The sequence below is a fragment of the Megascapheus bottae genome, chromosome 3, assembly GCF_031878675.1.
Source record: "Megascapheus bottae isolate mThoBot1 chromosome 3, mThoBot2.hap1, whole genome shotgun sequence".
NCBI classification, from domain to species: domain Eukaryota; kingdom Metazoa; phylum Chordata; class Mammalia; order Rodentia; family Geomyidae; genus Megascapheus; species Megascapheus bottae.
In genome coordinates, this window is record NC_143511.1 from 24,545,059 (window position 1) to 24,671,969 (window position 126,911).

Sequence of the window (126,911 nt, forward strand, 5' to 3'; positions counted from 1 at the left end):
AGTGAGCCCTATCACAATGAAATAAGTTGCACTGAATATAAATTTTATGTAACACAGGACTCACCAGGAAAAGAAGCCTCAAAGAAACAGAGGCACTGTGAATTTTTCTAGAGTCTGGTAAAGAAGTGAACAAATATGGTGATGAGTTGGAGGAGAGAGTGCTTTTTGTTTTGGGTTTTTTTTTTTTTTGCAAGGCTTGTGTCTCAGAGATAAGGACATTCTTTTTGCTGTGCCTGGTGAGAGGCCTTGTAGGATGAAGTTTCCATGGCCTGCTATAGGAGAAGGCAAGGGGAGGAGAGAATAACCTTTTTATCCTAGTGGTTATCTCATATGCAAGATGCAATTCTGGGGGAGCTACGTCCTAAAACCCCTCAAAGCACATATTCAAAGCCACACACACAGTCATATAAACTTCTGCTTGCTGCTACTGTGTGTGTGTGTGTGTGTGTGTGTGTGTGTGTGTGTGTGTGTACCAGTACTGGAACTTGAACTCAGGCCCTGGTGCTCTCCTTTCACGCAAGTCTGGTACTCTACAACTTGAGCCATAGCCTCATGTCCGGCTCTGTGGTGATTCACTGGTGGTTAAGAATCACAGACTTGGGCTGGGAGTTTGGCCTAGTGGTAGAGTGCTTGCTTAGCATGCATGAAGACCCGGGTTCAATTCCTCGGTACCACATACATAGAAAAAAGCCGGAAGTGGTGCTGAGGCTCAAGTGGTAGAGCTCTAGCCTTGAGAAAGTCCAAGGACAGTGCTCAGGCCCTGAGCTCAAGGCCAGGACTGGCAAAAAAAAAAAAGAATCACAGACTTTCCTACCAGGCTGGCTTCAATCCTCAGTCCTCCTGAGTAGCCAGGATTATAGCTATGAGCCACCCATTCCTGGTTTAACTACTTTTTGAAGTATTGTTTTCATCAGTATATATTAATTGGTGCTCTATGGTGATAATTCTATGTATCAGATAATGTCTGTTGATCCAATTCACTGCAGAACTTTTTAAAATCTCCCTCTGCTCATTCCATTAATGGCTCTTCTTATTCAGTTTTCATACATGCCTAAGAAGTACTTTTTACCATACTTACTCCCATTGCTCACTCCTTCCGACCCCCTCCCAAACAGTACTTGTTTTATATTCATATCAGTTTTTTAAGGTCTAGATTGTAGATATGAGTGAGACCAGGTGATATTTATCTTTCTCAGCCTGGCTTATTCCACTTAACATCATAATTTCCACTTCATTTTCATTCTTCTTCATGGTCAAATAATGCTCCATTGTGTAGATACACATTTTCTTCTGTTGTTTATTTTTATTTATTTATTTATTTATTGTGATTTACAGAGGGGTTATAATTACATAAGTCAGGTAATGAGCATATTTGTTTTTGAACAGTGTCACCTCTTCCCTCATATTTCCCATATTTTCTTTATTCACTTCCTAGTAAATAATACTGCAATAAACATAGGTATGCAGGTATCTTTACTGTATGTGGACTTACATTCCTTCAGATCTATGACAAAGAGTGACATTGACTCTTTTAAGTCTCCTAAAAGATAGGTTCTAGGTTTCATCAAAACCTAGGAAGTTAGCCAGGCATGGTGGCTCACGCCTGTAATCCTAGCTACTCAGGAGGCTGAGATCTGAGGATCAAGGTTCACAGCCAGCCCAGACACAAAAGGACCTGAGACTCATATCTCCAATTAACCTCTAGAAAATGGGAAGTGGAGCTTGGCACAAGGGTAGGGCAGTAGCCTTGAGCTGAAGAACTCAGGGACAACGCTCAGGCCCAGGGATAGGGTGATAGCCTTGAGCTGAAGAGCTCTGGGACAACGCCCAGGCCAAGTTCAAGCCCCATGACCCACAAAAATTAACAACAACATAAAAAACAAAAACAAAACAAAATCTAGGAAGTTAACACACATACCTGGCTAGAGTTAAGCTGTGTTTCCATCCTGGGCCTGGTAAACTTTTCTACGGACTACAAAATTCCCATTTGGTATTGTGGACCTATGAGGGGAAAGACTTGCAGAAAACGTGGAAGCCACTGAAGAAAAAGCCCGCTTTTTGATAAAGCACACTTCACTGCAAGGAAAAACATTAACTGCTTACCTTCTATTGCTAAAAGTGACCCCTCACATTGAAGACATTTGTCTGGTCTCATTTTAACACTAGCTTGAAGACTCTTCGGACTTTTTACTTTGGAAAGGAATATTTGAGTCAGACACCAATCTCAACATCTATGCATGAAGAGATCCTGTTCTACTCCTTCATGAGGCCTAGACTGGGCCTGTGTGAGACAAAACCATGAGTCACTTAAGTGGATATGAATTTAGTTTCATGATCAAAACTTCTGGGTTTCTGGAAACATCTTTAGGTTCTGACACAGGGAAAGAATCTGAGGCTTAATTACTATTTTTCTTGGTCCAAATCCCAATGTGAATCATAACAGAGCTAAAAACAGGAGAAATAGAAGGCAAGGGGACCGGAGTCTGGAGAAGCCATAGCTTTCCACCATCAATTATGACAGGGGTGGCCCTCCACAAACCTTGGTCAGGACCTGAAGTGAGAGCCCGAGACCAAAGAGACTATAGACCCCACAAGTGCTGCTAAAATAAAACAAGCACTCATGATGAGAATGGAAGAGTCTAGAGGTAGACAGGCAGAGGGTAGGGGAGAAGACAGCTGAGAGCCACGAGCAAAAGGAGCAAAACAGATTGGGATGAAAGTGGGGCTAGGAGAAAACAGCTGCCAAGAACTCTGGACTGACCCTGATATATAATTGTCACATAATGTCACAGAACATTCTCCTTAAAATTTAGGTCACTAAGTAACATTCCTTCCAATAATAGAATGAATGGAAGATGGCATATGTAAGATGAGAAGGGGCCAGTAAGAAACCCGTGTTTTATTTAATTTATAATCAGTTCCTTAGCAACTCCATGTATACCCGCTGAAGGCTTCAAAGACAATGGCTTTCATTGTCATAATAACCTGGAAGGGAAGACGTATGGTCAGTTCCATGGCACAGATGAGGAACTGAGTCTCCCAAAGGAAATGGGATCCTAAAGGGTTCTGCGTGGCAAAGAATTTGCCTAGCAAGTGTGATGTCCTGGATTCCATCCACCCCCAGTGCCAAAAAAGAAGAGATAAGTAAGTAAATAAATAAAAGCACTCTCATTTGTCATTGCTAGATTGCAGTTTCAAAGCTAACAATTTTCAAAGCTTTTCTACATGCAAAGAGACATGTAGCAACTCAATACAGACTTCGTTTAAAACCAACCTGTGTCCCATTCTTGCTGTGCTACCTTATACCGGTTCTCAAAGACTGGAAGCTGGAGTTATGTCATCACTGACAAGCCTAATCACTCTCAGAATCATAGCTGGAAAACACCTACTAACTAAAGCATGGGTATGTCTGGCATAGTAATGAGGTTAAAAAAAATAACATCTCTAACCAAGAGGCAGACCAGAGAGTGTAATCTCTGTTTATAGACCAGGACAATGCAGGCAGGGAAGGGAGGGGCTTCCTTAAGACCACAAGGTAAAACCAAGAACTAATGTTATCTGGTGTAAAGTCTAGCATTCTTTTCTCTGTAACTGTTTGGCCCAAGTCATCCATGACATCACTCCATGGTTCCTAGTGGCTTGCTTATTCAAGACGCCTGGCTACAATAACCATCAGTGCCAGATGCAGGTACTCTTCCACCCAGTGAAGGTGGCTGGAAGCTCTGTCGGGCAGCTCAGGAAGGAAATTTTCCCCATTGTGTTGGCAAAAGTACATTGGCATAGGGACATTTCTGTTCCTGGATCTCCTTCAGCAAGGCCATACATTGGGCATGGTGCCTGAATCCCTGCTGGGTTTGAAATGATGTACTGTCATGGCAATGGTGGCGATGTAATGGACAATACCAAGTCCCAGAGGCAAACAGGGAAATACATTTCTACATGGTTTAATGGATCCAAGATGGAGAGAAGTGTTGAGGAGAGACTGTAGGAGGAAAAAGACTGTCAGATAAAGGAGCAAGTATAAGGCTGTTTTCAAAAATTTATAACTGGCTTGCTTCTGAGTCATCTGTATCTAACAGCGAGCCTATTTCCTTCCTATTGGAATTGGCAGTACCCGACACAAGCGTGAACTGAGACTGCTTGCTACTCCCTTTCATCCTTGGCTTCTTGTTCAGCCTTCAGAACCCTTTTACCAGTTCTCCATTTGTCCTGTGAGGCTGGCCTCCAAAACTCACCCCTGGCATGTGATTTTTGTACTTTATCCTCCCTGGAAAGCTGCCTGAGCTCCACTTAGAATGAGAAAAGGAACAAAGGCATGGGGTTCAGCCATACTGAGCTGTGATGACTGATGTTTTCCTATTTATATTCAGATTATTCACTAGAACATCCTACGTGGCAAATATTTAAAAAGATTTTCATCGAAACACTAGTTGAAAGACACTACTGACTCACACCTGTAATCCTAGCCACTCATGAGACCCAGGATCAAAGTTAGAGTTTAGTCCAGGCAGACAATCTGAGACTCTAATTAACCAACAACAACAACAACAACAAAAATAAGCTAGAACTATAAGTGTGCTTCAAATGGTAGAACACCATCTCTGAGCAGAAAAAGTGAAGCAAGAGTGTGAGGTCCTAAGTTGAAATCCCAGTACTCTTGGGCACACACACACACACACACACACACACACACACACTACAGACTAGTTAATTTTCTCAAAAGCAGATTGCTACACTGAATTCATTACATTTTGAATCATTCATAGATCAACTATAAAACCGAACCAAACCAACCAAACAAACAAACCCCACCTTATTAATGGCCTAGATACTATGCTAGGAAATTAATAAGTTCCAAAAAGAAATCCTGCTTCTAGTATACGATCACAACTAAAGAACCTACACTGTCCACTAGGGGGAGAAAGCTGGACCTGGGCTGCATTGTTGGCTTGGTCCAGTGCTTTAAAGGAACTCAAGGTTGAAGGAGGAAAGAGAAGAGGTTGGAGGAAGAGGAAGTGGGAAGACCGAAGGGCTATAGGCTAGGCTTACATTATAGCTCTACGTTACCAGAAGTTATCTATTCCTATGGGCTTTATCCCCCATTACCTGCTTGTCCCCTAAAGCATTTCATTTTGCTATCCTGGTCCAGGAGACATTCTTGCAATATACATTTGCACCATGATTATTTTACAATGTAGATATTTCTTTAAACCATCCAACTTCAAAACAAAACTTGCAAACATACAATTAGAGAATGAGTTCCCTTAGAACATGAAATCATCCAAAGATCCTTAGAATTTGTTTCATTTATCTACATTTGCTTCTTCTAAAACATAGGAGATTTACATCCTCCTTCTCTGCATTCTTTGCAAACTGTGTGACCTTGGTTAAATGACCTTGACTTTCTAAACCTGTTTTCTTACCACCATCTTCAAAGTCTTTTAGGTGAAATAGAGTTCTGATGCTACAGCTCTTGACTCTTGTCCCAGGCTTCCAGTGAGATTTTAATAAAAAAGAACTTGTTTTTTTTTTATTCATGGATGATATGACTCAGCAATCTATCCCAAAGAAATACAAAATAAAGATTGCCCAAGAAAACAACAGACTTTAATTTCCTGGGTTAGATGCTTCCTATGAGATCAAGCATATCCATGTATTAATTCCTGTTATGAAGGAAGCGTTCAGAGCTGTTGAAGAGGAAAAGATCAACAGAGAGCCCAGGTGAACATATGCAGGATGTTCACATACATATAATCAGATTGACACCTTCTGGAGTAACAAATGAAATATGAAGTATCTACAGTATTCTTTAGGTTTCAGACCCTCAAATTATGCAATACAAACTTGACCATCAGACAGGGCCACAAGACTACAGAATGGGTCTCCTGTGGACTATTTCCTTTATGTACCCTAAAAGTATGCTCTAGCCACAAGTCCTGGGCCCAGAAGGAGGAATCAATGGCTTAGAACTGTCTTGCTACCAAGTGGAGAGGCTATGGTTATGGAGAATGACTTCAATATCTCTTAGAAATGAGTGACTTTACTGGGGTGGGGGGAGAAATGATGGTTATGTTCAGTGAAGATAAAGGACATAGAAGGATGTGATGAATGCCTCAGCTGTAGGCAAGTTGTTTACAAAGGAACCAAAGCTTAATCATTCAAGTAGGCAGCTCACAAATTCTCCTTTTCCTATAGTGCTGTCCATGACCCAAAGAGAGGTGAAAGGAAATAGAAGAGATTATCGGCACCAGAAGATAGAAATTAAAATGTTTGAACCAGACAAAAATCTAAAGGTTTGCTAGTCACTCAGCCTCATACATAGAAAAAGTGATATCCAGAGAGGGCAAAATGACCTAGCCAAAGACATAATACTTCATTCTTAGCCTACCTAGCTCCTGAACCCAGCACTTCAGATCTTTAAATCTACTTTTCCATTCCTTTCAAAGACCCTTCTTTGAACAGCAAACCTCTAAGTTCAGCTTGAAGATACTTATGAATGATTTAATCTATTTGAGCTTTGCGTGTCAATGGACACTACAACAGAGCCCAACTCAATGTAAACAATGTACCATTCAGATGGAACCATCCACTCCATTCAGTACACTCTGAAAGACAAGATAACTTATTCATTCATGCATGCATGCATGCATGCATGCATTCCTGTAATGCTTAGTGTTTGGCATATCAGACCTTATGATAGCTGCAAAATTAAATTGATTCAGGTGGTCACTTCCACTAAGCTAAATCCCCAGCCCCAGTAAAATCTTGAAGATTGAGATTTCTCCAGTGGCAGGAAGCTTGTAAAGAATCTTGTTAAAGATTGTTTCATAAGTCAATTCAATTCTTGCAATGTACACTTCATCCTATTTGATTCTCACCATCCATCACAGACATGGGCACAATAAATACCTGAAAAATCAGACATGAAATGGAATTAATGTTGAATTCACTATCCAGAGGTAGGTAACAGTTTCTTCTACAAAGACAAAAACTGAAGGAAACAGAACCAAGCTGGAATACTTTGTATCACAGAACAAATCATAAGCTATCCAGGCGCAGGTGTTGGGACTACCATGAGGGGGTTATTTTCATCCATTTATTAGTCTAGGTTCCACTCATGTTCATTTCTATTTTCTTTATTGCCAGCACTGGGGCTTGAACTCAGAGTCTGTAGTTCCTTAGCTTTTTTGCTAAAAGCTGATGCTCTATCACTGGAACAACACCTCCTCTTTCAGCTTTTTGCTGATTAGTTGGAGATAATCATTTCATGGACTTTCTTGTCCAGGCTGGCATCCTATTGCAGTCCTTAGATCTGAGCTTCCTGAGTAGCTAGGATTACAGTCACCAGCCACCTGTGCCAGGCTAATTTATTAACTGGTTATTGTGCAATTACTATACAATATGTAGCTCAGCACATGCCAGCTTAGACTTTATGTTGCAATCATCTGGGAAACTTTAAGACTAGAATGTGCTGGTGTGGATATCTAAAAGAGTTTGATTTATGGGTCTGGAGTAGGATACCCTTGAAGGAGTGGCTAGAGCTTTGATCATTGGAAGCCAAGGTTGGAACGATTGACTTAAGATCTGGAAGTCCAGGCATGAACATATGGAGTACTTCCTCATCTGTAGACCCTGGTCATTGCTCATTTGTAGCTGGCTCTAACTCTTCACTGTAGGAAAGGCAGTCAATTTCAGCCTTGCTAGAGGTTATTTGCTCTGCAACTGGTGATGCCTCTAGTAAGAGAACTCACTGTCTACTAACAAAATGAATGACCGTACATGGTCCTTTTTCAATCTCTCTGATTTGTTTCAGTGCTGTTTCTCACAGGTGCAATTTCCTTACACAGCTGAAGCAGTCCACCCAAAGCAGAAAGCTAGCCTCTCCTCTCCCAAAGTTCCTCCATTGTCTAACTCAGCCATTGGCATAAAGACATCACACCATCAATCTTGATTCAGCCGGCAGAGCTGGTCACAAGCAGTCCATAAATTTTGCCCTGGGAGACAGTCTACTGAGGTGCTTATGACTACAGTGGTTTATAAAACATTACTGCAAAGACTTCCTAATCACACGGGATAGAGCAAAATATCTTCTACCCTGTTAAGCAGGATTCATAATGTTTTCCACCAGCTGAGAGCCCGGGTCATCCCTGACCTGTGTGAGAAGTGTTCTGAGAGTGGATACAGGACACTCTGGGAAATCTGTGTGCAGTGCTATTATTGGCACATCTGGAACTTCCTGTGTCACATCTGGAACTTCCTGTGCCAGGCACTCCTTATCTATTCTCCAACCTACCTCGAACACCCATCGACCATCTCCATCAATCATCAGCTCTTACTTGTCTGTAGCAATGGATGTCTGCCTTAATGACCCAGCTTCATAATGTAAATTATTTGCTTGTTGCAACAAAGCCAGGACCCCTGGCAGCTGAGAAAAGCCTCATCCAGCAGAGCCATAACCAGAAATTGTAGAAACACTCTCAAATCATGTTTTCATATTTTCCACCTCCCCTCCCCAGTGTGAGTACAGTACACAGATGGAGACCCACTTGTGGCTTGGAGGGGCTTTGGTCTCCCGCTCTCCCATCACACTGATAATGGATTTCACATTGTACATATGACTATTTAAAAGTTATCAATCAAAGTATCTCTTAAATAAAAGCAATTCTCCTTGGCAGATTCTCCTGCCTTGTCAAGTATTCACCTTCATAACAGCATTTATTATTTCCCATAATTATACTAAATTTGTGTAGTATCTGCATTTATCATAATTCCAACTGATAACTGTGTCTCAATGGCAAAAAATTAAAATTTAGTGTACTCAAAGCACATAAATCTTCAGTAGTCTCAAAATCTGTTATTAAAATTGTCTTCATGTGTTTGAAATGTAGTTTTTTCTGAAATATTCAAAAGTGTGCATTAAAAGGAGGTTCCAAGCACATGTTGAAACTCATGAATTTCAAAATGTTAAAAGAAGCCTAATAGTAGTAGCTCACACCTGTAACCCTCACTGCTTCCACGGTTGAGATCTGAGGATCCTGCTTTAAAGCCAGCCCAGGCAGAAAAGTCCAAGAGACTCTTATATCCAATTAACCATCATTAAGCTCAAGGGACAGAGTCCCAGCCTTAAATAAAGAAGAGTCAAGTAAGAACACAAGTCTTCAAATCCCAGTACTAGCACTCACAAAAATGTTTATAGTGCTAGAGACATAAAATTTGCTTTTTCACACATTTGTTTCTCTTAAGTGAATATTTTAGTAAAATCTACATACATTTAAAAAATTTAAACTTTTCATAAGTCTAGGAAGTAAGGCATCTTTATCCTATTACATGTAGCTATATCTAAACCTAACAACATATGAAGTTAATAATAACTGCAAGCACTCCTAGCTGCCATGTGTAATTCAAATGCTACAAGGATTTTGTGAATACCCCTGGTACCACAATTTGTAACATCAGGAGATGCAAGAAAGTGATCAATGAGTTTATTACTATGTTCAGGCTGTTGGACAGGAAAAGTCTAGCAAGCTAATCTGTCATTTTTCTCATGAATTACTTCTGACATGTAAATACTCCCCAGTATTTAAAACAGCCATCTGTCAATCTCTGAAGTCATCAGTAGTACAGTCAGATGCCCTTAAAGCAGTCAAATGAAGTCACATTTTGTAACATGGCAGAGAGCAACAGCTCTAAAGAAGTCTTCCCCACCAGATTCAGGTGGCTCACACTTGCTACGTACTCAGGAGGCCGAAAGATATGAAGAACTCAGTTTGAGACCAGCTTGGGCAGAAAACTCTGTGAGACTCTTAACACTAACTACCAAAAAGCTGGAGTGGAAGTATGCCTCAAATGGTAGAGTACCAGCTTTGAATGTAAAAGCCAAGTAAGATCTCAAGATTCTGAGTTCAAGCCCCAGCATGAAAGGAGGAGGAGGAAGAGAAGAAGGAAGAGAAGGAGGAGAAACAGCTGCCTGTGGTCTGAACAGAAAGGCACTAGTTTTTTGGGGTCAATGCTATCAGTCAGGTGTGTGTGTGTGTGTGTGTGTGTGTGTGTGTGTGTGTGTGTGTGTGTGTGTGTGTATTTGCTTGCCACAGGAACATCTCTTGCCTTGGCCACCAGTTATCTAAGATTCTGGCTCCAAGCTAGAATACTTTCTTAAACACAGCTGGGAAAAGGTTTCATAATTCTAAAATACTGAATGTTGGAAATCCTGCTCCCTACCAAGATTATAGTTATTGGAACTAAACTTAAAACTCCCTACACTTAAAGTCTTAGAGGTTGCTCTGGCTTTTGTCTGGAGTTGACTTATGGATTTATGGAGAGCAGTATAGAAAGGAGGATCCACAAAGATTTGTAAGGAATAACTGGGTTGAAGAGACGAAAGCAAAGGCAGCTGGAGTCTCTAAGGAGGACACAAGGCTCCAGACATATGCTCAGGGCTCCTCTTGAATCTGCAGCTAATCTTGAATCATGAGTGAGTTCATAGTGAAGCTGAGCGTTAAGGACAGAGCCCTGCCTGACTTCCATTTCACTCCATTGGACCCTTGTCTTTCACATTAATCACTGAGCTATGTTTTTCTTCAGCACCATGAATTTGGTAGTCAGCCACAGGGCTGGGCAGCTTCCCACTGTGGCTCATCTATTGTGTAATACGTCCGGAACTGCTAGTGGCAAACTAAACAGTGACAAGAATAGCCTGAGGAAATACGGGGCTTTGTTCTTAGGATTTGCAGAACTGAACAAGAAAGTCTTGTGACTATTAGATGTGCATCACTGGGCCATACAATCTGTGCCTACCAGTCAGTAATCACCTATCTCCTGTATAAACCACTCCTGAATCAGCTTCCCAGAACAAATGCCCCTTCAATCCAGCTTTTTCAATCAGCTAACAACTCATCACAATCAAGTTCTATCTCTACTACGTTTATGTCTCTCAGCCAATTGGCTTCCCTCATGAAGTGAGCAAAGCCAGTTAGCCAGTGCTAACAGTGGGATGGAATTCCTCCATGTCAGGGTGAAGAAGGGCTGGACAATTTTCAGAGCTTACTGGCCCATTCTGATTAGCTAGAGCGGAAACTATATACGCCTCTAAAGTTTCACAGTTTGATGTCAGGACAAAGTAGACTATGGAAATGGAGGAAGCTGATCAGTTAGCACTGCTACCCACAGAACAGATTCTTTAAAGAAAGAAAACCAAATCCACTACTCCTATCCTCAAATTAAAACCTGCCATTGCTGAATAATAATAGAAAAACAATAGACATGGAACACAGGATAAACATAACTTGTAACTGAGAAAGAAATTAGTCAATGGATTAGTCAAGAAATCAGAAATGGATTCGGAAATGTAGAAACAATGGCATTCGTGCAAAGGAAAGTATGATAGCTACTGAAAAAATGTTCAGCAACCGAAAGGAAAGCAGAAAAAAGAAACAACAATAAATAATAAATACATAAATAAATATAATAATACACAATAAAAGTACCAACATTCAGAAATTCTAATGATGAAAATGTTCAGTCTCAAAGGTAAAATTAATAATAACTTAAGTAGTTCAAAGGAAAAATTCCTCAAAGGTGAGTTGAAACGATTGGAATGTAACTAAAACATAGAAAGAGAAGAAAAACTGACAAAAGAGCTAACAGGTTTTTAGTGACTTGTGGGAAATATCAAGTAAAAATCTAATATATATCAAACTGGATTCCCTGAAAGATGGTAGGATAAAAATATATTGCAAAACCTGGAGAATAAAAAGATAAGCCGCAGATTGGCTTTGAAAAATATTTATCTGTGATATTGCAAACATCTATTTGCAAATATGTCTGATAAGGACCTCATATCCAAAACGGTTTTTAAGACTCATAAAATTCAATAATAACGAAACAAACCATTTAAAATGGAAAAACAGTTGACAGATACATCACTAAAGAAGAGACAGCAAATGATAACTAAGCATACAAAATATGCTTGGTATTATATGATGTTGGGAAGCTTCAGCTTCACCTACGATACCACTAAACACTTACTATATTGACTACTAATTTAAAAGTAATAATTCAAACAATGGCAAGTACTGACAAGAATAAAGAGCAAGAGAAACTCTTACTCATTGCTCATAGGAATGTAGAATGGTAAGTCAGTCTGTAGGGCAGTTGCTGTTTCTTAAAACAATAAATATACTCAGCATATGATTCAGCACCTTAGGATGAGCCAGAATGCACTGAAAACTTATGTGTACACAAAAATCTGCATGTGAGTGTGACATACATCTTTAGTCATAATGGACAAATATATGAAACAATCAAAATGTCCTTTCAAAGGTGAATGGATAAACTGTGGTTACATCTTTATAAGGGATGTATTATTTTTAGCTTTAAAAATAAAGCAGCTTGATAGTATGGTGGTTCCTCAAAAGACTAAACATAGAGCTCCCCTATGACCCTGCAATTCTACTCCTTGGCATTTACCCAATCGTCCAGAAACAAGGACATACTAAACCCACTAGCACAACGATGTTCATTGCAGCACTATTTACCATAGCTAAGATATGGAACCAACCCAGATGCCCCTTGGTAAATGGTTAGGTCAAGAAGACATGGTATTTATACACAATGGAATTCTATGCTGCTGTCAGAAAGAATGACATTGCCCCATTTGTAAGGAAATGGAAAGACTTGGAAAAAATCATATTAAGTGAAGTAAGCCAGACTCAAAGGAACATAGGCTCAATGGTTTCCCTCATTTGTCATAATTAGTAAAAACCTTGGACTCTCCTAGCAGAGGTTTATAACAGGGCAACAGGCCATATAGGATGATGCTAAATGAAAGGACCTCCAGGATATAGAAACATGAGCCATATAATGTGTGATTGTTGTTCTTAATGTACTATCTTATTTCTCATCTCTTTTGTTGTCCCTTGGTTATTCTCATATGGTTACAGTATCTTACCTTATTATCTAGTATGTTGTATATATGTTTATGTGTTTATTTGAAATTGGATAGGGAAGGGGGAAAACAAGCTGAGGAAAGGGGGTTGGGGAGTGAAATGTGGACAAAAAATGAGACGGGGTATCAATGTTTGTGAAGTAATGCACCTTCTAGCTGGTGAATATAATGTAACCCTTTTATTAATTATAATAAAATAAAATTAAAATAAATAAATAAATAAATCAGCTTGAGGGCCGGGAGCATGGTCTAGTAGTAGCATGCTTGCCTAGCATGAACAAAGCCCTGGGTTCAATTCCCTGGAACCACGTACACATGGTGCTGTGGCTCAGGCGGCAGAGTGCTAGCCTTGAGCAAGTACCCAGGCCCTGAGTTCAAGCACCAGGACTGGCAAAGAAAAAAAAAACCCAAAAAGCAGCTATCAGTCACAAGACAATATGGAGGAACCTTAAAGAAAGAAGCCATTCAGACAAGGCTGTGGAGTGAATGATTCAACTCTGTGATATTCTGGACCAGATGAAGCTGCAGGGACAGGAAAAAGAGCATGAGTTCCCAGGGGAGGAGAGACATAAATGTGTGGGTTACAGGCAGTGAAGCTACCCTACATAGTGCTGTTACACTGGGTACATGACTCGTGTATTCCTCACAGACCATAAAATCTGCAACATAAAACATGAACCCCAACTTAAGGAATTTAATTTATAATATTTGATGGATATTGGTTCATTGATTTTGTTAATGCACTATACTAATTCAAAATGTTAATGACAAGGGAAGCTATGAGAGAAGGATTATGGGAGGATTTTTAAAAAAATAGGTTTAGTGCTGTTATTTTTTCTTGTAATCTAAGAAAATATCGCCCATTCTTCTTGTCCTTTATGTAATTGAATTTAAAAATTAGTGTTCTTGAAAAAATTTAGTGTGATTGGAGTCACATAGAATAAAAAAAACACATTGCTTACTCTTGATTAATATCCCTGATGCACTGCACACTTATGGGTGTTCTAACAGACTGTCAGCTTTTAGTTTATCGTGTACAAAGTCTACAAAGCTGTGTAGAGTCCTGAGTTCTCTGGCTCTGGTTTCCTGTCAATCCTAAGGATGTTTAAATACTCATTAGAGCTTGGCAATGAAGGAAGGACCTGGCCAGCTCTCCTCAACTATCATAATGCTTCTGTTTCCTCATTCTTCAAAGACCAGTTTCCCAGAAAGTAAAACAGGCTTTTTAGGAGGAAAGAGGTACCAGCATTGGTAGTTGGAGAGGGGTGATAAACAACAAGGTGAATGAGGATGAATGCAGCTTCATAGCTTGTTTGCACATACAAAAATAGAAACACAAGGTTCCGGGAGTTTGGCCTAGTGGTAGAGTGCTTGCCTTGCATGCCCAAAGACCCTGGTTCGATTCCTCGGTACCACATACATAGAAAAAAAAGCTGGAAGTGGTGCTGAGGCTCAAGTGGTAGAGCTCTAGCCTTGAGAAAGTCCAAGGACAGTGCTCAGGCCCTGAGCTCAAGCCCATGACTGGCAAAAAAAAAAAAAAAAAATAGAAACACAAAACCCACTGAAATTGTTTTAAGAAAGGGGAAGAACAGTAAGGGGGAAAAAGGGCAGGGTTGATAAAGACACATTGTGTACATGTGTGAAAATATCACAATGAAATCCTCCTTGAACAACCAATGCATGCTAATAAAATATTGAAAAACTAAAAGAAGCAAAGGGGCAGGGGGACGAAACAGACACATAATTGTTTACTGTATTATGCTTCCATATTTTGGCATAATAAAACAATGGAACTTAATTAGTTCTCTAGAGGGAAAAAGAACAGAATTTTTTTGCAGAAAGGCTAAGATTTCTTTAGCTTTAACATTGTATGATCCTATGGCTGTGTCTATATAGGGTCCATTTAAATCATGCTTATAGATGGCTATATAGATATGATATGCAATGTTTAATAGCCAATCTAACTGATATAGAATGCTGTATGATTTCTATTTAAAGGTAATTCTCTTTTAGGCGTTTTTGTTCTGCTTTGGGAAACCCAACTAAGTTATTTTCTACATGAAAATCTTCATATAAATGCATATGATGTCGCAAGAAAGAATTCTGTATGCTATTTAAAGAGGGAAAGGGGTAATTACTACTGGGACAAAATCACATGGATTTCAACATTTATGGCATCTTCAAACTCATCACACTGTGCTTTTCTGGTATCCATGAAATGTGGACCAACTGAAGGTGCCGTATTTGATACATTCTGGAAGAATTGAAGTGAAAATTAGGTTATTGGATTTTTTCCCCCGTCACTTGATTTTAAAGCTTTTTTGCTTTCTGGAAGAAAATGTCTTCTTTTAATATTATTGGTCTCCTTCCATAAGATGTATTTCTATAGTCTCTGGCCATTTGGCAGCCACTAATCATGATTTCCTTTTTTACTACCTCTTAATCTTAAAACAAATCATTTTAGTCAAGAGTCTTAAAAACCTGGAGTCAGCCAAGCACGGGTTGTTCACACCTAAAATCCTAAGCTATTCAGAAGGCTGAGATCTGAGGATCTTAATTTAAAGCCAGCTAGGGCAGAAAAGTCCATGATATTCCTGTCTCTAATTAACCAGCAAAAAGCCAGAAGTGGCAGTGTGGCTCAAGTGATAGAACATCAACCTTGGGAGAAAAGCTGTGGTTGAGCTTTAAGGCCCTGAGTTCAAGTCTCAGTACTGGCTTGACATACACCAGCCAGTCTAAGGGAGGAGCAGTGGGTGAGACTTGAGTGGAACTTCGGGCTATTGGACCCTTCCTCTCACATTTCAGTCTGGCAGCCCCTGACAGATCCTGAAATCTTTTGTTAACTCTCAGTAACCTGCTGCTTTACCCTGAGACCAGTACTTGGTCTTCATTGTTCTCAGCTGGAGGATGAGGAATTAAATAGTTAATACCAAGAGCCTCTTTCAGTTGGAAACTCTGTTGTTTTATAATGCCACACCTAAAAATAAGAATGTGTATTTCACTCTATACTGCCTGATTCTATTTTCCATTGATCCAAGGAAAAATTCAACATGGTAACTTTTATCCTTTCTGCAATATGGCAAAATACATGTGGTCATATTGTCTAGTTATTTCTAATCCTTCATCAACAGTTCTAGGTGGGTAAGATGGGTGAAGGTCACCTGAAACACAGGTAAGCTTCAGGCTTTCCATTTGCCAGACATGCCTTCCGTTCTTTCTGTGTCTAACCATCTCAAAGGAGAAACAGTTTTAGATTTCCCTCCTATGTCTCATATTCTTGTAACTTTATATATAATAGGCTGGTATGGTAGGAGAAGAACTTAACTGCTGTGCCCCCCCCCCTTACTTCCCGGTTTTATTTTCTAAGTCTGGTCTCTTAGGTACTCGCTAAAAATAGTGTCATATCCAACCAGGTTCTAGTGGCTCATATCTGTAATTCTAGCTACTCAAAAAGTTGAGATTTGAGGATCACAGTTTGAAGCCAGCCTGAGAAGGAAAGTCTGTAAGATTCTTATCTTCAATTAAGCACCCAAAAAGATAGAAGTGGCTCTGTGACTCAAGTAGTAGAGTGCTAGGCTTGAGCAAAAATGCTCAGGGGATGTGTCTAGGTCCTAAATTCCAGCCCCAAAGCTTCCCTCCAACCCAGCCCCCACACAATATAATTACCCCTTCTCATCTATCTGTCTTGCCTGTGGCTGTGGAGTTGGGCCTCAGACCATTTTCATAGCAGAAATATCCTCTTAAAGCAAGAAGTTGACCCAATAGGGAAATAAAGATGTCAGGTTTTCCATGAGAAGTGAACATTTCTTTCCAGAATCTGTTTAACCTACCACGAAGCTGCAATCTATGATGTCATTTCATTGGGAGATTTTTTTTTATCATTTTCTTAAGATTACTAAGATTTAGTGCTTTTTATTAAATAACAATTGCATGCATCACAATTTTCTAACCAGAAATCTTAAATGAGTTGCCTAAGTTGACAAAAGCTCTTGAACAGAAAAGGAAAGTGGGGGGATGCACTTCTGAGTTTTGTTGTAGTTTCATATTCACCCAGATGAAAACAAAAGCACAAGAAAATAAACAAACAAATAAATGCCCTCATTTTCTATTTCACTTTCTCATTTTAGCCATAGCTACTGTTATGATTGATCCTCAATTTCAAACCTCCTGTAAGTTTTGATATTTTTTCTCTTTTAGTTTCTATAACTCCAAATTTTAAAGGGAATTAAAAAATATGTTGTATGACATGAGAATGTTTACGTTTTCCAAGTTACCTATATAGCTTTAATTTACTGAATATTATCCCTTGAGAAAGCCAATATTAGCTATCTTTTGTAAAATTCACAACAGTATTTCTCCTGTTCTTTTACTAACTAGGTTGTAATAAAGATAATGTAATTATTTGGTTGACTTTAGCACCCCTAAAACTCATTTCAAATAAGATAAGTTTTAATTGTTCCTTTAAAGCGATTTATGTGCAAACAATACAAAATCTATTTTCATTTGGGACCATTTGCATTATAACATTTCGGGTTTGCTCATGCAGAAATATGATGTGAAATCTGATTGCTAATTGCTTAACTACATGAAGTAATTTCAAGAGCTGCATAACTGTAAGCCATTTTTGAGAAATAAGTGTACCCGGAACAGTCTAATCTACAATGACAGGAAAGTGTGCAAAAGGGAAGCACATTTCTCGGGGCTTATTCAAAGAGCAATTGTGACAGCAGAAAGAAGAAGGTGCAGATGCCTTGTGAGTTATTCTGAAGTCATTCCATTCTCCCTGAGGTCATAGTTATTATTTTGTTACCTGCGGTATGTCCAGTAAGGTAAATAAGTGAGAGATGTGAAAATGTATTTTCTCTATTATTATCTTCAAGAAGCAATTTCAGGACAGCCCATGAGAGGAGAAATGACTCAGGTAAACTTAGTATCAGCCTGAGCCTGTGCAGGCATCATCCTGCAATTCGGATACCTCATACTAACTTGCTAGTTTAGAATTGGAAGCCAAGGGGTACCCCAAAATCTACTGTTTTTCTCATGGCTGTAAGAATGAGAAAGGTAAGCTCCTGAGAAACAGTGATTTGCCCATTGTTAAAAATGTCTAGATAATAACAATAGTAAGATGAAAACCCAAGGGTTTATTTTTTCCCCTGTCTCTCCTCCGGAATTGCACTTCAAATTTCTGCCTCTGTTTTACCCTTTCCAAAGTCAAGTTAAAGGTGCATCTTTTCCAAGAAGATAGCCAAGCAGACTTTGTGGCAATGTGGCATGAAAATGATCAAACTGATACAAGGCCAATGTCCATAAGCTTAGGTCCCCGAAGCTCAGAATTCTTTGTATTCACTGGTTCTCAGATGTTAGCTAGGTGGGAAAAATGCTGAAAGAAACCCCTAGAAGACACCCCAAATTCCTTCTCCTCCTTCATACCTCCCTTAGCCACTCTTTCTTGGGTCAGTTTGAGTTAGTACATGTCCCCAGGGGAAGAAAAGCTTTAGGTCAGTTCTGATCAAACTGAGGCTTCAGTGCTGTGGAACTCTATCAGTCTTTAGCCGGACCTTTGCTTGACACACTCCTACTTGCAACTTTATGCATATGCACTGGATCTCACACACATAAAAGCCATACACCTAAAATTTTGTGCACATGCCGATCCATTCCAAGTCATAATCCCTTATTTTCCTAAGATCAGCTCGCTATCATTACCATAAACACTCCAAATCCTTTAGAAAACTAAAATTTCCTTCACCATGTGTTTGTGCTTGAGCCATCTAGCTTGAGCCCAGCTGTTTCCCTGAAGGTTGTACACTCTTTGTCCGTGTCTCTCTTAAACTCTGTGGCTCTGCCACTTTACATCTGTGTGTCTTCCTGGGCTTCAGTCTAGTATCTTCACCTTTGCAATCACCACCCTCCCTCCCCCAGTAACAACTCCCATGATCATCTTGTTCGTTTTCACTGAGCCCAGGTGTCCTCAGCCATAGAACATGAAAGGAAAGATCAAGTGAGATAGCATGGACCAGTATTTGTTCCATCTGAATTGACTGGCTAATCTGGTATCTAAATAAATGGCAGCATGGGACTCTCATAAAGTAACTTAGATTTTGATCCTTTCCAAAGTTCTTCCAATGCACCTATTCAGTTAAGAAGTATTAATTCAGCACCTGTGGCAACTAGGCACTGTACTAGGTCCATAGGATAAAGTGGTGGCAGGAAGAGGGCAAGAACCCTACTCTTGAGCTGTGTGAGAGACTAATGGAGACAGCGACATAAAGAGACCCTGACCTGGCATCACGACAAACTAAGGACATGCCATGATGACATGATGACACAGCATGGATACAAAGCCTGTACTGTGGTTAAGGAAGGTTCCTCAGAGAAAATCACTTAGCAGCGGAGGATTGGTTAAAAAAAAAAAAAGTCGGAGTTACACAAATGGAGGGAATAGGTGAAATGTTCCAGGAAGAAAAAGTCCAGTGTGACAACCCAGAGGCCACAGAGTTTGGTATCCTAGAAGAAATTATGCAACTTGGATATGTTGCAATATCAGTATGAAGGTTGGTGCTGCAGAAGACAGCAGGAGTTAGAGGTCTTATAGACTGGCCTCATGAACTTGAACTTTATCTTAAGAGCAACAGAAGAGTTCAAAGAATTTTAAGGAACAAAATGAAACAATTACATAAATAGCTTTCTGGTTGAGCAAATAGATTTTTATTTTCCTATTTTACAATTTTAACAGGCCCCTCCCCCAGACTCTTTGGCCTAATTCTATATATGTACATTCATTTCAATATTTAAATAACTTATTCTCTTTTGTCCAGAATCAACACAAATCACCACTCAAATTATATCTGCCTACATTGGAACTTCGTCTGCAATTTTTTTTTAATGTTCACTTCAAATAACAGCAGGGTCCAATAATCACAAGTGACCTGACAGGGCAAAAATATATTTATCAACTACATGCATGCACTACAAAAGTGACATTCAATTTCCAGCATTCCGATTATGAAGAAAAGACAGAAATGATCGCAACAGGAAACAAAAGAGTAACTACATGAAAAGAAATGGGGAAATATTGTATTTTGAACTGTAGCTTGCTAAACTCACCACACCCAGCCTATTTGCAACTGGCCAGCAGCTCTGGAAAGCTGGATGGAGCACCATTGACCAGCTGTGCCAGATAAACCAGGTCATGCCAAGCAAGCTGGGGCCTCAGTGGAAAAAAGATGTGTTTGTGTTTGCCAGAATTGATGCCATGACAAACAAACGTTTCCTGTAGCCTAGAATGTCTCCCTGCAATGCACCTAATGACTAAGACTCTGGGCCAGCAGCTGGTGAGTGAGGTCTATAACCTGGGTTAGGAAGGACGCCACACTCTTATACCAAAGCCTTTTTGAAACAGGAGATCTGCCTTATATTACCTGGCTCCTCACTTCTGTGTATGTGGGGGTTCTATTATAAAATGTATGAGCTATTTCCTGGCCAGAATTATTTGAACATCTACATTCTTAACAACAAAGTGAAGAGAAACTGTAACTATTTGCATTTAGAATATTGTTTCTTAAGATGCCAGAGCTTCAGATTTCGGTGGTGGGGAGAATGGGGAGAAGGCAGTCCTGGGGCTTGAACCCAGGGCCTGAGTGCCGTCCCTGAGCTCCTTTGCTCAGTACTGGCGCTCTACCACTTTGAGCCACAACACCACTTCTAGTTTTTGGTGGTTATTTGGAGATAAGAATCTCATGGACTTTCTTGCCAAGGCTGGCTTCAAACCATGATCTTCAGATCTCATTCTCCTGAGTAGCTAGGATTGCAGGCATGAGCCAGAGCTTCAGAGTTTGATCATATTATTCGTTGGGGGAAAGTACTCTATTAAAGCTGCAGAATTATTTTCTTATTTGTTTTTATCAAATCAAAGGATTTATGCACCACAGACAATGAGGGTTGTGGGTAGTAGCAGATAGGGGAGAATGAGGCCTTCAGGGTTAGAAATGTAATAGCCCAGATAGATGAATTGGCTCACCTGGTAATCCTAGCTACTTGGAAGGCAGAAAGGGGAAGATTGTGTTTCGAATCTAGCAGGAAAAAAACTACAAGACTCATTTCAACTAATAAGAGCTGAGTGTGTTAGTATATTCATATCATTCCAACAAACAAAGTACAAAGTGTACCTATGAAGATTTTAGTCCATATCAGCTAGGGCATGAATGTGAGATCCTGCTTAAAAACCAAGTGAAGCAAAATTAACCAAAAAAAAAAGCTCCTACCTGGCAAGTCTGAGGCCTTCAGTTAAATCTCCAATATAAGATAAACACCTAAATAATCAAAAAAAAAGAAGAAAAGACTTCAAACCCAATAACAGAGCATATAGAATTTAAACCTTTCACTTTCTAGTCCAGGTTATTTCTAGTATCTCTGCTTACATTCCAGAATTCAAAGATGTAACTTAGAACAACTTGGACTTTTTAAAACGTAGTACATACACAGAATGTAGTAAAATACACAGAATATAAATTTAGCACCCTAACTCTTGTTTAGTGTGCCACTCAGCAGTGTTAACTGTGACTGAACAACATTCACATTAAGCATGACAAGATAATATTCACATCATTGTTCAACCAAGCTCTAGGACTGTTTTCCCTAAAGTGAAACCTCTAAATTCATTCAGCAACTTGCTATTCTCCCAACGCCTCGTCCCTGGTGAGAACCTTCTACTCAGTCTCTGGGAATCTGACTGCTCTGTCTACTATACAGAGATGGAATCATATAGCATTTGTGACATGCCCTCAATGTTTATCCATGCTTTAGCATGAATTGGAATTTCTCTCCTTTTTCAAACAAAGTGCATTGCATGTGTCTTCCATGTTCTGTTTACCCATTCTCCTGCTGATAGCTGTTTGACTTGCTTCTACCTTCAGTTGTGGGTAATTCAGTCAAGATTTACTGGCTGGGAGAGGAAAAAAAATAGCATCCAGTTCCCCTCACTTTCATGTCTGTGGCTCCAGTCCCCATAAAGACTCTGCCTTATATGTCTTTCTCAACCCCAGAATCTGAGGGAGAAGACTCATTTCCCTGTACCACATTCTGTGTGATATATTCTCATCCCACCAAGGAAGTTCAACTCAAACTGTACGGAAGGATCACTCTGGGCCCCCTAATATGGAGATGTGTGCTGAGAAAGATCAGTCAGTAATCGAAACACCCCAAATCATCACGAGTTTGCCTAACACCTAAGTAGAAAGGCCAAAGAATGAGAGTCTCCAAACACTTCCACTCATGATGAAAAGGTTGAGTGTGATGGCTCATCCCTATCATCCCAACGAAGCTGGTGTGTGATGGCTGATCTTGATTGTCAACTCCATGAACTCAATCCAACAAGGCTGAGAAGCAGTGCCTGGGGAATTAGTGCAGTGCACTTCTGTGATTGTCAGAGGAAGCATCTGCAAAGAGAATTAACTGACTCACCCCAAATGTAGGTAGCACACCCCAAAGGCTGCTGGACCAGATGGAATAAAATGGGTAAGGAGGAAGCGCTCAGTGTAGGCATCTTCTTTCTCACCCCTCCTTCCTGCCCTACTTGAGGCTACTAGGATGTGAGTTATTCTGTGGCACCATACTCTCTCCACCATGATAGATGAAATCCTCTGAAACCATGAGCCTAAATAAACCCTTCCTCCTTTGTTTCTCTCTAGTTATTTGGTTACAGTGACTAAAAAGAAAAACTAGCACATTAAGGCAAAGTAATGATAGTTAGCCCTGAAATCTCTTAGCCAAGTTTTCTGGTGTCTTGTGGCCAGTCCCCCAGGTAATGTGAAAAGGAAAAGAAAAGGGTTCCCAGCATGCCAAGAAAGTCCAGAGGCCAAGATTTTTTTTTTAAATTATAATGACACCCAGAGAGATCCTAACGATCACATTTCCTGGAGAGAACGTGTGAGTTTCACCAACCTCCAAGGCATTCTTTTAGATAATTAGGTAGAGAAAATGCAGCAGCCTCAGGAAGAGCAAAGAAGCTGTGAAATCATTGCTAAGAACCAAAGCTAAATCCTGCATCCCTGGAAGCCTGCCTCTGGTCAAATGTTCCTCCTGTTTGTTCATCGATTCTGAATGTTAAGTAAGTCTTTCCAGCCGTGACTCCAGGGCTCTGTGGGATTGCATCTCAGATAGCAAGTGAAAAAAGGAGGGCTGCAAAGTTCAGGAAATAATAGAAAATTAAATCTTCATTGCTGTAAATATCACAACAGAAAACAGAACAGTAGCAAATTTGATTTTTGCTCCCCATACATGTTTATCAGCAGCCACAAGGAGGGTATTTGTGAGCCTAAGGGTGAGGAAGGGATTAATAGGAGAGAGGAAAATAAGCGTTGTTCTTAATTTAAAATCATTTCTTGGTAAAGGCCAGATCAAGTAATTCACTTAATGAAGACCCCCACCTCATTCACTATAGCTCTTACCATCATGGCATTTACCATTGTATTATTGTGGTGCTTACCACATTGCTTATCTATAGTTATCTGGGAGCAAGTCTTAACTTCTCAATGAGATTAGAAACTCCTGGCAGGCCAGAGGAGGGGACCCCTTCCATTGTCCATCCTTACAGGCCCACTGCATCCACAGGAGCTAATGTCTATAAATTATCTTCAGCATTATAGTGTTGGGTCCTGCTGGCTATCTGCAAATACTCTGCAAGAAAAGAACTGTTGGGCCAGGAGTTTGGCCTAGTGGTAGAGTGCTTGCCTAACATGCACGAAGACTCGTATTTGATTCCTCAGTACCACGTACATAGAAAAGCCAGAAGTGGTGCTATGGCTCAAGTGGTAGGGCACTAGCCTTGAGGAAAGCACAAGGACAGGGCTCAGGCCCTGAGTTCAAGCTCCCCCGGACTGGCACAAAAAGAAAAGAATTGTCGCATATTACTGAGAAACTAAAACTCTGAGCGGTAAGCAACTTACCCAAATTCACACCAAAGATAGTGGTACAGAGTGGCAAAACCTATGTTCTTTCCTCATCTCTCCATTATTCAGCTGGAAAATGGCACTTCTGTTCTCTAGTTAGCATGCTGACAACAATACCAGTTAACTACAACAAGGCTTTCTCCAAGTCATGTGGTACAGTAGATAATTTACGAATTTTATTTTTTATTCATTCTCATCACAGTCCAAGGGTGAGACAGTGTCACTCTTGTCGTCTAACAGATAAGAAAAGTGAGGCACAGCTAAGAAAATTGCACTAAATTTTATTCTTATAGTTTCGCTAGTGGTGAGATGCTAACCTGGCCTGTCAGATTCCATGGAGTATCACATTAATCACCCGATCCAGTTTTCATGTCAAAATATAAAAGTAGTTGTGCATGTAAGTATTTTATAGGTTTTGAGCATCTACTCCATATCAGAGTCTGTAATTTTTTGAAATTGAATCTTTAGTAGAATTCTCTATGGGGACAAAGGAAGTATTCCGTTAGATGTCCAAGAATGAACAACTGGACAAAAAAGCTACAGTTACAAATATGATGAATCAGTAATGAAAGAAAAACCAAGACACACCTCCATTGTTGCATTACTAACACCATAAGCCATAGACTATGGAGAATCTGGAAAAATAAATGAAAACTTGCAAGAAAGACACACAAGAGCAATCCAGATAATAGAGAGGAAAGGTTAGAATCTGAAAAAAGGAGCCCTGCATACAATTAATAATGACCCACCTCATGAAAGAGACCTTTGTTTTGATAGCATCTTAAATGAACAGTTTCAGACAATCAGCTTTTAAAACTAAGATGAAGAGACATCTCTAACTTCAGGCTCCATTTTACATGAGAAACTCAACCCTCCTAAGGAAATGTCAGCCTGTTTGAGGGAGACGGCCAGGTGAATTACAGCATTTGGTATAGCAGAGGGCATCGGGCAAGCATTTGAATTGCCTTGGTTCTACTCTTGGCTTTGTCATCCTTCATAATTATTTGTGCTACCCAACAATGGCTTCTCAGACATCTGAAGAAGACGACTCTCTGGCCAATGAAATGTGGCCAGAGGTGAGGTGTCACTTTAAGATCAGAATGCCATTTATAATATTCTCTCCTGTCATGATGACAGATTGGCATTCCAGAATGTATTTATAAGTCATTCTGTGTCACTAAGTGAACATAATAGGGAGCAGAGCTCTCAGTTAGCCTACAGTAAAAAACCACAGGAGTCATGGGGGGAACCTTATTGTTTTAAACTAGGGAAATTATTGTTGCTTGTTACTACAGGATAATTTAGCCCCCATGTAATTAATGTAATCCACTAATGGGCCATGTGGCCCCTAGTAAGCCATTTAGGTTGTTTATCAACCAATCAGAGAGATTATCTTAGGCAGGAGGCAGAAAGTTAATATGGGGCCTATGATTGGCATCAACAAAAAACAAATAGTACGATAGTGTGTGCATAAACACATGTACATTCGTGCACCCTTGTGTGTGTAAGAGAATAAAAGGATCCTCTTAGAAGGCCAAGGCTTTGTAGAACTTCCACAGCATTTATGTTATCCAAAATGAGGTTAAGAATCTGGATAATCACCAAAGTCTTTAATAGTCCTAATGTGCTTTGTGGCATCAGGAGTATCAGAAAGTAGCTAAGTCTTGTTTTCTTTCTAATATGGTATTTCAGGACTTGCTTTGAGTCAGACTTCATTAATTTGTTTTCTTACAATTACATTTAAGATTTCTTACTTAAGATGGCTGGGTGTAAGTGGTTCATGCCTGTAATCCTAGTTACCCAAGAGGCTGAGATCTGAGAATATCATTTCAAATTTCGCCAGGGCACGAAAGTCTGTGAGACTCTTATCTCCAATTAACCTCTAGAAGTGGGGCTTGGCTCCAGGATAGGGGCTGTAGCCTTGAGCTGAAGATCTCAGGGACAGCACCCAGGCTGAGTGCAAGCCCCATGACCCCCCCACACACACACAAAAAAAGATGACAAATACAAAAACCTCAGGCGATATCTCTAAGAAAGGGAATTCAGAGCACAGCACTTCTTTTTTTACCAAATAAGGAAAGCTTTTACAAAAACTGAACATGAACACCCAACGCCCAGATCACACTTGGTAGGTAGGAAAAGACTAAACCAATTGCTATGGAAGGAGTCACTCCTCAAAACCACAGCCTCACACATAACACTGAGTGTGGTGATGACTGTGTAGCCAAAGGTAATGTGCTCTCAACAAAAAGGCAGTGGGCATGCTAGGTAGTTAGAAAGAACCTGAGTTCAGTGTCACTTTCCCTAGCATAAATTCATTGCTTAGGTTACATCAGTTCTTAGAAAGTTTATCTTTTTGGGAAAAGTTAGCCAGTGTACTCTCTCTAAATATCATTTTAAACCAGCTAGAGAAGATGTATTTATACACAATAGAATTCTATGCTGCTATCAGAAGGAATGGCATTGCCCCATTCTTAAGGAAATGGAAAGACTTTAAAAAAATCATATTATGTGAAATAAGCCAGACCCAAAGGAACATAGGCCCAATGATTTCCCTCTTTTGTAATAATTAATAAACACCCAAGGTTCTCCTAGCAGAGGATCACAATAGCTCAAAAGCTACTTACATATGTTCATATAGGATGAGGCTAAGTGAAATGAACTTTGTTGTTCTTAATATACTATGTGAACTTACTTCTTTTCTTTTTTTCCCCTTATGGTTTATCTCATATTGTTACTGTATAGGACTTTAGTATAATGTATACACATTTATTTATTTGAAAAAGGGAAAGGGAAAGTCAGGATGATTGGGAGGAGGTAGGGAGAGGAAAAGTGGAACAAAAACATGAGAAGGGTTATAAATATTCAACAAGTAATGTACCACTACCTGACAAATGTAGCTATACCCCTCTATACATTACCATGACAATAAAATACAATAAAAAATAAAAACAAACAAATAAAAAGAACTTGAGTTCAAAAGATGAACCGTTTGTCTGGATTCAAGTCCTTCCCAGTGAGTTTCAACATGCTGTTGGGCCTTACCTTGCTCAAGGGAAAAGACAATAATACTCAGCTATTATAGGGAAAGTCTGCCCAACAAATAAAAAGTTAAATAGCTAAGGAGAGTTTACCAACTCATATACAGTGTTTAGAGAAAACAAGCAAAGAATGCTAGGGCCAGATAAAACAAAGAGCTGTACATCAGCACCACATCTAAAAGAATAGAAGCCAGGCACGGTGTCTCACGTCTGTAATCCTAGCTACTCAGGAGGCTGAGATCTGAGGATTATGGTTCAAAAGCCAGCCAAGGCACTGAAGAACAACATGAGACTCTTATCTCCAATTAATCACTAGAAAATGAGAAGTGTGGCTGTGGCTCCAGGGGTAGGGAGGTAGCCTTGAGCTAAAATGCTCAGGGACAACAGCCAGGCCAGGCCCAGGGGCTGGGCTGTAGCCTGGATCTGAAGAGCTCAGGGACAGTGCCCAGGCCCAGAGTTCAAGCCCCATGACCCACAAAAAAAGAGGAAAGACAGGGAGGGAGGGAGGGAGGGAGGGAGGGAGGGAGAGAGAGAGAGAGAGAGAGAGAGAGAGAGAGAGAGAGAGAGAGAGAGAGAGAGAGAGAGAGAGAGAGAGAGAGAGAGAGAGAGAGATATTGGGAGAGAGCGCACTGATGATTCTTTATACTTTAATTTGCTTTTTAGATAAGGCATCATGCTTTATCCAAGGCCCTCTAACTTCTGCCTTTCAAGTATTTTGAATTACTATCATGTCTGGCTTTTTTTTTTCAGATATGCTCTTACTGTTTCCCCAAGCTGATTTTGAGATATGATCCTTCCATGTCTTCCAAACAGCTGGCATTATAGGCGAACATCACCAAATCGGATCTCATTTTGTATTTTTCTTACCTACTTAGTTTTCTTTTCTTTAAAAAAATATAAATCCAACATATTCTTTTTGGCTTAGTATTGACCAAAGAAAAGCCACAATGGAAAGAGTTTCCAGTTAGACATTTTACCTCTCTGTACATTTACATACTTCTTTCTGTAAGTTCTCTCCAAAATCTCAGCAGCAGCCTTTTCAAATTTCTACCAAAATGATGTTGGAATCACTTAACCCAAGATTTACCATAGATTCTCTGCTTTAACATGAGTAGCCAATAACTTAGGTAAAGGAATAATTTTGTCCTATTTCCTGGTTTTCAATTTGTTCCAAGGTGACAGCCATTAAGTAGGAAGAAAGGCAAACTTGTGTGAGCCAGGAGCCAAGCTTCAGGAGAGTACCTGCACCCAAAATATCCTTTCCCCCCCCCCCCCCAGCCCCACTCTTCCTCCATTCCCAAAGTACAGAATTTCATTTCAGACAAAGGAAATAACTGGGTTGTTGAGCAGAGCACTGTCGTCTATAGCTACCGGCAGCGTGACCATAAAACCATGAATTCCTTGCAGAGCATTTTTATCTCTGCACAGGGAAGAGGAACCGATCACTCAGAGCCACATGGAAGGGGAATATTTTTTTTTTAAATAGCACAATGTAAATCCCAGTAAAGACAGCATCCATCTCAAGTGGCCTGAAATTATGGCTAGCATTTAAGGATAAAAGCCAAAGAATTTGGAACAGAGCAGGCTTCTTCCTTTAAGAGCAATCCATACATCATCCAGAAGTTACAAGGAAAGACTGGAATTCCACCATGAGATGCATCTGTCCCTTTTCTCTTGACTTCTCTCTTGGCTTCTACCTCCTGTTCCCGGTGGTCATGAACCCTCCAGGTGAGAGATAAAGCCCATCATTCCACTTCCTCTGACTGCTCAGAATACTCTTCTGAATTCATGTGAACTGAATGCCTACAGCAGGCAGAATGAGGGTAGGAAAACTGTCAACGTAGTTGTCACAGAGCCTCTAAGACAACACTGTGGATTAACTCATGAAAAGAATGAGAAGACAATGGAAAGCACTGATTTATAAAATAAAGGGAAATTATAATATATATATATATGTATGCTATTTTCTGAAGAGAGATCTCTCTATATATAGAACTATAGAATTAAGGAAGGGAAGGGGAAACACAAGAAGAATAGACAAAGGACCATGGTGAACCAATGTAACAGCGATAACCACAAGACAATATGTTGGAAATGAATTTTACAACTTGGGACGGGGTAAGGGGAGGAAAGTGAGAGAAAAACATGTGAAAGGGTAACAATATTTGAGTTGTAATGTGCTCACTGCCTTACGAATGTAACTGTAACCTCTCTACACATCACCCTGACAACAAAAATTTTTTAAAAACTGTATATATCTCTAGATATGTGCATATATAGAGAGATACTATCAATTTTATGTATCTCTATAGATATATATGTATATGTTCATCTATATATTTATAGGCAAACTATCAATATATCCATGATATATACATATATGTGCATATACATGTATCTATAAATATACATTTCCATACATATATGTAATTTATATATTTATATCCCAGTCCTTGGAAATCATGCAACAAGCACTCTTACCAAACCTCTTTCTGCATTTCTCTGCAATTCTCTTACATGTGGAAACAAAGCTCAACAAAGGGAGCACTTCCTTCAATGACTAGAGTTTTTGTCAGATTCCAAACAGAAGAGAAAACTGGGAATCGGGTTAATTGTAGTTTCCACTACAAGCTCTTTAAAAACATCCCAGCACCTATGCAATATGCACTGAATTCATGGACTCACATGGGAACAACCCTGCAGAGACAGCAGGTGAAGATGAAGCTGTGCTGTTTCACCCACTCCCCCTGCCTCATCTCTGAGGGACAGCACCTCCTCACGTCACTTCCTTTAAGCATTATTTTTCAACCACTTTCCGTGAAGACAATGGAGGTTAGCACATCTGTTTGCACAGCTGCTGTGCATTAGAGGAGGAATGATGCTTCCTGCGCTGAGGGCAGAGCAAGGATGCCGAGAAAACAGGCTTTCACCCCTTTTCCCTCCACCCCAGTGAGCTGACCTTAGCTTTGCATCCTTTTGTTCAACTCTTCCTTCTGACCTTCTGAAAAAAATATTTTCTTCAAAACAGATTTCCTTTTATTTGACATGGGTTTGCTTGGTGACCCTTTTCGAATTTTAGGAGAAGGACACTTATGCTTGAAGAACTCGGAAGCAGGTCTCCAAAGAGCTGTTCATTTACACTAGAGAACACCATTAGGGATTTTTCATAATCACTATGAAAGAAAGAGCCATCACAGGCCAATGTCAGCCAGGAAATAAGTAGGTTACACTTGAGCAGATGGTTAATATTAAGTGAGCGACGTCCAGATCCATGAGTCTCTTTTTCCCTAACAGCAGTATCAACAAAACAAGACAACCCTACCTCAGGCAGTTGAGGTGAAGAACTGTACTCTGTTCCTATTCAGCCTTAACTTGTGGCTAGCTCCTATTGGTCAATTACTATGTAATGACCAGTACTACTACATGACTAGATTGGTTTTTTTTGTCTTGTGTTGAGATTTATATTTCTTGCCTAATGGGTTGTTTCTCTCAATTGATGGTTTCTATATTCGTCAGAGTTGTGAAAAGTTTCTTGAGTTGAGAAAAGTGACATATTGCACTTTGGTCGCACTTTGCCCTTCCAAGCTAATGGATGTTTTTAAAGGATTCCTTCTGATTTATGAGTATGAATAGCTGCACAGTGTTAAGCTTATAGCAGTTTTTTTTTTAAACCGAGGTCTGCAGATCAGGTCATTGATATAATAGGCTTATATTTGTTTAAGGAATACAAAGCATTTCTGAAATAATTTTTGCTTCCTCTCTCCATGTGGGTGTCTTGGGATAGGGTGGGTAATATAGACATTATTATGAAGAAAAAAGGGGAAGATTAAAAACAGTGGGAAAACCCATCCTGATCCCACCCTCTGCCAATTGCTAATCTTAATTCTGTAACGAAAGGCATTTGTTCATTTAGATTGCCAAATGATGGCCAGATGCATCAAAGATTATCATTATGAAAAGAAAGAACCATCTCGGAGAGTCAGGAAGCTTTAAACCTCTCACTAGACAACTCTGCCTTGACGACAGAAAACATACTGAAACCTGATCCATATGTGTTGTGTATATTCATAATTTTGCACTATTTTAGTCAAACAGTTTTAGATAGCACCATCGCCACCCTCTCACTCTGAAAAGTGTGAATTTCAGTAATTCATAGAAACCCATAGTTTCATCTGTGTTTCACTGAGGCGAAAGCAGACCCAAGGGAATGAGATCCTTTGGTGGTATCTGCTTTAGCTCCTTTCGGAACTTAACCCACTTAGCCCATGACCTCACTGTACTTGAAAATCAAAGCCATGAATCTGTGAACCTGACAGTTCCTTTGTGCCTCTCCCTCTGCCATTATATGGGCCACCATTTTTCCCAGCACCACTTTAGGACTTGAATTCATCATTGACTTAGGTCATTCCATTGTGGACAATACAGTTGGCTCCATTTGTCTGTGGCTTCTACATGAAAGGATTCAGCCAACTGTGAGGAGAAAAAAAAAATCCTGCATCTATACTGAATATATGCACTAATTCATTTTGATATTCTACCCTAAACAATAGCAACTATTTACATTGTGCAATCTAGAAATGATCTGAAGTGTATGAGAGGATGTGTGTAGGTTCTAGGTAAACATTGTACATTTCCTATAGCAAGTTGAGCATCTGATGAGTTTGGTATCGGGGAGGGGGCAGTCCTAGAATTAAACCCCTGCAAGACTAGACTATTGCCTTCAGTTTGCGAATAACACTATATTCAAGAGACTGTGCTAGATGTTGTGTGGGATAAAAAAGAAACACATAAGCCAGTGTGTTTACTGCAGCAAGCCTGGATTGGATAGCCTAAGATGCATATACACAAAAAGGTAGGTAAAAAAAATATAACGCAAGAACTAAATTGCTGCAGAAACCTCGCTGTGCAGATATACGGGAAAACCTCAGACAGTATCTCTAGCCATGACAGGAACAAAGATTGAGAGAGACTAGAGAGCACCCGCTAGGGTCCAGGTAAGGAACAAAATCTCTGAATTCTGCTTTCCACATGCTCTGTGAAGCTATTCCTTTCTGAGCTTTTATTTCCTACACATTCCATAACTGTAGCTACTTGCTAGTATTTGTGGAGTCTACTATGCTTCAGTAACTATTGTAAACACTTCACATACTTTAACTTATTGAGTCCTTATGAAACCTTTAGAATTCAACACTAGTATTATCCATATTTTACAGAGGAGGAAATATAGGCACAGAGAAGTAGATAATGCTTGCCTAATTGAAGACCAGTCTTGGCTAGAGATCTTGAGCCATTTGGCTCCCCAACAGCTATTACTTTTCCACTGCATAACTTCCAAGGTATGTAAACTATTACATCTAACTTCAAAAAAATTTCTCACCTGAATCCTTTCCTAATTACCAAAGGCTGTCTAAAGCACAAGGCTTACATGTAAAGCTCAGAATTCAGAAGTCCAGTCACTGCTTTCTGCTTTACCCCTCCAATCAATGTGAATTGTCTGATGTCTCTAATGAGAGCTCCCCATTCTATCCAAGCTGTTCTGCTCATTAGCCCCAGAACACACACTGTATATTTCTGTCCTCAGGACTCAAGATTACAGATGGTCAGAAAAACTGGGTATCTACTCCATCAATAGATCAGGTCAGAGCTGCCAATTTGACTTCCAAAAATGCAACCCAGGATGAAACAATAGTTGGAGTGTGTTCCTCTTGATTTAAATTTCATTCAACATCAACTAAAACTACCAAACATTTTTTTTGCTTGAAAATAAGAATTTCTACAGGTGTTGGCAATCTGGCTACATCTGCCACACCCCAAATCATTAGGATTGGTGCTTCTGATTTGGGTGGCAAAGTGTGTAAGTATTCTCATCTTGGCGAAGTTTATACATTGACCACTTCTTTCCACGACACTTGATGAGCAAGCACTCCTCCAAAAGCTGCAAATTTGCTCACAGAGAATGACCTTTCCAAACAGAAGAGAAGTATTCTTCAGTCAAGGGCAGTTGAGTAGTTGATCTCCCATGCCAGAACTTTCATACAGGCTCTCACCATTTTTGCTTTTCCACATCTCTATGCCACACTTTTATAACTTGCTTTAATCTAATGCCAGTATTTCTGTATATCCCTTTTTTTCAATCTTACCTTACTGGCTTCTGTCCAAATGTTTCACCCTGGGGGAAAAAAACCTGTTGAAAGACTAAATCTTGAAACTAGACACTGGTGCCTCACGACCAAAAGTCTAGCTACTCAGAAGGCTGAGATCTAAAGTTAGAGGTCCAAAGCCCACCAAACAGGTCAGCATAAGAGACTCTTCTCTCTAATTAGCCATTAAGTTGCTGCAAGGGAAACTGTGATTCAAGTGGTAGAGTGACATTCTTGAGCAAAACAGTGAGGTACAGCAACATGGCCCTAAGTTCAAGCCCGTACGCCAGCACACATACAAACATTATTTCACTCATCCATCATCATTGTTTTATCTACAAATCTAGTAAATATAAAAAAATTCATAGCTTCCATGTGGTTGATGTGTGTGTGTGTGTGTGTGTGTGTGTGTAACAGAACTCAGGCAAAGATAGCAGAAAAGGTCGTTTCTTGCTTCTGACTTTGCCTTTCCGATATTTATCCATTAATTCAATGTACTTTGGATGCATTGCTCAGTCAACTATAAATGCATCTAAATTGACCATTATTAAATCTGCATTTAATTATCTTCCCTGCATAATCATCTTTAGGCATTTAATCAAAAGCTTTGTTGAATCTTTTAAGTGCTTGATACAGATATATTCCTGATCATAAGTCTAATAGCTTTAAAATCCAAGTCACCTGATAAGGAGATAATTGGTTCTTATTTACATTGTTTCATTGCGAAGTGTTTACAAGCCAGTTGTTTACAAATTTAATCCAAATTTTGACCAGCAGTTAGTACTAGGTTTGTGCATATTTTAGGGCCACTTATCAAATTGGAATGAGATGTGCTCATCTTCAACTTGGGATAACTTTCCTTTGTGATAATTTTATAGTTCTAAGGAATAGGAAACTATTCCTGCTGCAAGAAATGACCACAGACTTTCTGTCTTAAATGATACAGATTGGCTATATTTCTACTCTTTAGGTTGGAAGTCTCAAAGGCTTCACTGAGTTAAAATGACGGTCTTGGCAGGGATGGCTACCCTCCTGGAGGCTTTCAGGGGAGGACCCATTCCTTTGCCTTTTTTAGCTTTTAGAATCTGCCTGCATTCCCAGGTTGTGGCCCCAGCCAGCAGTGGCACCACTCCAACCTTTCTTTTCATCCTTCTATCTTTTCTTTTTCTGACTCTTTATCTCCATCTCATAGAAACCTTTGTGATATCCTGGAGCCTATCTAGATAATCGCATCGCAAGAGCCTTGAGTTGGTCACATACAAAACCTCCATTGCCATGTAAGGTAGCATAGTCACAGGTTCTGGAGATTTTGGTTATCTCTGAAAGAGACCATTGTACTGTTCTTATATATCAAAGATCCACGGCATGAGTAAACTGCTTCAATATCTTTGAATATAACTCATTTGGCTTCATCACAGAAATCAGTTTTAATGGGCTAAACTCTTCCTGTATCTTCATTCTTTTAGAATACAATTCTCTCTGATATGTGAGCTTTCTCATGTTGAAAAAAACACTCTTTTCCTAAAGGAGGAACACAGACAAAGTGACAATTAAGTGATTATTTTCTTTAACTTCCTCAAGCAATAACCTTTCTCTTCTTTGTTTGTTTTTTTTTCCCTTAGAAAATAAGCCAAAGAAGATGGATGCTGGTGGTGGTTCAAGTCTATGATCCTAGCTACCCAGGAGAGTACAATCTAAAAATCTGTTTGAGGTCAGCTCAGGCAGATAAATCTGAGGTACTCCTATGTCCAAATAACCAAGGAAAAGCCAGAAGTGAAGGTGTAGCTCAAATGGTAGAACCCTAGGCTTGAATATAGAAACTGAGCAAGAGTGCAAGGACAAATACTAGTACTGGCACAAGAAAAGGTCTTAAGATTTTCTTGAGTTCTGACTTACTTAGCCAGATTTTCAGCTATTTTATTTACACAAATTTGTGCCACATCCACAACCTCATACCCAACATTGACTACATGCCTTTCTTCAAGGAGTCTTTCCTTGTTATTTCTAAATGTGGGCTTGGACAGTTCCATAGGCATGCTCATTTCTTTAAAGTTTCCTCTGTGCCCTTCTCATTAGGATAACCCAAGATTATAGGGTAAGCCTTCCTTGTCTAAAATGCTATTTATTCTTCCCAAGTGACAGCCCCTTTTAGAAATACACTACGAATTCATTTTACCTTTCTCTGATTTAAAAAAAAAAACAAACAAACAAAAACCCCAATGGACAAGTCTGGACATGCCCATTTTTTTTTCTCTGCCATTCAGAATTCCAGGGTGATTCAGTCACGTCCCCTCAAATTGCCTATACCTTCTGTTACACCAACTGGCTTTTCCTTTCTGGTCAGAATTAAGTAGAAACTGGATTTATGCTGTCCTCTAATCAGCTGTTCTTCTTTTAGCAGTAGGAGCCTCCCAACAGATGTTCGGAGGGATGAAGCCATGACATCACCTCATCACTATTACAGGGCCAAGCAGGCCTTGCCCTCACCGTCGACTTAGATCCTTGCATTTCTGACCACATACTTCTGTACAATTTTGAAATTTTCCATAGGATACTTGTTTACACCTACTCTAACTTGAGTAGGAAGGCTGGTTTGAAAAAGATTTGTGTAAAAACTAGAAGTATACGGAGATGGGGTCCAAACCAATCTCTAGAGGTCTTGGAAGTACATTATTAGAAGATGGATGTCGATTTAATTTAGGGGAATCTCAATTTTAGGAGCAACACATCCTTTCCACCTATAGCAGTAGAGCATCTGTCCAAGACCACAGCAATTATTGCATTCTCGCTAGAAAACCACTGTGTGATTGGTTGAGAGGCAAGTACAAGATTTCAAGCAGTACAAACCTCAGCACTTTTACTTCAGCATGTGGCCTGGAGTTTCTCTTGACGAAAGAGGTGAATAAAAAGCTGTGTGTATAAACAAGAGACCACAAAAAGAATTCCTTTAAAATAAAATTGACATTAAAAGGGGAAATAGAAACAAATGGGAGAAATTGCTTTTTAAGGACATCACGGACAGCCATAAAGCCACACCTTCAAGTGGCCAACTTGCTTTGGGTTTTCAGTTCCTTTTTGTGTGCTTGATTGGGTTTTAATTCATAATGGGTTTTTTCCACTCCACAACCAATGTGAAGTTCTGTCCTTCCAAGTTTCAATAATCACCATGAGATTGGATTAAAAAACTATATTTATGTTTGTTAATTACTACTATTTTACTCTGGGCAAAAAGAAAAACAAGCAGTATTTTGTTTTGTATTTTTTTAAAAAAAGAGACTGGAGAAATTAGGATATATCAAAGGAGAAAAAAATGAAGTGGTAAAATATATGGGATTAGGTAAAAAATGACTTGTCTCGGATAGAAAAGTGGAGGAACTGGGCTGAGACAAAAAGGATGTTTGAGAAGATAAAGTATTTCTGAAGGAAGTGGGACTCTGGTGGCTCACTACTGTACTCCTGGCTACTTGGGAGACTGAGATATATGGATTATGGTTCAAAGCCAGCCAACATAAGAAAGTCAGTGAGACTCTTATCTCTTCTGTTGAGAAAACCAAGAATAGTATAGTTATGCTACATTGGTAATTCTTTATCACTTGATGGATATTTGGATTGTTTCCACTGTCTTTTGGCCATTGTTGGCAATGCTATGAAGGCCATTCATATACATGCTTGTCTGGGAAAATACCTTTTTTATTCTCTTGAGTACCTATCAAGAAATGGAAAGGCTGAGGCCTAATTGGTAACTCTATGTCTACTTTTTTTTTTTTTTTTAGAAACTGCCAAACTATTATTTACAGTGACTGGAACTATTTGACATTCTAGTAACATATGAGAAGTCCATTTCTCCATGCCTTCCCAACAAAAATTTTCCTTTTTTGTTCCAATTATAATCATCCTACTGGGAGTAAAGTAGTAGTATTTCATTCAGTTTTGATTTCCCTAACAGCCAATGCTTTTGATCCTTTTAATCTTTTCCTTATTAATTATTTGCATATCTTTTTCTAGATAAAGGGTTATTCAGAATGTTACTTAAATTAGATTAAAATGTGCTATTAAATTGTGTAAATTCTATATATATTCATGAGAGTATAGAGAATATATGATTTGGATTTTTTTTGCCAGTCTTGGGGCTTGAACTTAGGGCCTGGGCACTGCCCCTGAGCTTCTTTTGCTCAAGAACCACAGAGCCAATTCCAGCTTTTTCTGTTTATGAGGTACTGAGGAATTAAACCCAGGGCTTCATGCATGCTAGGCAAGCACTCTACCACTAGGCCATATTCCCAGCCCTGGAAATATTGATTCCGTGGGTTTAATTTTTAGTTTTACAAGACAGTCCTTTGATACTCCAACTGTTTGATTTTGGCAAAACCCAGTCTACGTTCTGTTTCTCTTTTACCTGCTTGCGCTTTGGCCATTTGAATTCCAACCCTCATGACCAGCGAAAGTTTCTCTTACTTTGCTTTCTGGAGAGTAAGTCTACTAACTCATTCATTCCTCAAGGAGAAGGACAAGAGAGTAGAGTCTGGAGAAAAGAAAGCCCAGTAAAACATGCACACATATGTATGCTTTCTGCAGGGACTATAAACAAAGGATCATTCTGAAATCTGGTTCATGAGATAGCCCACAGATCTCAAGGAAATTGTCCAGGGTAGATATCTGACACCTGGCAACTGACTGCCATCCAGTGGCAGAAAGAAAAATGGCCTGGAGGGTATTAGTTTTACTAGTTCAAACAATTGCAGAAACTTCTTAAAAATTTATTATTATTCCTTTTTTTTTTTGCTTGCTTGCTTGTAATTGCAGGTAAGACATTTGTTTGGAAAGCATCTTGGCTTTTGGATTGCTGTGGCTTTTCTTGAGTTTGGGTAAAAGGTAAGTTTCTAGCTTTATTTATTTGAAATATTGGAGATAGAGAGGGAGGGAAGAGAGAGAGAGAGAGAGAGCGAGCGCACAGGACACACCAGTGCCCCTAGGTAGTCACTTCTATTTAGGAGAAAGTTTGCTTTATGACTCATTAATATGCTGCCTCTGCATTTTATGGATTTCTGACCTGCCAACTGGAAGGTGGCTAACAGTTACAACCCAGTAATAAGACATCTGGAATTGTTCCAATGCAATTCAATTCAATTCAGCTTTCCATCTGCTACAGACAGAAATCCATCTTAGAAGATCTTAAGAAAAAAAGGGGGATTCAGAGTAAAGAGTTGGGGACATCCAAATTGAAAGAGTGATATGTATTACCTTGTCTTATGCATATAGGCAATCTAAACTCTGATTTAAATTCTCTCCTGCAGTCCCTATGCATGCTACAGCCTATGTTGACTCCAGCCTGATAGAAATGGGGTGTGTGCATGGGGGGGGGGGCGTGTATTCAGTGTTCACTTGCAGAATAGAATCTGGTTTTGTTCTAAGAGTTCCAGTTAAGAATAATGAGGCAAGCCAGGAGAGGTGGCTCACACCTATAACCTTAGCTACTCAGGAGGCTGAGATCTGAGGATGAAGGTTCAAAGCCAGCCAGGGCACAAAAGGACCTGAGACTCTTATGTCCAGTTAATCACTAGACAACGGGAAATGGGGCTTGGCTCAAGGGTGAGGCAGTAGCCTTGAGCTGAAGAGCTCAGGGACAGTGCTCAGGCTGAGTTCAAGTCCCATGACCCACAAAAATAAATAAATAAATAAAAGAAGAAGAAGAAGAAGAAGAAGAGGAGGAGGAGGAGGAGGAGGGGGAGGAAGAGGAGGAGGGGGAGGAGGAGGAAGAGGAGGAGGAGGAGGAAGGAAGCAAAGCCATGTTACAAAAGCTGACTTTATGAGGAGGCCACAGTGGGAGGCTGGCTCTGTCAGGTAGCTTCCTAGGTCCAGAACTGAGTGAGTCCCCAGATTGACCCCAGCTAGAAAAGTAGAAAATGCTTGGGGAGGGAAAATCTTGAAGGGATCCTAGACAGTAGTGGTTCCCACCTGTAATCTTAACTACTTAGAAGGCTGAGATCTGAAGATTTGAAACCAGACTTGCATAGAAAAATCCATGAGACTTCTATGTCCAATTCATCACCAAAATGCCAAAAGTGGAGCTGTGGCTCAAGTGGTAGAGCACCAACTCAGACTCTGTTTTTTAGCCCCAATACCAGCACCAAAAAGAAAATATCTTCGAGGGGCAAGGGGAAAGGGCAAGACATTATTAGGCCCAGCACAGTTTTGAGAGGAAAAGGATGATCCTCAGATTAGAGAACAGTGCGCTTTGGAGTGTATTCATCACAAAGGATCTGCTGCACAGCTGGACATGGATCCTGCACTCCCAAGCACTCTACAGGGAACAGATGTCCACAGATGCATGCACATCTTCTGTAAGCTAAATTATTATATTAAGGGGAGGAGTAAGGTGGAGAAAGAAGTTGTAAGGCCTCCAAAATAGCACCAAGGAGAAGGAGAGCTATTCAAAGAAGAACTTTCTATAAAGCTCAGCACTGAAATTTCACATTTCAGACAAGTGCTGATCACATAGCTCAATATATGTTGAATTACATTTTTTGTAGAATTCAATTTAATTGCCCATACAATCTATTTGAAATCACTTTAGCTATAGACACAAAAGTAACGATCATTGTTTTTGCCCTGTCTGATGCAATTGACAGAATAAAAAGTACTTCTCTTAAAGGAGCATAGGTTTCCCTATAGAATACCTGGTTTGATGTCATTATAAAAGGATATGTCAACAAGATGAGGGGAGGCAGTGTGGGGAGGGAAATGGGGACCAAGGCATGAGAAAGGATATCAATGTTTGTGAAGTAATGCACCTTCTATCTGGTGAATATAATGTAACCCTTCTATTAATTAAACTTAAAAATATATGAAAAAAAGGATATGTGCCACAAGGTCATATAGGATGAGACTAAATGAAATGAACTCTATGATATGGAAACAAGAGGTTTATTTTTGTGATTATTGCTCTCAATGTACTATGTTATTTCTTTTCTCTTTTTTTCCCTTATAGTTAATCTCATGTGATTACTGGATCTGACTTTGTTACCTGGTATATTATATATACGTTTATTTGTTTATTTGAAATAGGGAAGGGAAGGGGGGAAAACTGGGTGATTGGGAAGGATGAGAGAGAGGAACAGGGACAAAAACATGAGAAGGGATATCAATGTGCGAGAAGTAATGCACCCACTACCTGATGAATACAACTGTAACCCCTCTGTACATTACCCCAACAATAAAATAAATAAATAAAACGATATGTACCCTTAAGTATATAGAAATTCCCTGATTCTTTCCCCTCCCTTTTCCCACTGAATCTCCAAAACATAAATCCAATTTGATTCTGCTTACTATCAATGTACTAGCCAATCCCATGCCCAGTGAGGGTTGTCTTCTTGGTTTGCAGACAGCACTATGTCTTTGTATGGCTTTTCCTCATTTCATCTGGATGAAGAGAAAGAACATAAACTCTCTAGTACCTTTTCTTATCAAGTCACTAATTCCATCATGAAAACCCATGATGATGAGTTCTTCTAATCCTAATTATGTCCCCAAATCATCTAAGGCCCACACTGGATGTTAAGGCTTTAACATACAAATGATATCCTTATTAAGATTGTTACACTCAGAACATTCAAAGGGACTTCTGCTTTCTTAACCTACTGGTTTCAGCAAGTAAAACAAACAAACAAAAAAGGTAATAGCAAATGACGCTCAGTGGGAGGAACAAGTTGTGTATCCTTCAAACTCGAGGAAAAAAATCACCCAAACCACATCCTGCCTTCTTGTCAGATATCACACAAGGAAGCAGTTACCACTTCCAAAGGAGCCAAGAGGAAGTATAGTATTTCAAGTTGTCCATATTATAGTCTCTGCCATTTCCTACTAGAAAGAAGGCTCAGCTCAGGTCTGAGATCTGGAACAAGAAATGTTCGAAAGGAAGCTGTCATAGACCTCCAGTGACATTTGAAATTAATCAGAATTAATTTTGAAAAAGGCTCCTTTTAGCCCAAACTGAATTTCAGTAAGAAAACAATCATACCTGTGCATGATAAGTCCCTTGAAGGCCTATATACTAAAGGCTTGGCGTTATTTAGAGGTGGAGGAATCTTTAAGAGGAGGAGCCTAATGGGAGGAAGTTAGGTTATTGGGATTTGCCATGACAGGGATATGGGAAGCCCAACCCTTCTTCTTTTCTGCTTTCTTGTTACCATGGGATGAGCAGCCTCCCTTAACACATGCTCCCACTATGATGGACTGCCTTGCCACAGGCCCCAAAGCAACAGACCAACTTGATCATAGACTGTAACCTCCAAAACTGTAAGCCAGAAGAAACCCTTTCCACTTCCTAAGCTGATTTTATCTCAGGTATTTGTTACAGAGATAGAATACTGACTAAAACAGCACACACTATCTGCTGCTACAAATTTGTAAGTTCCTATGGAACAAAAAACAATAAAATTAGTCACTGTTCTAAAAACCATCAATTTTTCTGAAAATGATGAATATTTATAATTCCGTTATTCAAACTAAGCAAATAATGGGGGGACAAAGTTCAGAAAGAAATTCGTTTTTGGTGAGCAGAGTTCCTGAGCAGCAGTCACTCTTCCAAAGCCACAGTTTCCCGCACTCCCAGAACACTGCCCTCTGCCCATACACCTTCAGGCAACGGAGATGGCATTAGTTTGCTAGGGCAGCTATAATAGAGTTCCACATGCTGATTGGTTTACACAACAAAATCATATTATCTCACAGTTCTGGAAATTGGAAGGCTGAGCTCAAGGAGTCTCTTACCCATTCTCAGAGGTTTGCTGGCTACCTTTGAGTTCTTTGGCTTGTGAAAGCATCAGTTTGATCTCCGCATTTGTGTTCACATGTTATGTGTGTGCTCACACACATGTGTGTGTCTCTGTCCAACAAATTTTCTTTTTATATAAGGTTATTAATCATGCTGAATTGCTCTTTGCTATGAATCTCCTTTTAACTTTGATTATTTCTATGAAAAATGTATCTCCAAATAAGGTTACACTTCAAGACATGACCTGAGACCATTAGGATCATGGCATACTTCTCTTGAGAAAACAGTTTAACCCACAGCAGATGGTTACACCATCTAATATTGCTGGTCCCTTGATACCTCACTATTTGTCACGGCTGGTTTCCACACCTTAGTTAAAATTTCCTGGAGCATTCCCCGTCTGCTCTGGAGACATTTCCCTGGGTGGACGATTTAATGAATTGACTTAGCATGGATGGTGGAAAGAAGTGAAAGGCAGAGTGTTCCAGCACAAATTCTTGTCACTGAGATCAGGCTTGCAGAGAACGACTAAGTTGGGAAATGCAAGGGAGATGATGAGTTTGTGTTTAGGCATAGGGAGATGGTATAAGGCAGACATACACAAATCCCAATAGCATATGCCGTCTGGTGTTTCTATGGTTTGGACATACAAATTCAGCAGCAAGGTTTCCAATCCTGACTCTACTACATATTAATTAAACTACTTAGGAAAAAAATGTCCCTTTTCATTCCTCATATTTTCCATTTTATGCCTCCTAACTTGTTGTTAAGATTGCTGAGATGAACCTCCTAAATTATTAAGCGAAGAGCCCGAAATGTGCTAAAGTCATGATAAAAACGTTAGGATCTGCCAGAATTACTTTTACATACTTACTTCACATCTGGAGAATGGATTACCAACAATAAATTTCTTGAAATGATCTACCTCAATGTGATCTAATTCTTACTTTCCACTGCAAATTTACAAGTATTTTAAATGCAGTTCTGGATGGAAGTGAAGTTATTGGCAGGCTTGTTCTTCTGAAACTCTCTTTTCTACATGGTTTTGGACTCAGTAAGTGGATTTAAAACAGCTTCTAGCCTGGTTGTGAGTAGCAGTTGGACATGTAGGTAAATTTCAAAGTAATGTAGGTATTTTAGGGTGTCAGGGGCTTTGAAAAATATTATGGTCTGACCTCTGTTTTTCAGATGATGAAATTAAAGCCAAAGAGGTTAAATGACTCATCTGAGGCCATATTGCTGGAGGCAAAGGTGGGACAAAAATCTAGTCCTCATGACTCATAAACTGGCCCTTTCATCTCCAATATGGCAGCGTCTATCAAGGTAGTCTAAGGAAAAAATGTTTTTTGAACAGAATTATCCATTTATGCAGTGAGTTCAGCCTACCCCTATAGAGCGATACAAATTACAAGTAGAAAAGTGGAACCATAGCAGGAATTCAAAATATTACTATGTTCTTCGAAATCTACCACATGAGATGAGTAATGATTTAACTAGGATTTTAAAGCTTTTGAAAGTGTATACTCTTAGCAAAGAATCAACTACTTTCATACATGGGAATACATTTTTCTCATAGCTTTGAACTTGGACTTGTCATTTTTCTGAGTTTTCTTTTGAAGCCTTCACAAATTTTCCCCTCTGTAACAATCAGTTAGCCTAATGCCGTTTGAAATTATGCGCTGTAAATAGATTCTATTTTAAGGAAAACTATCTCAGTGGAACAATGGAATGCTGAGGAGATGATTATATGGTTTTTATAAGTTAACTTGCTTCTTTTTGAAAATTTCACGTAAAAGACTTAAGCATCACAATGGATCACTTGCGTGGTGATACTTGTACATAGTTTTGTGGAACTAACTGGATAATTTCATTTCTTCATCTCCCTTTACTGGCATAAGGGGGAAGGGATTTAGGGGGAAAAAGGAAAGCTGCAAGACAAAATTAGAAAAGAATTACACATCTGATGTACTCTACAATGCTTTGGTATTAAAAGAAAAAGTATATTGAGTAGATAAAATATTCACAAGAAAAACCCATTTAATGAACTGGATTATGGTGAAAGAATTCTATTCTCTAGAAGACTTTGTATCCATAGCAACCTAGCAACATCTGTACACTGACTTTGCCTGTATGGAGAGGCAAACAAATAACCAATGTATTTGCTCTTTCCTGATATCCTTATGTCATGACTACTAAATTACAATATGAGAGAGATGTCTTAACAAACCCTATTATTGCTATACTTTTAAAACTGGACCAACAGAAAAGGGGAATCTAACCAAATAAGAGAGATGAAAAAATAGTTTACAAGATGGTGATAGGGACGCAATGATGTTTCCCATAAGGGATTGCTACTCTGATCTTCACCAGGAGTTACATAATAGTCAGAGGAGAGACTCAGGTTCCCTGATCTGCTGACAAACTATAAGTCATCTGATTCCAATGCATCATTACTGTGTTGGTCCAGATAGGCAGGCCAAATGCAAACATATTTTAAGCAGAAGGCCCAATTAGCTGCAACTGTGTGATTTTGCATTATATATTGATTGTATTGGATAATACATGTGCTGTCTATCTTTATAAGCCAGCCACTATGAAAGTTTCTGAGGATGTGAAAGCTGTGAATGAGTTTGTCCCAGCTGACAGAGCTATGAATCTTGCTTAGAATCTAAATATCAAATTTTCCACTGGTAGCAGAGAAGGATCATTAACATCCAACCATGAGGGACATATCATTATTTAAAACCCTTAGGATCCAGTACAGTTTCTTGCAAACAACTGACACATAATAAATGTTGACTGAATTGAATATCTCTAGAGAATTATCTAAAGGAAGTTATCACACAACATCCAAATTATCTGTAGCAGGGAGCCTCAAGTTGTAGCTAAATCAAATGCTACAAGTAAAATTATTTTAAATAATGATAGAAATATAATTAATGATTTCAGAAATGATAAGTAGTAAAGCTGGCATGTTAATTATACTTGGCTCCTGAGATTTGTGCTGAATCGATATACCATATCTCCTCTTAGAGAGCAGACAGGGAGAGAAATACTAAAGTCTCTCTGTAGCTGTGGTGCTTTGAGGAAAAAAATACAAAAGAAAATCAGTGTCAGAGTATAAGCTGCAAAAGTTTAGATGCCAAACATGCAGCATGAATGACAGCATTCATTTATTCAACCAATGTTTATCATGCCTCCCTAAGCCAAGAGGTCTTCAGCCTCATCACTAGCCCAGGATGGAAATACATTCACTCATTTTCTCCACAGGATAGCTACCTCCAAACATACCCTATGAGCTACCTCTTTATTAAGTGTATTGATTATTGCCTATTTCCCTGAAGTCATAAAATGTAATGTTTTGCTCCCAGAGCAGTGCTGCAAAACAATAATCTATAAACATTTGTTGAATGACAGAATCAGTGTCTACTCCTTAACATGCCCAAGAGTTTTTAATTTTCATGAAGTCCAGTTCATTTTTTTGGTTACTGCAGTTTTTGATGCCACAGATAATAATATTTTGTCTCCATATCCTAGAGTGCACTTTGTTTAGTCTCATCCTGTATAACCATATATCCATAGCTTTTGAGCTATTGTAATCCTCTGCTAGGAGAATCCTAGATGTGTACTAATTATTACAAATGAGGGAAACCATGGAGCCTATGTTCTTTTGGGTATGACTTACTGCACTTAATATGATTTTTTACAAGAGGTTTATCTTTGTGATTGTTGTTCTTAATGTACTATGTGAAGATTTCTTTTCTCTTTTTTCCCCTTATGGCTAATCTCATGTAGTTACTGTATCTGAATATGTTACCTGGAATATTGTATATACATTTGTCTATTTGAAATAGAGAAGGAAAGGGGGGAAACAAGATGATTAGGAGGGGGTGGAGAGAGGGAAAGGGTACCAAAAATATGAAAAGGGGCATCAAGGTTTGGGAATAATGCACCCATTACCTGACAAATGTAACTGTAATCTCTCTATACATTATCCTGACAATAAAATATAATAAAAAATTTTGTCAAACTCAAGGTAAAAGATTTTACCTCTAATTTAATTTTAGCTTGTATTTAGGTCTTTGACCCATTGTGAGCTGAATTTCGTATATGGGGTGAAGGAAAGGTTCCGCTGTATTCCTTGAGACATGGTGATTCAGTTGTTTACCAGATCCCTTAGCTGACAAGAACATTCTTTCCCCATTTCCTGGTCATGACACACACCATAATAGTTTGCTGCAGATGAGTATCTGGAGGTTATCTGGGAAGGGGGGAACAGGCCTTGAACTGAGGGCCAGGGCTCTGCCTGGGAGTTTTTTTTATTCAAAGCTAGTGCTCCACCAAGTGAGCCACAATTTCAGTTCTGGCTTTTCGGTGGTTAGTTGGAGATAAGAGGCTCATGGAGATTCCCCTCTGGGCAGGATTTGAACTTTGAGCCTCAGATCTCAGGGTGTTAAGTAGCTAGGATTTCAGACATGAGCCACCAGTACCCTTGTTTTCTGGAGTTTTAAATCTATTCCATTGGGTACATGGATCATGATGTTTTTACCACTATTGCTTTATAGTAAGTTTTTAAATTAACAGATATGGGTATTCTTCCTTTCAGGATTTCTTGAACTATTTTTGGTCTCTTGCAATTCTATATACATTTTAGCATCAATGTATAATACAGAGAAAGCTCCTGGGGTTATGATGGAAATTGTGTTGAAGCTGAACATCATTCTAGGTCTGTCGCCATCCTAACTGTCTTCTGTTGTGTAAACATAGATTGGTTTCCATCTACTCAGACTTTTAACTGTTCACCTATGTTGTGTAGTTTTCAGGGCATTAAATTCTGTGGATTATTTTTCCTGTGTGTGCGTGTTAGCCCTGAGGCGTAAACCCAGGGTCTGAGTACTGTCCCTGAGCTTCTCTGCTCAGAGCAAATGCTCTTATAACTTGAACCAATGCTCCACTTTCAACTTTTTGGTGGTTAATTGGGGATAAGAGACTTACAGACTTTCCTGCATGGGCTGGCTTTGAACTGCAATCCTTAGATTTTTAACCTTCTGAGTAGCTAGGATTATAGGTATGAGCCATTGGCACCTGACCGATTATGTGATTGTTTTGTTAATTTTTTGCCTAAATATTTTATTCTCTTAATATTATTGTGAATGGAATTGTTTTCTTAATTTTATTTTTGGATTGTTCATTGTATCTGGGGGTAAAAGCATTGATTTGTATGCTGGAAATTCACTGAACTCTTTTGAGTAGTTCTAATATTTTTTAGTGGATGCTTCCTTAAACTATTGTGCATAAAACAGCGTGTTTAGGACCGGGAGTTTGGCCTAGTGGTAGAGTGCTTGCCTAGCATGCACTAAGACTCGAGTTGGAGTCCTTGGTTCCACATACATAGAAAAAGCCGGAAGTGGTGCTGTGGCTGTAGTGGTAGAGCTCTAACCTTGAGAAAGCCCAAGGACAGTGCTCATGCTCTGAGTTCAAGCCCCAGGACTGGCAAAAAAAAAAAGCGTGTTTATCTGTGAACATTTCATTCCTATCCATATATAACCTTGGAAAGAAGGTTGTCTATCCTTTCACTAATAATTAACATCTTAACTCAGATTTCTTTTTGTTGTTGTTGGCAATGGGGTAGGGTCTAAGTGATGTTTCTGAGCTCTTTTTCTTTTCTTTTTCTTTTTTTTTTTTTTTTTTTTGCCAGTCCTGGGCTTGAGCTCAGGGCCTGAGCACTGTCCTTGGACTTTCTCAAGGCTAGAGCTCTACCACTTGAGCCTCAGCACCACTTCCGGCTTTTTTTTTTTCTATGTATGTGGTACTGAGGAGTTGAACGCAGGTCATCATGCCTGCTAGGCAAGCACTCTACCATTAGGCCAGACTCCCGGCCCCCTGAGCTCTTTTGCCCAAAGCTAGCACTCTACCCCCTTTCAGCCACAGCTCCTCTTCCAGTTTTTTATAAGAATCTCACAGACCTTCCTGCCCAGGATGCCTTTGAACTGCAGATCCTCAGATCTCAGTCTCTTGAGTAGCTAGGTTGCAAGGAGTGAGCCAGCAGTGCCCAAGATGCCTTTTCTAGGGCTGAGGAAATTCTACCTCCATTTGTTAGGTGTTTCTATCTCATTGAGCTGGGAAAGGGGAAGAAGAGAGCAGTCTTGGTTCAGAGGCCATAGACTCCCCTTTCTTACCAAACTGTAGATTTTCTTGAATGAGTATTTCTTCATTTGCTATCTGTCATTTTGGATCATTTCCAGAAGCTTTAAACCTGTTTGTCTTTAAGGATTTTCACTTGTCTCTGTGGAGTAGCATGTCAGCAGAGCCTGTCCCATTGAAATGCAGAAAGTCCAGTGACTGTTTATTTTAATGAGTGTATTTCTTTGCTAATTTACAGCAGTAAGGCTGGGGCATAGATGTCATCCACTTATTAATGCTAAACAGGGTGGCAGCAACTGTGGTACAGCATGTATAAGATCCACAATTAACAATGACGAGGTGATTCTCTGCCCTGATAAGATCACAGGCACAGAGAGAAAAAAACAGCTAACCGACGTTTGGGGCTGTCAGTAATTGGGCAGACACTACACAGAATGACATATGATTAAATACCTAAAACTCAAACCTGTTGTACAGGCTTTGAAGAAACTGCAAACCAATTAGTTTCTCTTTATCTTTCAGAAGCAGCTTGAAAAAAATGGATTTTACTTCAATTTCAGCATGATTTCTGGATGGTATATAGTAAGAGACATCAATGATATAAAATGGGAATCTATTGATTAAAGTCTCATTCAAGTTTTGAAAGCTAAGTGTTCACTAAATCTCTAGTCCTGGCAGTAATCCCTGTTAAATCTGCCTTGATGAAAAGGAGGAAGTTTGCTCTGGCAGGCATTGCGTACGGTCTAGTTCTCAGGTGCTAAGGGTAGAGCCCTGCTGGCACATGGTGAACATTAAGAACAAGTCCTGGACCAAGAGTGTGGCCTAGAGGTAGAGTGCTTGCCTAGCAGGCATGAATCCCTGGGTTCAATTCCTACGTACCACATCCACAGAAAAAGCCAGAAGTGGCCACTGTGTCTCAGTGGTAGAATGCTAGCCTTGAGCACAGACAGGCTCAGGAACAGTGCTCAGGCCCCAAGCTCAAGCTACAGAACTGGCAAAAAAAAGAGACTGAGTCCTTTTGCTGCAACTGTATCTTGCTTTAATGTTCAAAATCTAAGAATCACCAGTGAATTTAAAAAGGAAAATGTGATTTCTAAAATTTCTGAAGGAAAGACTGTAATACATTCAAATACATCTTCTTTGACTTTTTGACATAGTGTTTTTGTTTCCATACTTTTTATATCTCCTAAGCAGAGGGATGACTGTAGCAGGGGATTCACATTTAGATCATTAGATTAGGACTAAGATTTCTCATTCTGGTGCCTGTTGTTACCAGGGGCTACCTCTCCCCCAGATAATAATTCCCTCTTCATCTACATCCAGAAATAGCATACTATGCAATTTATCTAGTTTTTATCTTGCAAATTACCTTTTGAATCCTTGCTTAGAATCCATAACTACAATGTCTTTCTTATACATACAAATCAACTAATAATATTTATGAATATATATGCATGTCATGTATGTTCTTTTGCTAATCATCACAGCAACCTTGTGAGGAATGTGAAGCACAAAGAAATTAGGTAACTTTCTTCCTCTCTATCAATTCTTTTTCTCTTTTTTTTTTTGCTTTGTGCCTGTAGCAGGACTTGAACTCAGGGCCTCATACCCTCACTTGGCACTCTCTACCACTTGAGCCACACACTTCCAGCATTTTGGTTGTTCACTGGAGATAAGAGTCTCATGGACTTTCCTGGTCCAACCTTGATCTCAGCATCTTGAGTGGCTAGGATTCCAGATGTGTGCTACCAGTGCCTGGCAGATCAGGTAACTTTCTAATGGAACATAGCTGGCAAAAGGATATTGGCACCGGCCATCATTTCAAAGCACTGCCTCCAATGTGAACAGCTACTCCATATTGCTTCCTTGTGCAGCAGAGCAAATTGTCAGCAGAGTGTTCCAAATAATACAGGAAGAATGGGTTTAGGATTTCTCTACTTAAAAGTTAATTCTTGGTGAGAATATAGCATGTACACAGAGTATAGTATTACTATACTCATTGTACTACACTGATTATAAAAAGACTCACATGAGTATCTTAGTGTTACAAGATGAGAGAGCCAGACCCATAGATAGCACTAGATCCTCAAAGAAAATTTCCATGTAATGGGTGAAATTCTGATATTTCTACCTACAAGTTACAAAAACAAAACTTCAACAAACATCTGACACCACACTGTGCTTAGTCACAGTCTTTGAACTGTTTCTCCAGTTCAGAGAAAGTCAAATCAGAAAGTCGGCTGTCTGTAAGCCAACACCTAATCAAGAAGATTATCTGTGCAAAGAAATTATCAATCATCTGTCCAGAATTCCTACTTATTAATGTGAAAGCCTCATTTAATTGGCTGTTTAGAGTTGTAGACTTGGCAGCTATGTCTGTCCTAAAACCATCATTCGTACAATTTTAATTAACAATAAGCTCTTTATAGAGCAAAGATCACATCTCATACATCTTTGTATATCTATCAGTCTTCATACCCTCTGTCTACACTCAAGGTATTTCTTAATGTACTATATCATTTCTCTTCTCTTTTTTGCCCTTTGGTTAATCTCATATGGTTCCTGTATCTGACTTTGTTACCTGGCATATTGTATATACATTTATTTGTTTTTTTGAAATAGGAAAGGGAAGGGAGGAAACAAGATGATTGGGAGGGGTGAGGGGAAGGGAATGGGGACAAAAACATGAGAAGGGGTATCAATGTGTGAGAAGTAATGCACCTACTACCTGGTGAATGTAACTGTAACCCCTTTATACATTACCCCGACATAAAATAAATAAAATTTAAATAAAAATTTTAAAACAAAAAAATGATGTTTCTCATAACTTGAGTGGGTAAATAATCATTGTGCAATGTTAGAGAGCTCAGCCATGTAATTTGTGTTAAATCCACATTGAATATCTTGTAAAGATCTGACTTAATGAAATCAGCTTCCTCTGAACCTGTGTTCTTTCACCAGGAAAATGGAGAGTTGAACCGCAGGACACCCTAGAGGTTTCTTCCAGTTCTGAAAGTCTAAATTCAGACCAGTAATATAGGTCCCAAGGAAGGATATATTGAATAGCAAGGTTATATCGTTATTTACCATCAGGACTGAGTTAAATTAGCTTGAAATATAATGGTGGCTGATCTACAAAGAATGACTTTTTCCTCACTCTAATGGTCAATGAAATAATATCTGTATTTGAATGAATAATGGAAAACTGTGAGGGTTGGAGGTGTGGCTCAAATGGAAGAGATCTTGGTCAGCATGGGCAAAGCCCTGAGTTCAGTCCTCCAGAATGTCTCAAAAGAAAATATCAAACAGAAGAACCCTGAGCTGTGAATCTCCATACTCTGGGGTGTCCCTATATTCTGGGGAGTCCACTTCCAAGGAAAGGGGAAAATGTCATATTTTCCAGTAGAGGGAGCCAAACAAACATTCACCAGAACTTGAGTTAATGTTCCATGAAAATGTTTACCAGATCTGAAGAAAATATGTATTTTGACATGGAATCCTCATTTGTGATATTACCTAACAAGTGTGAGACCAGTTCTCAGAGGTTGAGGTAAAAGGATTGTGAGTTCAAAGCTAGCATGGGATATATAGTGAAACTGTCTTATAAAAACAAACGGAGGAGGAGAAGAAAGAGGAGGAAGAGGAGGAGGAGGAAGAGGAACCTCACTCTTCTACAAAAGAGGGCACGGAAACAGCAGAAAGATATTCCTTGACATTACTCAAAACCTCTAAACTCTACCCTGACAGAGACTTGATCTTGGACTTTTCAGCCTCCCAAGCAAGGGAAGCTATTCCAATCTAAGGAATATTATTATAGCAACCCTACTCACCTAAAACCCCCCTGGGCCTTTTGTTTGTACATTTGACATATGGGGTATTGAGTCAAAACAATCACTCAAATTTCTTCCATACTTAACTCTAGGTGACTCAACTTCCTATCACTTAAGATTTCATTAAAAGATTTCACTGCCTGCATCTTTGCTATCCATGTACTCAAAAGATTTTTTTCTTGGTGGAGGGAGGGAAAGTGGGAAAAAATATGACAAGGTGTATCAATGTTCAAGAAGTAATGTACCCACTACTTGACGAATGTAACTGTAATCCCTCTATACATTGCCCTGACAATAAAATACAATAAAAAAGATTTTTTCTGAAATAACAAAAATAATCACATTAAATAAATACAGTGCAACTAGCTATCAGAGGTTAAAAAGACAATACCCCCTTGCCACACTCACCTAATACACATAAATATATAACATTATCATAGAAGCAGAATTGCCCAAATGCCAGTCCTTCAAGTTTTATGTCAGATCTGAATATCATCTCCAGCTTTATCCACTTAACACTTTGTAGAATATGGAAAATAAAATAGGGGTCAGTGGGCCAGGAGGTTTGGTGAGATGAAGACAGAAGCTGGAGAGGATAACAAAACACAGTTGAAAAGAGAAATAAAATTCTGGCATGCTATAGCATTGATGGGTGAATATAATTACCACAATGGAATGTGTATTTCAAAACAGCTAGAAAAAAGAATTTTAAGTTTTCCAATGCAAAGAAATTAAATGATACATCTTTAAAATGATAAAAATAGTATTTGCTTGATGTGATCATTATACAGATTCAAAACATATGTGAACCAAAACATTGCACAAAATAAATATGTACCATCAGGTGGTAATGTTCTAGGATCTTTTGTTGTTGTTAAACAGAATTTTAATTGGCTCAATTAAAAAACAATCAAAGAAAAGCCTAGTCAAACGCTAAGCAACTAGATTGACTGTGCTGTCTTCATCTCCTTTATTTCTAATAATAAAATAAATATCCATAAAATAAACTAACATAGCCATGAATAGTGTGATGATAATATACCCTCAGTGGCACACACAGTAAACATCAGAAGTTACCAGGATAGCCTAGGGGGGAAAAAGAATACATGCCAGTTTAGAACATCAGACTTTCTCTTGCAAGAAACCTCCTTCCGTTGCATTTAAAAGACAAAAAAAAAATCAAATGTTATATTTATTATTCTCTTCTTAGAGAGACCAGTTCCATACATTATAACTTTTTAAAATGGTGTAATAGGATTCTGAGTTAATGAGTAGAGTTTTAGTTTCGCATCTGAATTAGCATAGATTCCACTTTCATCATGCCACATGTTGATGCCAAATCTTTTGGAACCATTGAGATCAGTGAACTGAGACCGGCATTTTCTGTGGACTATCGAATAATCATCATCAGAGGAATAATCCTATGGGGAGAAAAGAGACAAATGACACTCAATTTCTAAAATACATAGAATGACTTCTAAATGTTGATTTTAATATCTTTGTCTTAAATTCAAGGTATATTTTCAACAGTTGATTAATTTGATCTCTGAACAAATACCAAAAGACTATTGCAGCTGTAAGAACTTCAAATCCTAAAAGAAGAATCTAGCTCAGTTATTTCATTTATAAAACTAGTAAGCTATTAATTTTATATGTATTTTTCCTTTTCCCTAAGAACATAACATAGAGAGAAATTTAAATATTATGATAATCTAAATAAAACAAGACAGTGACAGTTTAACTACCATTCAATACCTTTTTAACTTTGAAATCATTCTCAAGAATGATATGTTGGGTTACACCAATATTAATACTACTAAATGAATGGCAATGGTAAATGCTAATAATCTCTAAGATTCATTCCTATGAGATATTTACCTCAAAATAATCCAGTATGGTTTAAGATGTTTATCCTTACCCCAATTCATGAAAATTTCATTGTAATAGAGTAAGACATTATCACTGACCATTTCCCAAAGGAAATATTGATTCTCTCAGACTACACCGGGAGTGATGATAGATATGAAACATGAAACCTTTTAACTGATTATCTAATTTTGGCTATCAATTGGTTCTAATTTCAAAGCACTAAGACAATGTTGAAATTACATTACCAAAGCTATAAAACAGTGACAGAAGACCAAAGTAGATCCAATCTCAGATTAGTTTTGTTGAAAATGATTGTATTTTTAGCAATGTCCATTTATCTACTGAATGCCTATTATGGTTGGGCACAATTCCTGAGCATGTACAGCTCTTAATCCTGACCCCAGTTTATACATAACATCATTTGCCTAAAATCTCCAAAGGAGAGAACTTAATGAAATTAAAGAATTTGAAGAAAGCCAAATTATAACTGACTTAGACAGGACTAAAAAATTTAATCTACCCCACTGTCCATCTATAAACTTTTAATAAGAAATAAAAATAAAAACTATGAAATCATAAAGCTACATAATACCCATGGCTAGGGAAATAGGATGTAGTTTGAATTTTTGCTTTTGTCATTGGGGACTGTTTCTTTGGGCTTTTGTGTTGGTTGGCTGGTTGGTTGGTTGGTTGGTTGACTGGTTGATTGTCAGTAAATCAGATACAAGTACTTTACATGAGGTTTGATCACTGGGCCGAATTCTGCGGCATCTTCTCACTCCCATGATTACTGCACTCTAATTACAAAGAGTTTCAAATGCAATGTCAGTACATTCCTTTAGAAACACAGGCAGAAGGTAGGATATATTTTTGAGATAAAAGACAAAATGTTGTACTTCAGGAAAATGCTTCTGGCAGCATAACTGCTAAAAACAACTAGACATAGAAAGGACTGGATTCTATAACTGTGATTAGAATTGAATCACAGTAACACTCACGTCATGAATTGATGGATAGATAAACAAATGTGGTTTCTACATAGACTGAACTATTATTTGGCACCAAAAGAAATAAAACATTGATACATGGTATGACATAGATGAGCCTTGACAACATTTTTCTTAATGAAAAACAGATAAACCACAAGATCACATACTCTATGATTTGGGTCCATAAAATGTCCAGAGCAGGCAAATCCACAGAAACAGAAAAGGAGACTGGTAGGACTGCTACCAGGAGACTGTTAAAGGATAGGAGAATGAGGAGGAATAGAAGAAGATTTAATGGTTGAAGATTTCTTTTGGGGGTGATGATAATTAGCAGTGGTGATAATTTACCTCTTCTGTGATATACTGAAACAGTAGAAAATTGTACACTTAAAGGGGGTAAATTTCGTAGTATGTGGAATTTTGTGGAGTAAAGCTTTTATTTTTGTAAATATTTTTATTGTTATTATAAAGGTGATGTACAGAGAGGTTATAGCTACATAAATCAGGTAAAGAGTACATTTCCTAGCTGGGCCCCAGTGGCTCATGCCTGTAATCCTAGCTACTCAGGAGGCTGAGATCTGGGGATCCTGGTTCAAAGCCAGCCAGGGCATGAAAGTCGGTAAGATTTTTATCTCCAATTAACCACCAGAAAACTGGATGTGATGCTGTGGCTCAACATACAGCACTAGCCTTGAGCTGAAGAGCTCAGGGGCAGCGTCCAGGCCCAGAGTTCAAGCCCCATGATGAAAGAAAGAAGAAAGAAAAGGAAGGAAGGAAGGAAGGAAGGAAGGAAGGAAGGAAGGAAGGAAGGAAGGAAGGAAAGAAGGAAAGAAGGAAGGAAGGAAAGAAGGAAAGAAAGAGTGTGTTTCTTTTTGGCCAGTGTCACCCCATCCCTTGCTCTTTTCCATTTCTTCCCTCATCCCAACTCACATTTTCAGCATGGTATCTATTGATTACCACTGCTGCACCTGTTCACACTTTGTCTCCTAATTTCTGTGCCCCTCTTACACTCCCAAAGACAGATAAATGAACAAACAAGACAAAAAGAAAACAAAGAAAAAATCTCATTATCATTTCCCAGAGTTTATTTATATAAATGCTATTTTATATGATCAGAGGCACAGAAGCATTGCACCTTTGTGTTCCTCTCCTAAGAATATCCTCCTTTGGTCTTACTCTGTTTAAATGTCTAGAGTTCTGAATGATTTATCCCAGAGTATTTTAGATATAGCTTCTGCATTTGAGAGAAAATATGTGCCATTTGTGTCTCTGAGCTTGGCTTACCTCCATGTGATATGATGTAGGTCCATCTATTTCCCTACACATTATATAATATTATTCTTTCTAATGGCTTTGTAAAATTCCATTGTGTATATATACCACAATTTGTTTTTGATCCACTCATCTATTGTAGGGCATCCAGGCTGTTCCCATAGGTTGGCTAATGTGAATAGTGCAGCAATGAACCTGGACGTGCAGGTGTCTTTATCATACTCTGGCTGTGATATTCTGGATAGAAGCCCAGGAGTGGCGTGGCTGCATCACAGGGAAAATCTGTTTAGCTTTCTGAGGAACCTCCAGACGGCTGTCCACCAACTGAACAAGAGGGTTACTTTCCCCCATATCCCTTACCAGCATTTGTTATTGTTCAAATTCACAGTAATTCACACAGTCTAACTGGGTTGAGATGGAACCTCAGAATTGTTTGGATTTGCATTTCCTTTATGGCCAGAGACAGTGAGCATTTCCTCATGTGTTTCTTATCTCTTCTGATAAGTAACTCCTTAGCTCCTTTGCCCACTTAGTGACTGGTTCATTGAAAGCTTTTATTTTAAAGGGAAAAAAAATGAATGCATTGAAGAGAGCAGTTCTGAAGTTAGGCTAAATGACAGTTGTCTGTTAAGACACATTTATCCTACGTGCCTCTCATTGACCAAGGTATCCATACACCAGTTCTAAAGACAAAAGCAACAATGCTTAAACAATTGCCAGGCTCTGTGCTTTAAATAATCCTGATACTCCTAACTTTAGGTTACCAGAGAGACTTCAAAAGACCTAAGCACAATAAGATTGTACAAACTGTTGGCTCCAGTTCACCTGAGTCTACTTCTCTCATTTCTCAGTGCCAGGCAGCACAAGGATCAATTGCAGTGACAGGCCACACAAAGAATCTTTCTAGCCTTAGAAAATAAATCGTCTTACCACATTATCAAAGGCAATGCTGCTCACATTATTACGCACAGTGCTTGATTCTATCAATCACACTAAAGCTTAGGATTTTTGTTCAGTAGATTAGGTAAAAGAAACTTCTTTTCTACTGTTGGACATGAATGAGGCAGCATCTAGTCCGGTCTACAACCAAGCATGATATGAAATGGACACCTTAAAAAACAGACTTGAGAGTCAATAAGAAGTGTGCTATGGATGCTGGAGGGGATGTGGCCAGGAGGGATCACTACTACACTGTTAGTGGGAGTGCAAACTTGTTCAACCACTATGGAAAGCAGTATAGCAGTGCCTCAAAAGAGTTAACATAGAGCTCCCCTATGACCCAGCAATTCCACTACTTGGCATTTACCCAAATGTCCAGAAACAAAGACATACTAAATCCACTAGCACAACGATGTTCACTGCAGCACTATTCACCATAGCAAAGATATGGAACCAACCCAGATGTCCCTCAGTTGATGAGTGGATCAACAAGATGTGATATTTGTACACTATGGAATTCTGTGCTGCTGTCAGAAAGAATGACATTGCCCCATTTGTTAAGAAATGGAAAGACTTAGAAAAAATCATATTAAGTGAAGTAAGCCAGACTCAAAGGAACATAGTCTCAATGGTTTCCCTCATTTGTCATAATCAGTAGAAACCCTGGGCTCTCCTAGCAGAGATTTGCAATAGAGCAAAACCTAGATACATAAAGCCATATAGTATGATGCTAGATGAAAGAACCTCTAGGATATAGAAACAAAAGCCATATAATGAGTGATTGTTGTCCTTAATGTACTATGTTATCTCTCATCTCTTTTGCTGTCCCTTGGCTATCTCATATTGTTACAGTATCTCACTTTGTTATCTGATATATTGGATATATTTGTATTTGGTCATTTGAAATAGGATAGGGAAGGGGGGAAAACAAGATGAGGGATGGGGATGGGGCAGGAGGGAAATGGGGACCAAGATATGAGAAAGGGTGTCAATGTATGTGAATTAATGCACCTTCTATCTGGCAAATATAATATAACCCTTCTTTTAATTACAATAAAAAGATATATGGAAAAAAAAGAAGCGTGCTGTGTTGCTACATCAATGTTGTCTTAACACTACCAAAAAAAAGTGAGCCAAACAATTCTTTTACTGGCTGATTTAGTTAGAGCTGTGTTTTGTGTGCTTTACCAAAAGTATCCTAATGACATCCTTAGTAATGCACAATATAGGGATATTGAAGCACTTAAGATGAAAGGAAGTAAATTAGCCAAAATCAAAAGAAGTAAAGAAGGGCCGGGCGTTTGGCCTAGTGGTAGAGTGCTTGCCTAGCATGCATGAAGACCTGGGTTCGAATCCTCGGTACCACATACTTAGAAAAAACCAGAAGTGGTGCTGAGGCTCAAGTGGTAGAGCTCTAGCCTTGAGAAAGTCCAAGGACAGGGCTCAGGCCCTGAGCTCAAGCCCAGGACTGGCAAAAAAACAAAAAGATGTATTTAAAAAAAAAAAGGAAGACAGAAGCTTCACGACAAAACAATCAGGTATCAGAAAAAGGGAAGTTCTTGTGAACAAATCAGATATTCAAAAATTAGGGGCAAATTGCCAGGGGCCTAGAGGATTTAACTTATCATTAGAAAGCAAAGTATGCTTTGTAAAGTCTAATACAAAAAGGCTGAATAAGAGAAGACAAAAAGTAGATGTACCAAGAACCAACTTAAAAGACCTCTACATTGACTGCAGCCCAGTCCAAAGGCAAAGCTGAGAGAGCAGAAGTTCCAGGCAAGCAAGAAATGTGAGTATCCTCCAAATGAGGAGGGAATCATTTGAAATTACATTTTCCCCCTTTAGTGTATGTAACCACTCATTTGCAAAGAGGAGATTAAAATATGTTTCAGGAAATACAAACTAAAGAGCAACATAATATCAACTTCTAACTGGCAAGATAAGAATTTTTTTCAGTAAGAGCTTTGTAATCAAATATACAGGATTGAAAACTTTGAAATATCGATGATGAAATAACAGAACATAGAGTTCTCTAAATTTGTAGGGGAAAAAAATCCTTTGCTCTGAAGTCTTAGAAAATAGTTTAAGAGCTGGGTGTTGGTGGCTAATGTCTATAATCTTTGCTACTCAAGAGGCTGAGATCTGATTTATCACCAAAAACCCATATGAGGAGTGGTGGCCCACGTGTGAAACTCTAGCTTTGAGGAAGAAGGAGGGGGGAGGAAATGGAGAAGAAGAAGAAAAATAAGGAGGAAGAGGAGGAGGAAGAGGAGGAGGAGGAACAGAATAAGGGTGAGGAGAAGAGGGAAGAGTAGGGGAAGAAGAAAAAGGAGAAGGAAGTGGAAGTTAAGGAGAGAAGGAATTGTAGGAAGGAACTGAGGGAAAAATCAAACAGCAGAAAAGGTCAGTGTAGACCCCAGTTTTACCAACCCTATGCTTCAATCAGGCAGGGTTCCTTTGTTCTAGATAAAGAGAAGTGTCCGATACTTCTCAGAGAATATAGCGGAGAGATACAGGGAGGTCTCCTGCCTCCAACCCTGTTGAAACTCCAAAAGCAGACCACCTCTCACACTGCAGAAGGAGCCTTCACGGTTCATCCCCTTAGAATGTCTGTTAGCATCCTGTGACACAGGCAAAATACAAAAGGAGCAGCAAATGTTCAGAGGGTCACTAATAGGAGCTACAGCTGAACAATGGAGCTGGAACTAAATGAGATTTGCAGATGGTTTCCTGTAAGGTCTGTAGCATCCGTGGGAGAAGAAAGGCAGCTGAGTTATTAGTTGCGCCCTCTGAACTCCAACCAAGCTCAGACACAAAAAAGAAAACCACTGTCAATTACAATGTACGCATATGTTACCCAGGAAAGCCAGCAAGGGAAAGAGTGCCAGGCAGACCAGATCATCACCCTAGAGACTGAAATAGGCAGAGAACGCCATCTGTGAAACCCCACTCTTTCCTTCGGACATCAGACATCAGGCTGCTAAGTCACATCCCCCCTTGCCACATGACAGATGCTCTCTTTGGGAGGGGTGTTGATGTTTTTGCCTATGACACCATTCTACACATAACCGCATACAACAGTAACTTTTATTATGCCTCCAGATTCCTTCAGTGGGAATTCTGATAGGATACAGTAAAGATGGCATCTCTCTTTTTTTTTTCTTTTGGCCAGTCCTGGGCTTGAGCTCAAGGCCTGAGCACTGTCCTTGGACTTTCTCAAGGATATAGCTCTACCACTTGAGCCTCAGCACCACTTCCGCCTTTTTTGTAAGTATGTGGCACCAAGGAATCGAACCCGGGTCTTCGTGCATGCTAGGCAAGCACTTTAACCACTAGGCCAAACTCCTGGCCCGAAGATGGCATCTCTCTACTACATAACATCTTGAGTCTCAGCCAGAACCACTTGAAAATAGCTGATGACTTGAGGGCTAGAGTTTGCAAATATTTCTTGTTTTAGATGGTTGATGTCGGCTGGGATCTCAGCTGGGCCATTGGCTGTCGGAACCACACATGCCCTCTCTGTGTTCTGGCTTGAGTCTCCTCACTACATGGTGTCTATCATGAGAAAGATGGTGCCAGGGTGCACGCCAGCAGGAAAGGTGGGTTTCTTTTAATCACTTAGCCTCAAAAGTCACAGAGTGTTCCTTTCACCATGGTCAGAGAACAGTAAGACATGAAGACAGTTAACAGAATGAGTGTCATGGTAACATCATGTGGGTTAGATAGGTGTTTTCAATAAAGCTGGTTTTTTTTAGGGATATGTGTTTCATTTTATTTTAAAATTTTATTGTAAAAGTGATACATGGAAGCCAGGCAGGGTGGCTCACACCTGTAATCCTAGCTACTCAGGAGACTGAGATCTGAGGATCAAGGCTCAAAGCCAGCCCGAGCACAAAAGGACCTGAGACTCTTATCTCCAGTTAACCTCTAGAAAATGGGAAGTGGGGTTTGGCTCAAGGGTAGGGTGGTAGCCTTAGCTGAAGAGCTCAGGGACAACACCCAGGCCAAGTTCAAGCCCTATTACCCACACACACAACAAAAAGTAGTACATGGGGTTGCAGTATCTTAAGTAAAGTAATGAGTACATTTCTTTTGGACTTTTGGAACAGTTTCACCACCCCCCTGATTTTCTACCAGTTTTTCCCTCCCAGCCCCCCTTACCCCAATTTGTTAATTTCATATCGGACATGGTGTCTAGGGAATACCACTTGCATTGTTCTACCTTTTCTCCCACCACTTCTGTGATTTCCCTTTCCTTCCCCAAATCAGACAAACTTATATACAAGACAATGGGCACAGAAATAAAAAACACTGTCAATAGGGAATAAACAGGGATAAAAAGATAAAAAAGAAAAAAGAAATAACATTGAGATTCCATCTCACCCCAGTTAGAATGGCCATGATCAATAAATCTAGTAACAACAGATGCTTCCAGAGATGTGGCCCAGAGGGATCATTACTCTGTTGTTGGTGGGAATGTAAACTTGTTTAGCCACTCTAGAAAGCAGTATGGAGGTTTTTCAAAAACATAGAGCTCCCCTACAACCCAACAATCCCATACTGGGCTTTTCCCAAATGACCACAAAAAAGGCCATGCTAAACTTACCAGCACAACCATGTTCATTGCAGCATTATTTAACATAGCCATGACATGGTAAGAATGGATAGAAGAATAGATCAAGAAAATGTGGTACTTACACACATGGCATTCTGTGCAGCCATTTTTAAAACATGCATTGTTTCCTCTTTCTAGGGACACACACACACACACACACACACACACACACATATTCTTGTACTCATGGATATGATTTATTAGAGCAAAGAACTCAAACCAAAACGAGCAAAGAGAAAAGATGCCTGGGCTGAAGTTTATAGTGCAAGCCAGGTGCAAATCAAGAAGCATCTCCCAGTGCAGCCAAAGAGTTATGGCATGCTCTCCATCAGGAAAGCTCCTGAGAGATTCAGTGCCCAGGGTCTTTATTGCAAGCTGAGCACATGTACCAAAATGTCAGCCTCCCAAATGGAAAACAGGTGTTTGGCAACAACCATATTGTTTGCACAAGCAATTTAGGAACAGGGAACCATTCTAATCAAAGACTTGTTAGTATGAAAGCCAAATGTCTACATGGCATCCAAGGGCCATGTGGAAATCTCAGCTCTGCTCTGTAATTCTTCACTGCACACAGGATAAGAGATAATCCTTAAGAAAGTGAGTGCATTTTCAAAGGAAGACTAAACACTTCCTAAGGAAACTGTTGAAATTATGGAATAAAGCATTGTTTTAATGCAGGGAAATGAGTGTTTTCCCATTGGTAGTGGGCTGGGAAAGGCCAGTTATCAGATGCATTTCTCAGCTGCAGATTGTTGTTCCATGTTCAACCCTAACATAATAATTAAATCTTTTTTAACATCTACTTATTGGGACTAGAGGAGTTTAAAAACTGTATTTTGGTTTTGCGAATTACCATACAAAGTTGATTAATTCACTATTCATACACTGTTTTGTGGCTCCGTTTACTTAAGTTCAGGCAAAGATTTGCAAGCTTTTTCTAGGCCCTTCAGATAAGTGAGAAGTCACTGGAAAAAATTAGTCTCTGGAAAAAATACACAATGGATAGGCCTTAAGGCGCCATTGGTGGAAAAGACATTTCTAGGGAGACCCTTGGACACTTTTCAGGGCTAACAGGACAAGGAATCAAGGATGATTCATCACTTCACACCTGAATGGCTGGTCATTAAAACACTGCTCGAAAGAATGAGACATGGGCATGTGGAGGGATTTCTTCCAGCAGGGGAATGATGCATCACATTTTGGACATGTTTAATTTGCAATGGCATCAACCCAAAGTGCTTATGTGGAAGCTGGTGTTATAGGACAGGTGGTCTAGAGAGGAGGGAGGGCCCCAGGCACAGCGGTTGGCAGGGAAATAACAATCACAGTATTTATGTGTGGACTGTGATTATATACTACACTCAAACTATTTTACTTATGTCAAACACTGGACTGTACCTACATACCCTTGTTCTGGAGAATTAAACATTGAGGCCTTTGTTATCCTCTTCTCAAGAAAAGAGTAGGGTTTATCAAAGTCCCCAAGATCTCCCTGCAGTGGGATTATCTTTCAGGGACATGATTCTCCAACTTAATCTCATAGGCAACTCCAACACATTTTATATCTTGTGCAATTCTTGAAACTTTCTTATAACTTTAGAATTAAAGGATGAGTTTTTTTTAAGTTGCACCTTCAGAAGGATAGATGCAATCACAGGAGTAGATTAATTTTCTGAGAGTGTATAAGGAAGATCAGGTTCGATTCCTTGGTACCACAAACATAGAAAAAGCCAGAAGTGGTGCTATGGCTCAAGTGGTAGAGCTCTAGCCTTGAGAAAGCTCAAGGACAGTGCTTAAGCCCTGAGTCCAAGCCCCAGGAATGGCAAGGAAAAAAAAAGCTGATACTGCTGTTTCTTATTCAACAGTATGCACAGTCCTCATCCAGTTTTTTCCCAGTCTCCCATGAAGTAGTTCTTTGGTTTACTTAGTCTGACTTGATTTCATTCTCACATATACCTTTCTAATTTTTTCTCCATATATTTCTATCGTAATTAATAGAAGGGTTACATTACATTCATCAGATAGAGGGTGCATTACTTCACATACATTGATACCCCTTCTCATGTCTTGGTCCCCATTTCCCTCCCCCCACCCCCACTCCTCATTTTGTTTCCCCCCCTTCCCAATCCGATTTCAAATAACCAAATGCATATATATCCAGTATATCAGATAACAAGGTGAAATACTGTAACAACATTAGATAACCAAGGGACAGCAAAAGAGATGAGAGATAACATAGTACCTTTCTAATTTTTTTTTATAATTTCATTCTTCAAGGTCATTTTCCATGTTAGAATCACCTTCTAGAACATCATTACCTCTGCCTAATTTAGTATTATAAGATAAATGGAAATCATAATCTCCATCCCTCCATCCAGTTCATCCATAAAGAAGCATAATGGGTTATATTTCCTGGCCAAATCAGTTACTGTGAACTAACCTTGTGTCTACCATTATGAATGGTCATTAGCCACCTGGCATTACTACAGCAAAGACCATCCTTTCCCAGCATGCCTATCAAAAACTATGTTCATTTGGGGTATTCCATTTACACTTAGAAGGTATTTGAAGCACCAAGCTTATTTGTGTGAATGTCACATTGGATGAAATGAATCGCTACAAGTAAATTGCTGTGATATTTCCTTTCATTAGTTTCAGTACATATAAAGACCATAGCATTTATATGCACTTGACTGATGATCTGCCTTCTCCTAACCAGGCTTTCTTCTAAGCCTGCACAGAGTGGAATGGGAAGAAAAGAGTAATCCCCGCCAATAGAATTCATTCTTACTCACTGCAAGTGCCTCTGACTGATTTCCTCTTTTAAGTTTCAAGTGATTTTATTCCTTTGGATACCTTTTTCCCTCCCAAACAAAAGAGTAATCGACACCTGTCTCAATAACAACTACATAATTCATGGGACCTATTTAAGAATGGCATATGTTTAAGTTTAGTGTTATATGTTTATGAAATATTTACCTAATTTTATCAGGGGAAAAAATAACAAGTGTTTTCTCAGAGGAAAACAGTACTAGAATGTATGAAGAATTTTAGGCTGTGAGGATTAATGAATTGCAATCAACAGAAGGTATCATTACAAAAAATATGGCAATCTCTATGGACACACATTTTACAAAGCAAGATGACATTTTGAGGGAAGAAGGGTTTCAGTCATGGAGCTTGAACTCAGGGATGGGTCGCTGTCCCTGAGCTCTTTTACTCAAGGCTAGAGCTCTACTACTTTGACGCACAGATCCACTTCTGGTTTTCTGATGGTTAATCTGAGATAAGTCTCAAGCAGCGCTGAACCATGATCCTCAGATCTCAGCCTCCTAAATAGCTAGGTTACAGATGTGAACCACCAGCTTTTGGCTCAAGCTGATGTTTTAATACCACACAGCCCAAAATAGTGGTACATTATTGAACATTAGCTTCTGACACTCTCTTCTTTCTTCTTTTTATTTTTACTTTGGGGTAGTTTAATTGCTTTTATAAAATTATCTTTAAGTAGTTGTACAAAAGAGTTGCCATTTAACAAAGCAGTTTATGAATACAATGCATCTCAATCAATGCCACCCCTTTGAACATTCTTACCCTCCCTTCCCCACTCTTTTCTTCCCAATGATAGTCCTATCATTTCAATCATATAAAATGTAAGTATTGGTTTACCCTTTTGTTTTCAGTTTATGCCATGTGAAGACATTTACCTCTGTCACTGTTTATGTTTATAAAGATATGGTCTAATGACATACTTACAAATCTGAGGCCCAGAGCAAGATAAAGAAGTTTCAAGAGAAATGATAGCTTTCTACTGACAGGGCTAAATAAGTTAAGAATCCAAACTTTCTGCAAAGTGAGGCTCTGTACTTCTGTACTTCTAGTGACGCTCCAAATGAGCAGAGAGTGGACGTGTGCATTTCCTAATTCTCAAGTAGACTTGAATTACATGCCTGCTACAGTCTTTAATCAAGGGGATTATTTGCTTATAAAATAACTTTATCAATGGAACTGGATCGATAGGGTAGCATTAAATGCAATCCAACAGTAGGATGCTAAAGTGAGAGAACTTTCAAAGATCGTTCTGTCTATAAGCATCAGGAAGATCCAGAGAAACAAAATTAATATTTGGGTGTGGTGGGAGAGACAGAAGGCATTGCGTGGGGTATTGAATCTGTAGATTGCTTTTGGTAGAACAGAATTAATGAATTCTGTCAATCCATGAACATGAAAGGACTTTCCATTTTCTAATGTCTTCTTTAGGGATATCACATCTTATATTACTGATCTCGTAAAACAAAGATACTCATCAATATATTTTAAATGTATGTTGTATGGTAAACATAGCATGTCTGTTTTTCTCTGTTATGATTTACTAATGCTGGTATAAGTGAAAGCAATTATATTCATTCTAATTTCCTCTCAGTTTAATATCTTCATTCTTTTCTTAGGTAGAAAATCATACTATGTCAAGACAATAATGACTTTTTCTCTTCTTTAACAATAGTTAAATGTGTTTTGTTTCTATCTCCTGTCTCTTGAGACATGTCTTGCTAAGGAAAGGCTACTAGCCATCAGCTTTGTTTTGTTTCTGATGTCTATTCTCTCCTCCTCCACCCCTGCGTGTGTGCGTGCATGTGTGTATGGATTCTGGGAATCAGCTGTTTCTGTTACCTAGTAATTCTTTTTTCTCTATCTTTCTTCCCCCCTCCTTTTTTTCTCTCTCGGTGTTGAGACTCGACTATTTCTATTGCCTAGTGATTTTTCTCTCTCCTCCCTCTCTTCTTCTGGTCCTCTCCCCCCAACTCCCCCACCCCCTGACTCCAGGCAGGGAATTGGACCAAAATCTCACTAATGTTAGGAAACACCCCTTACCATTGAGCTTACAGTTCTAGCTCAGTTGCACAATTCTTAAAGCATTATATTCCATTTCTGAAAATGGAGTTTTAAAATGTTTTATTGTTATAAAGAGGGGTTGCAGTTACACAAGTCAGGTAATGAGTACATTACCTTTTGGACAATGTCATGCTCTTCCGTCACTCTCTCCTAGGTTTTCCCTCCCCTCCCTACACAAAAGTTATATAGTTCATTTTCAACATGGTGTCTAGTGAGTACTACTACATTTGGTCATCCTTTGTTAAAAGGCATTTTTCAAAGATAATACACATTTTCCAAATCCAAATGAATTCACATATATGTCTATAGGATACAAGTGAATAGAAAAGTAGATTATTATTCCAAATACATTGAGTTCATGATTGAGCAAGGAACAGAATAAGAAAGTAGGCCATACACATGTTTCAAACAGGAGTTTTCTTCTCCAAATATGTAAGTTTCTAGAAATGAGTTGTACCCACAAAATATTCTATTAGCCCTCCTAGACAGCTAATATCTCTAAGTAGATAGAAAACTCCATAAATCAGTTGACTACAGACACTATATATAATACCTTACTTCAAGTCACAAATAGGTATTTTAATATGGCTCTTGTACTCACACATGGCAGATAATTATACAACGAGACATAATCTTCAGAGTATGTTGACAGTGATGACCTGAGAGGAATAAGGCAATATGTGAGACCAGAACCACTCCAAGAAGAGACACAGTTAAAAACATCTGCATCGTATGTTTCACGTGTAACCTACCCATTTCAGGTAGGGCTTACCCTGATTTTAAACCCACCACTGCCCAAAGCCCTCTTTATAGTGTCTCTCATTATCAGCACGTACCTCTCTTTCTCCTTCAATTACTTTTCTATCTAATTCTGCATAACTTTCTTCTCTCACCTAAAAATGATCATTTATGGCTATCAACCAAGTTCCATATTTTGAGCTCAGGTACTCTGAACTCCAGGCCTTCTCTCTATCCCCCTCTTCCTGCTCCTGAAATCTTTTTGGCAATAAAGCCTCTTCCAGATGACAGGGAAGAGATAGCAGAAGATGACTGGGCAGACTGAAATCAGAGTCCCCAATACCCAACTCAATTATACCCACAGAAATACTGGGTGAAACACACACACACACACACACACACACACACACACACACACACACGAATGCACACCTACGTAATTTATAAGCCTAGCCAAGCTCAAAAGGGAAACCTTATGGTGCTGAAAATGAAAAAGAATGCTCACTATAGTGAGGAGACATAAATGTAGATGCCCTGAGCCTTGAACTTTATCTATGTGTACAGCACACGAAAATGGCCTGAGGCTCTGTGTACTTCCCCATAAAAGAGACCAGAGAAATTGATGAGAAAGTTTACCTCTGCTTGGGGATTAAGGGAAAAAAATATTCTCTTAGCAGAAATTAAAACCTTACTTCTATTCCTCCCAATGCTAGGGGAGCAGATAGTCAAATTCTTAAGAATCCCAAATAACAAGTGCTAGTATTTCATCTCAAGATAACAACCAATTCCTGTCAGCAACCCAGCTGTGGTTTTCAGTGCAGCATCCACAACCTGGGAGCCTGAGAGAAAGAAATGTAAATATTCATTCTTAGGTACGGGAAGGGAATTTGGTCATAGAACCTTAGAAAATAACAGAAAATAGTATCTATCTATACTCAAGTCCCATATGTAGAATAATGAAGTCCTTTGACAGATCGTGGTACCTCTTTCCATATACTGTAAGTTATCTCTGTGTTATTTATGATACTTAATACTTCTAATAATCTAATAGCATTATACTTTATTGCACATTGTATAAGAAAAGGACACTGCTCTTTTTTCCACCTACAGCTGGTGGAATCCACAAATGTGAAACTTGTTGATACTACTGAATTAGAACTGTGGCTGGGCATCAGCTTGCGGTACTACAACTAGCTCTAAGGTACTCATAATGCAACTAGATGAGCAAAAAGGAAAAAAAATTGCAAATGTGACTTTCAAGCCAGTAAAGAGTGATTTTTTAAAAGACAGAGAGGGCTGGGAATTTGGCCAAGTGGTAGAGTTCTTGCCTAGCATGCGTGACGACCTGGGCTCGATTCCTCGATACCATATACACAGGAAAAAGCTGGAAGTGGTGCTGCAGCTCAAGTGGCAGAGCTCTAGCTGAGAGAAAGGCCAAAGACAGTGCTCAGGCCCTGAGTTCAAGCCCCAGAACTACTAGAACCAAAAAAAAAAAAAAGAAAAGAAAAAGACAGAGTAATCTCTTAAAAAGAAGGAAAGGAACTGGACACTGATGGCTCATGCAAGTAATCCAAGCTACTCAGGAGGCTGAGATCTGAGGATCACGGTTTAAATTCTGCCTGGACAAAACAGATCATGAGAATCTTATCTCCAATGAACTACCAAAAAGCAGGAAGTGGAACTGTGGTCCAAGTGGTAGAGTAAAAACTAGACTTAGGGATAACACCCAACCTCTGAGTTCAAGCACCAGGACCAGTGCAAGAAAAACAAAAGAAACTTGTGTTGTTACTGTATCTGACTTAGTCACCTGGTATAAGTTTGTTTATTGAAATAGGGAAGGGAAGGGGGGGAACAAGATGATCGGGAGGGGGTGGGGAGAGGGAACTGGGGAAAAACATGAGAAAGGATATCAATGTGTGAGAAGTAATGCACCTACTATCTGGTGAATGCAACTGTAACCCCTCTATGCATTACAATAAATAATGAAAACCTTTTATAATACTGTAATTAGATTCTGGAAAAGAGCCTGGCAACTGGGAAGGTAAAGAAAAACATGAAACACCAGGAATGAGGCTCCTAGAGCAATAAGATAGGAGATCAATATAGACTGACTTCCCCCCATCTCCCTCCCCCCTTACCCCTCCCTCCTCAGTGGCATGAATTAAACTTCACTTCAGTATAGTAACAGAAGAGGGAGCACTTTAATTACAATACTGAGCAAGATCCCCAACCTTCTCCTTCCCCCAGGTAGAATAACCTATCACTGCTGCTTGTCCAAGAATGTCCACCATACTTTAAGCAGAAATCATTAACATTGTTGAGAGAAGAACTATAAATGCAAATCAAAAATTAAGCTCATGAAAATTCGCTCCTCAGAAATATTCCCAACCAATGACAGAAGCTTACCACCAGCCCTTCAACATACAGATATACTGCAGACTCTAGTAAACACAATTTAAAAATAAACAAGTATAATAAATGTTATTATCTCTGCCAATGAGAAAATTTCTACATTTTTATAAATTTACAGAAGCTACAAAGCATAATGAGTAAGTAGACTTCCACAGGGTTGTTGGATACAACATCATTATACTAAAAAAAAATACAACCATATATCAAAATTAGAAAGTACAAAATTTAAAAAAACCTTACAACTATAACAAAATCCCTAAGAATACATACAACAGAAATTACACAAGATGTTTACAGGGGAAAATGTAAAATGTATTGAAGGATACAAAATAATTCCTCTCTTTGTAGATGAGCAATTATTTCATCCAACAAATTCAATTCACTTCTAATCCAAACACAAACAAAGCGATCCATGGAGTCTAAGAAACAGTCAAATAGTCATGGGTCTCCATAAACTTCATAGAGTTGAGACAACTTTGAGAACAAATGTTTGGGGGAGTCAAACTTACTCTACAGAATAGAGCAAAAGTAACCAGGTATGGTGGCTCAAGCCTGTAATCCTTGGGAGACAGAGATTAGGGGATTGAGGTTTGAGATCAGTGCTTCTCTCCACCCCTCAACACACATAAAATGTTCAAGAGACTCCAATCAATTGCTGGGTACAGTGGCAAGGACCTGTTACCCCAAGCTCACATGCCTGTCATCTCAGTGACATAGGAAAGTACAAATAGGAGAAGTGTGGTCCATGGCAGCCTGGGCATAAAACAAGACCCTCTCTCAAAATTTACCAACCCCCAAGGTGGCTGGTAGAGTGACTCAAGTGACAATTTGTTTAGAATTTGTGAGGTCCTGAATTCAAATTCCAATACTATCGCACCAAAAGAGATATAGCATGAAGCTACAGTAATTAAGATGATGTTTTGTTGGTGCAAGAATATGCAGGCAAATGAAAAGAATAGAATATATAGGACGCAGAAATAATCCACTCATGAGGATTTGTTGTGTGATGGAATGGCTTTATAATCAGTGAGCAAAAGGAATAGCTGGCTTATCTTATTAAAATGTCACAAATATATACATATATATAAAACTAAAAGGCTTTACAGGTTAATATTTGAGGAATTATCATTTAAATGTTATGATGATCAAGACACCATAAATAAGTTACAAGGTAAGTCATATACTGCAAGGAGATATTCCTGAGAAATTTAAAACATAGTGTGTAGAATAAAAATCTTTCAAAACTCCTATAAATTAATGAAATAAAAAAAATCCAAGTAGGAGAGAATAGAGAACAACTATAAACATTTGATGCACCACAAAAGAAACCCGAAAGTCTAACTAAACTCTGAAAATAAATTCAGTCCTAAATCCAGCAATCAGTGAAATGCAAAATAAAACAATGAAATGTCATTTCAGACCCATTTAACCTATCTTCAAAACTCCTAATGGTGGGTAAGGTACTATTAAAGAACAAGTGCCCTCAGACACTATGGGTAGCAGCAATGTCTTACAAAACTGAAAGGGCTCACCCTTATCTTATTAAGCAGCTATCTTATTGCACTTCCCTATCTAGCAAGAGGTACCCTGGGCTGTAAATAGCTCTGGTTCTGGGAACACAGCTGGATCTTATCCGCGTCACTCAATGGCAACCAACAGTGAGCTGAAGACTCGGTGTGGAATCACACCAAGCCTTAGCCTTATGGATCCACTCTACTACTGCAGCCCTATCCACATCTGAAGGGTCAGAGATAAGTCTTGAGTCCATGTATAGTCAGGGCTCTCCTTTGGAATTTGCCTTTTTTTTTTTTTTGTAAAATTCAATGGCAGAGAAGCAGTCATTCTTCTATGACAAAAATATAAGGTTGTCATGTCCTCACCAGATCCGAGTATTTGGCCCTTCAACAGAGCAAATGGAGGGAAAAGAGAATCCTAGCAACTTTTCTGACTCTTTTAGCATATTAACTCAAGGCTGGCACTCTACCACGTTAGCCACACCTCCACATCCAGCTTTAATTGGCAATAAAAGTCTCATTGACTTTCCTGCTTTGGACTGTGATCCTCAGATCTCAGTCTTCTGAGTAGCTAGGATTATAGACATGAGCCACCAGCTCCTGGCCCAAAAGAACTTTAATTGTTTTTCTATCACCCAGAAATGAACAAGTCCTATTACAATCAGACAGAGTCTAAGACCATAGATCATTATAATAAGATATGAATTCCCCTTGCTCTGATTTCAAACACTGAGCAATATCCTAGTTGCAAATCTAACTTCCCATATGGATTTTTATAGAGAGACTGTTTTTATTAGTCTGACATGGTTGTCTAGTGGACTGGAAAAATTTATTTCTCATTATAAATTAACTAATTACAGTTCTGGCTTTCTTAATGAACATAAGTCAATCTCCACAAGTCAGATGATTCCTGAAGCACAAGATAAAAATGATCTCTCTGGAAATGTAAAACTGGACACCAGAGAGATGCTGATAAAAATCACTGGGGTAATGCCAGCTTGCTACAATGCTTGAAAGTTAGACAGCAGGCTTTCTCCAGTTCTGCCCACAGTTTGCCACACATGCCCTCTTTGACCTTTAGCAGGTGCAGCTATGAGATTCTGTGCAGAATAGAGTAACTGCAAAGAAAGGTCATATAATATTAAAGTTATTGTTATAGCTCCACTATGCATTGAAATAGCTACATCTGCACTAACACAAGTGCTATTATGCACAGATTTAGTGACGAGGATTGTATTCAAACCCACAGAATCACAGATTCTGAAAGGACCTAAATGGTCAACTGTTCCTTTTTTCATCTGAAAAGGGAGCAGATAGTTTCTCAACAAGGATCCTGACAGTCAAGACAAGGGAACATTCCCTATAGTCACCAAATCACATGGTTCAAATCAAGACCTCTGAAGTTGAGTAAGTGCCTCAAAGAAACAGTTAACTTTAAATCAATCTCATCATTGACAGCAATAGAAAGACATCCATTGTTTTGACAAATCTAACCACAGAGAGCCATGGAATGCCACATCAACTCTTCGAAGTTCTGTCTTATTCTCAGGAGCAAACATCTTTTTTTAAAAATTAAGTGGGCATGGATGCCTTTGTCATTTCCTCCTACTTTTTGAAAAGAATAAAGAATCTTTCACCATATCCTACTTATGAACTTGATTTTCTGTGTTCAATTGACTGAACCAAAGAATACCCAGTGTTAGCACAAAACCATTTCTGAGTATGACTGGGAGAATGCACTAAGAGACCAGCATTTGAATTAGTAGACTGAGTGACAATCACACTGACCCATGGGCAGATATTATCCAATTCACCTAAGTCTCAAGTAGAACCAAAGGAAGAATGTATATACATACACACACACACACACACACACACACACACACACACACACACATATATATTCTTCTGGAGTTGCAACATCCATTTTCTCCTGCACTGGTAGAGCAACCTCTTACCTCTTGTCCTCTCATTTTTGGTCTCTAGGACTTAAGCAGCAGGACTCCAGTCCTAAATTCTCATGCCTGCAGACCTGAACTGAGAGTTCTGCCATTCATACTCTGAATTAGTGGATTAACTGGTTCTATAGCTTGCATACTACAAATAGAGGAACTTTCTGAATGCCATAATCCTGTGATTCAATTCCTATAACAAAATCTATGTCAGCACTACAGGGTTCAGGGCCTAATCTACCTAATGATGGTAATATTGAGAAGGAAAGTGATATTCAGAAACTGACAGATGTACCACAATTCTCCTAGTTGACCTGTCATTCAGACAGATAGCACAGAAGAGGGTCCAAGATGACAAGCTCTGATGTTTAACTATCTCAGTTTAAATCCTGACTTGTCATTACATTTGAGCTGTGAGAGTCTTCGCTTGTTATTTCTCCGCACTTCTCTTTCACCTTCTACAGAGTACAGGTACACTGGAGAGTTGTTGTAGGGAGTAACACATTAACATAGATGAAATATTGTAGTCATTCCCTGCACATAGCAGGCTTTTATTAATATTGCCCTTACAGGTAGGAGTTACAGAAACTCAGCTCAAATTTGAATAAGGAAAGACAGGGAAACTAAAGCTTACACAAATGGAATGTGACCCGCATGAATTTATTCTGTATGTTTGCTTGCCTTGGTTTACAGGTAGATGTTCCCCAGTAGACAGAGGGTTTTTTTCTCTGAACCTGCTGCCTGGAGAAGGCGGGGCTTTCTCCCCCAGACTCCATGACTACCTCTGCATGTTCTCTGATTGGCCTGGCCAGGACCACCTGGGCTTATGGGAAGGTAGGGGGATGGGGTCAGCCAATCCATCATATAGCCTAGTTAAGTGACACAGAGTGGGGGAAGGATGCAGCCCAAAAGGCAAAAAGCTGGACACATACCAAAAGCAAGAGGTAGTACAATGAATGTGTCACAGAATGAAGAATGGAGCTTCCAGTTTGTTTCATTACACCACTTCACATTTTTGTTGTTGCTGTTATTCTCATCATCGTTATCATTCTCAGAGGTTAATTTTGCAAACTTGTTTTTTCTTCTGGAAATACGTTCCACAACTGGGTGGTATTTCAACACGAGACAAACCACCCTCACAACCGTCTTGGTAGAAAAGAAATGCTCTGTTTTGTATTTGAGAAAAGAAAAGAAAAACAAACACAAAAAAATACCTGCTCAAATGCAGGCGAGAGTAAAGAAAAGGTTTAACAGATGCTGAATATCCCCGTGAGAGGAATAAAATGAAAGAATTTCAACAATGGCCAAGTATGCTACTGCCATTACTTTTGGGTGACCACTGTGCACCCATCAGGAGATGTGCCCTCTGCCAGTAAGTGACGCTTAATGGCCTGAGCTACTTTTTGGCCTCATTTAATGTGCCTTTTTATGTGACTATAGATGCCTTTCTCTTTAGAGCCATAAAATTTTAGTAGAAGAAAGGACTTTACAGCTCATTTGGTTCAATCCTCTTATTTTCCAGATGGCATCAACTGGAATCCAGAGAGGGTGATTAGCCATGACCTTGTGCTAGTTAGTGCTTGCCCAAAAGCAGATCCCAGGTTGCCTTAAAAAAAAAGTCTCACAATGTTGAAAAGCCGGCAGTGACCCAATGCACTACTTTTCTTCCCCAACGCAAAGATCACGTAAGTTGTTCAGATGAATTCTGAGGACAAGAGTCATCTACCATTTCAATGACTATACAGTCATCACTGCTATGTGGAAGCAATAAAATTTAGTACAAATTACAGGCTGCAGTAGTTAGAGCCTACTTCATATAGGGAATATCTTGGGTATATCTCCTCCTTCTGGTAGGTGCTCAGTGCTCAGTACTCCTAGTCTGATGTCAGACTAGCAATCCTATCAACTTGCTTCTCCACCTTGACAAAATCGGCACAGTATTTCCAATTCCTGTCCTTTTAAGAACAAGGTGACTTGTGGGCCCAAGGAAGATATAAGGTTATATGTGAATATTTAAATGGGATCTTCAGAGAAATGAAACCTACATATACAATTATATTCATTATCACATCTCTTTTCCAGTACAGGCTCTGCTTCTTGTTATTTTGTTTCTGTTGTTTTGATTTCTAGCTGTTTACTTCACATAATCTAAGTTGTTTTTTTTTGCCAGTCCTGGGCTTGAGCTCAGGGTCTCAGCACTGTCCTTGGACTTTCTGAAGGCTAGAGCTCTACCACTTGAGCCTCAGAACCACTTCCAGCATTTTTCTATGTATTCGGTACCAAGGAATCCATCAGGGGTCTTAGTGCATACTAGGCAAGCACTCTACCACTAAGCCAAACTCCTGGCCCTTAGTCTAAGTATTTTTAAGCAAAAAACCTTACTCTGTTTTGTTTTGTTTTTGCTAGTCCTGGGGCTTCAGCTCAGGGTGTGGGCCCTGTCCTTGGGCTTTCTCAAGACTTACCCCTTGAATCACCACTACTTCTGGATTTTTCTGTGTATGTGATACCAAGGAATGGAGCCCAAAGCTTTGTGCATGCTAGGCAGGCATTCCATCTTTAGGCCATTCTCCCAGCCAACTTTACTTTTTGTAAATGAATGAGCTAACTCTATGGATAAATATGAAAAGACTCTGTATTAGATAATCAGATACATGGGAATTCTCTGGTAATAATGAGTTTGTTTCCCACACTTCATTAACAAAAATGCACTTCAAATTTTAAGTTAAATTTACTTGAGGTGCTTGAAAATCTGTAAGTGGGAAAAATAGACTCTTGAATGATCTCTATTCATTTTTCCATCCTCCTCCCTATCTACATTAAGAGAGCTTTGCCTCCCATTACTTTTTTTTCTGCCAGTCCTGGTTTGAACCCAGGGCTTGAGCACTGACCTTGGACTGTCTCAAGGCTAGAGCTCTACCACTTAAGCCACAGAACCACTTCCAGCTATTTCTATGTATGTGATACTGGGAAATTGAACCCGGGTCTTCTTGCATGCTAGGCAACTACCCTACCACTAGGCCAAACCCCCAACCCCAAACTTTTCTTTTTTCCATATACTTTTATTGTAATTAATAGAAGGGTTACATTATATTCACCAGATAGATGGTGCATTACTTCACATACATTGATACCCTTTCTCAAGTCTTAGTCCTCATTTCCCTCTCCCTACCCCTGCACCTCATCTTGTTTTCCCCCCTTCCCTATCCTATTTTCAAATAACCAAATATGCATATATCCAATATATCAGATAACAAGGTGAAATACTGTAACAATATGAGATAACCAAGGGACAGCAAAAGAGATGAGAGATAACATAGTACATTAAGGACAACAATCACTCATTATATGGCTTTTGTTTCTACATTCTGGGGGTCCTTCCATTTAGTGTCATACTATATGGCCTTATGTATCTAGGTTTTATTCTATTGTAAATCTCTGGTAGGAGAGCCCAAGGTTTCTACTGATTATGACAAATGAGGGAAACCATTGAGCCTAAGTTCCTTTGAGTGTGGCTTACTTCACTTAATATGATTTTTTCTTAGTCTTACCATTTCCTTATGAATGGGGCGATGTCATTCTTTCTGACAGCAGCATAGAATTCCATTATGTATAAATACCACATCTTGTTGATCCACTCATCAACTGAGGGACATCTGGGTTGGTTCCATATCTTTGCTATGGTAAATAGTGCTGCAATGAACATCGTTGTGCTAGTGGATTTAATATGTCCTTGTTTCTGGATGATTGGGTAAATGCCTAGTAGTGGAATTGCTAGGTCATAGGGGAGCTCTATGTTTAGTCTTTTGAGGAACTGCCATACTGCTTTCCATAGTGGTTGAACAAGTTTGTGCTCCCACTAACAGTGTAGTAGTGATCCCTCCTGGCCACATCCCCTCCAGCATCTGTTGTTATTAGTTTTCTTGATCCTGGCCATTCTAACTGGAGTGAAGTGGAATCTTAGAGTTGTTTTGATTTGCATTTCTTTTATGACCAGAGATGTTGAGCATTTCTTCATGTGTCTATAGGCCATTTTCATTTCTTCTTCAGAGAAGATTCTCTTTAAGTCTTTGGCCCATCTTTTAATGGGATGCCAACCCCAAACTTTTCTATACCTTTGCTTTCTGTAACCAGAAGTAAAGTAATGTATATTACTGTGTGTGTCTGCTATTGACCAGAAAAGCATTGTTGGTGTTTAAAACATTTTTGAGCCTCCTAATTTCAGACTTCTCACCAAAGGCCAATTTCAACTTCTTGAAAACTCCTTAATGAGAATGTGACCAGCCAGAAAAATAATAGCTATAGCTCCAGATGACTCAATCCAGCCTTAAAATGATCTTTAAAGTTTAAGACTTTGAATTATTATTTTTGTTTCTACCTGTATCATGTGTTTCATGTTTTTCCTATTTATCTCCATCTGTAGTTTATGAGGAAACAATTATTCACAACAATTTTTTCTAGTCAAATTCAAGAATGACCAGTCCAGGAGTATCAAATACTCTAGTTCTGTGGCTTTTCAATATGTTTCACTAATGTATTCGCTACCAATTTTTGGAGGAAATGGATGGTTTTTCTTCATGTAGCTAAAAGTGAAGTTAAGGATAAAGGTTACATTATAAGAAAAAGAAGCAGACAGTCATATGCCAATACAACATAATGGATACTCTCTAAAAATTAAGATGAGTGCATGGACTAATGATTAAACTATACATTTATATTCAGACTTCTTTTCATAGAAACAACCTGAAGTATGATTACAGCCTTTTCTTTATAAGTTCGAGCTCATTACTTTGGTCGATTAAGCAAACTCATTCTTATTCATTGCCTTTTAAGGTTGACATTTAAGCTCCTAGGTAGTGCAGTTGGCAAGAAACAAAAGAACATTTAATATTCAGCAAGAGTAGATTTTAAATCACCACAGCGGTCTATCATATGCAACATCCTATAATTAGTATATATTAGCTGAAGGAAAGCATTATATATATAGAATTAGTAGAGGACAGTTGAAGGAATTCATCATATATTTATTTCCTCACTAATGTTCATGAATCAAATAACACAAGTAACTCAGGAACTGAAATTTAAAAGTGATGTTCTAAAAGATCGTGTCTTCTCATGCATTTATCAAAATAGAATAGACCATTTTTGGATCTACAGGCCTTGAATCCCTAAATCAATGGGAATTAGACATTTCCTTTTTCATTATAATTTATCATTAACATCAGAAATAATTGATCTATTTGTTCAAGATATAACTCTGCTGCAACTGCAGTGAGTCAGGCTCTCATGGGTATGTCAAGAACATACAAACAAGATGAAAAGATTTGGGGTTAAAAAAAAAAAGGAGGGAGAGATAGAAATCATAGGTACTCTGAACACCCACAAAGGTCCTTTTCATTTCTCCAGATTAATAGAGGTGGGTGTGGCAGGAGATAGGGGAGGTCCTCTAGAGGACATGGCCTATCAGATCTCCCCAAGTCATAGGAGTGGGTGTGGCTGTTCTCTGGAGGAAGGAACCTGTCAGATGAAACTTTATCATGCTAGTGTGATAGTGTTAAGATTGCATACACTGCAAAACTTACTTCCTGAAAATCCTCAGGAAAGCCTTAAGGAGATTTAAAAAGATAAAACCTCCCAGGAATACAATAAAGAGAAGGGATAAGAGAAACAGAAATTGAAAGCTCAAGGAAAGATGGACAAATGGTCTCTGAATTAGCCAAATTCTAAGTGAGCAGGATTAAGGAGAGAGCTGTGTTTGAAGAGCCAAAGGTCTTCTTCATCCATGGACCATCCCTCCAGGTGGCTAAAGATACATTCTTTGGCAAGGCTAATGGAGAAGTCATAGATCAACAGCACAGTTGGTGTGACTTCACCCATTGTAAGGTTAACAGTAGCATCCTAGGACAATCACCTTTCCTTCTAAAGTATAGGAACACATTGTCACATCTTTTTCTCTTCTGATAAGAGATTAGGGCACTTATGCAGCAGAGTGTTCAAGAAGAAAGACTGGAGTCCTGATACTGGGCTGCTTTGGAAAATGAGCTATGGAAATTTCTCCAGCAGTGCTTCAAGTCAGCAAAACTCAATCACAAGCTCTGAGACCCAGCTCCAATCATAAGATGAAACCAAGGATGCATTACTGGTCCTGTGAGGAAAACACCTTTAGCATTAAAGATGTATGCTACACAACCAAAAAGCTGAAAGAAAAGAGCATCTTTGACTATATATGGAAGAATAATAACAAAAGAATAAAACTACTATGAGCATGCATCCATGGAGATATTGTGATCCCCAAAGGATCATATAAAAACAGAAAAGTCAAAAAGATTTAAAAAAAGAATGAAAAGTAGGGAAGATATTAAAGATGGGGGTGGTGATGTAGAAAGAATTTTTAAAAACCTATAAGGCCAGTACAAGCAACCCAATATACTAATAAAGGATTTCCGGGAGAGAGCAAATGCAACAAAGTAAATCAAGAGTGAAATAGGGCTGGAGGTACATAACTCAATGGTATAGGTGCCAGCAAAGGTTAGAGTTTAAGCTCCAGTCACACCAAGTGTACAACAAAGCAATAATTAAGTAGGCCTTGGTTTGCATTCTAATTGTGTTACACACATTACCTTGGACAAATCTTTACCAAAATCCTGTTATGCACAAGCAAATGCTTAGAACTTCATCATGATCTTAAGTAGATTCCTAGACCACTTACCTCTACACCACTAGAGCTTGTCTTTTTTTGAAAAAGAAGAGTTAATAGGAATTTTTGTAGTAACAATTCATGCTACCTCCAAATAAATCTTGTTATCAGTAAAAAGTATGACTGTCTTGCTGAGAAGGCAGTGTTTGTTGTTAGTACAGTAAGTCCACCTTATTCATTGATCTTTTACATGTAGTTTTGACCAAATGTGGTCTAGTAAGTTAGAAAAATTAAAAGAAATTTAAAAACAAATATAAATTCCTGCATTCGTGTAACTTATTTGATACAGAAACATTTTATAGTTCTGCATTGTTGTCAGTTATTTTTAACTTACTGTGTTCTCTGCCCTTAATTTTGGTATATATAATTTTTAATAAAAGATATATGTGTCTAAAAAGCTAAATGTGCTTAACTGAAGTGATACAGTGAAAAATTTAGATGTACTGAAAGGCAGGAAATCCTTAGCGAAAACTGGGCTGTGTTATGGGAAAATTTTCATCTACAATCTCACGCTGAGCTCTAAGCATCCTGAGCTCTCTGTTTCTCACAGTGTTCTCCCCTGGAACCACCACCCATGGATACCCAAGAGTCTGTTGTAATTCTCTGTAAAGCTGTTAGCACACTAAATTAGCAAACATGTACTATTGCTTTTAGGGAAAATACAAGGTCAGGTCCTTATACAATTTTGGATTTTATTTGTTTGCTTTATTTGGTTTTTATTGTTCTCAGACACCTTCACTACTTGATGTAGGCTGCCTCAAATTTCCAGTTCCCCAATGTCTGATTCCAAAATGCTGGGATTACATACATCATACTGTGACCGGATGCAAATCTTGATTTGAAAGTTACAAAAAAAATAGAGTTGGAGAATTTGCAAATTAAGAAAATACAAATAAGAATTGATTGCTTTTCAAAATGAACTCCAAGACATGGACACAAGGGTTTTTTCTTTGTGGTGGTTGTCTTGTACTATGTGAAGTTTACTTTTTTTTTCATCTTTCCCCCCTATGATTTATCCCCTGTTGTCACTGTATTTGATTTTGGTACCCCATGTGGTATATATAAGTTTATCCGAATTAGGGAAAGGAAGGGGAGCAAGGAAATTGTGAGACTAAGGACAAAGGATGAATCAATGCAACAGATACTGTCAAGATAAGATGTTTTGAAAACAAACTTTACAACTTGGGGGCAATTGTGGGGGAGGGCAACTGGAAGATAAGCCAAGGAGGGTAACAATGTTCTAAAGAAATGTACTCACTACCTTACATATGTAACTGTAACCCCTCTGTACATCAACTTGACAATAAAATTAAATCTAAAAAATGAAAAAAAAGAATTGAATGCTTTTATGGAAACAAGAGCTATATAATGTGTGATTGTTCTTCTTAATGTACTATTTCTCATCTCTTTTGTTGTCCCTTGGTTATTCTCATATTGTTACAGTATCTTACCCTGTTATCTGGTATATTGTATATATGTTTATTTATTTATTTGAAATACGAAAGGGAAGGGGGAAAACAAGATGAGGGGTGAAGGGAGGGAAATGGGGACAAAAACATGAGTAGGGGTATCAATGTATGTGAAATAATGCAACTTCTATCTGGCGAATATAACTGTAACCCTTCTATTAATTACAATAAAAAGAACTTAATGTAAAAAAAGAATTGAATGTTTTATTATTATGACTACTGTCACAATTATTAATGCTATGCCTGTTGGTGAACAAAAATCTTTTGTTGGGCCAGGAGTGTGGCCTAGTGGTAGAGTACTTGCCTAGCATGCACCAAGCCCTGGGTTTGATTCCTCAATACCACACACACAGAAAAAGCCAGAAGTAGAGTTGTGACCCAAGTGGCAGAGCACTAGACTTGAACAAAAAGTGTCCAAGGACAGTGCTACAGTGCTCAGGCCTTGAGTTCAAGCTCCAGGACTGGCAAAAAACAAACAAACAAACAAACAAACAAAAGTTAAAGATTTGTTAAAGATTTTTTTTACCCGCCCCCAGCAAATTTCTTAAGCCAATATTCATTCTTGACAAGCTATAGCAGTTCAAAGACAACTTACATTTTGTTCTTATCAGGTGGATGTCTGCTAAAGATAGCTCTAAAGCCTGTAGCAGGTAAGCCAGTATCCCTGTGAATTAAGAGGTAACTTTTAGAAAACTTGTCTACCTAACACATATAAATTTTCAAAACCATACAAACTTAATTTGGGCTTGCAAAATCAAAGAATTTTTAATGTTTTCAATGTTTATATATTTTGAAACATAAAACATATCAACACACACAAAAATGGAAATCTTATAGGGAAAGGGGGAAAACAAGATAAGGGGCAGGGGTGGGGGAGGGAAATGGGGACCAAAACATGAGAAAGGGTATCAATGTTTGCGAAGTAATGCACCTTCTATCTGATAAATAAAATGTAACCCTTCTATTAAGTACAATAAAAATATATAGAAAAAATGAAAACAAAGGACAGATGAATGTACGACTTTAAAATTTACCAAGCAACCAGTGTGGATGATGTGAAAAAAAAAATTTACCAAGCAACAAAGCAGTTAATTAACTTTCTGAGTGTAACTCACTTTGAGATTACGTATTGTTACTCTCTTATAGAGTAAATATTTATACAGCCCTCATACCATGTAGAAGTGCATTAAAATTTTGAAGAAACAAAAAAATGGAAATCTTAGCATTTTGACCTTACTTTGTATTTTCCTATAATTACAATAAAAGGTAAAAATCTATGTCATGCATTCCCATGAAATAACAAAGTGTGACTAAAAATAGTTCCTGAACTCAAGGAATTTTTCTTTAAATCTGGAGAAACATAGACAAAGACAATTAGCATACATGACCAATTGTTACAGAGGGCATAAAATGCTCAGATGGCAAGACTAGAGCAATTAATTCTCTGATTCTTGCTGCATTTTGGAAACCCTTCCTAGGCATATTTCATATTGTATTTCACCTAAATGACCATATGAACCAAACACTTTCATGATTCCCATTTTACAGGTCTACAATCAGGACTGTGACAGCAAATAGAGATTTTAGCTGAGCCCAGGGTGTGTGGCATCTTAAATGATGGAGGGAAAAGGAATTCTAAGCAGAGGTGGCAGCATGAGCTGAAAGAAGGGAAGCTTGAAAAACTATTTGGTGTGTGCTGGGGCAAGGATCTTTCCTTTCTCTTAATACGTTTCCATGAGCATGATTCCAGAGCAGGCTGTGTAGGCAAAAGAGAGCACAAAAGATACCTCTCAACAATCCCAGAGCTCATTGTTTCCTCATTTAGTAAGGCCTTGTGTTTTTTTCCAGCCAATCCTCGGTTTACATAAACCTGTGACATCTGTTCCTGTGTTTCTGTTACCCAAGCCTGGAAAAAATAGAAACTACATGTAAGAGAAATAAATTAATCACCCATAGGGCTAGTTGCTAAATACATATTCCTATTTAAGTACATTCTAATTTTAATTGTAGATTCCAGTTGACATTTAAAAAAATGAGTAATATAAACTGATAGCCATCAACTATTTCATCATGAATATGCAATGAATAATTCTTTTCCAGGCCAGAAAACTATGCCCTCAAATATAATTCAGAAAATCTCATACTTGAGACTCTATCTCATAGCCTGTACCCAGGAAGAGATTTAACTTTCCAAGCTTCTTATACTTCAATGTAAAAAAATTATGCCAGGGTAAAAATAATTGTCATTATTGATGATCTGCTTTCAGTCTTTTGAAAGTATATTCCTTTCCTAATAATCTTCAGATCACTTTCAAAATATATGTAAAAATAGCAGTCCCTTATTGTGTGTTAGTAGTAAACAAACCTCAGAGGCTAAGGTGACTATAATTTAGAAGATTAAAATAGAGCATGGAGGTAAATGCTTATTACTAATAAGAGCAGATGTCCAGATCCCATTCTAAATGACTTCACATTGTAAGTCCTCACAGCTCTACCATTCTCATTTTGCACAGAAATGAATGAAGATAGGGAAAGTTTAAAGACTTTGGATCAAAGTTGATAACCTCTTAAATAATGTTGCCAATAGTTAAGAGTTGCTTAATTCCAGAGCCCAATCATGACCTCTATGTTTCCGATAATCAGAGGCAAAATCCCCATATTCAAGTGATCACACGGGATTGCATTTACTAGCCTCCCTTAAGTGTAGATGTGATCAATAACTAGCCTGTGTAATAGGTGTAGGTATGTTACAGGTCCTCCAGGAAAAGTCCTATCCACGGGACTGCAGAGCAGAAAGCTAGAAGCTAGGTCTCTTGAGAAAATCTGTACAACTACCATTCTGAAGTTGACCTACTATCCCAAGATTTAAACATAGAAGAACAAAACATTGTATAAACAGTCTATATTTATTTCTGGTTGTAGGTACATGTGGGAAAACCTAATCCTACACTATCTTAAGGTGAAAAATCACTTTAGTGTGGAAATGTTCATAACCTGACATAAATGTGGGTAATTCATACAAACACTCCAGATGGTTTTTCTTTAAGTTGTGTGTGTGTGTGTGTGTGTGTGTGTGTGTGTGTATCAAGTCGGAATGTGGCAATTTATTAAATGAGATAGCTAAATTAACATGGAACAAACAGGATAATAGCTAAAATTTCCCTTGAATTTGCATAACAAATTTAGCTTGAGTCAAATGATAATCTATAAACTACTGAGTATGTACAGGAAGCTCATTTCATGCTATCATTCTCATTCTCCATTATTTGGAGTTCTATTTTCTAACTTTCAGATTGAACTCCACCATATGTCTAGCATTTAAGAAACTTGGGTAGTCCATGCACAGCCTGAGTAGCCTGTACAGAGAATGGAAGGCCATTTATGACTCCTCTTTATGGTGCATATTTGAGGACAGACAGCTTCATTCTGTTGAGTATTTCTTGCCCTCTGGCATAATCATACCAAACTTCATTGTTGATCTTCAATTGACCATTTCTTTCGGGGGGTTTTGGTAGAGCCCACAGAAAACACATCCATCCAACCTATATTGATGGAAATACAGATACTTCTGGCATCACATTTTCCCCTCTGATGCCTCAGCTTCTTCTGGAACTTTCTCTCTCTCTCTCTCTCTCTCTCTCTCTCTCTCTCTCTCTCTCTCTCTCTCTCTCTCTCTCTCCCTTCCCTCCTCTAACTCTAGGATTTGAACTTAGGGGACTTGTCTTGATTGAAGATGTTAGACCTTAGATGTTCAAAGCAAAATAAGAACCCAGGCACTGGTGACTCATGCCTGTAAATTATAGCTACTTGGGAAAAGGAAAAGAGGAGGATTGTAGTTTAAGGATAGCCCTGGCAGAACGTTTCAGAAGACCTGGAAGAACATTTCAAAACTAAACATCAGGCTAGGTATCAGTGGCTCATGCCTACAATCTCATGCCTTGTAATCAGGATGCTGATTTCTGAGGATGCAGATTTGAAGCCAATGCTGGGCCAATCCTGTGACATTTTACCTTCAATTAATAGCAAGATGCTAGAAAGAGTATGTGGCTCATGTGGTTGAACACTAGCTGACAGGTGTGAAGCCCTGGGTTCAAAGCTCATTACAAGGAAGGGAGGAAGGGAAGAAGGGGAGGAAGGGAGGGAGGAAGGAAGGGAGGAAGGAAAGAAAGAAGGAGGGAGGGAAAGATGAGGGAAGGAAGGAGGGAAGAGAGGGAGGGAGGAAGGAAGGAAGGAAAAAAAGAAAGGGAGGGAGGGAAAGGAAGGAAGAAAAAAGAGAAAGAGGCTGGAAGGGCCTTATTTTAACCTGACACTCTCCTACCATAAGCAGCTTTTTTTTTTTTTTTCAAAATCACACTCAACCCCCTGGAAAAAAATCATAATCTCACCACTGTCACTACACCACCGCCACCACCACCACCACCACCACCACATCATCATCATCATCATCATCATCATCATCATCATCATAATCATCATCATCATCACCACAAATGGGTAATAACAAGATTTTGTTGTCAGACATCAGTGTCTCACACCTGTAATCCTAGCTACTCAGGAGGCTGAGATCTGAAGATCATAGTTCAAAGTCACCTCAGGCTGGAAAGTCTTTGAGATACTTCTCTCTAACCATCAAAACAGCCAGACTCCTACGTGTGTGTGGTGCAGGTGATAGAGTGCTAGTCTTGAGCAAAAACACTATGGGTCAGGACCAGGTCCCTGAGTTCAAAACCTAGGAAAAGCACATGCACACACTCAAAAAATGCTTTTAACTTAAAAAAATCATCAAAAAGGCCTTTGTGATGTCCTTGAGTTTCTGGCTCTGCTTTTACCTCTACATTAACTCAGAAGTGCTATTTACAGATTCCAAAAAATCCCAGAGTGGTCCCCCAAAATATAACCATCATTCTTTTGATCAAACAAGACTCATAGGTTGCAATCAGATAAACAAATTTGTTCCCTTACTAACTAAAGCCAGCTTTTACAGGGTAGTTATTCCCTGTTCTCAGAAGAAATAAATCATAGATTTCTTAGTCATGTACTGCTCCGTCTCAGCTAATAACATAATTTTTGGCCAGAAAAACAGTCTTGGTCAAGTAATTAATCATAGTCAGCTAATCATAAAAAGGCCTTCCTAGTTTGTCTGAGAGAAAAGAAGACTAGAGCATGTAGAAAACAGAAAATGAGCCAAGTTCGCCTCATTTTTCCCCTCACTTTGTTCTCTAGACTTTCTTACCTAGAAGAGGCTGTAGCTTAAAGATAAGGGAGAAAAGATTTAGACTTAAATGAACTTCCTCACTTTGGTGAAGTATTTTTATAGAAGTATTTTATAGTATTTTTATCTGAGAATGATTATAAAAAGAATAGCACCTGCCCATGATACTATCAAAGTATTAAGAAATAACTATTTCCACCAAGTAGTATGTACACTGACACTGAAGGCAAAGAATACAGATAAATGTGTGTGGATACTAGCCCATGATTACATTGTTTAAACCCCATTTATACAATGTAGCTGTTATACATGATTTTTTTTTTAAAAAAAGGGGGGATGTGATAGGAAACAAATAAGACCCAAGTTCCTTCTTTGGTGACTCTTGTATCCCAGGAGAGGAAAATAGACAATAAGGAAATTGACATTGTCTCCAGTAATTTATGTGACATAAAGAAAACAAAGGAAAGTTAACAGATAGGGAAAATAAGAATGGGTGTCTCTTTAATATACAAATAGATAACTGGCTCATTGAACAAGTAGAACTTGGGAATACACAGGGTCAAAAAAACAAACCTGTCCTTCCTCCATCCCTGCTCACCTTGCTCTTCCATCGTTCTCCAACCTCTTCCTCCATCCATGCCTACCCTTTGTCATTTGAAGGACTGGCAGTTCTCATGCCTAGTGAAATATAAGCCCTAGGACTTTTTCTGGCTACTCTTCTGTCTCAACGGTCTTAAAGTAAATATAATAGCCAATCCCATGTAACAGTCAAAACTTTAAACTTTTTTGTTAAGGTGAAGAATCTCATATCTCCACCCACCTGGATTTGCTTTGACCTGTCCTGCTTGGTGTGGAGGGGGCCGTGCGTATAACTGGTTTCTTTCTCAACTGTCTTTCATGGTAACGGTTTCTACACTTCTCATTCCCTTAGTCCCCGCTTTAGGGCTGATACCATGAGTGCCAGCATATTAGGAAAGAAGTAAACGCAAGGCAGGAGAGGCTGGTTCCTGTATGTCTATATTTGACTTTTTTGATACTGATATTTAAAGCTGACTTCTTAGTATCTCCTCTGGTAAACTTCAAGATCCTTTCTGGGAAAAGCAATGGCTTTTCTCATGATATAGGATGTATTTGATTAAATTTAAATGCCCTACTTGGATTCTTGGAAATCTGGTCAGTCTTCTTCCTATCCTGCATAAGGGCAGGCTCTGAAAATTGCTCCATATCATCCTTCTCTTCTACATGGTCCACATCTTACCCAAAGATCCACAGAGACCTGTACCTCAGGCTTTCTCCTTCTGTTCTTCTTGTTCTGATAGGCCTTGTGCCTAAATGATCACCTATATGATACCCAAAGACCTTTGCAGACAAGACTTATAGCATGATGCTTAAATTCTTCTTCTGGCTTCTTGTGTTTTAATCCTCTTCATGTGAGTGTGGGCCTAATGGCACCATCTTATTTGAAAATCTCCCTTATGTAACCTAATACTTCACTTTGGCTTTTGAAACTACTGCTAAATTCTTGACCCTTGGGAACCTTAGCCAAAATGTAAGCAACAAACAATCCTGTTTTAAATACCACTCCTCAACCCCCAAATGATGTACACATTCACTTTGGTAGCACAATTTAAATGCCAGGAGACCGTCAATCAGCTAACCAACACAACTCAGCAGCAGTCTTGAAATGTTCAAGAAGGGGGAAGAACTAGAGACTAAGATTAGAGAGCCTGTGTGTAGACATAACTCATAAACAAGACCAAAGTTGTAGCTGAGATGTAGGCAATCAGAGACCCAACACATACACAGTGAGACAGAGAGTATACCCAAGCCAGATCAAAACTTAATCATGTTGCATTGTAGGAAGGTAAAGGAGCCATGGTTGGGGATTTAGTTTAGAACTTTGGCCTGGCAAGTACATAGCCCTGAATTTGGTCTTCAGCTTTGAAAATGAAAAAAAGAAAGAAAAAAAGGAAAAATCCATGACACCAGTGACAGAAAAGTTTGACCCATCAAGATATAATTTGTGAAAGCATTGAAGAGGTTAGACTGTAGTCTGACTTTTATATACTTCCTGTTTCAACTTTGCCTGAGTCCAATTTCTGCATTTGTGCTGCCACAGAGTTGTCAAGAGAATGGAATGAGGGAACTTACAGTAGCTGCCTTACTGAATGCCACTGTATCAGCACAGTGTGATCAGGAAGCAAGTTAATTTTAATTAAACTCTCCTACGTGCACAGCTAGTTTCTTCCTTCTGGAGGGGCCTATCTAACAGCTTTTCTCATCCCCTTGAACTTCAAGGAGATCTCATTCTAGTTAAGGAAGTTCCCAGACTAGTGCCGTTTTGGGTTATATATATGCTTCCCTGGTTCCTCAGCCAGAACTACCTTAAACCTGGGAGCCTGCAGTGAGTTGAGCTTTGCTTAGCTGCTGCTGTTTCCCTTGCTGCTTCTTTTCCATTCCTGAACTCTTGCCAGGTCTGGCTGCTGGGGAGAAATAGGGTGAAAGGCTTAATGCTAAGTTGTCCCATACTCTCTTAACCTTCTCTAGTGTCCTAGAGCTTGGAGGGCATTCAAACTAGCAGATTCCTCTTCTCTTAGGCACTTGTGTAATTGTTTTCAATAGCTCTCTTAATGAGGACTCACAATTGCAGCTTGCTGCAAACAGGCAAAACTCTTTCCTCCTGGATAAAACCATGTGACAGGAGCTTTTTCAAAATCTCCCTTCGCTTCTCCTGAAGGATAGCCCTCTGTCCTGATTGACTTCATTTTTGTTTCTTGGGCCTGTTCTTTGTCCCATACATCCTTGCCTCTCTCAGATTCCAGAATTGATCTATGACTAACACTCTATGACTAACCCAGAAGATGTCCTCTCATTTCCAAGATTGGAGCAATCATCTCAGGACAGGAAGTGAACATCCTTTCCCTCCCCCCTCCCCCAATACTCAGCAATAATGACATTCCAGGCCAGCACAACAGCAGGCAAGTAGTAGCAATTCCTTAAGCACTTACCACATACCAGTGCTATAGTTAGGGTGTTGAATTTCCCTATGAAAGACTTACATATTAAAAGGGTTGGTCTTGGGAACAGCAACATTGGGAAATACCAGTACCTTTAAGAGGTGGGGCCCCTGTGGGAGGTCATAGGTCACTGGGATGTGCTCTCAAAAGCCCATCCAGTCCCACAGACTCCCTCTGCTTCCCCCCAATCAAGGTATGACTACTCATTCCGACATGCACTCCTGCCTCCCTCCCCAGAGACACAAACCAAGAGGACCACATGATTTTGGACTTTGACCTCCAACATTACATGCCAAAAGAAATCTCTCTCTACTTTCAAAGACAAACCTGTGTCCGGTGTTTCATCCTAGTAATAGAAAGCCAAGTAACACAGCCAGGTGCTACGTTGAGCACTTTGCATTTGCTTTACGTACCCCCTCCCCCCAACAACATTAGAAAGTAGGCGCATTTTACAGGGAATTTTGGTGAAGGATACACTAAGTCACCTGCCAAAGTAAAGATGCAGTGCTAAAAAACATGTTCTTCTTGGCTCTTATTTGCATGGCTGTGACAAAGAGTCCACACTTACAGAAACTAACAGCAACTACTTACCGGAGTGTCTTGAGTTCCCAGTCGACGATATGTTGAGTTACACAGGTTTATTACTTCCTTTGTACTGTCTGGATTATAATCTTTGGGAAAAGCTTGTCTATCTTGGTCCCTGCAGAAAAAAAGTAAGATTCCATGAAAGGTTAAATCTTATTATATATTGCAGTACAAATTTTTAATTATCCAATGAAAATTGACCCTATTTGTGGTGTTATTCTAGTTATAAACTGAGTCTATGGTGAAGTATTTTCTATCACTTTTCAAGTGACTAAGGCTACTTTCTGAAAGCAGCTTGGAAAATTTGATATTTCAAAAGCACTTGGTATCCAGACAGTAATTATTCAGGAACTCCAATGAACTGAATCTATTTAATAATGTAGATTAGTTACTGACTGTAAATTCTAAAAAAGAGATAGTAATGTCTTAGAAAAGCAACTTACCACTTTGGAAATTCTTTCAACCATGAGTTTTAATTATAAGTATTTTTCAAAATAGGACAGCAGAGTATTTGTCCACAGTGATTGATAACCCATGCTTCATGCTTTCTAAAGAGTAGAGGAATCTGACCATTAATCATAAGCAAAAAAAAAAAAGCAGAAGAGAAAGAAGAATCATTCTTTGAAGTGTATATAAAGAGGGAAAAAAATTCCAAGCCTCTTTTCTAAAAGAGCAGTTGAGAATAATTAAAGTAGAAGGATTTAAGGAGAAAGAATGGGAAGGAACTCCTATAATGGTAACATAAGTAGCCTTTATCTGGGATGCCAAACTGGCTTGTATAAATGACACTTGAATACCTGAGAATTCAACCATCCATTCATTCACCCACTCAGCGGATATTCTTAAAAACTGAAACTTGAGTTGGCATGCTATGTGGCAGTGGTGAGAGGTGGGGCCTTTATAAGGTAAGAGAGACTATGACCTTCCTCAGGACTAGGTCACTTCTCACAGTACTGAGTGGGTTCTCACCTTTTAAAAATTATCTTAAAGTATTTGCACAAAATAGTTGTACAAAGTTGCCATTCAATAAAGTAGTTTATGAAGACAGTACGTCTTGATCACCTCTCTCAACATTCTCACCCATGTCTCCCAACCCACCCTAGCCATCACTTTTGAGTGTTGAGAGCAGGTCAGTATAAGCTGATGCCACCTTTTGTGTTGGCATCTTCTGCACTTGCCTGCTGCTCTTCTACATTCTTTTTTCCATGCATGATATGCCATGAGGCTCTCAACAAATGTGATCATGTGATCTTGGACTTCCAGCCTTCAGAACCATGTGTTAAATGAATTTCTTTCCTTTGTACATGATCCAGTCTCAGGCATTCTCTTACAGCAACGTAAAATGGACTGGGACCACTACTCATACCAGGCCTTTGGCTGAGAAATGAAATGGGGAGCGAACCTGATAGAGACCCAACTTTCACTTACTTCCAGTCCAGCCAAAGACGAACTACTATGTAAGAAAAAAAAATCTACGGTGTGCTAAGAGTGAGCATAATGCTGTGCAGACAAAAGAGCATCTTTAACCTGAGCCCAGTTAGGGCCTGGCCCCCCTGCCTCCATCTCACATACTGGGTCCCAACTACTGCACTAAGTTCTCCTAATACCCAGGGCTCCCACCTCTGAGCATGAGACAGAACTCTACAGTGGCATGTGGTAGCCAGGAAGGTGGGATAGATAGAGGGCAGAACACTAACATATGAGTCTTCTCTCTTTATGCCAGGGCCTCAAATCACAATAATGCGTCTCATACCATTTTTATGAGAGCCTAATAGAAAATTCTCACATGCTTAGGAATTGAGATACCAAAGAACATTAAGGAACTGTAAGATGAACAAGACCACAGGTCCTAGCTCTGCAACCATGAGCATTCCACTTAACTTTCTATACTTCCCTTTTCATTTGTGTAAAATGATAATAGAAATAACAAGGGTGAGGAGTTTAGCCTAGTGGCAGAGTGCTTGCCAAGTATACCGGAAGACCAGGGTTTGAATCCTCAGTACCACATACATAGAAAAAAGGCAGAAATGATGCTGTGGCTCAAGTGGTAGCCTTGAGAAAGCCCAAGGACAGTGCTCATGCCCCGAGTTCAAGGCCCAAGACTGGCAAAAGAAAAAAAGGAAAAAAGGAAGGAAGAAAGGAGAGAGAGAGAGAGAGAGAGAGAGAGAGAGAGAGAGAGAGAGAGAGAGAGAGACAGAGAGAGAGAGAGACAGAGAGAGACAGAGACAGAGAGAGACAGAGAGAGACAGAGAGTGCAAGCCAGGTGCCAGTGGCTCATGCCTATAGTCCTAGCTACTCTACCTGGGAAGAAAAGTCATTGAGACTCATTTCTAATTAACCAGCCAAAAGCTAGAAGGGGTGATAAGGTACTACATTCTGCTGGAAAAAAAAGTTAAGGGACAGTGTCCAGGCCCTGAGTTCAAGTTTTGGTACGAGCCCAAAATAATAAGAAAGAATGCTGTTTAAGATTTTCATAGATGTCAAATGCAAGAAGAAAGGTCCTATACTTCAAAATATCATAGATATGCATAGTAAACACTGACTGGGCTTCAAAATCTGGTGTAGGATAATTGCATCTTTATTTTTGCATTATTGACAACCTTCCTATCAGCCCAGCTGTAAGAAAGTATGAGGTTCAGAAAAGAAAAAAAAATCCATCTTTGCTGTCATTGAGTGCCCTTGCCTGCATCTGATGAAACTTCTCAGGCCTCCTGCCTGCCATAACAGACCTATCATGGCATCAAACATTCAGGCATACACCTGCTACCATTTGCACATTTCCTTTTGAAAAGGTCTTTTAGGTTTACTGCCCATTTTAATGATTGCATTACTTGGTTTGTTTGTGGTACATCTTTATACATTCTGAATAGTCACCCTCTGTCAGATGAATAATGGCAAATATTTTCTCCTCTTTTCCTCTCTGGCTTCCATTAGTGTGCAGAAGCTCTTTAGTATGATGCCATTTCATTTGTCCATTTCTTCCTGTTTCCTGTGCCTTGACCTTCCCAATGCCCTCTATGTTTTATTCTAGTATTTGTGCTATATTTTAACATTTCCTCTATATTTTATCCTAGTAGTTTAATGTATTACATTTAAATCTTTAATCCATTTGAGACTATTTTTACACTTGGTGAGTGAAGTGATAAGGGTCCAATTTCATTCTTCTCCATATGGATATCTAATTTCCCTAGCACCATTTATTGGAAGGATTTGTTTCTTATGTATTTCATTTTTCATGTGGCTCTTAAATCCCCTAAATTGAGTTCACAATGTACTAATAGGATGAGACCATAATTTGAAAAATTCCGCTCCAAATCAATAGGGCTTGAGTAGCTTGTTTGGGGGGGAGGAGATCCGTTTTCACTCTCAACCCCCCACAGACACTGCAGGCAAAGCAGACAATCTGTTAATATTTGGAGACTTTTTGTTATTGTTATTGAGATCAGTTGTTGCAATGAGGCCCAAGATCTTGGAACCCACTAACTAGCTGACACTGTCCTCAAATTGCATTTCTCTTGTTTCTACTTCCTGCGTGTTGGGTTTTCAGATTAACATCACCAAGCCTAACCAGTGATACTTTTTATTGTAGTATCACAAGTTCAAGAACAGCCTGAGCTATATAACATGGCTATCTGAAACAAGAACAAATACAAAAAAAGAAAAAAAAATCCAGCTAAGTGTAATAGCTTAAGCCTATGTTTTTAACTTCTTGGAAAGCAGCAATGGAGAGAACAGCACTGCCAAGCCATCCAGCACAGAGTTTCTAAGACTTCATCGTCACATATGTCTGGGCATAGTTGGCCTATGCCTATTCACTCCCAGCTATGCAGGGAAGCAAAAACAGGCTTGCTATCCACACTAGCTTAGGGAAAAAGTGAGAGCCTGTCTCAAGAATAACCAATGACAAGCCGGCCTTGGTGGCTCGTGCCTTAATCTTAGCTACTCAGGAGGCTGAGATCTGAGGATCACGGTTCAAAGCCAGCCCAGGCATGAAACTCCATAAGACTCTTATCTCCAATTAACCACTAGAAAACCAGAAGTGGCACTGTGGCTCAAGGGTTAGGGTGATAGCCTTGAGCTGAAGAGCTCAGGGACAGTGCCCAGGCCCAGAGTTTAAGCCCCATGATCGGAAAAAAAAAAAAAAGACAAAAGTGCTAAGAGAATGGCTTAAGTGGTAGAGTATCTGCCCACACAAGGCCAAGTTTAAACCTCAGTATCACCAAAAAACAAAATTAAAAAAATTCCCCAGACATTTAACTTTAGCATCTGAGGAGGGTGGATTGTTACCAGTGTCTAGCAAGTAGCTGTCAGTAATACTGACAGACATCCTGGTACAGGCAATCCTGCACAACAAAAGAAGTCTGGCCTCAAATATCATTAGCAATGAGATGGAGAAAGCTATGGAGAACAGCTGCAATCCCAGATTCTTGGGTCAATGATTTCCAAAACATTGCTTCGTGGAGCAGCCAACCTTCCTTCCAAAATAAATAGGAACAAATATAAAACTGTCAACTGTTTTATTTTTTTTGACAAGCACATTCAAAAGAAAAGAATCATTGTCTTGAAAAATAAAATCTTTAATACCAAAAGAAAAAAATCATCAAAAACATTCTCAGTCCTTCAAATTGAATAAATCTCAGCAATATGTAAATATATCCTATTGTCATTATGGTTTCTATGTCACCTTGGACTAGTGCAAAGGTCAGCATTGGCTAGTCAGAGCTACAGTCTCTTGCCTATGTTAATTCATCCAAGCACAAATTCGATAGCACTTGAGTTAGTTGTGTATGCTGACCACCTGAAGGAAGCCAAACTGGACATTTAGGCTGTAAAGGTCAGCAGGATCTCTTGTCAATGGTGCCAGCACTTTCCCTGAAGAAAATCTTGATTCTGCTGAAGACTCTGTTCTATCAAGACCAGAGATGAAGGCTGCAATTGTAAATAGTACTTTATAAGAATTATCTATCAGCTGGGTACAGGTGGCTCACTCCTGTAATCCTTGCTACACAGAAGAGGCTGAGATCTGAGGATCTCGATTCAAAGGCAGCCTGGGAACTAAAGACCTTGAGACTCTTAATCTCCAATTAACCACTAGAAAATGCTGGGAGTGGCACTGAGGCTCAAGGGATGGGGTGGTAGCCTTGAGCTGAAGAGCTCAGAGACAGCTTCTAAGCCCAGAGTACAAGCCCCACAACCAAAACCAAACAAACAACAACAAAAAGTTCAGAGATAATGCCCAGGCCCTGAGTTCAAGTCCCAAGACTGGCAAACACACACACACACTCACACACACACAATCAAGATTTATCTAAGACATCATTAATTACCAGTAAATGAAACCGGTTTCTCTACTATTTGTGAGAAAAACAATGTAACAGTGTTCAACAAAGTTTTTCTGAGGCTATTCTATACTAGACTCTACCAGGGCATATCAAACCAGAATGAAATCACTGTGCAGAATCCAACAGGCCAGTTTTCCAAGAGAAGACCTGGTCTATCTGAGTCAACACGATAATAAAAGTCCTCTTATTGTAACCTGATCATAAATGTCACTTCTAACATGACTAATATATATATATATACATATATGTGAAATAAGTTAAATGACTGATCTATTTTTTGTTCTGCATATGCTTTTTTTCAACCTCTTTTTGCCTATAAAGACAATTTCTCTGGCCCATCCAACAGAGAGCTTACTCTATTTCCTGGAAAGAGATATTGCCTGGTTCTAAAATTTCGAACCAAAGCCAATTCAGTCTTCAAATCTGTTTTAATTCTGTGTTTTAACGCCATGAAGAGAATCAGAAATGGAAGGAGGACTGATAAGAGAATCCAAACTGTAAACCATATAAAAAAAGAAGCTCAAAGTTCTGGACTGTGTTTGCAAAAAAAAAAAAAAAGAGAGAGAGAGAGAGAAAAAAATGATGCTGTGGATAATTTAGAGGGTTCAGAGAAACAGAGGGTATTGTCAGCATATTGTCTGAGGGTAAAGTCCAGCACAGGAGACTCCACAGTGGACCAATGTCCAGAATATCCAATTGTACACAGCTTCCAGTCACCATCTAAGCCCTCTACCTATCCCCACCTTGAGCCTGGCACATGGTCATCCCAAGTCATGGTTTATCATCTGTTGAAACATGGGGTTTCCTCCATGAGAGGTGCCTGGGTTCTCATCAAATCAGATCTTGAATTAACCTGAGTCCAAGACATAGTAGAGTTCAACCACAGGATTCTCCTAACACTCTAGAGTTTTTCCTAGTCTCATGTTTGCACCAGGGAAGGAAAGGGTGGTTTACAGAGAAACCAGCACCCCCTTACTGTATTGCCTTTAGCTTTGTTTTATAGGCTATGCTAATATATCTGCCATTTCCCTTAGTGTAGGAGCTTCTTAAACACAGAGATTGCTGTGTGTGTGTGTGTGTGTGTGTGTGTGTGCATTTAATCCATCTTTGCAATATCTATGACTAGTATAGTCTGACACATTGCAAACACTCATTAAATCTGTCTTGTTTGATTGGTTTTCTATTCCTACATTTTGTGAGTGAGCTTAAAATAAATGCTGAAAGCAAGGGCTTTCAAACATGCCCATAAAGTTAAAGGGGATCATCTTAACTCCATCTGCATCACACTCACCAAAAGAAAGTGATCACTCATATAGACAAGCTTGTTCTTTGCAATACCACCAGCATGTCTCTAGGGGAATTACAAATCCACTTGCTTAATGGGGAAACTCTCAGTATCTATATGCATTTCACTGACTAAAGAGGGGAGTTTTGATCTGAGCAATACCTGGCATGAGAACAATGAGAATCTGAGCCCAGTTCTACTTCTGGTTACTTGACAAGAGACACATTTTTTTTTTCCATTTTCAGATTTCAAAGGCATTAAAAAATGTTTAGTTAAGACTCCAGATGGCAGAATATATTAACATTAAATTTTAGAATTATTAATGTAGCTCACAGCTCTGCTGTCAGATATTGTGTTTCTGATGTAAATGTAGCATAAATGAAAAGAGAAAGATACCTTTTCTGCTAGGTTTTATAATCATCTGCTATCTAATACTTCAAAAGAAAATTATCCTGAAGAGTCAGCTATAGTCTCTGTGATATTAGAAATATAAAACCAATAGAAGTTGAGATGGTAAAGAAATGTTTGACAATCCTCTTCAAAGCTTTCATGAGAAAAAAAAAGATTTATATGCCAAAGTAGAGTTATTTGGTGGCATATCCAACCAACTGACAAATGTTGACTTTTTAGATAGATTTACAGAGTCAATAAAGAAAGAAAATCTTACATTTGGGGGAGAAATAATGGCATGTCAGTTCAGACTTATGAAGAGGGAATTTTGTTTACCAGTGTGTCTCATGCTATGTGAGATCTGTGCATCGGTGCCACAAAATCACAGAACTTGAAACTCATTAACTGAAGATGGGACTAATAGTTTTCTACACTCAATGTCCATTGAATGCCATGTAGATAAGGCCAATCATTATTGGAACCATTCTTCTTTGAAAAGCTTTGGAACCAGAAGGAAAACAAAGAATACAACTGCAAGAAGTGTTGTCTGTCCTACAGTTAAGTAAACATCAGGATGATGAACAGCCAAAGAATGATTTTGAGCATACTGTAAGGAACAGATATTGATTACAGTAGATTGTCTGACCTGGGACAAAATAGACAAAATTGTCAAATGGCATTAGGTCCAGATGGGTTGACAGTGGAGAATACTTTCAACGTGTGTATGAATGTCGAGCAGGACCTTTGACATGCCTTAGCCAGCATCTTTATCAAAGCTCCAGAGCCAGTGGGGGAAAATCTGAACATATTACATTCTTTGTAATGTGACTTTAACATAAATCAAATCTAGCCAGAGACAATCTTTGCAAATTATTTGGATTTGTCAGAGGATTATTTAACACAAAAAGAAAAAGTTTCAGGTAAGGGGCCAGGAGTTTGGCCTAGTGGTACAGTGCTTGCCTAGCATGCACAAAGACCTAGGTTCAATTCCTTGGTTAACACATACACAGAAAAAGCCAGAAGTGGTGCTGTGGCTGAAATGGTAGAGCATTACCCTTGAGAAACCTCAAGGACAGTGTCCAGGCTCTGAGTTCAAGTCCCAGAACTGGCAAAGAAAAAACAGGTAAGAGATTTATGGTCCAAAAAGAAATGTATTAATTACCTGACTATGAAACAGTAACACCTGTACACATCATCTTTATAATAACAATTTAAAAAGCAGGCAATTAGTTCAGACTATTTTGCAGTACTGAAAATTGAACTCAAGCTTGCTAAGCAGGCAATCTACCACTTGAACCACTCCTTTGGTATAGTACATACTCCTTTGAAGTCTGTAAAGAATGTCATGATAGTTTAACCTCCAGTCGATTTTCTACAATGGCCCATTGATTCATAAGAATGTATTCCCACAAGAAAAGCAGGTGCTACTGGATTCTGAAATCTTAGGATTATTAGGATTCTTAAGAGTGGGAATTCACTTGCTCTAACTGAGTTAATGGATTTATTACAGATTTTGCTCTCCCTTGCTTATTGTGCCAGCCATTTAAAAACAAGTTAACCTTTGGGTATGGACTCCAGATGCATGCCAGCTGAGCTGTTAGATTCTTCCTAAAGATCTAAATCACAATTCTTGCAATCACATACTCTACATCACAAAATATTCTGAAATAAGAAATTCCAATACATATTTCCAAAGAGTAATTCTCTTGTCAGTTGAAAACCAGAACACCATGCTTCAGAAGTCTCTGGAAGATCCTAGGGGCTAGACAAACTTCCTCTAGGAAATTTTATCTGATCCAAAAAGCTAAGTTAAATGCTTCTCTAGGATTCTTCCAAAACACCCTACCTATCTTTGATTATACGATGAATCACAATGCATTGAAATTGGTCAAGTGAACCCTCCCCACTGTTGACTCACAATAATGTCTGATGTCCTAAAGACAGAGAGGCCAGCCACTATGATATACCTAACCCAGCAAAGTGCCACTAACATACATGATAATGACTCAATACATATGTTTTTAACCCTGTGTTTTGGTGTGTGTGTGTGTTGGTGTATGTGATGTTAAAGATCCAACTCAGACCCTACACATGCTAGGAAAGAACAGAGCTATAGCCACCTTTAGTAAATACATTTTAGAAAGAGTAGTTCACATTTTCACATTCATTAAATAGGTCCTTCACTCATTAACTAGAAAGGAAATAATGGGAGAAAATAAACTGACTAGAAGAAAATAACTTCACTTAAGCTCCCAGATGCCCAGTTCAAAGTTTTTCTTTTTCTTTCTTTCTTTTTTTTTTTTTTTTTTGCCAGTCCTGGGCTTGAGCTCAGGGCCTGAGCACTGTCCTTGGACTTTCTCAAGGCTAGCACTCTACTACCTGAATCACAGCACCACTTTTGGCTTTTTTCTATGTATGTGGTACCAAGGAATCGTACCCAGGTCTTCGTGAATGCTAGGCAAGCATTCTACCATTAGGCCAAACTCCCGGCCCTTCAAAGTTTTTCTAAGTGTTTACAAATTATTATTTTTATTTAAAGATATTCTTCCTCTCACTTTCTACAAAATGATATTAAGTTGTTTACACTGTTATTCAGCAATAAATAACATTATATTTATTCTTCCATTTAACTTAACCAGGTACAATTTGATTAGCATCTAATTAGTATCTCAACAAAGAAACATTTTATATATTCCAGTCAATTAATTATCTTTGCTAATGAATCAAAACTTAGTTAAACCAGTCATTAGTGTGACTAATGACAACTAAAATTTAATTTCAAAATGGAATAAAGGAAACAGCAATACAAGATTATAGTAGCTATCAATAATAATCACACAATATTCAGGTTCAATCATAATTTACTTTTTCAAAGCACCATAGAAACATACTCACCTCATTTATACATGATTTTTTTCTTTACATGTAAATGGAATGTGTGTGTGTGTGTGTGTGTGTGTGTGTGAGAGAGAGAGAGAGAGGGGGGGGGTAGGAGGAGGGGAAGAAGGAGGGAGGGAGGGAGTCTGTGTATGTGCCCTAAGGCTTGAGCTCAAGGTGTGTGCACTGTCCCTGAGCTTTTGTACTCAAGTGGTCTACCAGTTCAAGCCACAGCACTGTTTCTGGCTTTTTGGTATTTAATTGGAGATAAGAGTCTCATGGGCTTTCCTCACATGGCTGTCTTGAGCCACAATCCTCACATCTCTGCCTCTTGAGTAGCTAGGATTATAGATGTGAGCTACTGATACCAGACAAGGTCAACTTTTTTAACCTACACTGAATTGGTGCAGATTGGTGGGGGAGGGGAGGCTAAAGTCAAATTAACATCAGAAGTAGGAATTCCCCATATGTTAAGAGACATATACTACACTGTTGGTACACTCAGTGTTCAGAATTTGCGATTTCTTCTCTAGTATAGTAGCTACTTCTGAGATTATCGGCCTTGCATCCCACCTGGATATTCCCATCTTGCTCCACTGCCATTGGAGAGCTCCCTCGTTCTCATTTCATCTTGCCCACAGTTGATACCAAACAGATACTTCACACAGGATAGGAATCTAGCCTGTAATCTTTTTTTTTTTAATTTGGAACTGAAAATATGTTAAAGACAAACTTTCTTTGTGGGATAAAGATATAAATTATCAATTTGGAGTACAACAATCATGTTTCTCATAGTCTGTCCTAAGACAAAGCAAACCCATAACAGAGGAAAAGAAAATAAAAACGAAGTGATATCTGGTAGTGTCCTTTATTCCACCGGTCCAGTTGTATCTCTGCTCTCTTTATCTGGTAGCCAGCCATGCATGAATACTGGAGCTTTGTTTGTTCTATTGCTTAGGCTGGTACATATTGAGTATCTGTCACTTACAGTAGAAAGAATACTGATGCATGCACATAGAAAATAGTGGCTGTGGTAATGAGCCATTAGTTTGACGGTCTGAATGTCACTATATCCCACATTTTTCTCACCTCCTTTCTCAACCCCCTAGAAAAAGATCAGTGAAGTAAAAGAAGGAAAGCTTGGTGACTAAAAACCACAACAACAGCATTTTGATGAGATGGCGGCTGCGGGAAGTACTGTCTAATTGGTAGATGGACCAACGGATAGGAAGATGGTTCAATGACTCTTTCCAAATTGACTTGTGCCCATAATGAAATTTCTATTCTATATTTTTCATCTTCCAAGGGTTCATCTTGCACCCAAATTGTTTTATTTTCATAAATGTCAGTTCAATTGGGTAAGCCTTCCCACATAAAAATCATAACATCACTATTCTATAATTATTCATTCTGGGGAAAAATATTATTTGGAAATTATTTGGGAAAAATGATGAGAAGTTCCTAAAAGAGAAAAGTATTGAAAGAAAAATGTTGTAAGAACAAATAAGAGCAGCTTCTGAATTTTCTCACAAAATAGGAAATGAAGTGCCCCTCTCAGAAAAAAATAAAAGAAACTACTTCATTCAAAAGCCATTTGTGGATAGCATGAATCTATTGAGGAAGACAAACGTAGAACTAGATTAAAAATAACAGTGCGTAGGAGCTACTATTCTAGAACTTAGACAAGAATGAAGGGTAGTTAAACCAAATGAAGATACATAGCATCCTCCTCTTTACCTAACGTAAACTAGCAATTAAAAAGATTCTTTAAAAAGACTTAGAAGCCATTTGGAATGAGTCAGACTGAAAGAGATGAACTATTGTGTCTATATGCTGATCATTTAGAGAATGCTTGCTTTGGGGATAAAGCTATCGAAAATGAGATCCATGTTTTAAAGTAATTTTACTTTATTCTTTCTATGGAAACAATATATATTCTTTTAGGCAAATATAGAAGTAGCAGGGGGACAAAAAAGTACAAATAGTTCAGTAACCCACTATTCAGTAATGTTTTATTTTATGGGATGGATATTGTTCCAGTGAAAATACTCTCGTAACCAAAGAAAGGCTCTAGTGCACACTTGTTTAGGGATGTATTTATAAATATATTTCCAATATTTAATCATTATACTTTGCTGATCTCCTGTGAAAAATAATTTATGCTCTAATAAACAAGTCCTCACCCAATTCCACTACCAAAGGTCATGTAACTTGGTACTTTGCACCTACAGGTGGCAGGGAGGGATATAGAATGTGGAGGAAGAGGAGGAAAGACTGGGAAAGAATGGGCACTATTTTAAACTAAAACAATCTAGCAAAACTCAGAGAGATAGAGATGAGCTTTACTTGGCATGTTTGAAATGCTTCTCTAGTAACCAGTAGTTAAAATAAGTTTGGAAGATTAGCTTTAGAAGATAAAGTCTATCTATTCATCTGAGTTGTATGTGGGCTTTGAACTCTGCTACCCATTAGGAATAGTGAATACATTTCTGTAGCCTTAGTTTTCTGTTGAATCCTCAATTGTCTAAGTTATACCCACATAATATTATGAGTCTAGAACGTTTGTGTTAGGAAATAAAAATACCTCTTGAAAAAACAAATATCTCTTGCCCCTATACGAACTCAGTCTCCTTAATGCCTGCCGTCAGATTTCAGGGCACTATAAGAAGAAACAACACAAATTTAACTCTGGTTTTCAATTCTCCATTCCAAAATGGAAGCCTCATGTGTTAGCTTCTTCCAAAGTCACTTATGTAGAAGAGACTAGCATACTGCCATGTTGTCCTGGGGCCTTGGTATTACGGCCGTGCAAATCAACTGGTTTTAATATGTCCTGTGCTATAGTCTTTTACCTCAAGGTCTTTTAAAATTACATACTATAAGACTCTGACACGTAGTGAATTGTAACTTTTATTCATTCTACCAGCTTATCTGCTCATGTGTTTGATAAACACTCATGCAGTTCCCATTGTATCTTTATTCCTTACTCTAAGCCTTGTTCTTCTCACGCATTCTTCTTGCTTGACCATAAAATCTAATAGAAACTGTCTTTCTCCAGTTTAAATGATATGTTGTGTGCATGGAAACCATACAACCGAACTGTTTTCAAATGTGCACAAAAATAAACTTTCTTTTGTGAATCACGGGCCAGACTGGGCAGAAAAGTCTACAAGACTCTTATCTCTAATAAAGCTACTCAAAAAAAAAGGCCAAAAGTGATGCTGAGGTTCAAATGGTAGAATGCTATCCTTGAACACAAGGAGACTTGGGGACTGCATCCAGGCCTTGAAGCCCCAGGACAAGCAAAATAAACCTATGTTAAAGTTTAGACACTTGCTAGAAAGAAAGGCTCCAATGACATACAGCAAAGGGGTAGACTGCAATAGGTGGTTAATAAGTACTTTTTGTTTGCCTTTTTATCCTAGTTCTTAAGCATATGTTGGAGATGTAAGAAGATGGAATTGCTGCTTGATCAGATCTACAAAACTGTAGTTTGGCGGTATGTGAAGTGAAGGACTATAAATAGTGCCAGGTAAGTACTCAGGAAAACCATTGATTATAGACAGGAAGAATGTAATTATTTGTTTTATAGTTGAGCATTCTATCCTAGGGCCTTAAAACTGGGTTATCTCTCTCCACTGAAGGTGGAGTGCCTTAAATACCTATAGGGGCATCAGGTTCAGATTGCATAGTAAAGTAAAAATATGAAATGTTCTACTAAAATATTAGTTTCTCCTTTAGCTCTCATTTGTTATTCATGCCTAAATGATTTTTTAAAAATATTGTAAAACAATGAGGTTCCCCTAACCCATAATTGGATTTTTTTTCTTTCCCTTTTCCCTTTCCTTTCTGTTTTCCTTCTATAAGGGTATATTGGAAGAAATAAAATACTATGTTTAATTTAAAGTGTAGATAAGAAAGAAAATTAATTGAAATGACAAATACAGAAAAATTAACCTGAGTCTTTAAAATGGAATGTCACCATGGAGACCAGAACAGACAGTGTCTCCATGGAGATCTGAATGATTGGGTTTGTTGTTGTTTACATTGTTATCACTTGTTATCAGAGGTCAATTTTGCCAAGGATAAGCTAAGAGTGAGTGAGTAAATGAAGTGAATGAGTGAATGCAAGAATGAGTGAAAGTGTGAGTGAGTGCAAATTATTCTGGTTCTTATTATTCGATCAATCTAGTAAGTAGGAAGACATCTCAGGAGATAATTTTACCTCAAAGCTGAATTTCTAATAGAAAGGTCTGATGATGTGGGTCCACAATGCTACAGAAAGCAGTAGATGATTTCTAGAAAAGATGATTTGTGTCTCAGAAGCACCAACTCGGGATGAGGACAAAATGTTTCCACAGAGTTACTGCTCTACCCACAATGCAGAGGGGGCTCTTTGGCAATGTCTTACCCCAGATATGGACCAGACATCTCCTTTAGCAACAGTCCTCAGAGTATTTATTGATTCTATCTATCCATACACAACTATTGTTAATGCATATAGTAAAGCTAAGTCTTCTCTTGCATACTAGATAAGAAAGTAAAAAACAAATATTTCAACTATATAAACAGAAATAACACAGAAATTCTCACAGTTATAGGTTGACTCTATAGATAGAGTCACTTAACTGATTAAATCATTGAGAGGCCATGCAAATAGTGGACTATTGAGATTAATATTCATTGGTCAAATAATCAGTAGCACAAGGTATTAGCTAGATATCAGTAGTTCATACCTATAATCCTAGCTACTCAGAATGCTGAGATCTGAACTGTGGGGTTTGAAGCCAGCCCAAGAAGACAAATCGATGCAACTTTTATCTCCAATTAACCAGCAAAAAGCCAGCAGTGGGTGTAGCTCAAATGGTAGAGCACCAGCCTTGAGTGAAAATGTCAAGTGAGGTGCTGAGTTCAAGCCCAACTACAGCATAAGAGAGAGAAATTTTTCTCACTGAAATTATTCATTAGAAATTAGCATTGAATTTTCTTCAGCTTTGTTTTAGTATAGGTGTTTAGGGCTGGCTGGACACAGAAGGAATACAACCAGTTGCAGAAGCTGTTAATGTTTATCAGTTCTCTAGTCAATTCTCAACTTTGCATGTTCCAAATATTGATTATAAAACACTCTTTTAATGAATACTGGAGCATTTTTCCCTAGAGGAAACAGAGTAGGTTCCTGTGAGCCTCGATCATAATATATTCATTTACATATCAAAGTTAATACCAACAGTATTGTACTTCATACCTAAAGAAAACTTAACATTTAGGTTGTCTCTGTGAGGTACATCACAGCCTTCTTCTGCTTAGACTGCACTTCAACATGTTTGTGGGCCATTCTAACAACACACAGCACATACCCACAAGTAGCACATGCCTACAGAAAAGGCAGGATTGAACAGATTATGAAAAGGACATTTGTGTGCAGTATCAGAGCTAGAGCAAAAAGGTGGAGTATTTCTTTATCTTCATTGAGAACATGGATGGGCTGGGAGAGCAGGAGATTTTTGCCTTGCTGTTCTGTAGGCTTCCGAATGATCATGAATGTACCTCAAATGCTGACTTTGAGTTACAAATAAGTTGTAATTAATATGTGGAATCTGCAATTGATGAAGATCAACATCATTTGTCAAGTAAAGGAAATCATTGTTTTCTATAGAGCTATCTCTTATTATTCCATGGCATTGGCCTGTTCTTTTTAAGTCCTCTTATGGAGCTTACATTCTGCCTTCAAAACACAGCCAGAAGTGCACACACACACACACACACACACACACACACACACACACACACACACACACACACACACACACAGCATCCCTTCTTGATACCTTTACTTCATATACTCATCTCTTTTGCACAAATCAATTTACATAGAATGAACCAGCATTAGTCTCCTTACTGGATTAACATTTCTTGAGGCCAATGACCACATAAACTTTACTGTGTTTACTGTACTTCAGGCTAGATTGTACTTCACATACTATTCCTCATTGATCAGATGGTAATTCTATCACCAGCGTTTTTACAATGGCAGACACATAGCCCTAGAAGAGTCAGGTTACATGGCACTTCATCTAGCAGTAGGGTAGATATTCAGATTTAGAGACAGTGGTTTGGCCATTATGTTATGCTAGATAGTGTCCTCTAATATAGATGTTCTAGGCATGACAATAGGAACTTTATACAAATTCCCTCTGATAACTTTTGTGTTTCTGTCTCCATGTTCCAACATGTGAGCCAAGTGCATGGCACAATAAATGTTCACTGGGTTGAATTTCAATCTTCTTGCTTCTAAATCTTTTTTCTAGAACCAATAGTAGGAAAGCCCTCTGCATTTTCAAAAGGTGCTAGACTGATAATACAGTATTCCACTTCCCTTTCTCTCCTCATCAGAATCCTGTCTTATGTTACATGTATGTTCTCCCGGTGGATTTTCCTGTGTATGTCTGTGTTCTTCACAAAGCAAAACTGGTGTTATAGAAGAGGACAGAAACACTACATCTTTGCAAAAGATGTAGTAGTCCCTTAAGCAGTAGTTTCCAGTATTGATTTATATTACAACCCAAATCCTTATGAAGGAACAGAACCCAGAAGAGCTGTATTTTTCTTGAGGGTCAATCAGGAAAGTCCTATGTAAGGGTGAAACAGGGAATGTATCTAGCTCCCAGTCTTGCTTTGGGTCCCAAATCCATATCTTTTCACACTGTGTAGTCTGAGAGTCCGTGTTTGAGATGAAAAATACAGGTAGGGAAGTCAGCTTGTAAGAAAGCAGGAAATGGTCAGGCTTTAGGATGTTGGTGAGAGAAAAGCCAAAGGTGTCATACACATTATTCTCATAGCACATATGGCTGGAGTCAAAATTCAGTCATCTCTTTTCAAAGTCAAAGTGTAAAGTAGACAATATTGTGCCTTCTAATTTTTCTTTCTGTTCCACTCCCAAACAATTCCAAATACTCCAGAAGTAATCAGTGTCAATCATTTCTCAAGAAAAGTTGCCCCCCAAAAAGTCTACTTTCTTTTTTCCCAGTTATACATTATGATAGCATGGTCGCTGTATATTTATGAAAAGAAAAGAATCTCCACATAAATCTTAAACACAATTGTTTTTTCTTTCTTCTTCCAGTACTGGGGCTTGAACTCAGGGCATATGTGCTGTCCCTTAGCTTTTTTATTGCTGATTGCTGGCACTACCACTTAAGCCATACCTCCACATCTGGTAGTTAATTGGAGATGAGTGTCACAGACATTTCTGCCCAGGCTGGCTTCAAACTGCCATCCTCAGATCTCAGCCTCTGGAGTAACTAGGATTGTAGATGTTGAGCCACTGGCACCCAGCCTCTGAACCCAACTCTTAAATATGGAAAGTAGACAAATGCTTCCTGGAATCAGGCCAGAGCCATATAAATGAAGCTCCTGGAGGGAGGTCGGGAGTAAATTCCATCTTGGGGACAGACCAGGACTATTATACAATCCTTGTGGTCTTATATAGTCCTTGTATATTCTTTCTGTAGCACCAAGCTTTTCAGTTTTCTAACTGAACACAGGTACTAGATTTGTATGTGAATCTCCTGCTTTTAAATACAATCAACTCATTAAAAAGAAGAGATGTAAGCAGATTCTATGTCAAAAATAAATCTGTTAGGAGCTCTGGCTAGACCATCCAAGAAATCACTTTGGTAATTTTTAGAGATCGCCTACCAAAGCACTGGTGTGTCTCTCCCCACACCCCATACCCAGTCCAAGAAACTGCAGCCCCCAAAAGCTGGTCCTCTGAACAGATCCTTCTCTCCTGTCCACAGTCCTGGTCTTCTAACAGAACCCACTATTTCAAGAGGAAGTATTTGTTTCAGAAAGGTGACTTCTGGGCCAATGTGTGGTAATCTGAAACCTCTGGGGCAGCAAGTCTTTGTGTGTGCCCTGAGACCCGACTCTGCATAACTCAGTGCCCAAGGATAGTGCTCAGGCCTGAGTTCAAGCCCCAGGACTGGAAAAAAAAAATTATCCTTAAGCAGTTGCACAAAGGCAACATGTTCAACATGTCTGTTGGAGAGTACATCTTATTCAATGGCACCCTTGTTTTCCTTTCTCTCCTGTCATTTTTTCTTTCTCTTCTCTTTCTACTTTTTTCTCCTTTCTCTTCTCCACCCTTTTCTCATTCTCTTCGGTGCACTCTCCCCTCTCCACTACTCTTCCCTCTCCTCGTTGTCTCTCTCCTGCCCCATCTCATTTCTCCCCCAGGACCCAGGAGGAACTGGGAACAGGTGGCTCACCAGGAATGCACCAACACAGGCGGGGAGTATTTCTTGTCTTGGGAGCGGAGGGTCAGCGAGCCCTTCCGCTCCAGCAAGTCCGGGGGTCCGATCTCATACCACTGTTGCTTAGCCCATGGGGAGCTATTTACACTATCCAGACAGGCGGTGAAGACAGACTTCGGCATCTATCCTTCTTCAACCAACTAGGACCAAGATTATGCGTCCCTCGTCTCCTAAGCAACCAGAGAAAAGGGTGTTTGTCCACGTAGTGGGCGGAGTCAGCGGAGGGGCGGTTCTGTTCCCTTGGTCTCCGTAACTGTGAACAGAAAACTACATTTCCCAGAAGGTGAGTTAACTGTTGTCACGATGGAGGGGATGCTGGGAAATGTAGTTTTGCTGATCTGCCAGCCTTCTTTTAGGAGTAGCTGAGAAGAGTTTAGGAGAGACAGAGCGTCAGTTAAAGACTAACAGAACTTGAGCCCCAAACTGGCCTATTGAGGCTATCAGTGAAGAAATTATTTTTACTGTCCATCATTAGTTAGAACCATACCAGTGCATATTTCTTTCACTAACAGGGAGTGCGAGAGCCCCTTTCCGAATACTGAATTATGTCTTTTACAGTTTTTCTAGCTGTCAGGAGTAAGATTATTCAGGAAATCAGTTTAAAAGTTTAAGGATCCAAAAGTCCGGTTCCAACAACAGCTTCTCCTTCAACCTTCCTGAGTACCTGATTTTTTTTTTTTTCCTATGAAAGCAGAGGAGGGGGTCCAACTTTGGAGAGAGGTGAACAATGAATGTTGGGTCCTTAAGTCGATGAAAGCCTTGCCTCTAAAGGGCAATTTAAGGTCTCAGCATTCAGTAACGTGGGATCTGCCAAGATCACATCCTTGTATCTTTCTGACATTTTATGATGATGCAGATTTATCATAGTATTGTGTTACATGTTATATGTGAGAAAGAGATTTCAAAAGTTTATGGTCCTGCGGAATGGATCAAGAAACTGTGGTATATATGTAAAATGAAATTATGTGCCTCCATCAGAAAGAATGCTAATGTACCATTTGTGTGGAAATGGAAAGACTTGGAAAAAATTAAACTTAGTGAAATAAGCCAGACTCAAAGAAACATAGGTTGCACGGTTTCCCTTATTTATTGTGCCTATAAACCCACAAGTAAACACACTGGGTGGTGAAAGACTACGCCCCCCCCAAAAAAAACCCACTTGAACATGATAAATTATACAGAATTCTACATATGATAAACTCAACAGGACTCTAGACATTCACACAATGAAACCAAAGGAGGATATTCTTTGGAGAGGATCACAAAGGCTCAATAACTATGTGTATATGATCATGTAAAATGATATTTATCGAAATGAACTCCAAGAAATGGCAATTAGAGGTAATTTTGTTATTTTTAGTGTAGTTTTTTAAATCTCCTTTGTCATTGTTTTTTTTTTTTTTGTCAGTCCTGGGCTTGAGCTCAGGGCCTGAGCACTGTCCTTGGACTTTCTCAAGGTTAGAGCTCTACCACTTGAGCCTTAGCACCACTTCCAGCTTTTTTCTATGTATGTGGTACCAAGGAATCGAACCCGGGCCTTCGTGCATGCTAGGCAAGCACTTTAACCACTAGGCCAAACTCCCGGCCCCTGTCATTGTTTTTTATTTCTATCTTTTGTGTGTATGTTTTTCTGTTTGGGGACGGTAAAAGGAAGCACAGAAATGATGGAACAAAGGATGAACAAAAATGCAGTGATACCAGAGACTATGTTGAAAATGAATTATACAACTTGTGGGCGGGTGTGGGAGGAAAAACCTGTGATAAAGTGAGGGAAGGAGTCAAAACAGAAATATACTCCTCACCAATGTAACTGTAACCCCTCTGTACATCAGAAAGTAAAAATTAAAATTTTATGAGCCCAGTGCAGTGTCTCACTGTTGTCATCCTAGTTGCTTATGAGGCTGAGATCTGAGGATTGAGGTTCAAAGCCAGCTCAGGCACTAAAGACCATGAGACTCTTATCCACAATTAACTACTAGAAAACTGGAAGTGGCCCTGTGGCTCCAGGGGTAGAGTAATAGGCTTGAGCTGAAGAGCTCAGGGATAGTGCCCAGGCCCAGCGTTCAAGCCCCACTGCAGACAAAAAAATACATATGGTCTTGCCTTTCAGATGCTGTTGCATATCTGTGTAAAAAGGAAAAGTGTGTCTTTCATTTATTTTTTACTTCCCAAGAAAAGAGTATTTAACATGTTGAAATTTTTCTCCCCACTGTGAATTGAACACCTTGAGAGTATTACTGTGATTAGTCATTGCCAACATTCTTACACAATATGGTAATCTTTTGAGTATTGAATGAATCATTAAAAGAATGGATGATTAAATGAATGAATGAATGATGAATGAATGAATATAATGTTATATCTACCTAGGCTTCCAGAAATTTCGTGGATAAGAAGATTACATGTACAATAAAGCCTCCTCAAACTTAGGAACCAATTGAAATAATTTACACTACAAATCAACTCTCATTTATAAATGATATATTACTTCTATAAGTAATCATATTTCTCAAATTTGATTGCACACAACTACTAAGTGCTTTTCTGTGGCCTGTGGTACATAATATGGGCCCCTGCTTTTCTGACAGCTACAGTTCAACCACGGTATTTAAGAGCATATAAATTGTCCACTATTCCAAGCTAAGCATTTGCAGAGTGCTGATTGCTATTTTGGTTCTTTACTTTTTTTTTTTGCCAGTCCTGGGCTTGGGCTCAGGGCTTGAGCACTGTCCTTGGACTTTCTCAAGGCTAGAGCTCTACCACTTGAGCCTCAGCACCACTTCCGGCTTTTTTTTTTTTTTTTTTTTTTTTTGCTATGTATGTGGTACCGAGGAATCGAACCCGAGTATTCGTGCATGCTAGGCAAGCACTCTACCACTAGGCCAAACTCCCGGCCTCGGTTCTTTACTTCTTGAGAGAATGAAAAGAACATTAGAAGTTCATTTTAAGAGGGTTGATAAAATGCAGCAGGGATTCTCTCTAGACTTTCCACTATCAGCATGAGTAGGAAATTTTATTAAATATTCAGCACACAGTATTTTATAATTTAGTGATTCCCTTATTTTTAATATCTAATCTAGCTAAAAAGTGAAATTCTCTAGCAGAATTATCCATAACTATTATGATACAATTTCAGTATCCTGGCTTAGTAATGACATGCTCTAACATAAATATAGATTAGGGATTTCTTTAATATCCAACAAACTGGATATCCTTAATTATACAAAAACGAAATATCCATTTTCATATATGATTAAAGTGATTGGATTCTTCCTTTTCTCCCAAGTGCTTCTGAGGCATCTTCCTTGATCATTCACAGCTGGCAAGAATGAGATGACTTAGTTACCAGTTCTTATAAAAAGAGTAGAGCTTGAAATTAAGGGCAGAATTGGTGTGGTTTTCTTTGTTCTTCTAATATAATTGAAGAACTTCCTCTCACAGGAAAACGCTCAGAGGTGACGGGGAGCTGGTGTCTTCTTCCTCTTCCTGGAAGAGATGGATATTTTCCTATGCAAGTCCCACCCCCAGATGTACAGTGGATGGGTTGGTGAGGATCTGAGTGAGTGGATTTCCACAGAAGGTCAGGTGTACAGAGGAGGTTTCCGGGTGTTGATGAAATTTAACAAGCATCTTGAGTTGCCTAGTTACCACTCTTGGAGAAAGGGAACTCAGAGAAGAAGCTGGAAAACTCTGACTCTCAGAAGTAAAAAACATGAAAGGAAGTACTAGTCTCCTTGATTTTTTTTTTAGGATTAAATTTGATAAGGTCATTTAGTTGCTTTAGTATAAAGCAGATAAAGGAATTTTCCAAGTAACACTAATGATAGAGTTTCTCTAATCCTTGACTTAGCAAGTACATTCTTGATGACAAAGAACCATTAGGACCAAGCAGAGAAATTCTTGACCTCCTGCCATTCCAGAGGAGCATCTGGTTTGAACATCGGTGACTCCCAGGCTCGATGGTGTCTCTATGTCTTGATTCTACTTCCCTTCTCAGATGGTCACTGCTGGGACTAGAGAATCCTAGTCTTTCCTCCTCAATGAGGAATCCATAGGTGGAAGGGATAACTGGATTTCTAAAACATTTCAACATTAGCCTTTTAATTATATAGTAGTTATACAAATGGGCTTTATTGTGACATTTCTACACACACACAAACAATGAATCTCCTTCATTCTCCTCCACTTTCCTCTACCCCAACCTATTGCCTCTCCTTAGAGGAAACAAGTTCCACTATTCTATTTTTATATATCAACATAAAATTTTACTTCACAATGGAAGATCATATGCTTTCTTCCCCACAAGTATATGATTTTAGAAAAAGTGTGACTTATTCTCAAATAAAAATGTAAAGAAAAATATCACCACAAAAAAGTTCAAAAGTCTGTATCCAATTCTATCATGAATTGCAGTTTAAACATTTAAAAACTATCCTGAAATATGTTTTAAATTTTATTATATAGCATATGCTGTATTCTCCCCTTTCATTTCCCAGTGTCTGTTTTATTTGCTTTATACTGAGCTAAATTTTATTTCTGACTTATCCTTATTATTATTAAAAAACATATCATATTTTCTCCCAGTGTAGTTATGCATGCAGGGAATATTTTGCAGAAAAATTAATTTCCTTTATTTCTTGTCATATTATCAAAATGACTATTTTAGATGTTAAATGTTAATAATGACTTTCATCATGTTAAATATGTTAATGAAAGATTTCCTCATTGCTATGTCACAAAATTTCCTTCCACTATAGGATAAGCAATAAGTAGTTTTTCTGGATGCTTATACTTTTTTAAGCTATAAAATATTTATTTAACCATGAATACTATTTCAGCATTTGTTAAGGACACAACAATTATTTTTAAATTTAATTTGTCAAAATGATGTTCAGAGGGTTTACAGTTACATATGTAATGTAGTGAGTACATTGTTGCTCCCTCCCTCATCTTTCTCCCACTTCCAGTCCCCCCAACACGCCTCCCCCAAGCTGTAAAGTTCATTTTCAACATATTGTCTTGTGAGTATGGCTATTGCATTGGTTTACTTTGTCCATTGTCTCACCATTTTGTTGTTCCTCTTCTTTCTAATTCAGATTTTGGTACCCTATGTATTTTAGATAAAGATTTTTATTTTATATCAACAGAAAAAGAGAGAGAAGAAAAATTAGAGCGGAGAGAAAGAGAGAGTCATAGAACAAATTGGTCTTGAATTTAACTACTGGAACAGCATCATAGCCAAACTAGAAATGCCAAAGTTACTTCTTCTGCATTGCATGAACACAGAGGTATGAAAAAAGAGAATTGCTAGCCATATGAAAGAGTCAGGTAAAGGCTGAGAGAGCAGCTTGAGGGACCACAGTTCATGCCAACAGAAAAAATAAGGACCTCAGACCTAAAACTGCAAGCAAGTGAATTCCACTAGTAGCTGGAATGAACCTGGAAGGGATTTTTCTCCCTCCAGGTGTGAACATACGAACCCCAGCCAACTGACACAATGATTTTGGCCTTAGGAGAGCCTAACCAGAGAGCTCAGGATATGAATGGACATTATTTGAAGCCACTGTATCCATGCTAACTTGTTATGCAGCAGTATACGACTAAAATACATAGTAGTTGAGAAGGCATTATCTTTTTAAAAGGTTCCTAAAAATGATGAGTTATATCTTGAGTTATAGACACTATGCCTAATGAGCAGCAAATGCATGAGAGCAGTTATTGTTATCAAATAATCCTTTGAAGACAGATATAGTGGACCATACCTTCCAACAGTAAGAATGAATCTAGTTCTTGTCATCTTTCCTAAATGATGATGGATTATGTTCAACAGCATAGAATTATAACCTTTCTTCCAATTAATTTGACCCTGTATTTTACTTGAAATGATACTGACGTCTACTCTTTGAATATTGGTGCACTTTGACATATTTTTTATACTGAGCCTTCTATAGTTATTTAGGACAGGGTTCATCTAATAGAGAATATAGTTAAATTTTATTTTAAAAAGGGAAGTTCAGCTGGATACCAAGGATTTATGCCTATAATACTAGCTAATCAGGAGGCTGAGATCTAAGGATTATGGTTTAAGACCAGCCTGGTAAAGCCTCTGTGGAACACTTAACTCCAATGAACTACTTAAAAACTGATAGTGGCACTGTGGCCCAAGTGGTAGAATGCTAGCCTTGAGCACAAAGAGACTTAGAGACAGTGCCCAAGCCCCGAGTTCAAGCCCCACAACTGACCCTCCAAAATGGAGTTCAACCATTTCCTTTGGCTGCTGCAACTCATATTTTTGTCATGTTATTTTTTCCCTTTTAAAGAAAAAAAGTCTTCCTTTCCTTTATTTCTGTCTAGTCTCTAGACCATGCACACTTGCTATTATATTTTTCATTAATTTGGATATATACACTATCCTACCATTTTCTTTATAGCTCTTCTGAAGCATCTTTAACATTTCCCTTGTCCTATACCTTCCTACTTATGAAGAGGAGGGATGAAATGTTCCCTTTGACATTATGTGAGATGATAATGTTGGTAACTAGACATGCTGTCAATAAATACTCATCCGATTAGATGGAGTTCAAATTCGTTTGCTCACTCTCACTTACAATAATTTGAAATATGGGATTGGCACAGCATCTCAGACATTTCAGAGAAGGAAAGAACTTGAACATTGTGGCCTCAGGTAATGCAGGCCTAAGTGTTTCTAAATGAATAATAGCAAGTACTGCCAACATTTCAATATTGTTACTGCTAAACTCATTGAGAGTCATCAAAGTGCTACATTTTGAAATGTATGCATAGAAAGCAATTTAGTACTTGACAGTCACTCTTCCTGTTTAAACAAAACAGGAGGGAGTATGATTGGTTCATTTACCTTTAGGTGTCTTTTCCTTCCTTTTAATCCAAACCCCCACACCTGGAGTAGCATTATCTCACAATTCCCTGAGCCCTGCATGAGGTGTCCTATCCAAGGGCAATCTGACAGTCAGGATATGTCAGCATCAACTCAGCAAGTTGCCCGATTTCTCCCTTCAACAGTGCTAAAGAGCTAAGGATCTTATTTGGTCAATGCAGTCCTAAATTGCTCCATCTGAGAGCATTGAAAAGCAGTTTCAAAGACTTTAACAGTGGTCCCATTAAGGTTTGTAGATAAAAATAAGATGGCCATGAAGCTGGTTTGGGAGGGAGAAAAAAGTAGTTACTTTCATTTCCTGCCCATATTACAGTTCCAATTTACAGGACAAGCTTTAGAGTAGATTGAAGGCATGACTCTTAAAGGCGCCTACTCTGGCTCTGCAGTACTAAATTTAAGAGTATTCTTGAACTGGGATGTCAAAGTCTGGGGATCCTAGGAGTAATGAGAACTCTTCATGCCTGGGTCTTCTTGCATTGCGTTATTGTCCTCTGTATCCATGGGGAGGCCGAATATGCAAGTGAACAAAGGCCAGCATATTCATAAAAATAGAACTCTAATTCACAACTTCCAACTACGCAGGATATCAACCAAGTCAGAAAACAGTAACCTGTTATCAGTCAGACTGGTAGGAAGTCTGATCTCTACCTTCAGTGACAGTCTAGGAAGCCATTAAATGAAGCTACATGGCCAGGTCTTGATTATAAACTGAAAGCTTCACTAATTTTTTTTTTCTGTCCACAGCCTGACTACGTTTCTACCCTTTGCTTAGGGTACACTATAAATCTCTGTTCCTGTGCCTACCTTTGAACCTCTGCCAAATTATAAGCAATGGTGGCTAGCAGGCTTGGCACAGCAAGCTCTGAAAAAATAGCTGTGTGTATTCTCATTTGGTTGATCTTCACTCATTTCTACAATATAAAGCTAAACTTAATGATTTGTTCCTAGCTCCGATGAGATAATTCCCAGCACAAAATAAGATGAGCCTATTTGTATATAAGCCTTATATTGTATATACGTATAGCTAGGAAGCTTCCAGGTGAGATGAATCTTACTCAGATGTTAAAAAGTGTGATGATAGAACCCTGTGATAAGGATTTCAGACTAAATGAACTTCTTCCCTTTATCCTGGATGCTGCTGCTGATCTCTGTGGGATGTGTCCTGTGTTGATTTCCCTGTGGATTCTTGCAGTAATTGCATCATGTTTAATCTACCCAAAGCATATGTGTCTAGTTTTTCCATTAGTTTGAACTTGCAAATGACACTAGTTAATATGTTGGTTATATATTTGGGTTATAAGTATGGAAGTTCTTGTCTTCTATCCATGGCTAGGATTTATAAACAGACAACCAACTGTGGTAGGGCAGGAATCATTTAGAAAAAGAAAGGGTATCCCTGGTACAGAAAGCAGCTTAAGGAAAATGAGGAGGCAGGAAGGTGCATCTTGTAGGCCTCTAAAATATGACACATGGTTTATAGCTAATTTTAAATGCAGAATTTTAGCTTCTACGGGCACAGATATTCTTAAAGGGAAAGACTGATGCCACCCTCTTTGCTCTCAGGAAGCCTTTTGAAGACTCATGGTTTGTAGGCTCTCGTTCTAAAGTGAGGGGGTAAGCAGCATTCACACAGTGTTGACACAGCCACCAGGATGTCCTTTTCTGTCTGTCATTCCCTGTGCACAGTGTCACATTTCAGTGAGTGGGACCTCTATGCAATCTAGAACTCTGCTTTCAGGCACCCGAGATTTAAATATATTAACATATATTTTGAAAGGAAGGTTCAAAAATGATTTGCTAGGTATGAATGTCTATTCTGCTAATTCTGTTTAGAATTAATTATGGTTGCTAATATTCATGCCGTCTTCTATAGTAGAAATCTCAATTCTGCTATTGAGTGCCACTCAAGAGCAGCGATTTTCTTAGCATTTTATCTTACATATGTCTTCTATATTTTATTTTATCTTCTATATTTTATTTTCTCTTGTATCTTACATGTGAGAGAGGAAGGAGGAAGGAAGAAAGGAAAGGAGGAAATCTAAGGTTTTGGAGTCAGCTTGCTGATTAAGTCCCGGCCCTGTATCCCTACCTGTTTACAAAAACCTGCTAACTTTGTATTCCCCTGATGTACTATTTTCATGGTGTGACGTACCAATTCCTACTCCAGTTCCAACAGTCTTATTATACTCCTTCTCCAGCTGACTCTCCACCCAAATTCCCATGGTTCACATAATGTGATCCACGGGACTGCGCCCAAAAATTTTGTTTCAATTCCATTCATACCTGTCGACTACTGCTGCCTCCATTTCTGCTTGGAGCATCCCAGCAGGTCTGTCCCCCAATAAAGCCTTGATCCTGCATTGGTAACTCACCTTTCATTTCTTACAGGGAGGAAAGAAAGAAAGAGGGAAGGCAGGCAGGAAGGCCACCAGAATATATTTTGGCATGAACCTTTTTAATTTTCTTATATAATCATAATGCACATTTGTAACATTCTTTGCTTGACAACGTATTAATATTTTGTATATCCTTGAACATTGTACAGTAATAGTTAATGACAAGAGAACATCCTATTGTTTGGGATTAGTTCATAAAATGTCCCTTATTGTTAGGTAGTTTCCTATTCTCCACTTACAAGGAGGCTTTTGTGTATTTACAATAATGTGTACATAAAAATATAGAGATTGTAGTTACAGATTTAAAAAGTGACCACATCACTGAGTTCGATCTCTTCACCATATCACCATCCAGAAAAATTCTGAGGGTTTAAATTCCATCTAGAATTGCCTGAGTATGCTCATTTCCCATATTCCCTTTGTTATGGGTATTATATTCAAGAAGTTCTTTCCCTATGTTTATCTTTGGCTGTCCTATTGTACATCTTACTGTGAATACAAGAAAGCACAAAACTTTTGATGAACAAAGAGAAAGGTGTGGTTTATAAGTGCTTCACTAGAAGCAACCCAAGCACCAGTGATACCATAATCTGCGAGTTGCAACTTAGATTCTGCAGGAGACATCAGAGACCATGTGGGAAAAGGCTATTTTAATTGTTTTATTTTTCTAGGCATCTATTATTTATTGCAAAACTTTCTTTTAAGTTTTTATTATTATTGTAGAGGTGATGTGCACAGGAGTTATGTTTACACAAGTCAAGCAACAGGTACATTTCCTGTTGTACAGTATCATCTGTTCCCCATTCTCTCCCACTCCCTCCCTCCCACTTTCATCAATGCCCAATGCACTCCAATGTTGCACTTTTTCACTTTTTTCCCTTGCATTCTGTGCCCTCCACCCACTCTCCTGAAGATATACACAGAAACACAACATATATAAGGTGAAGAATTTTTTTAAAGCCGGGGGAGAGACAGTGAAAGAAAACAAAAACAATTCCTTTATTGTTCAATAACAGGTAACTCAGTGGGAAAAGTAAACTTATGGGATTTTAGTTTTGTTTTGTTTTTTTCTTTTTTGCCAGTGCTCAGGGCCAGAGCACTGTTCTTGGGCTTTCTCAAGGATAGAGCTCTGCCACTTGAGCCACAGCACCACTTCCAGTTTTTTCTATGTATGTGGTACTGAGAAATTGGACCTGTATTTTTGTGCATGCTAGGTAAGCACTCTACCACTAGGCCACACTCCCAGCCCCTGAACATATGTTTTGTTCAATGGCATTAATGGCAACTTAGACCTTGAACAGAGCTTGAATGATTTTCAAAGGTTCATGTATCATATGTCTGGGCGTGGTGCTGCTAAATGGTATTGGAACCTTTTAAGGTTCAAGGCAATTAGGTCTTAGGGACACTATCAGAGACATTAATGTTGGCCTCACTGAGTGAATTAGATCTTGAAAAAAATCAGGTGTAGAAAAGGCCCTTGGATCTCCCATGCTTCTTGTTTTCTCATGTAATATTTCCCTCACTGTGATGAGATCTACATCCATCCAAGTTCTGATTTAGACAGAAGCTCTTTTCCAGAGCCGAACTGATGTGGATATCATGCTCTTGAATCTTGAGAACTAGAAACCTCTTTTCTTTTGAAGTATCCAGTTTCAGGTATATGAAAAACACCTTAAAAGTTAAACTCATAGAAACAGAAGGACAGAACGGGGGTAAGAAGCTAAGGAGGTATCAGTCAAAGGCAACATAATTACAGAGAAGAGGATTAAGTTCAAGAGATCTACTGTACATGCTGACTATAGTTAATATTTATATTAGACTCTGCTATACGATCTTCCTCTTTTCAATACTTTCACATTTTCAGCTATTTCTCTCACCACACCATTAGTTATTTGTTAGAATAACTGTCCATTAGAAGAGTTATTCATCCTTCCTTCAGATATATCTTTATTTATTCCACTTTTCTCCAGTGACTGCCATTTTGTCATTTCCCATTTGTCAATAGGCTGTTTTCCCCTGCTTCTATTACTATCCATTTCCTCACAGCAGCTAGAATAGGATAACCACATATGTCATCTTCCAGCTCAAATTAATTCGATGTCTTCCTTTTTCTTTTGCAATCAAATCCCAACTCCTTATCTGGCTTCTGTCCTTTGCACATGAATGTAATCCTAACCTACCTCTCCAACACTAGTCAGCATTGCTTTGCTCTCACCACTCCACACCAAACATACAAGTACCATTTCTGTCTTTGTAGCATATAAATATCTTTTAAATGAGAAGTTTCATGGTTGCTGGTTCATGATTCTTGACTGCTGCCTGGATTATGTTTCCCCTCACTTTTGACATGAAAAAATCTCTTCATCTATCATGTCATATCCCAGAAAGACTACCTTGAACTCTAATGTCATGTTTTCCCCTCAGCCCACATATTAACTATTGTCAGAAAAGCAAACCTACTTTTATTTATTTATTTATTTATTTTTGCCCACTCTATTATTCTCTTCTTAGAACATAATCCAATAAGCCACTCTGTCTCCAGAATACTTGGCATGGTGTTGACTTGAATGATAAAGGCAAGATATACTGACAACTAAAAACATATTTTCTTTCTGATAATAGATTTTATTACCTCTGCTTAAAATCATTATGGGCATGACAAAAGGGCTATTTGATCTTTTCATGTATACGTGAAGCTAAAATATAATTCTTAGAATTACTAAAGTGGCATTACTAGATTAAAATTGTATTCCATGTTTTATTCATATGTCTTTGATACTAAAAGAATTGATTTTCCATTAGCAGTGAACTAAGGCTACCTTGATATATATATATATATTTTTTTATTTCATTCAGCTAAAAGAAAGAACAAAAATCTCTAATGGATTAATAACAGAAAATATCTTATTCCTCACAGAACCAAAGAAGAGCAGTTTTCAGAGCTGCTTGCTTCAGTGGTTTGATAATGTCATTTTTCTTCACTCAGTTCACTGAAAGGATGCTGACTCCTTTGAGGTTTACAAAACAGCAGGAGTGGTAGTGCATCCCAACAAGACCAAAGTGTAACTGGATATAAAGATCTATCATCTCTTCCGAGGATGAGGACATTTTTTCCTAGAAACCCATGTTTTATTGGCTGGAAATGGGCATCCTGGCCTTCTACTATACCAATCAATGGACAGGGGTTTGGGATTGCCAGGTATTGTTTATGTCTAAATTTTAAACCAATGTGGACTTTTTCCCTAGAGTTGAATCACAGTAGCATCTGCCAGTAAGGAAGAAGTTAGGATAGAATGTATAGTGACAGACAGTCAACAATCTCTGGGCTAGTTCTTGTAGTACTTGATTACAAGAAACAGCGGTATGAAAATCTTGAGTTCATGGTTAGCCTGGATTACACATCAAGTTCAAGGACAACCTGAGCTATACAATGAGACCCTCTATAAAAAGAAACTATTTTTTTTTAGTTGGGCACAGTGGCTCATGCCTGTAATCCTAGCTACTCAGGAGGCTGAGATCTGAGGATCAAGGCTCAAAGCCTGCCCGGGCACAAAAGGACCTGAGACTCTTATCTCCAAGTAACTTCTAGAAAATGGGAAGTAGGACTTGGTTCAAGGGTAGGGCAGTAGCCTTGAGCTGAAGAGCTCAGGAACAGTGCCCAGGCTGAGTTCAAGCCCCATGACCCCACAAAAAAAAAAAAAAAAGAAGAAGAAAGAAAAAGAAAACAAGAGGGCCGGGAGTTTGTCCTAGTGGTTAAAGTGCTTGCCTAGCATGCATGAAGACCCGGGTTCAATTCCTCAGTACCACATATAGAAAAAAGCTGGAAGTGGTGTTGAGGCTCAAGTGGTAGAGCTCTAGCCTTGAGAAAGTCCAAGAACAGTGCTCAGGCCCTGAGCTTAAGCCCAGGACTGGCAAAAAAAAAAGAAAAGAAAAGAAAAGAAAACAAGAAAAGGAGGTGAGGTATAGCTCACTGCTAATGTGTTTGCCCTGCATGCTAAAGATCCCGGGTTGGAGTACAAACACTGATAATATTTACTCTTATTTTTTCTAATCCTCAAAGATTGGTTTGTTGAAGAACAATTCTTTTTCTTTTGTTTCTTTTTTATAGATGAGTACCAGAGCGTAATTGCAAGACCTCATATGGTGCTCAGCTCTTCACTTGAGGCTGCCATTGTGCCTCTTGAGTCATGCCTTCAGTTCTAAGAGCTATTTTTACAATAGTATTTTTTATAATATTTACTAAGGTTACATTAGCATTTTCTCATATATTCTGTACACTTTTCTTTTGGTTGTACTGGTGTTTGAACTTAGGACTTCACCCTGATTAGGCCAGTATGATTTAGCCATAGTTCCTGCCATTTTTGCTTTAGGTTATTTTCTCAAAGTCCTATTGTTTTTCTTAGCATAACCTGACACCACCATCTTGCTACCCATACCTTTCCCACAGTTTCCACCCCTTGAGTAGCACAGAATCACTGCATGAATCGCTGCACCCAGCTCATAAACTTTCTACTCAGTTTTTCAAAAGAAAGTCTGTGAGGTGGCTCATACCTGTAATCCTACCTACTCAGGAGGCTGAGATCTGAGGATTATGGCTCAGAGCCAGCCTGGGCACTAAAGACTGTGAGACTCTTATTTCCAATTAATCACTAGAAAAGTGGTAGGGCAGTAGCCTTGAGCTGAAGAGCTCAGGGACAGTGCTCGGACCCCAGCATTCAAGCCTCATTTACCCACAAAAATAATTAAATAAATAAATAAATGTCCTTTAGAGGCTCAACTGTGCTTGGTGACAGCAAAAGTAGAAAAGAAACTCAAGCCAGAGGCTGATACCACTATTAAAAATTCAAGCTGGATTTTAAAGAATCACCATTTGAGATGAATTATCTCAATGACTGCTGGGTCCCTGAGTTTCCTCCAAACATACTGAATCCTAGAATAGGTGAGATAATGAATTCAGAAAAACATTCATTATCTGCACAAACTCTTCATTAAGTAGAATCAGGAAAGCTCTCCAAGAAGTTTCTTAAGTCTTATGAGAATTCAGGTCATTCTGTGATTTCATATTATAATCTCTATCCCAGATTTTTAATGAAATTACCACTACCCCCAATCTTCTTTGGAGGTGGCCAAGTTATAAATACTGTTCCAGTTCCAGTTACTTTTTATCTATGTCTGTTTTCTCCAATATCTTCCTTTAAATTGCCACTGAAATGCATTTTAATTGTAACAGCTAAATAACAATATATTTCCCTCATTAAAAGTGTTCTGTTCGAACAATAAAAACTCATTGGTCATTTATTGGATATTTAATCATTTGCTTATTGATATGTGGGCTAAGAAAAATAATTATATGTTGTATGGATTATTGCCTTTTCCTTGATTTGATCTATCAAGCATGATTAATATGAGAGACAAGTAATAAATGATAGACTATATAATCTATTTTTTTAATGTTTTCAACTTTGGGTGACAAGCCACCATTCCTTTTGAGAATTTTGAAACTTCTAATTTTATGGTGTCAATTTTCTTTACGGGTATGTTTAGCGGATAGCACCAACAAGAAAAATACTTGGGGCAATATACAAGAATTGGCAGGAAAAATACCAACTTTCATGCAGGCCAATGTCATATGATAGCATTTTCTCTTTTACCCTGAGTCACTTTACCTGATATCATCATCACTCATGGCTGTTTCAGTATCAGCAATAACCACCACATCCAGGCTGAAGGAATTATTCCACACCATAGAAGCAGAAGAGGATTAGCAAGTCAGGGGTAAAACAGGCCTGGGGGCAAAAGAACTGCAAATGAAAGGTCAATGTCCTGAATGTTGTATTGGAAGGTAAAAGAATTTGGAATATGAATGTTTGGGGTTGTTTTGCTATGTTTTGAAATAAATAGTTCGTGAAAGTATTTGACTTAGAATCTTCCACATGTTCTATGAGAGAAGACAAAGACAGAAACTATTAGAACTTAAAATTAATAAATTAGATTCTGCAGAAAAATTTAAAGAGCTTGATCAAGGGCACTCAGTTAGGAAAGATCAGCCTTAAGAGAGAAATTCGACTTTGTGATTCTAATTTTAGTATTCCTTCTGCTTCTACTATAACATTCTCATTTTCTAGGATTTTGCATGTATAAGCTGATTACCAACAACTGCAACTGGTTTGGTAATATTAGGACACTAAGCAGATCAGATCGAGGAGTTATGGAGTACTACTGAGGGTATATGTTGTCATCATATCAGAATAGAACTGAGCTAAAGAGGCAAAGAGAGTTAGTGTTAAACAAAACAGATATGACTAGGAGATGATCTAGTGGTAGAGTGCTTGCCTAGCATACACAAAAACTCAGTCTCGATTCCTTGGTATCACATACATAAAACACACACACACACACAAAACAAACAAACAAACAGAAGTGGTGTTCAAGTGGCTAGCCTTGAGAAAGCCCAAGGCCCTGAGTTCAGACCTGAGACTGGCAAAAAGAAAAAAAAAAAACAGATATGTAAGACACCCCAAATCCTAGGAACAGCTATTTAAAAAATTTAAAAACCTGATCAGTTCCTTACAGGAAAGCATTCAAGGTTGTAGGGCCCAAGAGAAAACTGTTCTGTCTCTCACAAGTTCAAGTGTCACCCCTGACACTTAGGCATTGTGTGATTTTGGACTAAGTCACTTATTTACAACTTGCTTTCTTTCTCTACACATTGGACAAAAATAAAGCAACTACTGCATAATGTTGCTAAGGATTAAACTCAATGGTATATGTAGAGCATTTGCCACAATTCTGCCTACGTGATAAACAGAATAATCTCTTAATGTGATTTTTATCACAATAAGGAGCAAAATACTTCCAAGAGGCTTCTTCATGGTCTTCAGTTCCATAAACGGGGACCCACTTGTTCCATTCCCTTGCTCTTAGATCAGAGAATAAACCCTGATGTTTGTGTGATAGTCATAGAATTAAGAACTAAAGGGGAATCAACTTGATTTGTTGTGCAACTTTTTTTGACTGTCCTGGGGCTTGAATTCTGGGTCTGGACACTATCCTTGAGCTTCCTCAAGGCTAGCACTGAAACACTTGAGCTACAGCACCACTGTCATCTTTTCCTGTATATGTGGCATTGAGGAATCAAACCCAAGTAATGCTAGGCAAGCACTCTAGCACTAGGCCACACTCTCAGCCTGCTGTGTAATTTTTGAATCTGCAATTTTATTTTTTTACTCTAACTCTTTAATTCTGAACTAAGGATACCAATACCAATAAGATCTCACAGAGTTACTCAGAGGGATAAATAAAACACAGGGGTGAAAGATGGTGTTTTGTATGAATGTGCTTCTAATCTAAACCACAGAACAATACAGGATATAATTATCTTTCTACCTGCAGACAAAGGAGCAGAGCCTCTGCTTCCTACTTGTCTTACTTTCTATTATTACTACTATTTTACAAGCCTTATTTTCCCAGATGCCCATCTCTTCTTCACAGGCCAATTATAGGCTTCTTTATTATAACCAGAACTGGCCAGAGAAGATAAGCCTTTAATTATTCATTAGTAGAAGATAAGCCTTTAATTGTTCAGGATGTTAAAATGTCACAGTGATTCCTTCTCTGTGCACTAAGCAGTCCATTTCAGCTACTGAGCAGCAGATCCCCCTCACAATCTGTGAAGTCCCAAAGGTTATAAAATACATTTCTTAAATTTTTTTGTAATCCTAGTACAGAATCTGACATTGAAGAAATAACTTTGAAAATGGCAGCTTGGATTGGGCTATGAAAGCCTCTGTGTCATGAGCAAGAGTCCAGATACGTCATTTGTAATAAAGAGCAACTGAATGCTTTTAAATACTAGAGTGACACAGTCACTTTAAGTTATGTGACATGTACTGGCTCAAGTGACAGAGAACCTGCCTTGCAAACAAAAAGGCCTTGAGTTCAAATGCAAGTATTGACAAAAGAAAATGTGACAGATGAGAGTAATCAACATACATTAATTCAGGCCTTGTGCTAAGTACTTCTGTGCATTGCCTTGGTTAATATATAAAATTGAACTGTGTGCGGTGGCTCACACCTACAATCCTAGCTACTCAGGAGGCTGAGATCTGAAGATCACAATTCAAAGCCAGCCCAGGCACTAAAGTCCATGAGACTCATTTCCAGTTAGCCACCCCTTGCCATGGCTCAAGGGGTAGGGTGGTAACCTTGAGCTGAAGAACTCAGGGACAATGTCCAGGCCCAGAGTTCAAGCCCCATGACCGACAAAAATAAAAGAAAAAAACTATGTACAACCAATTTCACTTTATAGAAGAGGAAACAGGTATTTTTAAGAAGTCACTGAAGTGCAAATTTTGATTTTCAAATCAGAGTCTACCATTGGAGTCTGAATTCTTCAAAACAGTAAATAAAGATATATCATACTGTTTTAAAATTTCAGTACTTACTTGTTAAACTTGACATATGAAATATGATGTAAAAAATCAATGTTAATAAAATTAAAAAAATTAGGTCTTAAAATGCAAATCTTGATCATATAAAACTTCTAGTAATATAGCATCTTATCTTTAAATAGAACATTGCCTAGTGTCAGTAATTCTAAAAGCCCAAGTTAGTAAATTCTAAAAGCCCATCACTTATAAGTGATTTTGTACACTACAAAGGGAAAGAGTTCATTGCAACCCTTTTGGTTTTTCCACAGTACATTTAAGACACATGTTTCAATAGAGTGGCTGACTTATTCACCACCTGCCTTTTCACAGATACGGTGTTTCCTAAAGTTAAACACTCCTGAATCTGTACCATGTTCTTTTGTACACCAGAAAATTAAGCTACCCTTTTCTGGTTACAGAGTCATCCTTTTTTTCCCCCTGTCAGTCATGGGGCTTGAACTCTGGGCCTGGGTACTCTCCCTCAGTGCTTCAGTTCAAGGCTAGTGTTCTACCACTAGCTGCAGTGCCACTTCCTTGGAGATAAGAGTCTCACAGACTTCAGTGTCCAGGCTGAATCCTGATCCTCAGATCTCAGCCTCCTAAGTAGCTAGGATTACTGGCGTGAGCCACCTCACCCTGCTCAGAGTCATCCTTAAGTATACTATCTAACCTCTCAGACTTCATGTGAACCTACAGATGTGGAAAGCTCTTCCAATGCAACAATTTGGAGCCGAGAATGTCTAAGTCAAAATATTTAACAATTCTGTGTTTATGTTTGTAATTAATACATGTTGTTCCTGTTAAGACTTCCATTTTGGTAGAACTGTTACACACTGATGACTGAGCTGCTGTTCAAACATGTCTCCATATGGCAAAAAGAACCGTGTTCAGGGGTAAAATTCATCCATCTGTGCTGAATTTTGAACTGGGCTTCTTATGGTAAGTCATTAAAATAATAAACAAAACCT

The 126,911-nt window shown here is 38.8% G+C and overlaps 1 protein-coding gene across 1 annotated transcript; it reads right to left on the bottom strand.

The window, feature by feature from the left end:
* Positions 1-52,774: 52,774 nt before the first annotated feature.
* On the bottom strand, positions 52,775-108,437 carry Cfap95 (cilia and flagella associated protein 95). The gene is made up of 6 exons (XM_090329067.1): positions 108,158-108,437; positions 90,000-90,108; positions 82,967-83,085; positions 81,775-81,843; positions 67,002-67,059; positions 52,775-53,244 (listed from the first exon to the last, which is right to left on the bottom strand). The coding sequence occupies exons 1-6, from the start codon at positions 108,322-108,324 to the stop codon at positions 53,062-53,064; spliced, it is 705 nt and encodes a 234-aa protein (XP_090185193.1). The 5' UTR covers positions 108,325-108,437; the 3' UTR covers positions 52,775-53,061.
* Between the last annotated feature and the right edge of the window lie 18,474 nt (positions 108,438-126,911).

Bases quoted from the DNA above. Each gene is read 5' to 3' on its own strand.
- Cfap95 (XM_090329067.1), bottom strand. From the start codon at position 108,324: ATGCCGAAGTCTGTCTTCACCGCCTGTCTGGATAGTGTAAATAGCTCC. The intron at 90,109-108,157 runs GTGAGCCACCTG...TTTTTTCTGCAG, and splicing joins CCTGTGTTGGTGCATTCCTG to GGACCAAGATAGACAAGCTT. The intron at 53,245-67,001 runs GTGAGTACAAGA...TTCTCCCCATAG, and splicing joins TGTATAATTATCTGCCATGT to GATTATTCCTCTGATGATGA.